This window comes from Coregonus clupeaformis, unplaced genomic scaffold, assembly GCF_020615455.1.
Source record: "Coregonus clupeaformis isolate EN_2021a unplaced genomic scaffold, ASM2061545v1 scaf0193, whole genome shotgun sequence".
Lineage (NCBI taxonomy): Eukaryota > Metazoa > Chordata > Actinopteri > Salmoniformes > Salmonidae > Coregonus > Coregonus clupeaformis.
In genome coordinates, this window is record NW_025533648.1 from 125,996 (window position 1) to 270,174 (window position 144,179).

The 144,179-nt window shown below is 40.8% G+C and overlaps 4 protein-coding genes and 3 pseudogenes across 5 annotated transcripts in view; 5 read left to right on the forward strand and 2 right to left on the reverse strand.

Moving 5' to 3' along the window:
• The first annotated feature begins 15,016 nt into the window (after window positions 1-15,016).
• Window positions 15,017-19,566, forward strand: LOC123484087 (annotated as a pseudogene).
• Window positions 19,567-33,706: 14,140 nt separating this feature from the next.
• On the forward strand, window positions 33,707-41,402 carry LOC121534974 (annotated as a pseudogene).
• A 23,861-nt stretch (window positions 41,403-65,263) lies between these two features.
• On the forward strand, window positions 65,264-75,564 carry LOC121534973 (E3 ubiquitin-protein ligase TRIM7-like). The gene is made up of 11 exons (XM_045214048.1): window positions 65,264-65,387; window positions 65,573-65,688; window positions 69,748-69,807; window positions 69,998-70,087; window positions 70,184-70,300; window positions 73,206-73,343; window positions 73,463-73,597; window positions 73,689-73,740; window positions 74,098-74,124; window positions 74,233-74,259; window positions 74,371-75,564. The coding sequence occupies exons 1-11, from the start codon at window positions 65,369-65,371 to the stop codon at window positions 74,901-74,903; spliced, it is 1,314 nt and encodes a 437-aa protein (XP_045069983.1). The 5' UTR covers window positions 65,264-65,368; the 3' UTR covers window positions 74,904-75,564.
• Window positions 75,565-77,116: 1,552 nt separating this feature from the next.
• LOC121534782 lies at window positions 77,117-77,764 on the reverse strand (annotated as a pseudogene).
• Window positions 77,765-82,834: 5,070 nt separating this feature from the next.
• Window positions 82,835-118,081, reverse strand: LOC121534972 (F-box-like/WD repeat-containing protein TBL1XR1). 2 transcript variants are annotated; one of them, XM_041841617.2, is made up of 16 exons: window positions 117,898-118,081; window positions 116,530-116,591; window positions 99,702-99,807; window positions 97,602-97,747; window positions 95,511-95,745; window positions 94,373-94,505; window positions 92,674-92,815; window positions 92,134-92,197; window positions 91,925-91,966; window positions 91,713-91,810; window positions 90,947-91,129; window positions 90,437-90,511; window positions 90,117-90,244; window positions 89,536-89,701; window positions 89,090-89,191; window positions 82,835-84,034 (listed from the first exon to the last, which is right to left on the reverse strand). In XM_041841617.2, exons 3-16 carry the CDS (start codon window positions 99,757-99,759, stop codon window positions 84,008-84,010), a joined length of 1,599 nt encoding a protein of 532 aa, XP_041697551.1. In that variant the 5' UTR covers window positions 99,760-99,807; window positions 116,530-116,591; window positions 117,898-118,081; the 3' UTR covers window positions 82,835-84,007. The 2 variants fall into 2 exon arrangements, with proteins under 2 accessions (XP_041697551.1, XP_041697552.1); XM_041841618.2 differs by lacking the exon at window positions 91,925-91,966.
• Window positions 118,082-138,087: 20,006 nt separating this feature from the next.
• On the forward strand, window positions 138,088-139,957 carry LOC121534576 (calcium-activated potassium channel subunit beta-2-like). Its single transcript, XM_041841153.1, has 4 exons — window positions 138,088-138,210; window positions 138,412-138,582; window positions 138,935-139,130; window positions 139,420-139,957. Exons 1-4 carry the CDS (start codon window positions 138,149-138,151, stop codon window positions 139,702-139,704), a joined length of 714 nt encoding a protein of 237 aa, XP_041697087.1. The 5' UTR covers window positions 138,088-138,148; the 3' UTR covers window positions 139,705-139,957.
• A 3,514-nt stretch (window positions 139,958-143,471) lies between these two features.
• Window positions 143,472-144,179, forward strand: part of LOC121534970 (phosphatidylinositol 4,5-bisphosphate 3-kinase catalytic subunit alpha isoform-like) — a 14,403-nt gene continuing 13,695 nt past the window's right edge. The window contains exon 1 of the mRNA XM_041841616.2: window positions 143,472-143,827. The gene's annotated coding sequence lies outside the window, so the exon portion shown is untranslated. The remainder of the gene's footprint in view (window positions 143,828-144,179) is intronic.

Below are 144,179 nucleotides of genomic sequence, written 5' to 3' on the forward strand. Positions count from 1 at the left end.
AACTGTTTGCACATTTTTTTCTCCATGTTGTTGTCTTTGCACCTCACCTTTGTTATGTTCTCTCTCTCATATGATTGCTGAGACTCTCTGCAACCTACGCATCTGACTGTTGTAAAAATCACTCAGATCTTTGAAACATCTAGAATAAAATCTATTTTGATAATAGCCAAGTGTGTTTTTTCTGTTGACTTGCTTTGTTCCTCATGACACCTAGAGGGCCTTCTGGTGTATTGCATTCTCCCTCAACGTACAGTTAAAGTGGCAATCGGCAGTAGAAACAATAACTAAATGGCCTCCCCACCCCTGGTTTGGTAAAAAGAGGGATGGGGCTGGAGAAATGTTCTCTCTCAAATTCATAGACTGAGCTATGGATACAAGGATTGACCCTCCATGGTATCAAAGTTTTAGTTGAAACCATGTTTTGAGGCTGTTTGTTTACATTTTCTTTATTTACAAACATTGAAGTAAAACAAGCTTATATTTTTGGTTCTGATGGGGTACGACAGTTGAACTAAGCTCATGAGTCGTAATTTATATTCTTCAAGAATTAATTGGTAAATGTATGTCAAAAATGCATGTCGCAACTGCTGATTGCCCCTTTAATGGTATACATATCCCCCTTTAGCCATAGGGGGCCAGTTGTGTATAGTACTCTATCCTTGGTCATGGTACATGCCACAATGTCTTGAGCACATTTGGGTCTTGTGATGTTTGCATGCTCTAAATTCAGGCTACAAGTTAAGGAAACAAAACAGTCCAGAATACAGCCTATCCTTTCTTTGTAAAAGGCCAGTGACTGCCATCTAGTGGTCAAAAGTATGTTGTGAAATTGGGAAGTTAAAGGTGCTACACAGAATTTCTCCCCTATGTGGAAGCTAGGTGAATTGCTACACAACAAGGCTACATGGAAAACTAATGCCACCCCTCCCGCATCCCATTTCCCGTAACATGGCAAGGACTTGCACTTGAGCCTTTTACTTTCTGTTTTGGTCCACCAGCTTCAGCTGTAAAAACGATCCTTTTTGTTATTGAAAAGATATTTCACTGATGGTAAAATGATTTCTTACACGTCAGTGCTTGTTTTCTCACATAAACAGAAATTGAGCGAACAGTGTAGAATTTTAGCAACCAGGAAATGACAGAGGTTTCTACATTGGCTGCTTGCCCACTAGATAACACAGGCACAAAGTCAAAACGGTATTTGTAGTTGTCCACATACTCTAGGTCAGACCCGTCGAGATTGGTGATTCTAGTCGGGTGGGCGGGTGCCAGCAGCGTTCGATTGAAAAGCATGCATTTAGTTTTACTAGTGTTTAAGAGCAGTTGGAGGCTACTGAAGGATTGTTGTATGGCATTGAAGCTCGTTTGGAGGTTTGTTAACACAGTGTCCAATGAAGGGCCAGATGTATACAAAATGGTGTCGTCATGCGTAGAGGTGGATCTGAGAGTCACCAGCAGCAAGAGCGACATCATTGATATACACGGAGAAAAGTGTCGGCCCAAGAATTGAACCCTGTGGCACCCCCCATAGAGACTGCCATAGGTCCAGACAACAGGCCCTCCGATTTGACACACTGAACTCTATCTGAGAAGTAGTTGGTGAACCAGGCGAGGCAGTCATTTGAGAAACCAAGGCTATTTAGTCTGCCAATAAGAATGAATGAAGACGGCTGCACAGTACTGTCTATTATCAATCGCGGTTATAATATCGTTTAGGACCTTGAGCGTGGCTGAAATGCACAATGGGTAAATGAAGGTTGGGTTTTTGATTTGACAATGTCCATTTGCCCACTAATATGGGGTGAACAGCTGCGGTGATTGCCCTCTATCCAATAGCATAGACAGTAAGACAGACCTGCCCAGCAGCTCCGACTTTGTTTACATAAGACAACACGTCGCGCATTTTTGAACTTGAGAAATACTGCACCAAACAGCTTAGTTAGATGTAAAATTGAGCAACTAAAACATAATCTGCAAAAATGTCAACATGAATTACAGATTTCTTCAGTTATCTTACATTCATTCTGGGGATTTTGAGGAAGTGAAATAGGCTTCTGCGTCTAGTGTCTCATGTGGGACAAATATCATTAACCAAACGCGGAATCGGTCAGGAAACACCTCCAAGACTGAAATCTCATGAGCAACAGAAAAAGACGTGCCAAACGGCGTGTTCAGTGGCTCTTTAAACTACTAACATGTATATAATTTACAGGCTAAATGCCTCATGAGCTTAGTTCTACTGTCTTACCCCATCAGAACCCCCAGAAGAAGCTTCCCACTGGGCACACACTGGTTGAATCAACATTGTTTCCATGCCATTTCAATAAAGTTATGTTGCAAATAAATTCATAACAAATCCTACAATGTGATTTTCTGGATTTCTTTTTCTCATTTTGTCTGTCATAGTTGACGTGTACCTATGATGAAAATTACAGGCCTCTCTCATCTTTTTAAGTGGGAGAACTTGCAAAATTGGTGGCTGACTAAATACTTTTTTCCCCCACTGTATATTCCACTCATTATCTGAATTTCATTGATACATTGTAAGCTGAGTGACTTTGTCAAGCAGAGACACAGGCGATACTGTATCAGTTGACAGGTCACGCAGAAATGGCGTACAACACCATGCTACACCAGTATACATTTTTACAGTTGCCAACTGCTTTACAATACCACCACAATACTGCTATTTCTGATGATTTGTCCTACGTACATGTACAGTGCCTTCAGAAAGTATTCATACCACTTTACTTACTCCACATTTTGTTGTGTTACAGCCTGAATTCCAAATGGATTAAATAAATAAAATCTCACACATCTACACACAATACCCCATAACGACAAAGTGAAAACATGTTTTTAGAAACGTTTGCACATTTATTGAAAATGAAATACAGAAATATCTCATTTACATACGTTTTCACACCCCTGAGTCAATACATGTTAGAATCACCTTTGGCAGTGATTACAGCTGTGAGTCTTTCTGGCTAAGTCTCTAAGAGCTTTTGCACACCTGGATTGTACAATATTTGTCCATTATTCTTTAAAAAATGCACCAAGCTCTGTCAAGTTGGTTGTTGATCATTGCCATTTTAAAGGCGTGCCATAGATTTTCAAGCCGATTTAAGTCAAAACTGTAACTAGGCCACTTAGGAACATTCAATGCCGTCTTGGTAAGCAACTCCAGTGTATTTTTGGCGTTGTGTTTTAGGTAATTGTCCTGCTGAAAGGTGAATTTGTCTCCAAGTGTCTGTTGGAAAGCAGACTGAACTAAGTTTTCCTCTAAGATTTTGCCTGTGCTTAGCTCTATTCCGTTTTGTTTTATGAAAGAAAAAACTCCCTAGTCCTTGACGATGACAAGCATACCCATGTTGGATTTGCCCCAAACATAAGACTTCGTATTAAGGACAAAAAGTTAATTTCTTTCCCACATTTTCTGCAGTATTACTTTAGTGCTTTATTGCAAACAGGAAGCATGTTTTGGAATATTTTTATTCTGTACAGCCTTCCTTCTTTTCACTCTTGTCATTTAGGTTAGTATTGTGGAGTAACTACAATGTTGTTGATCCATCCTCAGTTATCTCCTATCACAGCCATTAAACACTGTAACTATTTTAAAATCACCATTGGCCTCATGGTGAAATCCCTGAGCAGTTTCCCTTCCTCTCCGGCAGCTGAGTAAGGAAGGACGCCTGTATCTTTGTAGTGTCTGGCTGTATTGATACACCATCCAAAGTGTAATTAATAACTGCACCATGCTCAAAGGGATATTCAATGTCTGATTTATTTTAGGCCCATCCACCAATAGTTGTCCGATTGAGGGACTTACTTATAATTGTATGTGTGGTTTACAGAGATGGGGTAGTGATTTAAAAATCATGTTAAACACTATTATTGCACACAAAGTGAGTCCATGCAACTTATTATGTGACTTGTTAAACACATTTTTATTCCTGAACTTATTTAGGGTTGCCATAACAAAAGGGTTGAATACTTATTGACTCAAGACATTACCGCTTTTCATTTTTTATTAATTTGTAAACATTTCTAAAAACATAATTCAACTTTGACATGATGGGGTATTGTGTGTAGATCAGTGACACAAAATCTCAATTTAATCAATAAAAAATTCAGGCTATAACACAACATAATGTGGAAAAGTCATGGGGTGTGAACACTTTCTGAAGGCACTGTATATACTGTATAAGGATACTGAAACTGTACATTTGACATATTTGTCAACATGCTCACAACCTGCCATTGGATACATATTATACAAAATAATAAGTTGTGTAAGTCAAGTTATAGTCAAGTACTATTTGGAAAAGTATATTAATCACCTACTATTCTTTCTATTCAGCATTTCAAAATAATTTATTTCATATATTAAAATGTGTATCTTGTATTTCTTGCTATTGGATTAAATGTTAGTTAAAATGACTAAACGGTGAACCTATTATTATCTGATATATTGGTGACTAAATGTAATATTTTTATAGTATCTCACAGAAACATTTGGTTTAGCATTAATAATGGGGTGAAAGATCTGCTCCACTCCAATGAATGCACAAACAAAGTTTCTGAACATGAGATAGGGAGCATTTTCTAAATATACCACTTGTTCCAAAGTGATATAATTTTTTTGTAACTATCCACTTAAAGGTGATTCATTTTTGCATTGGAATTTCTGAAAATGTCAACACAATATCTAACTAATCGTGGAATGATTGTGTTTCACATTATTACTTGCCTGCCAGAGTTGTGATTGGCTGTGATATTCACCTATTGATTTCTCCCTTCGGGCCGGCAAAATGGGAAAGCTGTTTTTACTTTGTGGCTATGTTGTCTAGTGGAAACCGGTGCAAGCGGAAACTTGGAAACTCAGAACCTACAAGTTAAAATGTGCGTACGTTTTTGCGTCGAGCTTCCGATTGGTTGATTCTAATACTGGGGGAAACTCGGAACTCATCTTTTTACAACGAGTTTGCAAGTTGGATATTTCCGAATTGTCTTGAACGCGGCATTTGTTGCATACTGTTTCCCCCTTTTCACAATGACTGGGCTGCTCCCCTCAGGTCTACGTTATAAACTGTCTACTTTTTTATTCTTCACTGTGTATGAGTTCATTCTGACCTCTAGATGGCAGGATTTCTCATTTTATATTTGGGTTTTCATAGCAAACTAACTTTTTGAGACAAAACCATGTTTTAATTGTACAGTATTGTAATAGTTTTTAGGTTGTTTTATACTGTAGTGACAGTTAGTAATTGGAATAAAGCTGCATTACGGTGTACCATTTCACTTTCAGTTTATTCATTTTTTTTAAATAACATCGTGTGAAATGGACCAGTGGGTGCTAGTGGGTGGAGTTTCTGAGACTGTAAACAAACCATAATCAAAACAAGTTCTTCATTCTGTGGATGGTGAAGAACAACAGGACTCCTGGAAAGGATTCTGCCTTCTATACTCTCACTGGGTTTTAAGGCATCATTATAGGAAAAAGATGGCTTCACAGACAGTTGGTAAATTGACATTTCTGACATTTACAGCAACAATAACAGCTGTTATATCTGTTTTCTGAAGTGGTATTGCGTCATTAAATAGATACTAGAAGTAGACCAACAAAGAGTGAAAAGTGCATCTTTTGAAGATGTTATTTATCGCAATAAATAATTTTTCTACACCTGACTATCAGCTCTTTGTTATTCATTGTTGCAGAGATATTGAGAGTTGGTGGCAGTTATGGCGGCTTTGGAAGTACCTGCCAAAAAGAGAACAATTACAGAACCTCTTCTTCACAAACTTTCAACAAACCATTAATGAGCTTACACAAGGTAATATAGTCAAATGTTTAGAGAATATCATTATTTTGTCGAAATTCCCTTGAAGTCGGTTGTATTTTAGTTTTAACAGCCAATGCATGCACTGTGTGTCTCAGTGGAATGTGCGTTCCTTCTCAGCTCGGGGTGTAGTCAGCCAAGATTTGATATGCTTTAGCTGCTCAGACATGCCCTCCCCCTGTTATTATGTGCTGTGTAGTTTCTGGTTAACAACTCTTACCAGAAACAGGTATAGAGGTTTCAGTTTTGATCAAACAGACAGATATACAGTTGAAGTCGGAGGTTTACATACACCTTAGCCAAATAATTTAAACTCAGTTTTTCACAATTCCTGACATTTAATCCTAGTAAAAATGCCCTGCTTTAGGTCAGTTAGGATCACCACTTTATTTTAAGAATGTGAAATATCAGAATAATAGTAGAGAGAATGATTTATTTCAGCTTTTATTTATTTCATCACATTCCCAGTGGGTCAGAAGTTTACATACACTCAATTAGTATTTGGTAGCATTCCCTTTAAATTGTTTAACTTGGGCAAAACGTTTCGGGTAGCCTTCCACAAGCTTCCCACAATAAGTTGGATGAATTTTGGCCCATTCCTCCTGACAGAGCTGGTGTAACTGAGTTAGGTTTGTAGGCCTCCTTGCTCGCACACGCTTTTTCAGTTCTGCCCACAAATGTTCTATAGTATTGAGTTCAGGGCTTTGTGATGGCCACTCCAATACCTTGACTTTGTTGTCCTTAAGCCATTTTGCCACAACTTTGGAAGTATGCTTGAGGTCATTGTCCATTTGGAAGACCCATTTGGGACCAAGCTTTAACTTCCTGACTGATGTCTTGAGATGTTGCTTCAATATATCCACATATTTTTCCTTCAACATGATGCCATCTATTTTGTGAAGTGCACCAGTTCTTTCTATTCAGCATTTCAAAAATAATTTATTGCATATATTAAAATGTGTATCTTGTATTTCTTGCTATTGGATTAAATGTTAGTTAAAATGACTAAACGGTGAACCTATTATTATCTGATATATTGGTGACTAAATGTAATATTTTTATAGTATCTCACAGAAACAATTGGTTTAGCAATAATAATGGGGTGAAAGATCTGCTCCACTCCAATGAATGCACAAACAAAGTTTCTGAACATGAGATAGGGAGCATTTTCTAAATATACCACTTGTTCCAAAGTGATATAATTTTTTTGTAACTATCCACTTAAAGGTGATTCATTTTTGCATTGGAATTTCTGAAAATGTCAACACAATATCTAACTAATCGTGGAATGATTGTGTTTCACATTATTACTTGCCTGCCAGAGTTGTGATTGGCTGTGATATTCACCTATTGATTTCTCCCCTTCGGGCCGGCAAAATGGGAAAGCTATTTTTACTTTGTGGCTATGTTGTCTAGTGGAAACCGGTGCAAGCGGAAAGTTGGAAACTCAGAACCTACAAGTTAAAATTTGCGTACGTTTTTGCGTCGAGCTTCCGATTGGTTGATTCTAATACTTTCCAAGTGGGGAAACTCGGAACTCATCTTTTTACAACGAGTTTGCAAGTTGGATATTTCCGAGTTGTCTTGAACGCGGCATTTGTTGCATACTGTTTCCCCCTTTTCACAATGACTGGGCTGCTCCCCTCAGGTCTACGTTATAAACTGTCTACTTTTTATTCTTCACTGTGTATGAGTTCATTCTGACCTCTAGATGGCATGATTTCTCATTTTATATTTGGGTTTTCATAGCAAACTAACTTTTTGAGACAAAACCATGTTTTAATTGTACAGTATTGTAATAGTTTTTAGGTTGTTTTATACTGTAGTGACAGTTAGTAATTGGAATAAAGCTGCATTACGGTGTACCATTTCACTTTCAGTTTATTCATTTTTTTTTAAATAACATGGTGTGAAATGGACCAGTGGGTGCTAGTGGGTGGAGTTTCTGAGACTGTAAACAAACCATAATCAAAACAAGTTCTTCATTCTGTGGATGGTGAAGAACAACAGGACTCCTGGAAAGGATTCTGCCTTCTAAACTCTCACTGGGTTTTAAAGCATCATTATAGGAAAAGATGGCTTCACAGACAGTTGGTAAATTGACATTTCTGACATTTACAGCAACAATAACAGCTGTTATATCTGTTTTCTGAAGTGGTATTGCGTCATTAAATAGATACTAGAAGTAGACCAACAAAGAGTGAAAAGTGCATCTTTTGAAGATGTTATTTATCGCAATAAATAATTTTTCTACACCTGACTATCAGCTCTTTGTTATTCATTGTTGCAGAGATATTGAGAGTTGGTGGCAGTTATGGCGGCTTTGGAAGTACCTGCCCAAAAAGAGAACAATTACAGAACCTCTTCTTCACAAACTTTCAACAAACCATTAATGAGCTTACACAAGGTAATATAGTCAAATGTTTAGAGAATATCATTATTTTGTCGAAATTCCCTTGAAGTCGGTTGTATTTAGTTTTAACAGCCAATGCATGCACTGTGTGTCTCAGTGGAATGTGCGTTCCTTCTCAGCTCGGGGTGTAGTCAGCCAAGATTTGATATGCTTTAGCTGCTCAGACATGCCCTCCCCCTGTTATTATGTGCTGTGTAGTTTCTGGTTAACAACTCTTACCAGAAACAGGTATAGAGGTTTCAGTTTTGATCAAACAGACAGATATACAGTTGAAGTCGGAGGTTTACATACACCTTAGCCAAATAATTTAAACTCAGTTTTTCACAATTCCTGACATTTAATCCTAGTAAAAATGCCCTGCTTTAGGTCAGTTAGGATCACCACTTTATTTTAAGAATGTGAAATATCAGAATAATAGTAGAGAGAATGATTTATTTCAGCTTTTATTTATTTCATCACATTCCCAGTGGGTCAGAAGTTTACATACACTCAATTAGTATTTGGTAGCATTCCCTTTAAATTGTTTAACTTCGGTAAAACGTTTCGGGTAGCCTTCCACAAGCTTCCCCACAATAAGTTGGATGAATTTTGGCCCATTCCTCCTGACAGAGCTGGTGTAACTGAGTTAGGTTTGTAGGCCTCCTTGCTCGCACACGCTTTTTCAGTTATGCCCACAAATGTTCTATAGTATTGAGTTCAGGGCTTTGTGATGGCCACTCCAATACCTTGACTTTGTTGTCCTTAAGCCATTTTGCCACAACTTTGGAAGTATGCTTGAGGTCATTGTCCATTTGGAAGACCCATTTGGGACCAAGCTTTAACTTCCTGACTGATGTCTTGAGATGTTGCTTCAATATATCCACATATTTTTCCTTCAACATGATGCCATCTATTTTGTGAAGTGCACCAGTTCTTTCTATTCAGCATTTCAAAAATAATTTATTACATATATTAAAATGTGTATCTTGTATTTCTTGCTATTGGATTAAATGTTAGTTAAAATGACTAAACGGTGAACCTATTATTATCTGATATATTGGTGACTAAATGTAATATTTTTATAGTATCTCACAGAAACATTTGGTTTAGCATTAATAATGGGGTGAAAGATCTGCTCCACTCCAATGAATGCACAAACAAAGTTTCTGAACATGAGATAGGGAGCATTTTCTAAATATACCACTTGTTCCAAAGTGATATAATTTTTTTTGTAACTATCCACTTAAAGGTGATTCATTTTTGCATTGGAATTTCTGAAAATGTCAACACAATATCTAACTAATCGTGGAATGATTGTGTTTCACATTATTACTTGCCTGCCAGAGTTGTGATTGGCTGTGATATTCACCTATTGATTTCTCCCTTCGGGCCGGCAAAATGGGAAAGCTATTTTTACTTTGTGGCTATGTTGTCTAGTGGAAACCGGTGCAAGCGGAAAGTTGGAAACTCAGAACCTACAAGTTAAAATTTGCGTACGTTTTTGCGTCGAGCTTCCGATTGGTTGATTCTAATACTTTCCAAGTGGGGAAACTCGGAACTCATCTTTTACAACGAGTTTGCAAGTTGGATATTTCCGAGTTGTCTTGAACGCGGCATTTGTTGCATACTGTTTCCCCCTTTTCACAATGACTGGGCTGCTCCCCTCAGGTCTACGTTATAAACTGTCTACTTTTTTATTCTTCACTGTGTATGAGTTCATTCTGACCTCTAGATGGCATGATTTCTCATTTTATATTTGGGTTTTCATAGCAAACTAACTTTTTGAGACAAAACCATGTTTTAATTGTACAGTATTGTAATAGTTTTTAGGTTGTTTTATACTGTAGTGACAGTTAGTAATTGGAATAAAGCTGCATTACGGTGTACCATTTCACTTTCAGTTTATTCATTTTTTTAAATAACATCGTGTGAAATGGACCAGTGGGTGCTAGTGGGTGGAGTTTCTGAGACTGTAAACAAACCATAATCAAAACAAGTTCTTCATTCTGTGGATGGTGAAGAACAACAGGACTCCTGGAAAGGATTCTGCCTTCTAAACTCTCACTGGGTTTTAAGGCATCATTATAGGAAAAAGATGGCTTCACAGACAGTTGGTAAATTGACATTTCTGACATTTACAGCAACAATAACAGCTGTTATATCTGTTTTCTGAAGTGGTATTGCGTCATTAAATAGATACTAGAAGTAGACCAACAAAGAGTGAAAAGTGCATCTTTTGAAGATGTTATTTATCGCAATAAATAATTTTTCTACACCTGACTATCAGCTCTTTGTTATTCATTGTTGCAGAGATATTGAGAGTTGGTGGCAGTTATGGCGGCTTTGGAAGTACCTGCCAAAAAGAGAACAATTACAGAACCTCTTCTTCACAAACTTTCAACAAACCATTAATGAGCTTACACAAGGTAATATAGTCAAATGTTTAGAGAATATCATTATTTTGTCGAAATTCCCTTGAAGTCGGTTGTATTTTAGTTTTAACAGCCAATGCATGCACTGTGTGTCTCAGTAGAATGTGCGTTCCTTCTCAGCTCGGGGTGTAGTCAGCCAAGATTTGATATGCTTTAGCTGCTCAGACATGCCCTCCCCCTGTTATTATGTGCTGTGTAGTTTCTGGTTAACAACTCTTACCAGAAACAGGTATAGAGGTTTCAGTTTTGATCAAACAGACAGATATACAGTTGAAGTCGGAGGTTTACATACACCTTAGCCAAATAATTTAAACTCAGTTTTTCACAATTCCTGACATTTAATCCTAGTAAAAATGCCCTGCTTTAGGTCAGTTAGGATCACCACTTTATTTTAAGAATGTGAAATATCAGAATAATAGTAGAGAGAATGATTTATTTCAGCTTTTATTTATTTCATCACATTCCCAGTGGGTCAGAAGTTTACATACACTCAATTAGTATTTGGTAGCATTCCCTTTAAATTGTTTAACTTCGGTAAAACGTTTCGGGTAGCCTTCCACAAGCTTCCCACAATAAGTTGGATGAATTTTGGCCCATTCCTCCTGACAGAGCTGGTGTAACTGAGTTAGGTTTGTAGGCCTCCTTGCTCGCACACGCTTTTTCATTTCTGCCCACAAATGTTCTATAGTATTGAGTTCAGGGCTTTGTGATGGCCACTCCAATACCTTGACTTTGTTGTCCTTAAGCCATTTTGCCACAACTTTGGAAGTATGCTTGAGGTCATTGTCCATTTGGAAGACCCATTTGGAACCAAGCTTTAACTTCCTGACTGATGTCTTGAGATGTTTCTTCAATATATCCACATATTTTTCCTTCAACATGATGCCATCTATTTTGTGAAGTGCACCAGTTCTTTCTATTCAGCATTTCAAAAATAATTTATTACATATATTAAAATGTGTATCTTGTATTTCTTGCTATTGGATTAAATGTTAGTTAAAATGACTAAACGGTGAACCTATTATTATCTGATATATTGGTGACTAAATGTAATATTTTTATAGTATCTCACAGAAACATTTGGTTTAGCATTAATAATGGGGTGAAAGATCTGCTCCACTCCAATGAATGCACAAACAAAGTTTCTGAACATGAGATAGGGAGCATTTTCTAAATATACCACTTGTTCCAAAGTGATATAATTTTTTTGTAACTATCCACTTAAAGGTGATTCATTTTTGCATTGGAATTTCTGAAAATGTCAACACAATATCTAACTAATCGTGGAATGATTGTGTTTCACATTATTACTTGCCTGCCAGAGTTGTGATTGGCTGTGATATTCACCTATTGATTTCTCCTTCGGGCCGGCAAAATGGGAAAGCTATTTTTACTTTGTGGCTATGTTGTCTAGTGGAAACCGGTGCAAGCGGAAAGTTGGAAACTCAGAACCTACAAGTTAAAATTTGCGTACGTTTTTTGCGTCGAGCTTCCGATTGGTTGATTCTAATACTTTCCAAGTGGGGAAACTCGGAACTCATCTTTTTACAACGAGTTTGCAAGTTGGATATTTCCGAGTTGTCTTGAACGCGGCATTTGTTGCATACTGTTTCCCCCTTTTCACAATGACTGGGCTGCTCCCCTCAGGTCTACGTTATAAACTGTCTACTTTTTATTCTTCACTGTGTATGAGTTCATTCTGACCTCTAGATGGCATGATTTCTCATTTTATATTTGGGTTTTCATAGCAAACTAACTTTTTTGAGACAAAACCATGTTTTAATTGTACAGTATTGTAATAGTTTTTAGGTTGTTTTATACTGTAGTGACAGTTAGTAATTGGAATAAAGCTGCATTACGTGTGTACCATTTCACTTTCAGTTTATTCATTTTTTTTAAATAACATCGTGTGAAATGGACCAGTGGGTGCTAGTGGGTGGAGTTTCTGAGACTGTAAACAAACCATAATCAAAACAAGTTCTTCATTCTGTGGATGGTGAAGAACAACAGGACTCCTGGAAAGGATTCTGCCTTCTAAACTCTCACTGGGTTTTAAGGCATCATTATAGGAAAAAGATGGCTTCACAGACAGTTGGTAAATTGACATTTCTGACATTTACAGCAACAATAACAGCTGTTATATCTGTTTTCTGAAGTGGTATTGCGTCATTAAATAGATACTAGAAGTAGACCAACAAAGAGTGAAAAGTGCATCTTTTGAAGATGTTATTTATCGCAATAAATAATTTTTCTACACCTGACTATCAGCTCTTTGTTATTCATTGTTGCAGAGATATTGAGAGTTGGTGGCAGTTATGGCGGCTTTGGAAGTACCTGCCAAAAAGAGAACAATTACAGAACCTCTTCTTCACAAACTTTCAACAAACCATTAATGAGCTTACACAAGGTAATATAGTCAAATGTTTAGAGAATATCATTATTTTGTCGAAATTCCCTTGAAGTCGGTTGTATTTTAGTTTTAACAGCCAATGCATGCACTGTGTGTCTCAGTGGAATGTGCGTTCCTTCTCAGCTCGGGGTGTAGTCAGCCAAGATTTGATATGCTTTAGCTGCTCAGACATGCCCTCCCCCTGTTATTATGTGCTGTGTAGTTTCTGGTTAACAACTCTTACCAGAAACAGGTATAGAGGTTTCAGTTTTGATCAAACAGACAGATATACAGTTGAAGTCGGAGGTTTACATACACCTTAGCCAAATAATTTAAACTCAGTTTTTCACAATTCCAGGTCTACCATTTTTTTCTGAGGTCTTGGCTGATTTCTTTTGATTTTCCCATGATGTCAAGCAAAGAGGCACTGAGTTTGAAGGTAGGCCTTGAAATACATCCACAGGTACACCTCCAATTGACTCAAATTATGTCTATTAGCCTATCAGAAGCTTCTAAAGCCATGACATCCTTTTCTGGAATTTTCCAAGCTGTTAAAAGTCACAGTCAACTTAGTGTATGTAAACTTCTGACCCACTGGAATTGTGATACAGTGAATTATAAGTGAAATAATCTGTCTGTAAACAATTGTTGGAAAAATTACTTGCACAAAGTAGATGTCCTAACCGACTTGCCAAAATTTGTGGAGTGGTTGAAAAACGAGTTTTAATGACTCCAACCTAAGTGTATGTATGTGGTCCTCTGTAGCTCAGCTGGTAGAGCACGGCGCTTGTAACGCCAGCGTAGTGGGTTCAATCCCCGGGACCACCCATGCACAAAAATGTATGCACGCATGACTGTAAGTCGCTTTGGATAAAAGCGTCTGCTAAATGGCATATTATTATTATAAACTTCCGACTTCAACTGTGCGCTGCACCTTTCTTGACACGGTCGACTTAAACCAATGTTTCGGTCATGAATGTCTCATCTGACGAAACAGGAACTCCAACTGGTTTAAATTAACCTTAATATATTGTGAAGGAGCTCCACTATGCAGAATGTTATTTTTTTAATTAGTTTTTTTATCAGATTATTCTGGACAGCATTCCAAAGTCCAACCAATATTTTCTGAAGCAATCTAAGTAGTAAAACAGGTTATGTGCAAGGCAAGATACAGATAAGCAACTATGACATCTGTTCTTGACAAGAATGGATTGCGATCAAATCAGTCTTTTCAATGCCAGTAATCTATAGTATGAAACATTCTTTGAAATTATTTTGACTTCATTTTCACTCTCAAACCAGCAACGCTCATGTCCATACTTTGTTCTATTCAACAGCTTGCAAAGGGGAAGAAACGCCTCAAGCGTAAAGTGCTTGAGTTGTTGCCACAAATAAAGGGAAGGTGAATTAAATACATAGTAGGTCTACTGCTTAGACAAAGTAGACCACAGCAGTATCACAATGATGTGGAGTAGACCACAGCAGTATCACAATGATGTGAAGTAGACAGCAGCAGTATCACAATCATGTGGAGTAGACAGCAGCAGTATCACAATCATGTGGAGTAGACAGCAGCAGTATCACAATGATGTGGAGTAGACAGCAGCAGTATCGCAATGATGTGGAGGAGACAGCAGCAGTATCACAATCATGTGGAGTAGACAGCAGCAGTATCACAATCATGTGGAGTAGACAGCAGCAGTATCACAATCATGTGGAGTAGACAGCAGCAGTATCACAATCATGTGGAGTAGACAGCAGCAGTATCACAATGATGTGGAGTAGACAGCAGCAGTATCACAATCATGTGGAGTAGACAGCAGCAGTATCATAATCATGTGGAGTAGACAGCAGCAGTATCACAATCATGTGGAGTAGACAGCAGCAGTATCGCAATGATGTGGAGGAGACAGCAGCAGAATCCTTTCACCAGACAATTCGTTGTCCCTCTTTCCTTAGGGAACTGTCAAAGAGAAAGAAGATTTCACCTTGGATGAGTCTAAATTAATCATGAGAGAACTTGCTGCTGAACTAAGCAAAGTAGTTCAGGTAAGTCAATCTGTATAGTGACAATAAAGTATGTGATCATATCTTATCTTACATCTTCATGAGTCATAATAAGTTGTCCCGTACCATTCCTCACAGATCAGCAACACCTCCTTTCTAACCAGAGTGAGTGAGGATGGATCTTGTCAAGAGGAGCGTCAAGACTTTATACTGCAGTGGGCTGAGGAACTGGAACACTCATCACAGACACGACAGGTAAATAATACATACACCATGGGACAGTTACCACAGACACATATTAAGCTTAGTCCTAGACTAAGAATAATTTGGGATGGAGATCCAGGACTAAGCTCATTCTGTGTCCAGGAAACCGCCCTCATATTTTAGAGGTTCACTTGGCGCTAGTCAAACACTACAAGCAGTATAAATACATGTCATATGCACTTAGTGTTAATAGCCAGTTGCTGTGGATGAAGTAACATACAGTGTTGACAGCCAGTTGTTGTGGATGAAGTAACATACAGTGTTGACAGCCAGTTGCTGTGGATGAAGTAACATACAGTGTTGACAGCCAGTTGTTGTGGATGAAGTAACATACAGTGTTGACAGCCAGTTGCTGTGGATGAAGTAACATACCGTGTTGACAGCCAGTTGCTGTGGATGAAGTAACATACAGTGTTGACAGCCAGTTGCTGTGGATGAAGTAACATACAGTGTCGACAACCAGTTGCTGTGGATAAAGTAACATACAGTGTTGACAACCAATTGCTGTGGATGAAGTAACATACAGTGTTGACAGCCAGTTGCTGTGGATGAAGTAACATACAGTGTTGACAGCCAGATGCTGTGGATGAAGTAACATACCGTGTTGACAGCCAGTTGCTGTGGAAGAAGTAACATACAGTGTTGACAGTCAGTTGGTCTGGATGAAGTAACATACAGTGTTGACAGTCAGTTGCTCTGGATGAAGTAACACACAGTGTTGACAGCCAGCTGCTCTGGGTGAAGTAACATGCAGTGAGCTCCAAAAGTTTTGGGACAGTGACACATTTGTTGTTGTTTTGGCTCTGTACTCCAGCACTTTAGATTTGAAATGATACAATGACTACCATGATTACATATAGTCCTGAATGAATAGTGAATAGTGATAAGTGAGAAAGTTACAGATCCACAAATTGTCACGATCGGCCGTAATAAGTGGACCAAGGCGCAGCGTGATATGCGTACATCTTTTAATGCGTACTTTGCACACTACAACAAAACAACAAAAACGAAACGTGAAGTCCTCGGTCATACAACACAAACCTAAACGGAACAAGATCCCACAAATGACAAGTGCACAACAGGCTGCCTAAGTATGGTTCCCAATCAGAGACAACAAGACACAGCTGCCTCCGATTGGGAACCACCCCCGCCAACACAGAAATACACGATCTAGAAAAGAACACATAGAAAACAAAACATAGACACTACACATAGAAACTAACACCCTGGCTCAACATATAAGAGTCCCCAGAGCCAGGGCGTGACACAAATATCATACCCCAAGACATGCTAACCTCTCACCATTACAATAACATTGTTAATAAGGTTAGCATTTTGGGGGGATATATGATATTTGTGCGTCTGTAACTTTCTCACTCATCATTATTCACGATTCATTCAGGACTATCCGTAATCATGGTAGCATCCACATTAATGTAGAAGTGTTTAGAAACATATTATATTCTTCTTTACAATAAAAGTGACTCCAAAATGAAACAATACATTATTTACCATTCATTTCTATTGGGACAAAATAATCTGAAACACAACCAAAACAGCAAATGCATCCAACAAGTTTGTAGAGTCACAAGCTTGATGTTATCATTGAGTGCTAGGAATATGGGACTTTTGACTACATTAATAGACGTAAGTGAATTTGTCCATATACTTTTGATCCCCCTAAAATGGGGGGACTATGTACAAAAATATCTAAACGGTTCACCCGTTATGGATGAAAAAATACCCTAAAATTAAAGCTGACAGTCTGCACTTTAACCTCAAAGTGCTGGAGTACAGAGCCAAAACAACAACACAATTGTGACTGTCCCAATACTTTTGGAGCTCACTGTATGATTTACTGTTGAGAAATGCAAACAGAGATGATTGTAATAAACCACCTGTCTTGCTGTTTACTAGACACCAGCAGGGGAAATCACAAGAGACAGGAGGAGTGACGACCCTCTGGATCAACAGAAACCAGACAAGGAACAGAAACTGAGGGAAGCCAGGAAAGCCCTGTCTGAGTGGGCCTGGACACTCAAGGATATGGAACAGGTGAGAGGAAGACCATAAAACTAAAAGAGAACCCCAAAAAGTAATCTGTAACATTACAATGATACATAATACAAGGAGACCATCCTACAATATCATCATATGTCTCTGCATCTCCGCAGGACTCAGTGTGTCCGGATGAGGATGTGTGTTCAGTACTGCAGGATCTGGAGAGACAGTGGAAGAGGGGGAAGCTTCCCAACATGCTCCCTGTCATGGACTTCCTCATCTGGAGCATGCTACAGGAACAGCCGGAGGTCAGCCATAAACAAAGACCTATTGAATGTCTCTTTAAGTGACATTTAAATAAGGCTGAACTGTAATATAACATAGCTGTTGTTTTCACAGGGTTCCATTGTAAAGCAGTGGCTCAGAAATAGACAAAGGTTCAGAAGCAGAGGTGAGTGTCTGCTTCCACTGGGTGTGGTTATTAAAGAAGTCAAACAAATAAATAAAGAGAGTCGCACACTCTATATATATTGGGTAAAACACCAACGTTTCGGCATCACTGTACCTTCTTCAGGGTGTTCAACCCAATAAATTACTGGGAGTTTATATATAGAGTGTACGACTCTCTTTATTTTGTTTTTATAGCTTACAGTTTATTCTCCGTTAGTCAGCACCTCCACACAAAATAATGTTCTCTGGGTGTGCTCCAGCTCCAGCTTTTTATTAGGTTATTAAAGAAGTCAACACAGATTGTATTAATCAGTTCATTTATCTAATATGTTTTGGTTTTCTTCATATTTTTCCCTTAGTGACTCTGAATCGCATTCCTGACTTAAGTACGTCAAATCCCACAGTTCACGTCTGCTTCAAAATAATGTTTTACGTATGTTTTGTAGCTCTTCATTGCTAACGTGATCCTAAATGTTGTGTCTGTTTCATTACAGTTTGGAAATGGATTTCTAAAGCATCAGGTTGGTATGGTTCATTGCCAATGCAAATATTATTCAAATGAGATAACACAGAGAGACTAGTTTCAGTGTTCTGGTATTAATAACAACTTCATTACTTCAATCTCTTTGCAGCTCAGATCACTCTGGATGAACAAACAGCCAACCCAAGTCTCCTACTGTCCCCTGACAGGAAAAGAGTGAAAATGGCCACCATCATTGAGAGTGTCTTCGATCCCTGGTGTGGATACAGCCCTAGTTCCCACAAGTATGATGGCTGGTGGTGTGTGCAGGCAAAAGAGGGCTTTACATCTGGGAGACATTACTGGCAGGTGGGAGTCAGGGGCAAGACAGAGTGGAGGATAGGGGTGGTTAGAGAGTCAGCACCAAGGAATGGCTTTGCAACTCTGAACACAAAAGCCGGTTACTGGACCTTGCGTCTGCAGCTTGGGGAGCTCATGGCTGTAACTGCACCAGTCATTAAACTGAACCAGTCTCCACCCTCTAGGTTAGGGGTGTTGCTAGACATAGAGGGGGGCAGATATCCTTCTATGATGCAGAGGAAAGACGCCACATTTACACTTTTAATACCAATTTTGATAACTCTGGAAAGATTTACCCTGTGTTTGGAACCATTGAGACAGACAGAGAGCTGGTTATTCTGTAGGCAAAATAACTTGATGCATGCTGTCGGGCTTGATTGCAGTGCATGTGATTAGTTTAGTAACTACCTTATGGACATCTCAATGTATAGTTGCTGACTGTCTCAACTCACAATTCCTTGAGATCACAAAAGGTGTCCCTCAAGAGTCCATTTTAGGGCCTGTATTATTCACACGGTATATAAACAATATTGGTTCCTTAGTAAAAAACTAAGGGACACCTTTATGCTGATTATACTGTGCTGTATATCTGATCTGCAGATGGCTTTTAATGTCATTTAAAAAAGCACTTGTTGACCTAAAATTGCTACTGAATGCAGATAAAACAAAGTCATGCTATTTTCTAGAGCCCACAACATTGACTCCACAGACTTAAAGAGCGGCACGTTGAATGGAGCGACATTGAGCGAGCCCACTCATTTAAATACCTTGGATCATTTAAAACAATCGTTCAGTCAAGGAATCGTACAGACAACTTTCCTGTCAGTCCTTGACTATGGCGACATTATCTATATGAATGTTGCTGCCACATCTTTAAAACTTTGATGCTTCTACAAGTAATGTGCTTTATTTTAACGGTTTTATTTTATGATATGTACACAGATTAATGAAGTATGGAATCAATGTATATAAACAACCTTCTTTCTTGAAACATTGAATTTGTTTGCTGATTTCCTCATACAGAATAAAGAGGGCAATGAGCTTAATGGTTATACTTATTGACAAAAACTTTTTTTAAACCTTTTAATTTGTAACTACAATGTTAAATATGTAACTACTCTTTACCTAGAGAGAGCGTGAACATAAGTGCAGACATCTCCAGGTAGAGTAAGGCCCTTTGTACACTATCGGAGAGTAACAGCTTGTTGACTATTTTCTCACAGTTGACGGAAAACCATTTACTGCTGCTTTCACATCAAGGAGAGGAACTATGCTATTGCTTGAGTCCACATGACACCTCAAAGAGCTGTTATTACGCAATATCTAGAAATCTATTTAAAACATTAGTAGCTGTTAATGCAGCATAAAACCAACAGTGTATAGCCTACACTCTAGAAAACCACATAGCATTTCCAGTTTTTGCATGCAACAGTGTTTTACATTTTAGTTACACTGGGGTTTCTACATGGAACTGCATATCTACATTGAACTGGGTCCCAAGATTTTCCTGGTCACGGCACGTGGGGGGTCAATGCAAATAGTCCGGGTAGCCATTTGATTAGCTGTTCAGGAGTCTTATGGCTTGGGGGTAGAAGCTGTTAAGAAGCCTTTTGGACCTTAGTCTATTAGTGACACTTTATATGGATAGTGGAACTGTGCTAATTGCAACTCGCATGCCCCGCCCGCCTGAGGATCTGTATTTTTCAGCTATATATTTCCTGTGTTTTTGAGGGGTGCCAAATCCACTTGTCATTTAAATTTCGCTGGATTGATTGCTTTCATTTTACTCCTGCGACTCTTTCATACTCTTACTTGTGCCTGTAATTTTTTCCCGTTTAAGTTACAACTTTGGAAATGTTTGGAATGACCTGTCAAGCACACCCCGGTAATGGCTGAAATGGGCTCAATGGAATACATAATCTTTCCGTTGCATCTATAAGAACGCTAAAGCTTCGTCTGGGATTTAACACATCTCGACACTTGCATCACAAGAAACATAACTTTTTTGTGGAATTGAAAAAAGTAATCAGTTGATACAGTTGAAATGTTTACAAATTAGATGAGCAGAAATAAAAGCAACTTCCGAAAATGGACACTCGGATTATAGTGATATTATGTCTGATCTCGCAAACAATGTAAATTGTGTATACTATAGATAGGTGTAATCTAGAGCCAAGCGGGTTGATTTTTTAATCAGAGCGTATCCTGCTATTGACACACTTGTTGAATTATGCAACACAATGTGACAACAGTAATTAATGAGGCAGTAGGCTATAGCGCGAATGTTCCAAAATGCAAGCAATTACCGGGAAAACGCTGTTCTCGAAAGTGACTGCAAATGCGATTCTGCATGTAATGCTTTTATTACATAGATGCATTTTTATGGTGAAAATTATCTTCCTCAATCTTGAAACTCAGGCACAGCCTATGTATGCTAGTTAGGTTCTACACCGGTTATAAACGGATTAATGTGCTTAATTTTAAGAAGTTATTTGGCCACTTTAGTTGTGATAAAAAACCTTATCAAAACATATAGGCCTATGGGCTAGGATACATGAGGTGTGCGACTATGATTTGAAAAAGTCGCAAAAAAAAAGGTATGCGCTGTTTCTTGCCTTAATGCATAAACTGGGCATAATTCACAAGCGATAATACATCATTCACAAGTGATAGGCTAATATTGTCACCCATCAGACTTGTTAATTTAATGTTGCCTTTACATATACTAAATATATGTGTGAATATCAGTTTTGATTTAGAATGGACCATTATCATGCACCTGTCTCAGAACAGGGGCATTTGAAAAAAAATACATGTCATCTATGCACTTAAATAGCGAATGGAGGACTATGCAATTAAATAGCGAATGGAGGACGCTTTTCCCGTGGTTCATTTTCATGCCAGCCAGGTAGGCTATACTCCTGTTGTAAAGAGAAGCAATGTGCTTAATATTAGGAAAGTTGAGAAATAAATATAGTAGGCCTAGCCTATAGAAAGCTGATGGGATCCTCCTCTTTTTAATGGAGGCCATCAAAACTCTGCCTAAAGAAATGTTGTGCAACATGAGCTCATGGGCTCTCATGAAGTGTTTGATTAGATGTTCTATTACATTTGCATTGATGTCCGAGTGATTAGAGGGACAATAGAGTGCAGTTAGCAAGTTTGCTAGTCTACTAATGTCCATCAGCAGCATCAGAGAATGGAGAAGCCTAGTTACCGTGACTAAACGGAGCATTGCGTTTGCAACGCCAGGGTTGTGGGTTCGATTCCCACGGGGGGCCAGTACTGGGAAAATGTATGCACTCACTACCGGTGTGGCGGTAATACAGTCACCGTAACAGCCCTAATTCCACCCCTTTATGTACTCATATATGCAAATACACCCAGTGTATTTATGCAAATAAGGCACATATATTTTATTTTAACACAAAATATAAAATAAATACCTGTTAAATCCACTTTAATCAGTGTAGATGAAGGGGAGGAGACAGGTTAAATAATGATTTTTAAGCCTTTTGAGACATGGATTGTGTATGTTTGCCATTCAGAGGGTGAATGGGCAAGAAAAAATATTTAAGTGCCTTTAAATAGGGTTTGATAGTAGGTGCCAGGCGCACCGGTTTGTGTGAAGAACTGCAATGCTGCTGGATTTTTTACTCTCAACAGTTTTCCGTGTGTATCAAGAATGGTCCACCATCCAAAGGACATCCAGTCAATTTGACAAAACTGTGGGAAGCATTGGCATCAACATGGGCCAGCATCCGTGTGGAATGCTTTCGACACCTTGTAGAATCAACGTCCCGACAAATTAAGGCTGTTCTGAGGACAAACGGGGAGGGGTGCAACTCAATATTAGGAAGGTGTTCCTAATGTTTGGTATATTCAGTGTATATGTGCAGTCTAAGAAAAAAGGAGAATGACTAATTAAATACCTGAATTCCATACCAAAATCCCTGAACTTCATTCATTGTTTGTCCGTTCGGTAAAATGTTTTATGCGCTATAATTCATTCAATACCTGATGGATTTAAAACATTCAAAACATTTGGAGTGTCTTCATCCATTGTCCAACTGTTGCATTTATTCATTTATGTATTTAAATCATTGTTGCTAGTGCTAATGATCTGTAGATGTACAGTGGGGAGAACAAGTATTTGATACACTGCCGATTTTGCAGGTTTTCCTACTTACAAAGCATGTAGAGGTCTGTAATTTTTATCATAGGTACACTTCAACTGTGAGAGACGGAATCTAAAACAAAAATCCAGAAAATCACATTGTATGATTTTTAAGTAATTAATTTGCATTTTATTGCATGACATAAGTATTTGATACATCAGAAAAGCAGAACTTAATATTTGGTACAGAAACCTTTGTTTGCAATTACAGAGATCAGAAGTTTCCTGTAGGTCTTGACCAGGTTTGCACACACTGCAACAGGGATTTTGGCCCACTGCTCCATACAGACCTTCTCCAGATCCTTCAGGTTTCGGGGCTGTTGCTGGGCAATACGGACTTTCAGCTCCCTCCAAAGATTTTCTATTGGGTTCAGGTCTGGAGACTGGCTAGGCCACTCCAGGACCTTGAGATGCTTCTTACGGAGCCACTCCTTAGTTGCCCTGGCTGTGTGTTTCGGGGACGTTGTCATGCTGGAAGACCCAGCCACGACCCATCTTCAATGCTCTTACTGAGGGAAGGAGGTTGTTGGCCAAGATCTCGCGATACATGGCCCCATCCATCCTCCCCCTCAATATGGTGCAGTCGTCCTGTCCCCTTTGCAGAAAAGCATCCCCAAAGAATGATGTTTCCACCTCCATGCTTCACGGTTGGGATGGTGTTCTTGGGGTTGTACTCATCCTTCTTCTTTCTCCAAACACGGCGAGTGCGGTTTAGACCAAAAAGCTCTATTTTTGTCTCATCAGACCACATGACCTTCTCCCATTCCTCCTCTGGATCATCCAGATGGTCATTGGCAAACTTCAGAAGGGCCTGGACATGCGCTGGCTTGAGCAGGGGGGACCTCGCGTGTGCTGCAGGATTTTAATCCATGACAGCGTAGTGTGTTACTAATGGTTTTCTTTGAGACTGTGGTCCCAGCTCTCTTCAGGTCATTGACCAGGTCCTGCCGTGTAGTTCTGGGCTGATCCCTTACCTTCCTCATGATCATTGATGCCCCACGAGGTGAGATCTTGCATGGAGCCCCAGACCGAGGGTGATTGACCGTCATCTTGAACTTCTTCCATTTTCTAATAATTGCGCCAACAGTTGTTGCCTTCTCACCAAGCTGCTTGCCTATTGTCCTGTAGCCCATCCCAGCCTTGTGCAGGTCTACAATTTAATCCCTGATGTCCTTACACAGCTCTCTGGTCTTGGCCATTGTGGAGAGGTTGGAGTCTGTTTGATTGAGTGTGTGGACAGGTGTCTTTTATACAGGTAACGAGTTCAAACAGGTGCAGTTAATACAGGTAATGAGTGGAGAACAGGAGGGCTTCTTAAAGAAAAACTAACAGGTCTGTGAGAGCCGGAATTCTTACTGGTTGGTAGGTGATCAAATACTTATGTCATGCAATAAAATGCAAATTAATTACTTAAAAATCATACAATGTGATTTTCTGGATTTTTGTTTTAGATTCCGTCTCTCACAGTTGAAGTGTACCTATGATAAAAATGACAGACCTCTACATGCTTTGTAAGTAGGAAAACCTGCGAAAATCGGCAGTGTATCAAATACTTGTTCTCCCCACTGTAGGTCCTCTGTATCTTTAAGTTGGTAGAGCATGGCGCTTGCAATGCCAGGATAGTGGGTTAGATTCCCGGGACCACCCATACGTAAAACATTTACGCGACATGACTAAGTCGCTTTGGATAAAAGCATCTGCTAAATATTAAATGGCAAATGGTATAAATGGATGTTCAGCTAACTACCTTTCCAGTATCTGTTTTATTCATCAAGTGTTACAGCTAGAGCAGTAAACATAATGGTTTTTATGTCAATAGTTGCAGCTGTGGAGTAGTTAATCAAACAGATAGTTTGTCAATCGGCTTGAGCATCTACGGATAATCGTTAAGGGATTGTCCTAGTAAAGTGAGGCCCACCACCAATGATCTCCTTGCATAATGCAGTGTCTATTGACAGGGGACGGTTAGGAAGTCAATAGCTATCATTCTGACTGGACTTAAGAGGTTTTACACGTGGAGCAGCTGAGAGTTCTAAGATTGAATAATGCATGAAAGGAAGTGTTTTTCAGCACTGGAAACAGCACTACTTAGACTAATAATGGATGTGTGTTTGTTTCATTGTTAAGGCCAGGGGTTTCCCTGGTCTGGTCACATGGTCAGGAAAAAAGCTCCTGGCCCTGCTCATTACATATGACCTTTAACCTCTCTCTCTCCGTTCCAGGTTTGTGTATTAGACCTGAGGAAATGACGCTCGTTTGGGGAGCCATGGACCGACTACGAATGTGTACATAGCCAAAATGACTGTCCCGGTCTGTCGTCTACACTGCTGTAGTCCCATCAGAAGCCATGGCCCGCCATCACAACCACCACCACCATTACCATCACAGCCAAACAGAGCGCCCCAACACCCCCATAAACACACAGACTACCCCTCCAGAAAAGAGGTCAAACTAACCCCCAGCAAAGGGGATCTGGACTTCCCTCAAGTCAGACTCAGACCCACAGGAGAGAAAAATGACTATTACGGTCACCGAGACAAAAATCACCTGAAGAGAAGGGGACCCATTGCATACATACCAAAATATCTGAAATGTTTTGTTTTCTTTATTTCTTTTTATCCTTTACACCAGAAATGAGAAATGTAAAGCTTTTTTTCCCATGTCGTTGGTGTGTGCATATTGTACATGTCCACATTTTTTGTCGTCCTGTAGCCACTTTGTTTTGCTTTTGGGGTTTACTTATTTTGCCGTAGGTTTGTGTTACATGTTGAGAGAGGTAAGGTCAGTAGGATTTTTGTTTTCTTTTATAATTTGGATTTCAAACTGTTATTGGGAGAAATCCATTCATTTTGGCACTGTACATACATGTTTTTGTGGTTCAAGAATACATTGAACAACAAAAAATATATATTTCTATAGTTGAAATGGGTTAATTTGTTTTCAATTCTGTTGGTCGTTCTGCTTTTTTTCAGTTTACCTAAATCCTTTTATTGACATTTTTTGGGGGAGAGCAGTTAGTGGGGAGGAAAGGTGCCATACGCATACTTGTTCTTCTTATTACCTTTAGAAATGGTTTCAGATGTGCAAAACTGTTAGCTTAATAGATCTCTGAGAATTCGAATAACCTCTTGGACTTAAGATCATCACTGCAGCTATTAGAAAGCCCCGTCCTCTTACATTCTAACTACATGTGATGTTAGATTTTGAGTGCTATTCACAATATGTTGTTCCTCCACAGTCCATCGCGTGCTAAGCTAACCAATGCTAAATGATAATCAGACTAAGCCATCACTAAGTTCTTGCTTTGTTTTGTTGCCCGGTCTTGCTTGGTAATTAATCTGGACATACTGTATCTGTCTTGATTTCAGCAGTAACACTTGCGTAGAGAGTTGTGTACTGTACATAGGACCTTCGTAGCACCTACATAAGTATTACACCCGCAGTCAGTTTCAACCATGCTTCCTTCAATCCACATCCAACTCTATCACATTTGTATTGGTAATGCTGGGCAATCTTATTGCAGTTTGTCATGTTGAACAAAATGTTTATGATTGTCGTTGAATGTTGATGTCTGGGATCTAGTGATGTCGATGTCTTCAGGTCTCTCATGTTTAGGTGGTCGACTCCGACGTCAAAGTTCTTAAAAATTTTTTAAAAAGCGGCAATAGTACTGTTTGTCCATTTTGAGACGCCGTGAGCCAGTATACACTTCCTCAAAATAGTCAGAATTCATCTAAGATAACTCAAGAAATCGGTCATTAATTGAAGCTTTTGCCGAGGAGATCTTAGTCGCACAACTTTACATCTAACTAAGATGTTTGGTGCAGTATTTCTCAATGAAAAAATGTGCATGAAAACTAGTTGTCTCTCGTTGAATGTCAACACAGACTTCAATGAAGAATCCTAATTGTTGACCAATCACCGACGAAGGGGTGTAGACTTCAGCTACCAACCCGGCTTGCCTCAAGAAAAAATGGTGTGCCCGAACAACCGAAAAAACCCTTACCGAAGTCCAAAACGAACAAAAACATCACAAAATGTCGTCATAATATATGCACAAACTCTTCCAACTGTTTCGTCTGGGAAGCATGCAGACGCCTTTACACGAGATTAGTCCACGTTCCAAGACTACTTTTGAGTCCTATAAACACCTGACAAAGTTTGATTTTGAAGTGAACCATTGCTTTAAGTGTTCTGTTTTAGGACACAATGCGGTGTCTGCTCTTTGGTCGGGATTTTAAAAGTGTGGGTGATTGTTTTTCTGCCCAGCACCAACACTTTGAGACAGGCTGTGTTGAGGCCTATGCATGGATTGATGGCGCTTTTTTGTAGTGTTCAGAAGGTGCCGTTTTTTAAGCACTTTTTCATCTTTTTTTTAATGCAGGGAGATGAGTTGAGATGAGAAGCAGACTTTGGAACATATGACTTCATGTAACATTTTAACTACATATAATATATATCTGTGACATCACAGGGAATTATTTTATATGCCACTCGAATGCAAGGGTGGTTTAAAAAAATCTGTAACTCTCGAAGACACGCTTGGAAAATGTGGTGGTATTATACATCATGTGGGTCTTTTACCATGAGAAATGGTTCTTTATAAAATACCATTGAACGGTCATAGCTATAAAAGAGAAGAGCAGCCCTTCGACTGGGTTTGTATAAGTTCTGTATAAGCTAAACAGGGAGACGTGTTTAAGCCAGGGTTAAGGTCAATTCTATTTTGATTCATTACAAAAGAAGAAAAAAAATGTGGGATTCATTACAAAAAAATCCTTATTAAAAATGAATGGCACTTTTTCCCATTCTTGAATTAGAATTTCATTTCATTTCGTGAATTTAAATTAGAGTAGACTTCCAACCCTGGTTGGCACATCCAGACAGGGATTAATGCTCATAGTTTTATTTCACTCCCAGCTGAACGTGTGTAGTCGTTCTGTAAAAAGGAAGGGGGAATAGTAGTGTCTATACTGTTGACTTGTTGGTTACACATTGGATCCAGGCCAACTTCATGGCATTCCAAAATCCCACATCTTAGCCCTAGCTAACATCCTGAGGCTTTAAAACACCTATGTTTTTTTGTTTTTTTCCAAAAGCCTCCATTGTGATTTTTTGTTCAGAATGTCACTTGTTTTACAAACACATTTTGTACAGAAGCTAAGAGTATTTTGAAGTTTCTTTAATATAATCAACAGTGAGTGGATTGTACCATAATGACACTATTTATTATGAAGTCTATGACAGTGGAATGGTATTTTATAACCTTTTGTTTTTAAAAAGATATGCTTTTTACACTGCATTCAAGTGTTTGCTATTTTTGTTCCTACCTAAAGTACTAATTCTATCTTTGCTATGTCTAAAAAGCCCTTGAAGGTTTTGTACTCTTTGAAAACGTTTATAATTCTGATTTATTTGTAGCTATGTACGCATAAAAATGAACAAAAACAATCTCAACTTTAACAACGTATCATAACACCCTGGACCATGTAAATAACTGTTTGCACATTTTTTTTCTCCATGTTGTTGTCTTTGCACCTCACCTTTGTTATGTTCTCTCTCTCATATGATTGCTGAGACTCTCTGCAACCTACGCATCTGACTGTTGTAAAATCACTCAGATCTTTGAAACATCTAGAATAAAATCTATTTTGATAATAGCCAAGTGTGTTTTTTCTGTTGACTTGCTTTGTTCCTCATGACACCTAGAGGGCCTTCTGGTGTATTGCATTCTCCCTCAACGTACAGTTAAAGTGGCAATCGGCAGTAGAAACAATAACTAAATGGCCTCCCCACCCCTGGTTTGGTAAAAGAGGGATGGGGCTGGAGAAATGTTCTCTCTCAAATTCATAGACTGAGCTATGGATACAAGGATTGACCCTCCATGGTATCAAAGTTTTAGTTGAAACCATGTTTTGAGGCTGTTTGTTTACATTTTCTTTATTTACAAACATTGAAGTAAAACAAGCTTATATTTTTGGTTCTGATGGGGTACGACAGTTGAACTAAGCTCATGAGTCGTAATTTATATTCTTCAAGAATTAATTGGTAAATGTATGTCAAAAATTGCATGTCGCAACTGCTGATTGCCCCTTTAATGGTATACATATCCCCTTTAGCCATAGGGGCCAGTTGTGTATAGTACTCTATCCTTGGTCATGGTACATGCCACAATGTCTTGAGCACATTTGGGTCTTGTGATGTTTGCATGCTCTAAATTCAGGCTACAAGTTAAGGAAACAAAACAGTCCAGAATACAGCCTATCCTTTCTTTGTAAAAGGCCAGTGACTGCCATCTAGTGGTCAAAAGTATGTTGTGAAATTGGGAAGTTAAAGGTGCTACACAGAATTTCTCCCCTATGTGGAAGCTAGGTGAATTGCAACACAACAAGGCTACATGGAAAACTAATGCCACCCCTCCCCGCATCCCATTTCCCCGTAACATGGCAAGGACTTACACTTGAGCCTTTTACTTTCTGTTTTGGTCCACCAGCTTCAGCTGTAAAAACGATCCTTTTTGTTATTGAAAATATATTTCACTGATGGTAAAATGATTTCTTACACGTCAGTGCTTGTTTTCTCACATAAACAGAAATTGAGCGAACAGTGTAGAATTTTAGCAACCAGGAAATGACAGAGGTTTCTACATTGGCTGCTTGCCCACTAGATAACACAGGCACAAAGTCAAAACGGTATTTGTAGTTGTCCACATACTCTAGGTCAGACCCGTCGAGATTGGGGATTCTAGTCGGGTGGGCGGGTGCCAGCAGCGTTCGATTGAAAAGCATGCATTTAGTTTTACTAGTGTTTAAGAGCAGTTGGAGGCTACTGAAGGATTGTTGTATGGCATTGAAGCTCGTTTGGAGGTTTGTTAACACAGTGTCCAATGAAGGGCCAGATGTATACAAAATGGTGTCGTCTGCGTAGAGGTGGATCTGAGAGTCACCAGCAGCAAGAGCGACATCATTGATATACACGGAGAAAAGTGTCGGCCCAAGAATTGAACCCTGTGGCACCCCCATAGAGACTGCCATAGGTCCAGACAACAGGCCCTCCGATTTGACACACTGAACTCTATCTGAGAAGTAGTTGGTGAACCAGGCGAGGCAGTCATTTGAGAAACCAAGGCTATTTAGTCTGCCAATAAGAATGAATGAAGACGGCTGCACAGTACTGTCTATTATCAATCGCGGTTATAATATCGTTTAGGACCTTGAGCGTGGCTGAAATGCACAATGGGTAAATGAAGGTTGGGTTTTTGATTTGACAATGTCCATTTGCCCACTAATATGGGGTGAACAGCTGCGGTGATTGCCCTCTATCCAATAGCATAGACAGTAAGACAGACCTGCCCAGCAGCTCCGACTTTGTTTACATAAGACAACACGTCGCGCATTTTTGAACTTGAGAAATACTGCACCAAACAGCTTAATTAGATGTAAAATTGAGCAACTAAAACATAATCTGCAAAAATGTCAACATGAATTACAGATTTCTTCAGTTATCTTACATTCATTCTGGGGATTTTGAGGAAGTGAAATAGGCTTCTGCGTCTAGTGTCTCATGTGGGACAAATATCATTAACCAAACGCGGAATCGGTCAGGAAACACCTCCAAGACTGAAATCTCATGAGCAACAGAAAAAGACGTGCCAAACGGCGTGTTCAGTGGCTCTTTAAACTACTAACATGCATATAATTTACAGGCTAAATGCCTCATGAGCTTAGTTCTACTGTCTTACCCCATCAGAACCCCCAGAAGAAGCTTCCCACTGGGCACACACTGGTTGAATCAACATTGTTTCCATGCCATTTCAATAAAGTTATGTTGCAAATAAATTCATAACAAATCCTACAATGTGATTTTCTGGATTTCTTTTTCTCATTTTGTCTGTCATAGTTGACGTGTACCTATGATGAAAATTACAGGCCTCTCTCATCTTTTTTAAGTGGAAGAACTTGCAAAATTGGTGGCTGACTAAATACTTTTTTTCCCCACTGTATATTCCACTCATTATCTGAATTTCATTGATACATTGTAAGCTGATGACTTTGTCAAGCAGAGACACAGGCGATACTGTATCAGTTGACAGGTCACGCAGAAATGGCGTACAACACCATGCTACACCAGTATACATTTTTACAGTTGCCAACTGCTTTACAATACCACCACAATACTGCTATTTCTGATGATTTGTCCTACGTACATGTACAGTGCCTTCAGAAAGTATTCATACCACTTTACTTACTCCACATTTTGTTGTGTTACAGCCTGAATTCCAAATGGATTAAATAAATAAAAATCTCACACATCTACACACAATACCCCATAACGACAAAGTGAAAACATGTTTTTAGAAACGTTTGCACATTTATTGAAAATGAAATACAGAAATATCTCATTTACATACGTTTTCACACCCCTGAGTCAATACATGTTAGAATCACCTTTGGCAGTGATTACAGCTGTGAGTCTTTCTGGCTAAGTCTCTAAGAGCTTTTGCACACCTGGATTGTACAATATTTGTCCATTATTCTTTAAAAAATGCACCAAGCTCTGTCAAGTTGGTTGTTGATCATTGCCATTTTAAAGGCGTGCCATAGATTTTCAAGCCGATTTAAGTCAAAACTGTAACTAGGCCACTTAGGAACATTCAATGCCGTCTTGGTAAGCAACTCCAGTGTATTTTTGGCGTTGTGTTTTAGGTAATTGTCCTGCTGAAAGGTGAATTTGTCTCCAAGTGTCTGTTGGAAAGCAGACTGAACTAAGTTTTCCTCTAAGATTTTGCCTGTGCTTAGCTCTATTCCGTTTTGTTTTATGAAAGAAAAAACTCCCTAGTCCTTGACGATGACAAGCATACCCATGTTGGATTTGCCCCAAACATAAGACTTCGTATTAAGGACAAAAAAGTTAATTTCTTTCCCACATTTTCTGCAATATTACTTTAGTGCTTTATTGCAAACAGGAAGCATGTTTTGGAATATTTTTATTCTGTACAAGCTTCCTTATTTTCACTCTGTGATTTATGTTAGTATTGTGGAGTAACTACAATGTTGTTGATCCATCCTCAGTTATCTCCTATCACAGCCATTAAACTCTGTAACTATTTTAAAATCACCATTGGCCTCATGGTGAAATCCCTGAGCAGTTTCCTTCCTCTCCGGCAGCTGAGTAAGGAAGGACGCCTGTATCTTTGTAGTGTCTGGCTGTATTGATACACCATCCAAAGTGTAATTAATAACTGCACCATGCTCAAAGGGATATTCAATGTCTGATTTATTTTAGGCCCATCCACCAATAGTTGTCCGATTGAGGGACCTTACTTATAATTGTATGTGTGGTTTACAGAGATGGGGTAGTGATTTAAAAATCATGTTAAACACTATTATTGCACACAAAGTGAGTCCATGCAACTTATTATGTGACTTGTTAAACACATTTTTATTCCTGAACTTATTTAGGGTTGCCATAACAAAAGGGTTGAATACTTATTGACTCAAGACATTACCGCTTTTCATTTTTTATTAATTTGTAAACATTTCTAAAAACATAATTCAACTTTGACATGATGGGGTATTGTGTGTAGATCAGTGACACAAAATCTCAATTTAATCAATAAAAAATTCAGGCTATAACACAACATAATGTGGAAAAAGTCATGGGGTGTGAACACTTTCTGAAGGCACTGTATATACTGTATAAGGATACTGAAACTGTACATTTGACATATTTGTCAACATGCTCACAACCTGCCATTGGATACATATTATACAAAATAATAAGTTGTGTAAGTCAAGTTATAGTCAAGTACTATTTGGAAAAGTATATTAATCACCTACTATTCTTTCTATTCAGCATTTCAAAAATAATTTATTTCATATATTAAAATGTGTATCTTGTATTTCTTGCTATTGGATTAAATGTTAGTTAAAATGACTAAACGGTGAACCTATTATTATCTGATATATTGGTGACTAAATGTAATATTTTTATAGTATCTCACAGAAACATTTGGTTTAGCATTAATAATGGGGTGAAAGATCTGCTCCACTCCAATGAATGCACAAACAAAGTTTCTGAACATGAGATAGGGAGCATTTTCTAAATATACCACTTGTTCCAAAGTGATATAAATTTTTTTGTAACTATCCACTTAAAGGTGATTCATTTTTGCATTGGAATTTCTGAAAATGTCAACACAATATCTAACTAATCGTGGAATGATTGTGTTTCACATTATTACTTGCCTGCCAGAGTTGTGATTGGCTGTGATATTCACCTATTGATTCCTCCCCTTCGGGCCGGCAAAATGGGAAAGCTGTTTTTACTTTGTGGCTATGTTGTCTAGTGGAAACCGGTGCAAGCGGAAACTTGGAAACTCAGAACCTACAAGTTAAAATTTGCGTACGTTTTTTGCGTCGAGCTTCCGATTGGTTGATTCTAATACTTTCCAAGTGGGGAAACTCGGAACTCATCTTTTTACAACGAGTTTGCAAGTTGGATATTTCCGAGTTGTCTTGAACGCGGCATTTGTTGCATACTGTTTCCCCCTTTTCACAATTACTGGGCTGCTCCCCTCAGGTCTACGTTATAAACTGTCTACTTTTTATTCTTCACTGTGTATGAGTTCATTCTGACCTCTAGATGGCATGATTTCTCATTTTATATTTGGGTTTTCATAGCAAACTAACTTTTTGAGACAAAACCATGTTTTAATTGTACAGTATTGTAATAGTTTTTAGGTTGTTTTATACTGTAGTGACAGTTAGTAATTGGAATAAAGCTGCATTACGGTGTACCATTTCACTTTCAGTTTATTCATTTTTTTTAAATAACATCGTGTGAAATGGACCAGTGGGTGCTAGTGGGTGGAGTTTCTGAGACTGTAAACAAACCATAATCAAAGCAAATTCTTCATTCTGTGGATGGTGAAGAACAACAGGACTCCTGGAAAGGATTCTGCCTTCTATACTCTCACTGGGTTTTAAGGCATCATTATAGGAAAAAGATGGCTTCACAGACAGTTGGTAAATTGACATTTCTGACATTTACAGCAACAATAACAGCTGTTATATCTGTTTTCTGAAGTGGTATTGCGTCATTAAATAGATACTAGAAGTAGACCAACAAAGAGTGAAAAGTGCATCTTTTGAAGATGTTATTTATCGCAATAAATAATTTTTCTACACCTGACTATCAGCTCTTTGTTATTCATTGTTGCAGAGATATTGAGAGTTGGTGGCAGTTATGGCGGCTTTGGAAGTACCTGCCAAAAAGAGAACAATTACAGAACCTCTTCTTCACAAACTTTCAACAAACCATTAATGAGCTAACACAAGGTAATATAGTCAAATGTTTAGAGAATATCATTATTTTGTCGAAATTCCCTTGAAGTCGGTTGTATTTTAGTTTTAACAGCCAATGCATGCACTGTGTGTCTCAGTGGAATGTGCGTTCCTTCTCAGCTTGGGGTGTAGTCAGCCAAGATTTGATATGCTTTAGCTGCTCAGACATGCCCTCCCCCTGTTATTATGTGCTGTGTAGTTTCTGGTTAACAACTCTTACCAGAAACAGGTATAGAGGTTTCAGTTTTGATCAAACAGACAGATATACAGTTGAAGTCGGAGGTTTACATACACCTTAGCCAAATAATTTAAACTCAGTTTTTCACAATTCCTGACATTTAATCCTAGTAAAAATGCCCTGCTTTAGGTCAGTTAGGATCACCACTTTATTTTAAGAATGTGAAATATCAGAATAATAGTAGAGAGAATGATTTATTTCAGCTTTTATTTATTTCATCACATTCCCAGTGGGTCAGAAGTTTACATACACTCAATTAGTATTTGGTAGCATTCCCTTTAAATTGTTTAACTTCGGTAAAACGTTTCGGGTAGCCTTCCACAAGCTTCCCACAATAAGTTGGATGAATTTTGGCCCATTCCTCCTGACAGAGCTGGTGTAACTGAGTTAGGTTTGTAGGCCTCCTTGCTCGCACACGCTTTTTCAGTTCTGCCCACAAATGTTCTATAGTATTGAGTTCAGGGCTTTGTGATGGCCACTCCAATACCTTGACTTTGTTGTCCTTAAGCCATTTTGCCACAACTTTGGAAGTATGCTTGAGGTCATTGTCCATTTGGAAGACCCATTTGGGACCAAGCTTTAACTTCCTGACTGATGTCTTGAGATGTTGCTTCAATATATCCACATATTTTTCCTTCAACATGATGCCATCTATTTTGTGAAGTGCACCAGTCCCTCCTGCAGCAAAGCAACCCCACAGCATGATGCTGCCACCCCCGTGCGTCAATAGTTGGGATGGTGTTCTTCGGCTTGCAAGCTCCCCCTTTTTCCTCCAAACATAATGATGGTCATTATGGCCAAACAGTTCTATTTTTGTTTCATCAGACCAGAGGACATTTCTCCAAAAAGTATGATCTTTGTCCCCATGTGCAGTTGCAAACTGTAGTCTGGCTTTTTTATGGCGGTTTTGGAGCAGTGGCTTCTTCCTTGCTGAGCAGCCTTTCAGGTTATGTCGATATTGGACTCGTTTTACTGTGGATATAGATACTTTTGTGCCTGTTTCCTCCAGCATCTTCACAAGGTCCTTTGCTGTTGTTCTGGGAATGATTTGCACTTTTTGCACCAAAGTACATTCATCTCTAGGAGACAGAACGCGTCTCCTTCCTGAGTGGTATGACGGCTGCGTGGTCCCATCGTGTTTATACTTGCCTACTATTGTTTGTACAGATGAACATGGTACCTTCAGGCGTTTGGAAATTGCTCCCAAGGATGAACCAGACTTGTGGAGGTCTACCATTTTTTTTCTGAGGTCTTGGCTGATTTCTTTTGATTTTCCCATGATGTCAAGCAAAGAGGCACTGAGTTTGAAGGTAGGCCTTGAAATACATCCACAGGTACACCTCCAATTGACTCAAATTATGTCTATTAGCCTATCAGAAGCTTCTAAAGCCATGACATCATTTTCTGGAATTTTCCAAGCTGTTAAAAGTCACAGTCAACTTAGTGTATGTAAACTTCTGACCCACTGGAATTGTGATACAGTGAATTATAAGTGAAATAATCTGTCTGTAAACAATTGTTGGAAAAATTACTTGCACAAAGTAGATGTCCTAACCGACTTGCCAAAATTTGTGGAGTGGTTGAAAAACGAGTTTTAATGACTCCAACCTAAGTGTATGTATGTGGTCCTCTGTAGCTCAGCTGGTAGAGCACGGCGCTTGTAACGCCAGCGTAGTGGGTTCGATCCCCGGGACCACCCATGCACAAAAAATGTATGCACGCATGACTGTAAGTCGCTTTGGATAAAAGCGTCTGCTAAATGGCATATTATTATTATAAACTTCCGACTTCAACTGTGCGCTGCACATTTCTTGACACGGTCGACTTAAACCAATGTTTCGGTCATGAATGTCTCATCTGACGAAACAGGAACTCCAACTGGTTTAAATTAACCTTAATATATTGTGAAGGAGCTCCACTATGCAGAATGTTATTTTTTTAATTAGTTTTTTTATCAGATTATTCTGGACAGCATTCCAAAGTCCAACCAATATTTTCTGAAGCAATCTAAGTAGTAAAACAGGTTATGTGCAAGGCAAGATACAGATAAGCAACTATGACATCTGTTCTTGACAAGAATGGATTTCGATCAAATCAGTATTTTCAATGCCAGTAATCTATAGTATGAAACATTCTTTGAAATTATTTTGACTTCATTTTCACTCTCAAACCAGCAACGCTCATGTCCATACTTTGTTCTATTCAACAGCTTGCAAAGGGGAAGAAACGCCTCAAGCGTAAAGTGCTTGAGTTGTTGCCACAAATAAAGGGAAGGTGAATTAAATACATAGTAGGTCTACTGCTTAGACAAAGTAGACCACAGCAGTATCACAATGATGTGGAGTAGACAGCAGCAGTATCACAATCATGTGGAGTAGACAGCAGCAGTATCACAATCATGTGGAGTAGACAGCAGCAGTATCACAATCATGTGGAGTAGACAGCAGCAGTATCACAATCATGTGGAGTAGACAGCAGCAGTATCATAATCATGTGGAGTAGACAGCAGCAGTATCACAATCATGTGGAGTAGACAGCAGCAGTATCGCAATGATGTGGAGGAGACAGCAGCAGAATCCTTTCACCAGACAATTCGTTGTCCCTCTTTCCTTAGGGAACTGTCAAAGAGAAAGAAGATTTCACCTTGGATGAGTCTAAATTAATCATGAGAGAACTTGCTGCTGAACTAAGCAAAGTAGTTCAGGTAAGTCAATCTGTATAGTGAAAATAAAGTATGTGATCATATCTTATCTTACATCTTCATGAGTCATAATAAGTTGTCCCTTGCCATTCCTCACAGATCAGCAACACCTCCTTTCTAACCAGAGTGAGTGAGGATGGATCTTGTCAAGAGGAGCGTCAAGACTTTATACTGCAGTGGGCTGAGGAACTGGAACACTCATCACAGACACGACAGGTAAATAATACATACACCATGGGACAGTTACCACAGACACATATTAAGCTTAGTCCTAGACTAAGAATAATTTGGGATGGAGATCCAGGACTAAGCTCATTCTGTGTCCAGGAAACCGCCCTCATATTTTAGAGGTTCACTTGGCGCTAGTCAAACACTACAAGCAGTATAAATACATGTCATATGCACTTAGTGTTAATAGCCAGTTGCTGTGGATGAAGTAACATACAGTGTTGACAGCCAGTTGTTGTGGATGAAGTAACATACAGTGTTGACAGCCAGTTGCTGTGGATGAAGTAACATACAGTGTTGACAGCCAGTTGTTGTGGATGAAGTAACATACAGTGTTGACAGCCAGTTGCTGTGGATGAAGTAACATACAGTTTTGACAGCCAGTTGTTGTGGATGAAGTAACATACAGTGTTGACAGCCAGTTGCTGTGGAAGAAGTAACATACAGTGTTGACAGTCAGTTGGTCTGGATGAAGTAACATACAGTGTTGACAGTCAGTTGCTCTGGATGAAGTAACACACAGTGTTGACAGCCAGCTGCTCTGGGTGAAGTAACATGCAGTGAGCTCCAAAAGTTTTGGGACAGTGACACATTTGTTGTTGTTTTGGCTCTGTACTCCAGCACTTTAGATTTGAAATGATACAATGACTACCATGATTACATATAGTCCTGAATGAATAGTGAATAGTGATAAGTGAGAAAGTTACAGATCCACAAATTGTCACGATCGTCGTAATAAGTGGACCAAGGCGCAGCGTGATATGCGTACATCTTTTAATGCGTACTTTGCACACTACAACAAAACAACAAAACGAAACGTGAAGTCCTCGGTCATACAACACAAACCTAAACGGAACAAGATCAAATGACAAGTGCACAACAGCCTGCCTAAGTATGGTTCCCAATCAGAGACAACAAGACACAGCTGCCTCCGATTGGGAACCACCCCGGCCAACACAGAAATACACGATCTAGAAAAGAACACATAGAAAACAAAACATAGACACTACACATAGAAACTAACACCCTGGCTCAACATATAAGAGTCCCCAGAGCCAGGGCGTGACACAAATATCATACCCCCAAGACATGCTAACCTCTCACCATTACAATAACATTGTTAATAAGGTTAGCATTTTGGGGGGGGATATATGATATTTGTGCGTCTGTAACTTTCTCACTCATCATTATTCACGATTCATTCAGGACTATCCGTAATCATGGTAGCATCCACATTAATGTAGAAGTGTTTAGAAACATATTATATTCTTCTTTACAATAAAAGTGACTCCAAAATGAAACAATACATTATTTACCATTCATTTCTATTGGGACAAAATAATCTGAAACACAACCAAAACAGCAAATGCATCCAACAAGTTTGTAGAGTCACAAGCTTGATGTTATCATTGAGTGCTAGGAATATGGGACTTTTGACTACATTAATAGACGTAAGTGAATTTGTCCATATACTTTTGATCCCCTAAAATGGGGGGACTATGTACAAAAATATCTAAACGGTTCACCCGTTATGGATGAAAAAATACCCTAAAATTAAAGCTGACAGTCTGCACTTTAACCTCAAAGTGCTGGAGTACAGAGCCAAAACAACAACAAAATTGTGACTGTCCCAATACTTTTGGAGCTCACTGTATGATTTACTGTTGAGAAATGCAAACAGAGATGATTGTAATAAACCACCTGTCTTGCTGTTTACTAGACACCAGCAGGGGAAATCACAAGAGACAGGAGGAGTGACGACCCTCTGGATCAACAGAAACCAGACAAGGAACAGAAACTGAGGGAAGCCAGCAAAGCCCTGTCTGAGTGGGCCTGGACACTCAAGGATATGGAACAGGTGAGAGGAAGACCATAAAACTAAAAGAGAACCCCAAAAAGTAATCTGTAACATTACAATGATACATAATACAAGGAGACCATCCTACAATATCATCATATGTCTCTGCATCTCCGCAGGACTCAGTGTGTCCGGATGAGGATGTGTGTTCAGTACTGCAGGATCTGGAGAGACAGTGGAAGAGGGGGATGCTTCCCAACATGCTCCCTGTCATGGACTTCCTCATCTGGAGCATGCTACAGGAACAGCCGGAGGTCAGCCATAAACAAAGACCTATTGAATGTCTCTTTAAGTGACATTTAAATAAGGCTGAACTGTAATATAACATAGCTGTTGTTTTCACAGGGTTCCATTGTAAAGCAGTGGCTCAGAAATAGACAAAGGTTCAGAAGCAGAGGTGAGTGTCTGCTTCCACTGGGTGTGGTTATTAAAGAAGTCAAACAAATAAATAAAGAGAGTCGCACACTCTATATATATTGGGTAAAACACCAACGTTTCGGCATCACTGTACCTTCTTCAGGGTGTTCAACCCAATAAATTACTGGGAGTTTATATATAGAGTGTACGACTCTCTTTATTTGTTTTTATAGCTTACAGTTTATTCTCCGTTAGTCAGCACCTCCACACAAAATAATGTTCTCTGGGTGTGGTCCAGCTCCAGCTTTTTATTAGGTTATTAAAGAAGTCAACACAGATTGTATTAATCAGTTCATTTATCTAATATGTTTTGGTTTTCTTCATATTTTTCCCTTAGTGACTCTGAATCGCATTCCTGACTTAAGTACGTCAAATCCCACAGTTCACGTCTGCTACAAAATAATGTTTTACGTATGTTTTGTAGCTCTTCATTGCTAACGTGATCCTAAATGTTGTGTCTGTTTCATTACAGTTTGGAAATGGATTTCGAAAGCATCAGGTTGGTATGGTTCATTGCCAATGCAAATATTATTCAAATGAGATAACACAGAGAGACTAGTTTCAGTGTTCTGGTATTAATAACAACTTCATTACTTCAATCTCTTTGCAGCTCAGATCACTCTGGATGAACAAACAGCCAACCCAAGTCTCCTACTGTCCCCTGACAGGAAAAGAGTGAAAATGGCCACCATCATTGAGAGTGTCTTCGATCCCTGGTGTGGATACAGCCCTAGTTCCCACAAGTATGATGGCTGGTGGTGTGTGCAGGCAAAAGAGGGCTTTACATCTGGGAGACATTACTGGCAGGTGGGAGTCAGGGGCAAGACAGAGTGGAGGATAGGGGTGGTTAGAGAGTCAGCACCAAGGAATGGCTTTGCAACTCTGAACACAAAAGCCGGTTACTGGACCTTGCGTCTGCAGCTTGGGGAGCTCATGGCTGTAACTGCACCAGTCATTAAACTGAACCAGTCTCCACCCTCTAGGTTAGGGGTGTTGCTAGACATAGAGGGGGGCAGATATCCTTCTATGATGCAGAGGAAAGACGCCACATTTACACTTTTAATACCAATTTTGATAACTCTGGAAAGATTTACCCTGTGTTTGGAACCATTGAGACAGACAGAGAGCTGGTTATTCTGTAGGCAAAATAACTTGATGCATGCTGTCGGGCTTGATTGCAGTGCATGTGATTAGTTTAGTAACTACCTTATGGACATCTCAATGTATAGTTGCTGACTGTCTCAACTCACAATTCCTTGAGATCACAAAAGGTGTCCCTCAAGAGTCCATTTTAGGGCCTGTATTATTCACACGGTATATAAACAATATTGGTTCCTTAGTAAAAAACTAAGGGACACCTTTATGCTGATTATACTGTGCTGTATATCTGATCTGCAGATGGCTTTTAATGTCATTTAAAAAAGCACTTGTTGACCTAAAATTGCTACTGAATGCAGATAAAACAAAGTCATGCTATTTTCTAGAGCCCACAACATTGACTCCACAGACTTAAAGAGCGGCACGTTGAATGGAGCGACATTGAGCGAGCCCACTCATTTAAATACCTTGGATCATTTAAAACAATCGTTCAGTCAAGGAATCGTACAGACAACTTTCCTGTCAGTCCTTGACTATGGCGACATTATCTATATGAATGTTGCTGCCACATCTTTAAAACTTTGATGCTTCTACAAGTAATGTGCTTTATTTTAACGGTTTTATTTTATGATATGTACACAGATTAATGAAGTATGGAATCAATGTATATAAACAACCTTCTTTCTTGAAACATGAATTTGTTTGCTGATTTCCTCATACAGAATAAAGAGGGCAATGAGCTTAATGGTTATACTTATTGACAAAAACTTTTTTTAAACCTTTTAATTTGTAACTACAATGTTAAATATGTAACTACTCTTTACCTAGAGAGAGCGTGAACATAAGTGCAGACATCTCCAGGTAGAGTAAGGCCCTTTGTACACTATCGGAGAGTAACAGCTTGTTGACTATTTTCTCACAGTTGACGGAAAACCATTTACTGCTGCTTTCACATCAAGGAGAGGAACTATGCTATTGCTTGAGTCCACATGACACCTCAAAGAGCTGTTATTACGCAATATCTAGAAATCTATTTGAAACATTAGTAGCTGTTAATGCAGCATAAAACCAACAGTGTATAGCCTACACTCTAGAAAACCACATAGCATTTCCAGTTTTTGCATGCAACAGTGTTTTACATTTTAGTTACACTGGGGTTTCTACATGGAACTGCATATCTACATTGAACTGGGTCCCAAGATTTTCCTGGTCACGGCACGTGGGGGTCAATTTGATTAGCTGTTCAGGAGTCTTATGGCTTGGGGGTAGAAGCTGTTAAGAAGCCTTTTGGACCTTAGTCTATTAGTGACACTTTATATGGATAGTGGAACTGTGCTAATTGCAACTCGCATGCCCCGCCCACCTGAGGATCTGTCTTTTTCAGCTATATATTTCCTGTGTTTTTGAGGGGTGCCAAATCCACTTGTCACTTAAATTTCGCTGGATTGATTGCTTTCATTTTACTCCTGCGACTCTTTCATACTCTTACTTGTGCCTGTCATTTTTTCCCGTTTAAGTTACAACTGTGGAAATGTTTGGAATTACCTGTCAAGCACACCCCGGTAATGGCTGAAATGGGCTCAATGGAATACATAATCTTTCCGTTGCATCTATAAGAACGCTAAAGCTTCGTCTGGGATTTAACACATCTCGACACTTGCATCACAAGAAACATAACTTTTTTGTGGAATTGAAAAAAGTAATCAGTTGATACAGTTGAAATGTTTACAAATTAGATGAGCAGAAATAAAAGTAACTTCCGAAAATGGACACTCGGATTATAGTGATATTATGTCTGATCTCGCAAACAATGTAAATTGTGTATACTATAGAGAGGTGTTATCTAGAGCCAAGCGTGTTGATTTTTAATCAGAGCGTATCCTGCTATTGACATACTTATTGAATTATGCAACACAATGTGACAACAGTAATTAATGAGGCAGTAGGCTATAGCGCGAATGTTCCAAAATGCAAGCAATTACCGGGAAAACGCTGTTCTCGAAAGTGACTGCAAATGCGATTCTGCAAGTAATGCTTTTATTACATAGATGCATTTTTATGGTGAAAATTATCTTCCTCAATCTTGAAACTCAGGCACAGCCTATGTATGCCAGTTAGGTTCTACACCGGTTATAAACTGATTAATATGCTTAATTTTAAGAAGTTATTTGGCCACTTTAGTTGTGATAAAAACCTTATCAAAACATATAGGCCTATGGGCTAGGATACATGAGGTGTGCGACTATGATTTGAAAAAGTCGCAAAAAAAAGGTATGCGCTGTTTCTTGCCTTAATGCATAAGCTGGGCATCATTCACAAGCGATAATACATCATTCACAAGTGATAGGCTAATATTGTCACCCATCAGACTTGTTAATTTAATGTTGCCTTTTATTGGGGATTTATTATTCTCCTAAATTGATGGGATGACTAACTTAGAAAGAATGCAGTCTTGACTGGGCTTATGTAGGCTGTGACACCTGGCAAGGCTGTGATTGATGTGAAGAGCTGTATTAGGGAGTAAAAGAAGATAAGGATTGTGTCTTCAAATGCTAGACTATAATAGTTCTTTGTGATCTGTGAGTCTTCCTTTGACTAGGAATGATGTCTAAGGGAGCTGGCTCTTCTCACTATGATAGATTGTTATGATAATCTTGTGCCTGGCTGAAGTGTGTAACAAATGGCGCCGAGGAGATGAGAGCAACCCCTGAATCAACGGATTGGCTGAGATAGTTTAAACCACGCTCAAGTCTTTACTCTAATTGGCCAGCAGAGAAGTGGGAAACTTCCTCTGTCAGAGTATTTGAGTATTGAATCTAAAACAATGTGTTAGTTGTCTGGAATGTCCTGTGAGACATCTCAGAGAGCCCGTATATACGAAACATCATATTTACCATTGAAGGTTTTTGCATTAATTAAAATAACTAGTATACCTTAGAAGTCGTGTTGACCTCTTTTGTTCCTGATACCAGATTTGAATTGACGCAATTTCTAACAATTGGTGATACCCGTCGTGATCTGGTAGAAGGGACTTTGCTGGGTAATGTCCGGCACATTTGGTCAACTCTTTCATCGAACCGTATGTTTCACAAACTGCCCGGGCTTCTAAAAAGGTAAGCAGATACCTGTTGTTAAATAACTGAAGATCTGCACATTGGCTTTATCCAAATTAATTTTGTGAAACAACTGTCTGATGTAAGTGAACTAAATTATGAAACTAATATGAGTAGATAAGCACAATATTGTGACATGCAAACCTTTGGTAAATGTGATGGTTAAAACCCATGGGAGGTGCGGGTTAGACAACCATAGGAGCAGTGGCGGCTCCTGAAAAAATTCTCAGGGGGGGCAATTTTTCTGATGATTTAGGTGACCTACACACATTTTAAAAAAGATATGTCCAGCAACAACATGAAGACAGGGGCAGCATATAAGTCAATACCAGAAGCATTTATTGACTGATCTGGGGAGATGGATTCCAGTTTCTGTGACAGATTATAAATAATCTCTGATGCCTTTGTTATATTAGCTTTTGGTTGAATGTACTGTCGTAGTAAATATATAATGTTATAGCTTGGTCTGACTAAAATCTTGTGCATGACCCATTTTGTGTTGGGCGTTTGTTTTCAATCAATGCTGTTCCTATCCTATAACAATGGACAAAAGAGTCCTATCTTGTCAGCCTTGTCAGCAGGTGGCCAAGGACAACACCCACGCCATAGGTCTCTCAGTTCTTCCAACTCACGAGTTCTTGCTCTGAGGACACACACACACACACACACACACACACACACACACACACATCATCACTGATAACACACACACACACACACATCATCACTGTTAAACACACACACACACACACACAAAAATCCCCTCTCTTTAGGCTGAACATTTGAAGACAGAGAACCCGACTCAGAGCCAATGCAACAGTGGAGGGGACCTCGCCCAACTCATCAGGACCAATCAGAAGATCAGAACTACTAGATTCAACCTACATCATTTATTGTATAAAATGTCTGCACACAATGTTTTCGGGGCTCTCTTCAGATAGCTCCCTAAGAGTTTGACGAACGAGTCCGTGCACGCGATTCCAGATATTTTTACCTCTGAATAAACTGCCTTTATTATACCATATCCACCCTGTCCAAAGTCTCTACTTGGTCTCAGTTCTCCAGTAAACTTGTGATTATCAACAGTACACAACGGTAACAAACAATTGGGGGAACTCACGGGGCAGATAGTAAGGTCGCAGTGACACAGAAAGCAGTTCAATGTCGGGGGTACAGAGTCGCTCTCTTACCAGGATCGATTTTCCCTGTGACTGTCAGATCGCGGTCCGCTCTGACCAGGGTGAAGCCGGCCGGCTCCACTTCTCTGTCCGGGACTCTGTCATCCAGCCAAGTCTCAGTAAATGCCAGCAAACAGGCCTCCCGATATTCGTGTTGGAAGCGCAGATTCGCTGACAACTCATCCGCTTTCCCCCTCTGTGACTGGGCATTAATCAGCAAGGTGGGTAAGGGAAGTTTGTTCTTAATTTTTTTAAAGTCGTTGTCTGATTCCCCCGCGTTTTCCACGTTTGCATTTGGGTTTGTAATCCACTCGCAGACAATCAGGTATTAGATGGGCCATTGGGATATCCATCGTGTTCGTATTTGAGTTGCATTGTAGTAAAAAACTCCCTGCTGTATTGGATTCCGCTGCCAGCAGCGTTTTCATTATTTAGTCCGTTCGTAGCGGGTATGTACACGATCAACAAGATCAGTCCAAAACCCACCACTGGAAATCCATGGTTGGCAGAATGTTTGTAAACTAAGTGTACAAATTAAAAACATAAAATAACGCCACTAAGTGTACAAATTAAAAACATAAGATAACGCCACACTGCAGGTCTGCTACCCGCTATTTTCTTAGTTACGTTCATGGTTACGTCACGTATGACGAAAGCGCGTAAGTGCAAGCCCTCAGACACCCATAGAGATTGTATTGAAAGCTCGGATATTTGAAAAAAATAGATTTTACATGGGAGTCTATGACAGACTTCTGGGCGATTTTCAACCTGACTGAAATCGCCCCAAAAGGGGGGAGGGCCATTTGAAGCACGACTTTACCCTGTCCCTGATTGGACATTTAGTGGCACTGTGGCAGATCAGGCGTCTAGATTACAACACTGATAACTACTGTTGCCGTGATATAATTGATTAGAAAAAAAATCCCTTCCTTTTCCCGTTTGGCAGTGCGTCGCCCATATCGCCCTATTGAACACACCGTCCCTGCATAGGAGGTACCTTTAAAAAACGGTGCGAGCTAGGGTTAGAGATCCATAGGAGGTACTTTAAAGCTAGAGTGTTAAAGACGGTGCGGGCTATGGATAGAAAATCCATAGGAGGTACCTTTAAAAAACGGTGCGAGCTATGGTTAGAGATCCATAGGAGGTACTTTAAAGCTAGACTGTTACTGTATGCATGAGGGTGTGAATGATAATGTACCTTGATGAAAAACCAATTAGGAAAAAAAAAAAAACGTATGTGAACTGTCCAAACTGTATAATTTGGGAATAACTGTTGGATTTATGGTTGCTTAAACCATATAACCCGTTAAAAACAATTGGGAACATAAAGCTAAAGTGATGAATTGTGTGACTGAACTAAGACGTTTGAACTGATATATTTGAAATATAACGTTTGGTGTTTGAAATAGCATAATACTGCTTTTGAATAGTTGTGTCGAAACAATTCGGTTTAGTATTTGATTTGAGGTTTGATGTTTGGCATAGAATAATACTGGTTTTAGGTGCTTGGTTTGGGCTATTTGGTTTATTATTTGATTTAACGTTTGATGTTTGACCGTGCAAAATACTGGTTAAACAATTAGACCGAAATAATTCGGTTTATAAACGTGCACCAACTTTAACTAATTAGGTGGGAATTATTTGATTTAAATAAATGGACTGGAGTACTTTGAGTAACGGCGGAATATCGGAGGCGCGCTGGGACGAGAAGCAGCTCCTCACAGCTCCTCAAAAAGGTAGAGTTGCGAGGGGAGGGGCTGGAGAGAGCGAAAGTGTGGCTTTTGGCTGGAAACGCATGTGGGTATCTGACGAGAGAATGTTCTAAACTTGCTCACCGAGCGTAACGTGCGTTGGGTGAGAAAGTAGAGAATATTTACATTTGCGTTTTTGGTAATTTGGCAGACGCTCTTGTCCAGAGCGATTTATGGGAGCAATTGGGGTTGAGTGCCTTGCTCGAGGGCACATCGGCAGATTTTTCGCCTGGTCGGCTCGGGGATTGTAACCGGTGACCTCTCGGATGTTGGCGCGGCGCTATTGGTCACTAAACTGTCGGCCGCCCCATATGAGTTTAAGATTGTGGCGTTGTTGGATAATATGATGGCGGAATAAACTGACCATAAGTAATGTTGTTTTAGACGTAATGTATAATATAGTACAAAACAAATAGAGGGTTAAATTGAACTAATTATCATGGTAGAGCTAACGTAGTACAGTGCGGGAACTTCATTTTGTGTCAGAGGGTAAGATGAGATCATTAATGGTACTATTAGTGGAAATCTATTTATCATTTCAAGGCATGGAGTAACAATCTGCATTTATGAGTGTAAATTCCACGGCTGATGTGTTGATTGAATGGGTACGATGGAGTATTTGGTTTGGTAATGTTGAATGGACTATTTGTAGCGTGTTTATGGGTTAAATAGAAAAACTAACTTAGTAGGGAATCAAAAGGAGAGAGAGTTTTTTGCTGAGGTGAAAGCTACTGCGATTTTCATTTGGTGACGTCACTTGCTCTATGAGCTGGGAGTAGTTACTTTGAGAGCATCGCAGATGGTGTGAAGTGACTGGCGATGTCCCTGGTTCGAACACAGGTAGGGACAGTAGACAAAGCTTTTCGCTGTGGGGCTATATACCTAGATTATTATGTGGATTGAGAAATATGAAAGGTTGAGTTAGATAGCTTAAATAGAAGTATTCTAGAAAAGTCTATGAAAATATGTTACCAACGACAGCAAGTATTTGTTTTATTAATTAGGGCCTAATCAGAGAGAACAGTTAAATAAATTGAATAGCGAACTGAAATGGGTTAGCGGGAAAATACAGAATAATTGGACGATTTTAAAACGATAATTTATTTTGGTTAGGATGAAAGTATGCATTGGCTGTTGTGCTGGGGAATGGCGCCAGCCTGTGGTGGGTTATGGATTTGTTACATAAACTTATATTTTGGACTGGGGTGATAGAATAGGCTACAATTGTAGCATAATCAGAAAAAATACACAATTTAATGTGAAAAAGTTATTACAAGTATTATTGATAGTTATTACAGTTATTATCATTGATCCAGTAATGATATAAGGATAGTAGAGGAAGGCAGGGGATTTAATCTCATTTAGGGAAGTTATATTAGGAAGAAAATACCATTAAATGAGGGAACATTTGATGTAACCGTGATTGTATTGGCTAAAAACTCAAATATGACATTTACAGGGAGGACAGGAATAATAGAAGGGGAGACAGATTTTCCTAGGGCGTTGAACAAATAATTGATAAATGGATCATTTGAGATGAGATCACATGTAGCAGAGTTAGGGTAATCAATTAAATAATCATAGTATACTCGAGGAATTTTGAGTGGTTTAATGGATTAGATATGAGGAATTAGAATGATACAAACAATTATTGATGGGTTAAGACTGGGAATATCTATCATGTTTTGTGTGTACTACCATCATTAGATTATAACTAGGAGAAAGAGATTAGCTCATCTCAGTTAGGCAGTATTTAGGTCATAAAGTGAGCTATCAAATTGAGTGAGGCCTGGCTATTTGTGATTGTTGTTTTTTCAAATTAGGTTAAAATGGGTTCACAGAGCCAGAGGCTGTACAGAGAAAGGTGGAGCCCCCATGTTGCCCTAGTGAATGAACATTCAGAGGAATGGTTATCACTAGGTAAATGGATAAAACAGGGGGAAAACATTACTGACTGGCAGAATACACCAAATGGGGATCAGTATGACCACTCCACTGGGAGATATAGAATAAAGTTGAATTGGAAAGCAAAAACCCAGCCCAGAGTCCATCTGGAGATACATTTTAACGGATGACAGGAAGAGATTTTCTTAACTCAGGAACAGGAGGCTGAGTTAGAAGCAATTCCGTTCAAATTATGGTCACAAGGACAACAGATGTAGGACTAATTAAGGGGGTAGCTCCAGTACAAGTGATTCCTCAATTCGATAATAGACCATACCAAAAGCAATATACTATGAAACCAGAAGCAATAAAAGGGATAACACCTACATTTGAGCATTTACTTAAGGGAGGGGTGATAATTCCTGGAGATGTGGTACAATGCAACTCTCCAATATTTCCTGTTAAAGGAGGATGGTCATGGACTTGCAGGGGGTTAATAGAAATATCATTGCTGAAATACATTGCTGAACCAATTGAAACCAGAGAACTCCTATTTTACAGTGATAGATTTAGCTAATCCTTTCTTTAATATCCAAGTTCGTCCGGATAGTCAGGGGTGGTTTGGCTTTACATTTCAGGAAAGGAAATGGACTTAGGCTAGGATGCCTCAAGGCTACTCGGAAAGTCTTACAATCTTAGCCCAGGCTATAACAAAAAATTTGGGAAAGTTTGAACCTAGGGAAGGAAGCAAATGTTAGTTTATGTAGATGATATTCTATTGGCTAATCCCACTCAGGAGGGATGTAAGAGGGATAACATCCAATTGTTAACCTTCCTGGCAGAACAGGGACACAAAGTGAGCAAAAAGAAACTTCAACTTTGGTAGAGCGAGGTCATTTACCTAGGACACACTATAACACAGGAGGGGCGAATGTTAAACTCATACAGGAAAACTGCTATATTTGAAGCGCCAAAACCGTTAAAACAAAAAACAAAAATTGGTAATGATAAAGTGCTGTAAAGTTTGCGTACTCCATTATGTACTACATACGGGTAAATTAAGTGATCTTATCTATGGGAAGACAATGGTAGCCCATGGTAAAATCATTTGGAACTCTAGGGAGGCATACATACATCAGGGATGTTATCCAAATGGTAGAGAGTAACGAGGGATATGACATTGGTAGTGATTTAAAGATGATGAAGTTTTTTGGTGGGCTATTAGATATAACTGGGTTAATCATGAACATAAAGATTTTTATTCTTTGTTGCTAGACAGAAGACTTAGGTGACTTAAAAAATAGACTTGTCATGTCCAACAATTAGTCTTCAGGTCAGGCCCGGGAGAGCCTGGGTAGAACAGAGTTTGAACAAAACATAAGTGTTTTTACAAGATAAGAGATTGATTGATTGGATTACTAATTGATTCTGAACTGGATGAAAGTTGAATTTAGCTGCCATAAAAGACAAAGGAAGTGGAAGGAGTAATAAAGAAGCAAAAGATAATCTAAAAAATGAAAGGCATGGCAATTGGATGATAAATTGCATAAGGAAGGGTTTAGAAAGGTGGTAATATTGACACATGGGCAAATCATGTGTCAAAAAAGGGGGAGTGATAGGATTAAATAATAGTGATAGGATTAAATAATAATGATAGGATTAAATAAAATAAAAAAAACAACAATAGAAATTGAGAGCTCAACATGTATGTGTGAAGATAGTTTATTAACCACACCCGTATGTCAGAGGTTTTGTGCCCCACAGGTGAACTAAAGGAGAAGGTGACCCACTCTATCACACCAGGAGACTGGGTGTGGATCCAGTCCCTAAAAGAAGAAAAACTGGAAGCAGGCCTGTTGGGAAGGGCCCTATCAAGTCCTATTAGATCCATCTGGGTGCATGTCACACACTGCAAAAAGGTAAACCCAGTTACACCTGATGAACAAACACAGAGTTAGGAGAAAGATCCGATCACCATTAGGGCTCGGGGGTTGGCTCCTTAACGAAGATTCCCTTACCCTGTCTGATCATCCCTGTGTGAGTTTGGTAGAAGGTGAAGTAATGGGTTGGCGTCTGACGTGTTCTCAGGGCAAGGGTGGGGATTCACAGGTCTCCTGACGGTAGGTAGCTGTCTGATTGTGGGGGCCATATTCCTAACACACTCAAACCCTTCTGATCAGCCAAAAGTAGTAGTTAACCTAAAACAAGTTGATAAAATGATACCTGAGCACAGTCTATGAAGGCATAGGAGACAGCTAGACGTAGGGAAAGGGGAAGATTAGGGACTTTAGGGGAGGACATCACTGTATGTGTGTCGCCGTGTACATCCTGGGACTATGTAATTGCTCATATCGAGAGCGTGGGGGATATGTAAATCTCCATACACAGTTTGGGGACAGGTGTAGTGTTGTGAGGGTAGGGAAGTACCAGAAATGGCAGTGCGACCTATAGAAGGGTAGGTACTGTCTGAGGGTCTGAAGTGCACAAAAACAGGTTTATCCTCCATACAAGCCACCTGGGAATGTGGTGAAAGAGTCTTGTAGTAACTTGAACTATCAGTATCCCCCGATAACAAAGTCATTCCGACCTAGGTTGCCTACGTTTGAAGTCTCAGGGGATTCTAATTGTTTTTCTAGGACTAGTAAGATAGGATACAGAGTAGGGCATCTTAGCTCTGCTCCTACACAGAGAATATCACAACTGAAAGAGATCATGACTAATCTCTCCTCTTTGTTGCAGCCAGAGGATTGTAGGAACTAAAACCAGACCCGTGCTGAAATCTGATGGTTGTGTGGTGATAACTGATTGTGAACTCACCTACATACGCAAACAATCAAACGTGTCAGAGACTGGTGAGTTGTCACGTAGAAAGTAGGACCTCCTCCCGGGATCCTTTGATGAAAGGATCCTTTGATGGGGTAGGAGTACCTCGAGAGGTTCCAGAACAATTCAAAGCTAGGAATCAGATCGCAGTTGAGTTTGAATCAAGTATTTTTTGGTGGTCAACAATTAATAAAAACGTAGATTGGATAAATTATATTTACTATAACCAGCAAAGATTTATAAACCACACTTGTGATGCAATAAAGGGATTAGATGAGCAGACAGCGGCAACTATCTTAATGACAAGGCAGAATAGAATAGCGTTAGATATGCTTTTGGCTGAGAGGGGCGGAGTTTGTGTTCTGTTTGGATCTATGTGCTGTATTTTCATCCTTAAACAATATAGCACCGGACGGGTCAGTGACAAAAGAGCTTCATGGGAGTAACTACACTGACAAACAAACTGGCTGAGAGATCTGATATTGATAGCTCCATAAACGGTTGGTTTGATAACATATTTGATAAATGGAAAACTATTGTTGTAACTATTCTGGGTGAAGTTATAGCCTCTATGGGTATACTTGTTCTTTGTGGATGTTGTCTTATTTCCTGTGTCTGAGGTTTGGTGAGAAAGGAGATGGAGAAGGTGATTTCCCACAGATGGTGAGATAAGGCCCAATCCTGGACTCCAACCTAGGAATGGAGGATATGACCTACCAGGCTTGGTGGAGTGACACTAGAGGGTGTCTAAAGGGGGCCAAAATATACTTCTCTGTTTGTGTTTTATGTTTTAATAGTCTTATGATTTGTGTTCTATTAATCCTGTGTTTTATGTTTTATTAATCAAGTTAACCATGTGAATGTTTGTCTTTCCTTATGTGATGGTTTGAAATTCCTTGGTGACTGGTAACAATTTGCAAGTGGGGTGTAGATGGACTGAGGGTTTGAATTTTTTAGTATCATTATGGCCTATTAATAAAAGTGTGATTTTTTGTTTGTATTGTATTATAATGAATGACAATCTGTGTTTTCTTATTTTTTGAATCACACCTTATGAGGTGTGAAAAGGGGGACTATTGGGGATTTATTATTCTCCTAAATTGATGGGATGACTAACTTAGAAAGAATGCAGTCTTGACTGGGCTAATGTAGGCTGTGACACCTGGCAAGGCTGTGATTGATGTGAAGAGCTGTATTAGGGAGTAAAAGAAGATAAGGATTGTGTCTTCAAATGCTAGACTATAATAGTTCTTTGTGATTTGTGAGTCTTCCTTTGACTAGGAATGATGTCTAAGGGAGCTGGCTCTTCTCACTATGATAGATTGTTATGATAATCTTGTGCCTGGCTGAAGTGTGTAACAAATGGCGCCGAGGAGATGAGAGCAACCCCTGAATCAACGGATTGGCTGAGATAGTTTAAACCACGCTCAAGTCTTTACTCTAATTGGCCAGCAGAGAAGTGGGAAACTTCCTCTGTCAGAGTATTTGAGTATTGAATCTAAAACAATGTGTTAGTTGTCTGGAATGTCCTGTGAGACATCTCAGAGAGCCCGTATATACGAAACATCATATTTACCATTGAAGGTTTTTGCATTAATTAAAATAACTAGTATACCTTAGAAGTCGTGTTGACCTCTTTTGTTCCTGATACCAGATTTGAATTGACGCAATTTCTAACACTTTACATATACTAAATATATGTGTGAATATTAGTTTTGATTTAGAATGGACCATTATCATGCACCTGTCTCAGAACAGGGGCATTTGAAAAAAATACATGTCATCTATGCACTTAAATAGCGAATGGAGGACTATGCACTTAAATAGCGAATGGAGGACGCTTTTCCCGTGGTTCATTTTCATGCCAGCCAGGTAGGCTATACTCCTGTTGTAAAGAGAAGCAATGTGCTTAATATTAGGAAAGTTGAGAAATAAATATAGTAGGCCTAGCCTATAGAAAGCTGATGGGATCCTCCTCTTTTTAATGGAGGCCATCAAAACTCTGCCTAAAGAAATGTTGTGCAACATGAGCTCATGGGCACTCATGAAGTGTTTGATTAGATGTTCTATTACATTTGCATTGATGTCAGTTTGCTAGACTACTAATGTCCATCAGCAGCATCAGAGAATGGAGAAGCCTAGTTACCGTGACTAAACGGTCACATGGAATTTGACTGCCGTCATGACTCGTGGTCCAGTGTGGCTCAGTTGGTAGAGCATTGCGTTTGCAACGCCAGGGTTGTGGGTTCGATTCCCACGGGGGGCCAGTACTGGGAAAATGTATGCACTCACTACCGGTGTGGCGGTAATACAGTCACCGTAACAGCCCTAATTCCACCCCTTTATGTACTCATATATGCAAATACACCCAGTGTATTTATGCAAATAAGGCACATTTATTTTATTTTAACACAAAATATAAAAGAAATACCTGTTAAATCCACTTTAATCAGTGTAGATGAAGGGGAGGAGACAGGTTAAATAATGATTTTTAAGCCTTTTGAGACATGGATTGTGTATGTGTGCCATTCAGAGGGTGAATGGGCAAGAAAAAATATTTAAGTGCCTTTAAATAGGGTTTGATAGTAGGTGCCAGGCGCACCGGTTTGTGTGAAGAACTGCAATGCTGCTGGATTTTTTACTCTCAACAGTTTTCCGTGTGTATCAAGAATGGTCCACCATCCAAAGGACATCCAGTCAACTTGACAAAACTGTGGGAAGCATTGGCATCAACATGGGCCAGCATCCGTGTGGAATGCTTTCGACACCTTGTAGAATCCACGTCCCGACAAATTAAGGCTGTTCTGAGGACAAACGGGGAGGGGTGCAACTCAATATTAGGAAGGTGTTCCTAATGTTTGGTATATTCAGTGTATATGTGCAGTCTAAGAAAAAAGGAGAATGACTAATTAAATACCTGAATTCCATACCAAAATCCCTGAACTTCATTCATTATTTGTCCGTTCCGGTAAAATGTTTTATGCGCTATAATTCATTCAATACCTGATGGATTTAAAACATTCAAAACATTTGGAGTGTCTTCATCCATTGTCCAACTGTTGCATTTATTCATTTATGTATTTAAATCATTGTTGCTAGTGCTAATGATCTGTAGATGTACAGTGGGGAGAACAAGTATTTGATACACTGCCGATTTTGCAGGTTTTCCTACTTACAAAGCATGTAGAGGTCTGTAATTTTTATCATAGGTACACTTCAACTGTGAGAGATGGAATCTAAAACAAAAATCCAGAAAATCACATTGTATGATTTTTAAGTAATTAATTTGCATTTTATTGCATGACATAAGTATTTGATACATCAGAAAAGCAGAACTTAATATTTGGTACAGAAACCTTTGTTTGCAATTACAGAGATCATACGTTTCCTGTAGGTCTTGACCAGGTTTGCACACACTGCAACAGGGATTTTGGCCCACTCCTCCATACAGACCTTCTCCAGATCCTTCAGGTTTCGGGGCTGTTGCTGGGCAATATGGACTTTCAGCTCCCTCCAAAGATTTTCTATTGGGTTCAGGTCTGGAGACTGGCTAGGCCACTCCAGGACCTTGAGATGCTTCTTACGGAGCCACTCCTTAGTTGCCCTGGCTGTGTGTTTCGGGACGTTGTCATGCTGGAAGACCCAGCCATGACCCATCTTCAATGCTCTTACTGAGGGAAGGAGGTTGTTGGCCAAGATCTCGCGATACATGGCCCCATCCATCCTCCCCTCAATACGGTGCAGTCGTCCTGTCCCCTTTGCAGAAAAGCATCCCCAAAGAATGATGTTTCCACCTCCATGCTTCACGGTTGGGATGGTGTTCTTGGGGTTGTACTCATCCTTCTTCTTTCTCCAAACACGGCGAGTGCAGTTTAGACCAAAAAGCTCTATTTTTGTCTCATCAGACCACATGACCTTCTCCCATTCTTCCTCTGGATCATCCAGATGGTCATTGGCAAACTTCAGACGGGCCTGGACATGCGCTGGCTTGAGCAGGGGGACCTCGCGTGTGCTGCAGGATTTTAATCCATGACAGTGTAGTGTGTTACTAATGGTTTTCTTTGAGACTGTGGTCCCAGCTCTCTTCAGGTCATTGACCAGGTCCTGCCGTGTAGTTCTGGGCTGATCCCTTACCTTCCTCATGATCATTGATGCCCCACGAGGTGAGATCTTGCATGGAGCCCCAGACCAAGGGTGATTGACCGTCATCTTGAACTTCTTCCATTTTCTAATAATTGCGCCAACAGTTGTTGCCTTCTCACCAAGCTGCTTGCCTATTGTCCTGTAGCCCATCCCAGCCTTGTGCAGGTCTACAATTTTATCCCTGATGTCCTTACACAGCTCTCTGGTCTTGGCCATTGTGGAGAGGTTGGAGTCTGTTTGATTGAGTGTGTGGACAGGTGTCTTTTATACAGGTAACGAGTTCAAACAGGTGCAGTTAATACAGGTAATGAGTGGAGAACAGGAGAGCTTCTTAAAGAAAAACTAACAGGTCTGTGAGAGCCGGAATTCTTACTGGTTGGTAGGTGATCAAATACTTATGTCATGCAATAAAATGCAAATTAATTACTTAAAAATCATACAATGTGATTTTCTGGATTTTTGTTTTAGATTCCGTCTCTCACAGTTGAAGTGTACCTATGATAAAAATGACAGACCTCTACATGCTTTGTAAGTAGGAAAACCTGCGAAATCGGCAGTGTATCAAATACTTGTTCTCCCCACTGTAGGTCCTCTGTATCTTTAAGTTGGTAGAGCATGGCGCTTGCAATGCCAGGATAGTGGGTTAGATTCCCGGGACCACCCATACGTAAAACATTTACGCGCGCATGACTAAGTCACTTTGGATAAAAGCATCTGCTAAATATTAAATGGCAAATGGTATAAATGGATGTTCAGCTAACTACCTTTCCAGTATCTGTTTTATTCATCAAGTGTTACAGCTAGAGCAGTAAACATAATGGTTTTTATGTCAATAGTTGCAGCTGTGAAGTAGTTAATCAAACAGATAGTTTGTCAATCGGCTTGAGCATCTACGGATAATCGTTAAGGGATTGTCCTAGTAAAGTGAGGCCCACCACCAATGATCTCCTTGCATAATGCAGTGTCTATTGACAGGGACGGTTAGGAAGTCAATAGCTATCATTCTGACTGGACTTAAGAGGTTTTACACGTGGAGCAGCTGAGAGTTCTAAGATTGAATAATGCATGAAAGGAAGTGTTTTTCAGCACTGGAAACAGCACTACTTAGACTAATAATGGATGTGTGTTTGTTTCATTGTTAAGGCCAGGGGTTTCCCTGGTCTGGTCACATGGTCAGGAAAAAAGCTCCTGGCCCTGCTCATTACATATGACCTTTAACCTCTCTCTCTCCGTTCCAGGTTTGTGTATTAGACCTGAGGAAATGACGCTCGTTTGGGGAGCCATGGACCGACTACGAATGTGTACATAGCCAAAATGACTGTCCCGGTCTGTCGTCTACACTGCTGTAGTCCCATCAGAAGCCATGGCCCGCCATCACAACCACCACCACCATTACCATCACAGCCAAACAGAGCGCCCCAACACCCCCATAAACACACAGACTACCCCTCCAGAAAAGAGGTCAAACTAACCCCCAGCAAAGGGGATCTGGACTTCCCTCAAGTCAGACTCAGACCCACAGGAGAGAAAAATGACTATTACGGTCACCGAGACAAAAATCACCTGAAGAGAAGAGGACCCATTGCATACATACCAAAATATCTGAAATGTTTTGTTTTCTTTATTTCTTTTTATCCTTTATACCAGAAATGAGAAATGTAAAGCTTTTTTTCCCATGTCGTTGGTGTGTGCATATTGTACATGTCCACATTTTTTGTCGTCCTGTAGCCACTTTGTTTTGCTTTTGGGGTTTACTTATTTTGCCGTAGGTTTGTGTTACATGTTGAGAGAGGTAAGGTCAGTAGGATTTTTGTTTTCTTTTATAATTTGGATTTCAAACTGTTATTGGGAGAAATCCATTCATTTTGGCACTGTACATACATGTTTTTGTGGTTCAAGAATACATTGAACAACAAAAAATATATATTTCTAAAGTTGAAATGGGTTAATTTGTTTTCAATTCTGTTGTTCGTTCTGCTTTTTTTCAGTTTACCTAAATCCTTTTATTGACATTTTTTGGGGGAGAGCAGTTAGTGGGGAGGAAAGGTGCCATACGCATACTTGTTCTTCTTATTACCTTTAGAAATGGTTTCAGATGTGCAAAACTGTTAGCTTAATAGATCTCTGAGAATTCGAATAACCTCTTTGACTTAAGATCATCACTGCAGCTATTAGAAAGCCCCGTCCTCATACATTCTAACTACATGTGATGTTAGATTTTGAGTGCTATTCACAATATGTTGTTCCTCCACAGTCCATCGCGTGCTAAGCTAACCAATGCTAAATGATAATCAGACTAAGCCATCACTAAGTTCTTGCTTTGTTTTGTTGTCCGGTCTTGCTTGGTAATTAATCTGGACATACTGTATCTGTCTTGATTTCAGCAGTAACACTTGCGTAAAGAGTTGTGTACTGTACATAGGACCTTCGTAGCACCTACATAAGTATTACACCCGCAGTCAGTTTCAACCATGCTTCCTTCAATCCACATCCAACTCTATCACATTTGTATTGGTAATGCTGGGCAATCTTATTGCAGTTTGTCATGTTGAACAAAATGTTTATGATTGTCGTTGAATGTTGATGTCTGGGATCTAGTGATGTCGATGTCTTCAGGTCTCTCATGTTTAGGTGGTCGACTCCGACGTCAAAGTTTTTACACATTTTTTAAAAAGCGGCAATAGTACTGTTTGTCCATTTTGAGACGCCGTAGCCAGTATACACTTCCTCAAAATAGTCAGAATTCATCTAAGATAACTCAAGAAATCGGTCATTAATTGAAGCTTTTGCCGAGGAGATCTTAGTCGCACAATTTTACATCTAACTAAGATGTTTGGTGCAGTATTTCTCAATGAAAAAATGTGCATGAAAACTAGTTGTCTCTCGTTGAATGTCAACACAGACTTCAATGAAGAATCCTAATTGTTGACCAATCACCGACGAAGGGGTGTAAACTTCAGCTACCAACTTCGGCTTGCCTCAAGAAAAAATGGTGTGCCCGAACAACCGAAAAAACCCTTACCGAAGTCCAAAACGAACAAAAACATCACAAAATGTCGTCATAATATATGCACAAACTCTTCCGAACTGTTTCGGCTGGGAAGCATGCAGACGCCTTTACACGAGATTAGTCCACGTTCCAAGACTACTTTTGAGTCCTATAAACACCTGACAAAGTTTGATTTTGGAGTGAACCATTGCTTTAAGTGTTCTGTTTTAGGACACAATGCGGTGTCTGCTCTTTGGTCGGGGTTTTAAAAGTGTGGGTGATTGTTTTTCTGCCCAGCACCAACACTTTCAGACAGGCTGTGTTGAGGCCTATGCATGGATTGATGGCGCTTTTTTGTAGTGTTCAGAAGGTGCCGTTTTTTTAAGCACTTTTTCATCTTTTTTTTTATGCAGGGAGATGAGTTGAGATGAGAAGCAGACTTTGGAACATATGACTTTATGTAACATTTTAACTACATATAATATATATCTGTGACATCACAGGGAATTATTTTATATGCCACTCGAATGCAAGGGTGGTTTAAAAAAATCTGTAACTCTCGAAGACACGCTTGGAAAATGTGGTGGTATTATACATCATGTGGGTCTTTTACCATGAGAAATGGTTCTTTATAAAATACCATTGAACGGTCATAGCTATAAAAGAGAAGAGCAGCCCTTCGACTGGGTTTGTATAAGTTCTGTATAAGCTAAACAGGGAGACATGTTTAAGCCAGGGTTAAGGTCAATTCTATTTTGATTCATTACAAAAGAAAAAAAAAATGTGGGATTCATTACAAAAAAATCCTTATTAAAAATGAATGGCACTTTTTCCCATTCTTGAATTAGAATTTCAGTTCATTTCATGAATTTAAATTAGAGTAGACTTCCAACCCTGGTTGGCACATCCAGACAGGGATTAATGCTCATAGTTTTATTTCACTCCCAGCTGAACGTGTGCAGTCGTTCTGTAAAAAGGAAGGGGGAATAGTAGTGTCTATACTGTTGACTTGTTGGTTACACATTGGATCCAGGCCAACTTCATGGCATTCCAAAATCCCATATCTTAGCCTTAGCTAACATCCTGAGGCTTTAAAACACCTATGTTTTTTTGTTTTTTTCCAAAAGCCTCCATTGTGATTTTTTGTTCAGAATGTCACTTGTTTTACAAACACATTTTGTACAGAAGCTAAGAGTATTTTGAAGTTTCTTTAATATAATCAACAGTGAGTGGATTGTACCATAATGACACTATTTATTATGAAGTCTATGACAGTGGAATGGTATTTTATAACCTTTTGTTTTTAAAAAGATATGCTTTTTACACTGCATTCAAGTGTTTGCTATTTTTTGTTCCTACCTAAAGTACTAATTCTATCTTTGCTATGTCTAAAAAGCCCTTGAAGGTTTTGTACTCTTTGAAAACTTTTATAATTCTGATTTATTTGTAGCTATGTACGCAAAAATGAACAAAAACAATCTCAACTTTAACAACGTATCATAACACCCTGGACCATGTAAATAACTGTTTGCAAAATTTTTTTTCTCCATGTTGTTGTCTTTGCACCTCACCTTTGTTATGTTCTCTCTCTCATATGATTGCTGAGACTCTCTGCAACCTACGCATCTGACTGTTGTAAAATCACTCAGATCTTTGAAACATCTAGAATAAAATCTATTTTGATAATAGCCAAGTGTGTTTTTTCTGTTGACTTGCTTTGTTCCTTATGACACCTAGAGGGCCTTCTGGTGTATTGCATTCTCCCTCAATGTACAGTTAAAGTGGCAATCGGAAGTAGAAACAATAACTAAATGGCCTCCCCACCCCTGGTTTGGTAAAAAGAGGGATGGGGCTGGAGAAATGTTCTCTCTCAAATTCATAGACTGAGCTATGGATACAAGGATTGACCCTCCATGGTATCAAAGTTTTAGTTGAAACCATGTTTTGAGGCTGTTTGTTTACATTTTCTTTATTTACAAACATTTAAGTAAAACAAGCTTATATTTTGGGTTCTGATGGGGTACGACAGTTGAACTAAGCTCATGAGTCGTAATTTATATTCTTCAAGAATTAATTGGTAAATGTATGTCAAAAAATGCATGTCGCAACTGCTGATTGCCCCTTTAATGGTATACATATCCCCTTTAGCCATAGGGGCCAGTTGTGTATAGTACTATATCCTTGGTCATGGTACATGCCACAATGTCTTGAGCACATTTGGGTCTTGTGATGTTTGCATGCTCTAAATCCAGGCTACAAGTTAAGGAAACAAAACAGTCCAGAATACAGCCTATCCTTTCTTTGTAAAAGGCCAGTGACTGCCATCTAGTGGTCAAAAGTATGTTGTGAAATTGGGAAGTTAAAGGTGCTACACAGAATTTCTCCCCTATGTGGAAGCTAGGTGAATTGCAACACAACAAGGCTACATGGAAAACTAATGCCACCCCTCCCCGCATCCCATTTCCCCGTAACATGGCAAGGACTTGCACTTGAGCCTTTTACTTTCTGTTTTGGTCCACCAGCTTCAGCTGTAAAAACTATCCTTTTTGTTATAGAAAATATATTTCACTGATGGTAAAATGATGTCTTACACGTCAGTGCTTGTTTTCTCACATAAACAGAAATTGAGCGAACAGTGTAGAATTTTAGCAACCAGGAAATGACAGAGGTTTCTACATTGGCTGCTTGTCCACTAGATAACACAAGCACAAAGTCAAAACAGTTTTCCAATTTTGCTGGCCCAGTGGGAGAAATCAATAAGTGAATATCACAGCCAATCACAACACTGGCGGGTATTCTTTAAAGGGGCACCTTTTAAAAGGCAATCTGCGATTGCTACATCCATTTTTGGACATTTAAAGAGCGACTGCCTTTAAAAAGCAACACATCCGTTTGAAAATGGACTATGTGGCATCGATTCGAGTCAGAAACAGTTATTCTAGTGTCAAAATTGACTACAAACTGTAAATATGATAATTTTGGTCATAAAGTCAGTCTTGTCTAAAACAGAGTTTGGAACATCAGTGCATCACAATGGGTAAATGAAGGTTGGGTTTTTGATTTGACAATGTCCATTTGCCCAGTAATATGGGGTGAACAGCTGCGGTGATTGCCCTCTATCCAATAGCATAGACAGTAAGACAGACCTGCCCAGCAGCTCCGACTTTGTTTACATAAGACAACACGTCGCGTATTTTTGAATTTGAGAAATACTGCACCAAACAGCTTAGTTAGATGTAAAATTGAGCAACTAAAACATAATCTGCAAAAATGTCAACATGAATTACAGATTTCTTCAGTTATCTTACATTCATTCTGGGAATTTTGAGGAAGTGAAATAGGCTTCTGCGTCTAGTGTCTCATGTGGGACAAATATCATTAACCAAACGCGGAATCGGTCAGGAAACACCTCCAAGACTGAAATCTCATGAGCAACAGAAAAAGACGTGCCAAACGGCGTGTTCAGTGGCTCTTTAAACTACTAACATGTATATAATTTACAGGCTAAATGCCTCATGAGCTTAGTTCTACTGTCTTACCCCATCAGAACCCCAAGAAGAAGCTTCCCACTGGGCACACACTGGTTGAATCAACATTGTTTCCATGCCATTTCAATAAAGTTACGTTGCAAATAAATTCATAACAAATCCTACAATGTGATTTTCAGGATTTTTTTTCTTCTCATTCTGTCTGTCATAGTTGACGTGTACCTATGATGAAATTACAGGCCTCTCTCATCTTTTTAAGTGGGAGAACTTGCAAAATTGGTGGCTGACTAAATCCTTTTTTCCCCACTGTATATTCCACTCATTATCTGAATTTCATTGATACATTGTAAGCTGATGACTTTGTCAAGCAGAGACACAGGCAATACTGTATCAGTTGACAGGTCACGCAGAAATGGCGTACAACACCATGCTACACCAGTATACATTTTTACAGTTGCCAACTGCTTTACAATACCACCACAATACTGCTATTTCTGATGATTTGTCCTACGTACATGTACAGTGCCTTCAGAAAGTATTCATACCACTTGACTTACTCCACATTTTGTTGTGTTACAGCCTGAATTCCAAATGGATTAAATAAATAAAAATCTCACACATCTACACACAATACCCCATAACGACAAAGTGAAAACATGTTTTTAGAAATGTTTGCACATTTATTGAAAATGAAATACAGAAATATCTCATTTACATACGTTTTCACACCCCTGAGTCAATACATGATAGAATCACCTTTGGCAGTGATTACAGCTGTGAGTCTTTCTGGCTAAGTCTCTAAGAGCTTGTGCACACCTGGATTGTACAATATTTGTCCATTATTCTTTAAAAAATGCTCCAAGCTCTGTCAAGTTGGTTGTTGATCATTGCCATTTTAAAGGCGTGCCATAGATTTTCAAGCCGATTTAAGTCAAAACTGTAACTAGGCCACTTAGGAACATTCAATGTCGTCTTGGTAAGCAACTCCAGTGTATTTTTGGCCTTGTGTTTTAGGTAATTGTCCTGCTGAAAGGTGATTTTGTCTCCAAGTGTCTGTTGGAAAGCAGACTGAACTAAGTTTTCCTCTAAGATTTTGCCTCTGCTTAGCTCTATTCCGTTTTGTTTTATGAAGAAAAAAAACTCCCTAGTCCTTGACGATGACAAGCATACCCATGTTGGATTTGCCCCAAACATAAGACTTCGTATTAAGGACAAAAAGTTAATTTCTTTCCCACATTCTTTGCAGTATTACTTTAGTGCTTTATTGCAAACAGGAAGCATGTTTTGGAATATTTTTATTCTGTACAGCCTTCCTTCTTTTCACTCTTGTCATTTAGGTTAGTATTGTGGAGTAACTACAATGTTGTTGATCCATCCTCAGTTATCTCCTATCACAGCCATTCAACTCTGTTACTATTTTAAAATCACCATTGGCCTCATGGTGAAATCCCTGAGCAGTTTCCTTCCTCTCCGGCAGCTGAGTAAGGAAGGACGCCTGTATCTTTGTAGTGTCTGGCTGTATTGATACACCATCCAAAGTGTAATTAATAACTGCACCATGCTCAAAGGGATATTCAATGTCTGATTTATTTTAGTCCCATCCACCAATAGGTGTCCGATTGAGGGACCTTACTTATAATTGTATGTGTGGTTTACAGAGATGGGGTAGTGATTTAAAAATCATGTTAAACACTATTATTGCACACAAAGTGAGTCCATGCAACTTATTATGTGACTTGTTAAGCACATTTTTATTCCTGAAGTTATTTAGGGTTGCCATAACAAAAGGGTTGAATACTTATTGACTCAAGACATTACCGCTTTTCATTTTTTATTAATTTGTAAACATTTCTAAAAACATAATTCAACTTTGACATGATGGGGTATTGTGTGTAGATCAGTGACACAAAATCTCAATTTAATCAATAAAAATGTCAGGCTATAACACAACATAATGTGGAAAAAGTCATGGGGTGTGAACACTTTCTGAAGGCACTGTATATACTGTATAAGCATACTGAAACTGTAAATTTGACATATTTGTCAACATGCTCACAACCTGCCATTGGATACAAATTTACAAAATAATAAGTTGTGTAAGTCAAGTTACAGTCAAGTACTATTTGGAAAAGTATATTAATCACCTACTATACTTTCTATTCAGCATTTCAAAAATAATTTATTGTATATATAAAAATGTATATCTTGTATTTCTTGCTATTGGATTAAATGTTAGTTAAAATGACTAAATGGTGAACCTATTATTATCTGATATATTGGTGACTAAATGTAATATTTTTATAGTATCTCACAGAAAAATTTGGTTTAGCATGAATAATGGGGTGAAAGATCTGCTCCACTCCAATGAATGCACAAACAAAGTTTCTGAACATGAGATAGGGAGCATTACAAGTGTTAGCAGTTTAGAGTTTTGTACTTACAGTTTTCTAAATATACCACTTACATGTTCCAAAGTGATATAATTTTTTTTTAAACTATCCACTTAAAGGTGATTCATTTTTGCATTGGAATTTCAGAAAATGTCAACACAATATCTAACTAATCGTGGAATGACTGTGTTTCACATTATTACTTGCCTGCCAGAGTTGTGATTGGCTGTGATATTCCCCTATTGATTTCTCCCTTCGGGCCGGCAAAATGGGAAAGATGTTTTTACTTTGTGGCTATGTTGTCTAGTGGAAACCGGGGCAAGCGGAAACTTGGAAACTCAGAACCTCCAAGTTAAAATTTGCGTACGTTTTTTTGCGTAGAGCTTCCGATTGGTTGATTCTAATACTTTCCAAGTGGAGAAACTCAGAGCTCATCTTTTTGTTTAATATTTCAGAGTTGTCTTGAACGCGGCATTTGTTGCATACTGTTTCCCCCTTTTCACAATGACTGGGCTGCTCCCCTCAGGTCCACATTATAAACTGTTTACTTTCAATTCTTCACTGTGTATGAGTTCATTCTGACCTCTAGATAGCATGATTTTTCATTTTATATTTGGGTTTTCATAGCAACCTAACCTTTTGAGACAAAACCATGTTTTAATTGTACAGTATTGTAATAGTTTTTAGGTTGTTTTATACTGTAGTGACAGTTAGTAATTGGAATAAAGCTGCATTACTGTGTTCCATTTCACTTTCTGTTTATTCATGTAAAAAAATAACCTTGTGTGAAATGGACCAATGGGTGCTAGTGGGTGGAGTTTCTGAGACTGTAAACAAGCCATAATCAAAACAAGTTCTTCATTCTGTGGATGGTGAAGAACAACAGGACTCCTGAAAAAGATTCTGCTGTCTATACTCTCACTGGGTTTTAAGGCATCGTGATAGGAAAAAGATGGCTTCACAGACAGTTGGTAAATTGACATTTCTGACATTTACAGCAACATTAACAGCTGTTATATCTGTTTTCTGAAGTGTTATTGCGTCATTAAATAGATACTAGAAGTAGACCAACAAAGAGTGAAAAGTGCATCTTTTGAAGATGTTATTTATCGCAATAAATTATTTTTCTTCACCTGACTGTTATTCATTGTTGCAGAGATACTGAGAGTTGGTGGCAGTTATGGCAGCTTTGGAAGTACCTGCCAAAAAGAGAAAAATCACAGAACCTGTTCTTCACAACCTTTCAACAAACCATTAATGAGCTTACACAAGGTAATATAGTCAAATGTTTAGAGAATATCATTATTTTGTCGAAATTCCCTTGAAGTCGGTTGTATTTTAGTTTTAACAGCCAATGCATGCACTGTGTGTCTCAGTGGAATGTGCGTTCCTTCTCAGCTCGGGGTGTAGTCAGCCAAGATTTGATATGCTTTAGCTGCTCAGACATGCCCTCCCCCTGTTATTATGTGCTGTGTAGTTTCTGGTAAACAACTCTTACCAGAAACAGGTATAGAGGTTTCAGTTTCACTTTTGATCAAACAGACAGATATACAGTTGAAGTCGGAGGTTTACATACACCTTAGCCAAATACATTTAAACTCCGTTTTTCACAATTCCTGACATTTAATCCTAGTAAAAATGCCCTGCTTTAGGTCAGTTAGGATCGCCACTTTATTTTAAGAATGTGAAATATCAGAATAATAGTAGAGAGAATGATTTATTTCAGCTTTTATTTATTTCATCACATTCCCAGTGGGTCAGAAGTTTACATACACTCAATTAGTATTTGGTAGCATTCCCTTTAAATTGTTTAACTTCGGTAAAACGTTTCGGGTAGCCTTCCACAAGCTTCCCACAATAAGTTGGGTGAATTTTGGCCCATTCCTCCTGACTGAGCTGGTGTAACTGAGTCAGGTTTGTAGGCCTCCTTGCTCGCACACGCTTTTTCAGTTCTGCCCACAAATGTTCTATAGTATTGAGTTCAGGGCTTTGTGATGGCCACTCCAATACCTTGACTTTGTTGTCCTTAAGCCATTTTGCCACAACTTTGGAAGTATGCTTGAGGTCATTGTCCATTTGGAAGACCCATTTGGGACCAAGCTTTAACTTCCTGACTGATGTCTTGAGATGTTGCTTCAATATATCCACATATTTTTCCTTCAACATGATGCCATCTATTTTGTGAAGTGCACCAGTCCCTCCTGCAGCAAAGCAACCCCACAGCATGATGCTGCCACCCCCGTGCGTCACGGTTGGGATGGTGTTCTTCGGCTTGCAAGCTCCCCCTTTTTCCTCCAAACATAATGATGGTCATTATGGCCAAACAGTTCTATTTTTGTTTCATCAGACCAGAGGACATTTCTCCAAAAAGTATGATCTTTGTCCCCATGTGCAGTTGCAAACTGTAGTCTGGCTTTTTTATGGCGGTTTTGGAGCAGTGGCTTCTTGCTTGCTGAGCAGCCTTTCAGGTTATGCCGATATAGGACTCGTTTTACTGTGGATATAGATACTTTTGTGCCTGTTTCCTCCAGCATCTTCACAAGGTCCTTTGCTGTTGTTCTGGGAATGATTTGCACTTTTTGCACCAAAGTACATTCATCCCTAGGAGACAGAACGCGTCTCCTTCCTGAGTGGTATGACGGCTGCGTGGTCCCATCGCGTTTATACTTGCGTACTATTGTTTGTACAGATGAACATGGTACCTTCAGGCGTTTGGAAATTGCTCCCAAGGATGAACCAGACTTGTGGAGGTCTACCATTTTTTTTCTGAGGTCTTGGCTGATTTCTTTTGATTTTCCCATGATGTCAAGCAAAGAGGCACTGAGTTTGAAGGTAGGCCTTGAAATACATCCACAGGTACACCTCCAATTGACTCAAATTATGTCTATTAGCCTATCAGAAGCTTCTAAAGCCATGACATCATTTTATGGAATTTTCCAAGCTGTTTAAAGTCACAGTCAACTTAGTGTATGTAAACTTCTGACCCACTGGAATTGTGATACAGTGAATTATAAGTGAAATAATCTGTCTGTAAACAATTGTTGGAAAAATTACTTGTGTCATGCACAAAGTAGATGTCCTAACCGACTTGCCAAAATTTGTGGAGTGGTTGAAAAACTAGTTTCAATGACTCCAACCTAAGTGGGGGAAAAAAGTATTTAGTCAGCCACCAATTGTGCAAGTTCTCCCACTTAAAAAGATGAGAGAGGCCTGTAATTTTCATCATATGTACACGTCAACTATGACAGACAAAATGAGAGAAAAAAATCCGGAATATCACATTGTAGGATTTTTAATGAATTTATTTGCAAATTATGGTGGAAAATAAGTATTTGGTCAATAACAAAAGTTTCTCAATACTTTGTTATATACCCTTTGTTGGCAATGACACAGGTCAAACGTTTTCTGTAAGTCTTCACAAGGTTTTCACACACTGTTGCTGGTATTTTGGCCCATTCCTCCATGCAGATCTCCTCTAGAGCAGTGATGTTTTGGGGCTGTCGCTGGGAAACACGGACTTTCAACTCCCTCCAAAGATTTTCTATGGGGTTGAGATCTGGAGACTGGCTAGGCCACTCCAGGACCTTGAAATGCTTCTTACGAAGCCACTCCTTCGTTGCCCGGGCGGTGTGTTTGGGATCATTGTCATGCTGAAAGACCCAGCCACGTTTCATCTTCAATGCCCTTGCTGATGGAAGGAGGTTTTCACTCAAAATCTCACGATACATGGCCCCATTCATTCTTTCCTTTACACGGATCAGTCGTCCTGGTCCCTTTGCAGAAAAACAGCCCCAAAGCATGATGTTTCCACTCCCATGCTTCACAGTAGGTATGGTGTTCTTTGGTTGCAACTCAGCATTGTTTGTCCTCCAAACACGACGAGTTGAGTTTTTACCAAAAAGTTCTATTTTGGTTTCATCTGACCATATGACATTCTCCCAATCCTCTTCTGGATCATCCAAATGCACTCTAGCAAACTTCAGACGGGCCTGGACATGTACTGGCTTAAGCAGGGGGACACGTCTGGCACTGCAGGATTTGAGTCCCTGGCGGCGTAGTGTGTTACTGATGGTAGGCTTTGTTACTTTGGTCCCAGCTCTCTGCAGGTCATTCACTAGGTCCCCCCGTGTGGTTCTGGGATTTTTGCTCATCGTTCTTGTGATCATTTTGACCCCACGGGGTGAGATCTTGCGTGGAGCCCCAGATCGAGGGAGATTATCAGTGGTCTTATATGTCTTCCATTTCCTAATAATTGCTCCCACAGTTGATTTCTTCAAACCAAGCTGCTTACCTATTGCAGATTCAGTCTTCCCTGCCTGGTGCAGGTCTACAATTTTGTTTCTGGTGTCCTTTGACAGCTCTTTGGTCTTGGCCATAATGGAGTTTGGAGTGTGACTGTTTGAGGTTGTGGACAGGTGTCTTTTATACTGATAACAAGTTCAAACAGGTGCCATTAATACAGGTAACGAGTGGAGGACAGAGGAGCCTCTTAAAGAAGACGTTACAGGTCTGTGAGAGCCAGAAATCTTGCTTGTTTGTAGGTGACCAAATACTTATTTTCCACCATAATTTGCAAATAAATTCATTAAAAATCCTACAATATGATTTCCTGGATTTTTTTTCTCAATTTGTCTGTCATAGTTGACGTGTACCTATGATGAAAATTACAGACCTCTCTCATCTTTTTAAGTGGGAGAACTTGCACAATTGGTGGCTGACTAAATACTTTTTTCCCCCACTGTATGTGGTCCTCTGTAGCTCAGCTGGTAGAGCACGGCGCTTGTAACGCCAGGGTAGTGGGTTCGATCCCCGGGACCACCCATGCACAAAAATGTATGCACGCATGACTGTAAGTCGCTTTGGATAAAAGTGTCTGCTAAATGGCATATTATTATTATAAACTTCCGACTTCAACTGTATGCTGCACCTTTCTTGACACGGTCGACTTAAACCAATGTTTCGGTCATGAATGTCTCATCTGACGAAACAGGAACTCCAACATTGGTTTAAATTAACCTTAATATATTGTGAAGGAGCTCCACTATGCAGAATGTTATTTTTTCTATTAGTCAGGACTCAGATTATTCTGGACAGCATTCCAAAATCCAACCAATATTTTCTGAAGCAATCTAAGAAGTAAAACAGGTTATGTGCAAGGCAAGATACAGATAAGCAACTATGACATCTGTTCTTGACAAGAATGCATTGCGATCAAATCAGTCTTTTCAATGCCAGTAATCTATAGTATGAAATGTTATTTGAAATTATTTTCACTTCATTTTCACTCTCAAACCAGCAACGCTCATGTCCATACTTTGTTCTATTCAACAGCTTGCAAAGGGGAAGAAACGCCTCAAGCGTAAAATGCTTGAATTGTTGGCACAAATAAAGGTAAGGTGAATTAAAAACATAGTAGGTCTACTGCTTAGACAAAGTAGACCACATCAGTATAACAATGATGTGGAGTAGACAGCAGCAGTATCACAATGATGTGGAGTAGACAGCAGCAGTATCACAATGATGTGGAGTAGACAGCAGCAGAATCCTTTCACCAGACAGTTCGTTGTTCCTCTTTCCTTAGGGAACTGTCAAAGAGAAAGAAGATTTCACCTTGGATGAGTCTAAATTAATCATGAGAGAACTTGCTGCTGAACTAAGCAAGGTAGTTCAGGTAAGTCAATCTGTATAGTGAAAATAAAGTATGTGATCATATCTTATCTTACATCTTCATGAGTCATAATAAGTTGTCCTGTACCATTCCTCACAGATCAGCAACACCTCCTTTCTAACCAGAGTGAGTGAGGATGGATCTTGTCAAGAGGAGCGTCAAGACTTTATACTGCAGTGGGCTGAGGAACTGAAACACTCATCACAGACACGACAGGTAAATAATACATACACCATGGGACAGTTACCACAGACACATATTAAGCTTAGTCCTAGACTAAAAATAATTTGGGATGGAGATCCAGGACTAAGCTTATTCTGTGTCCAGGAAACCGCCCTCATATTTTAGAGGTTCACTTGGCGCTAGTCAAACACTACAAGCAGTATAAATACATGTCATATGCACTTAGTGTTAACAGCCAGTTGCTGTGGATGAAGTAACATACAGTGTTGACAGCCAGTTGCTGTAGATGAAGTAACATACAGTGTTGACAGCCAGTTGTTGTGGATGAAGTAACATACAGTGTTGACAGGCAGTTGCTGTGGATGAAGTAACATACCGTGTTGACAGCCAGTTGCTGTGGATGAAGTAACATACAGTGTTGACAGCCAGTTGCTGTGGATGAAGTAACATACAGTGTCGATAACCAGTTGCTGTAGATGAAGTAATATACAGTGTTGACAACCAGTTGCTGTAGATGAAGTAATATACAGTGTTGACAACCAGTTGCTGTGGATGAAGTAACATACAGTGTTGACAACCAGTTGCTGTGGATGAAGTAACATACAGTGTTGACAGCCAGTTGCTGTGGATGAAGTAACATACAGTGTTGACAGCCAGTTGCTGTGGATGAAGTAACATACAGTGTCGACAACCAGTTGGTCTGGATGAAGTAACATACAGTGTTGACAGCCAGTTGCTCTGGATGAAGTAACATACAGTGTTGACAACCAGTTGCTGTGGATGAAGTAACATACAGTGTTGACAACCAGTTGCTGTGGATGAAGTAACATACAGTGTTGACAACCAGTTGCTCTGGATGAAGTAACACACAGTTTTGACAGCCAGTTGCTCTGGATGAAGTAACATACAGTGTTGACAACCAGTTGCTGTGGATGAAGTAACATACAGTGTTGACAACCAGTTGGTCTGGATGAAGTAACATACAGTGTTGACAGTCAGTTGCTCTGGATGAAGTAACATACAGTGTTGACAACCAGTTGCTGTGGATGAAGTAACATACAGTGTTGACAACCAGTTGCTGTGGATGAAGTAACATACAGTGTTGACAACCAGTTGCTCTGGATGAAGTAACACACAGTGTTGACAGCCAGTTGCTCTGGATGAAGTAACATACAGTGTTGACAACCAGTTGCTGTGGATGAAGTAACATACAGTGTTGACAACCAGTTGGTCTGGATGAAGTAACATACAGTGTTGACAGTCAGTTGCTCTGGATGAAGTAACATACAGTGTTGACAGTCAGTTGCTCTGGATGAAGTAACATACAGTGTTGACAGCCAGTTGCTGTAGATGAAGTAATATACAGTGTTGACAACCAGTTGCTGTAGATGAAGTAATATACAGTGTTGACAACCAGTTGCTGTGGATGAAGTAACATACAGTGTTGACAACCAGTTGCTGTGGATGAAGTAACATACAGTGTTGACAGCCAGTTGCTGTGGATGAAGTAACATACAGTGTTGACAGCCAGTTGCTGTGGATGAAGTAACATACAGTGTCGACAACCAGTTGGTCTGGATGAAGTAACATACAGTGTTGACAACCAGTTGCTGTGGATGAAGTAACATACAGTGTTGACAACCAGTTGCTGTGGATGAAGTAACATACAGTGTTGACAACCAGTTGCTCTGGATGAAGTAACACACAGTGTTGACAGCCAGTTGCTCTGGATGAAGTAACATACAGTGTTGACAACCAGTTGCTGTGGATGAAGTAACATACAGTGTTGACAGCCAGTTGCTGTGGATGAAGTAACATACAGTGTTGACAGCCAGTTGCTCTGGATGAAGTAACATACAGTGTTGACAACCAGTTGCTGTGGATGAAGTAACATACAGTGTTGACAACCAGTTGCTCTGGATGAAGTAACACACAGTGTTGACAGCCAGTTGCTCTGGATGAAGTAACATACAGTGTTGACAACCAGTTGCTGTGGATGAAGTAACATACAGTGTTGACAACCAGTTGCTCTGGATGAAGTAACACACAGTGTTGACAGCCAGTTGCTCTGGATGAAGTAACATACAGTGTTGACAACCAGTTGCTCTGGATGAAGTAACACACAGTGTTGACAGCCAGTTGCTCTGGATGAAGTAACATGCAGTGAGCTCCAAAAGTTTTGGGACAGTGACACATTTGTTGTTGTTTTGGCTCTGTACTCCAGCACTTTGGATTTGAAATGATACAATGACTACCATGATTACATATAGTCCTGAATGAATAGTGAATAGTGATAAGTGAGAAAGTTACAGATCCACAAATATCATACTCCCAAGACATGCTAACCTCTCACCATTACAATAACATTGTTAATAAGGTTAGCATTTTTGGGGGGGTATATGATATTTGTGCGTCTGTAACTTTCTCACTCATCATTATTCACGATTCATTCAGGACTATCCGTAATCATGGTAGCATCCACATTAATGTAGAAGTGTTTAGAAACATATTATAGTCTTATTTACAATAAAAGTGACTCCAAAATGAAACAATACATTATTTACCATTCATTTCTATTGGGACAAAATAATCTGAAACACAACCAAAACAGCAAATGCATCCAACAAGTTTGTAGAGTCACAAGCTTGATGTAATCATTGAGTGCTAGGAATATGGGACTTTTGACTACATTAATACACGTAAGTGAATTTGTCCATATACTTTTGATCCCCTAAAATGGGGGGACTATGTACAAAAATATCTAAACGGTTCACCCGTTATGGATGAAAAATACCCTCAAATTAAAGCTGACAGTCTGCACTTTAACCTCAAAGTGCTGGAGTACAGAGCCAAAACAACAACAAAATTGTGACTGTCCCAATACTTTTGGAGCTCACGGAGAGGATTGTAATAAACCACCTGTCTTGCTGTTTACTAGACACCAGCAGGGGAAACCACAAGAGACAGGAGGAGTGACGACCCTCTGGATAAACAGAAACCAGACAAGGAACAGAAACTGAGGGAAGCCAGGAAAGCCCTGTCTGAGTGGGCCTGGACACTCAAGGATATGGAACAGGTGAGAGGAAGACCATAAAACTAAAAGAGAACCCCAAAAAGTAATCTGTAACATTACAATGATACATAATACAAGGAGACCATCCTACAATATCATCATATGCCTCTGTGTCTCCGCAGGACTCAGTGTGTCCGGATGAGGATGTGTGTTCAGTACTGCAGGATCTGGAGAGACAGTGGAAGAGGGGGAAGCTTCCCAACATGCTCCCTGTCATGGACTTCCTCATCTGGAGCATGCTACAGGAACAGCAGGAGGTCAGCCATAAACAAAGACCTATTGAATGTCTCTTTAAGTGACATTTAAATAAGGCTGAACTGTAACATAACATAGCTGTTGTTTTCACAGGGTTCCATTGTAAAGCAGTGGCTCAGAAATAGACAAAGGTTCAGAAGCAGAGGTGAGTGTCTGCTTCCACTGGGTGTGGTTATTAAAGAAGTCAAACAAATAAATAAAGAGAGTCGCACACTCTATATATATTGGGTAAAACACCAACGTTTCGGCATCACTGTACCTTCTTCAGGGTGTTCAACCCAATAAATTACTGGGAGTTTATATATAGAGTGTACGACTCTCTTTATTTGTTTTTATAGCTTACAGTTTATTCGCCGTTAGTCAGCACCTCCACACAAAATAATGTTCTCTGGGTGTGCTCCAGCTCATGCTTTTTATTAGGTTATTAAAGAAGTCAACACAGATTGTATTAATCAGTTTATTTATCTAATATGTTTTGGTTTTCTTCATATTTTTCCCTTAGTGACTCTGAATCGCATTCCTGACTTAAGTACGTCAAATCCCACAGTTCACGTCTGCTTCAAAATAATGTTTTACGTATGTTTTGTAGCTCTTCATTGCTAACGTGATCCTAAATGTTGTGTCTATTTCATTACAGTTTGGAAATGGATTTCGAATGCATCAGGTTGGTATGGTTCATTGCCAATGCAAATATTATTCAAATGAGATAACACAGAGAGACTAGTTTCAGTGTTCTGGTATTAATAACAACTTCATTACTTCAATCTCTTTGCAGCTCAGATCACTCTGGATGAACAAACAGCCAACCCAAGTCTCGTACTGTCCCCTGACAGGAAAAGAGTGAAAATGGCCACCATCATTGAGAGTGTCTTCGATCCCTGGTGTGGATACAGCCCTAGTTCCCACAAGTATGATGGCTGGTGGTGTGTGCAGGCAAAAGAGGGCTTTACATCTGGGAGACATTACTGGCAGGTGGGAGTCAGGGGCAAGGCAGAGTGGAGGATAGGGGTGGTTAGAGAGTCAGCACCAAGGAATGGCTTTGCAACTCTGAACACAAAAGCCGGTTACTGGACCTTGCGTCTGCAGCTTGGGGAGCTCATGGCTGTAACTGCACCAGTCATTAAACTGAACCAGTCTCCACCCTCTAGGTTAGGGGTGTTCCTAGACATAGAGGGGGGGCAGATATCCTTCTATGATGCAGAGGAAAGACGCCACATTTACACTTTTAATAGCAATTTTGATAACTCTGGAAAGATTTACCCTGTGTTTGGAACCATTGAGACAGACAGAGAGCTGGTTATTCTGTAGGCAAAATAACTTGATGCATGCTGTCGGGCTTGATTGCAGTGCATGTAATTAGCTTAGTAACTACCTTATGGACATCTCAATGTATAGTTGCTGACTGTCTCAACTCACAATTCCTTGAGATCACAAAAGGTGTCCCTCAAGAGTCCATTTTAGGGCCTGTATTATTCACACGGTATATAAACAATATTGGTTCCTTAGTAAAAAACTAAGGTACACCTTTATGCTGATTATACTGTGCTGTATGTCTGATCTGCAGATGGCTTTTAATGTCATTTAAAAAAGCACTTGTTGACCTTAAATTGCCACTGAATGCAGATAAAACAAAGTCATGCTATTTTCTAGAGCCCATAACATTGACTCAACAGACTTAAAGAGTGGCACGTTGAATGGAGCGACATTGAGCGAGCCCACTCATTTCAATACCTTGGATCATTTAAAACAATCGTTCAGTCAAGGAATCGTACAGACAACTTTCCTGTCAGTCCTTGACTATGGCAACATTATCTATATGAATGTTGCTGCCACTTCTTTAAAACTTTGATGCTTCTACAAGTAATGTGCTTTATTTTAACGGTTTTATTTTATGATATGTAATAATAATAATAATATGCCACTTAGCAGACGCTTTTATCCAAAGCGACTTACAGTCATGCGTGCATACATTTTTGTGTATGGGTGGTCCCGGGGATCGAACCCACTACCTTGGTGTTACAAGCGCCGTGCTCTACCAGCTGAGCTACATGTACACAGATTAATGAAGTATGGAATCATTGTATATAAACAACCTTCTTTCTTGAAACATGAATTTGTTTGCTGATTTCCTCATACAGAATAAAGAGGACAATGAGCTTAATGGTTATACTTATTGACAAAAACTTGTTTTAAACGTTTTAATTTGTAACTACAATGTTAAATATGTAACTACTCTTTACCTAGAGAGAGCGTGAACATACGTGCAGACATCTCCAGGTAGAGTAAGGCCCTTTGTACACTATCGGAGAGTAACAGCTTGTTGACTATTTTCTCACAGTTGACGGAAAACCATTTACTGCTGATTTCACATCAAGGAGAGGAACTATGCTATTGCTTGAGTCCACATGACACCGCAAAGAGCTGTTATCACGCAATATCTAGAAATCTATTTGAAACATTAGTAGCTGTTAATGCAGCATAAAACCAACAGTGTATAGCCTACACTCTAGACAACCACATAGCATTTCCGGTTTTTGCATGCAACAGTGTTTTACATTTTAGGATACTGTGGTTTCTACATGGAACTGCATATCTACATTGAACTGCTTGCAGAGCTAAACTTGTGAAACCTCCAACACCATTGTTCTAAATAGGAATTTTGTTAGTGCATGTAACTCACTACAGTGTACATTTTGACAGCACCCAATTCAGTATTTACAGTTCAGGGCTGACTCAAAGACACTGCCTTTTGACAACATTGGAAAGAAGCCAAACAGGATGAATGCTGCTTATAGCACGGGCGGCAGGTAGCCTAGCAGTTAAGAACATTGGACGCTGGTTTGAATCCCAGAGCTGGCAAGGTGGAAAAATCTGCCTTTCTATCGTTGAGCAAGGCAGTTAACCCCCAACAACAACTGGTCCCTGGGCGCCGATGACATGGACGTCGATTAAGGCAGACCCCGCACCTCTCGAATTCAGGGTTAAATGCGGAAGACACATTTTGGTTAAATGCATTCAGTTGTGCAACTGACTAGGTTTCCCCTTCCCCTTTCTCCATAAAACAATAACTGAAAGCCAGGAAATCAGTTATGCTTCTTTCCTGTAAACCAAGGCAACTTCAGAGAACTATATAATTCCTAATGATGAGACCAGCAAACAGCCCGGGTCTGGTTTGAAAGCTTCCCCTACCTAGACATTCTTTGAATGGTATAGAACAGGTCTGGGGTTGTGTGATAACAATGGCAGTAATGCGGATAGCCTCATTGTTGAGATTTTCTCCGATCATGACAGCTGAGCAGACACATCTTACAAGTTCCCTGGAGCAATATATGACGCAAATATGTTACCAGAGAAGCTGTTTCGAAACATCTTTGACACTCACTCCCGTTCTCTAGAATTGTTTTTACTGCAGAGTGAAAAATAGGTCAGGGATTGCTTTCGGTATGTGAAGTGGCCAGAGGATGGCCCTATAAATCCCAGTCTGTGAGAGCTATAACAATTTCTATCGGAAATGTCTGTGTTAGGTGAAATGTGTGCATGTGCCAAACTGTGGAGAGAGACCATCTATCTGTATGATAATGCCATTTCACCACAGGAGACTCACTGAATATTTGGGTTGTATGAGTGATGGGTAAACAAACAAAAAAACAATGCACAAAATATGACAAATCTTTCCTAAAATCCACTCCACTAACCAACAAGGCATTTTCTTTCTTTTCACACCTCCTAATGTATTTCATCTACAGTCACACTCATCCACCACCATGTCCTGGTAGTGGCGTAGGACTACATTGTTGTTGTTGTCGTAGTAGAGCATGGAGACAGGTGATAGGCGGATGGCTACTCAGCAGGGCTGGGGCGTGCCGCAGGGGTCCAGGGAGTGTACCAGCGTCTGCAGGATGGCACGGTTGGTGCCATTCAGGCTCTCGCTCAACGGGAATGGGCACTCTCCGTGGCAGTAGTCCTGCCAGCCCACGTCCTTGAAGTCGATGTAGAGGCGGCGCGGCTTGCACACTTTGATGGGCGTCACCGGGAGGTAGACGACGCTCCTCTTCCGCCGAGAGTGGCACTGGAGCGGGTTCAGGGATATGGGCCACCAGTGAGTCCTGGAACTCTGGGAAGGTTACTGTTGGCCCGAACAGGAGAGTGTTTCCCGTGTGGTGGGCCATGATGGTGTCCCTAGCCAGGGTGTGGGCGGGTTGAGGCTACAGCTCCAGCACCAGGCTGTAGTTCCTCCCTGGTTTAATTAACCCATTGAATGACAGATTCACTACATGGAAAAACAATTTAGTCATTTAGCAGACACTCTTATCCAGAGCGACTTACAGTTAGTGAATACATATATATATTTTTTTTATACTTGCCCCCCGTGGGAATCGAACCCACAACCCTGGCGTTGCAAACACTATCTATCAACTGAGCTACATCCCCCGGCCATTCCCTCCCCCATACCCTGGACGACGCCGGGCCAATTGTGCGCCGCCCCAATGGGTCTCCCGGTCGCGGCCGGCTGCGACAGAGCCTGGATTTGAACCAGGATCTCTAGTGGAACAGTTTGCACTGCGATGCGGCGCCTTAGACCACTGCGCCACAGTCAACATAGGATTTTATCTGTAATAAACAAATCCAACGCTTTGTCCCCTCGTTTCTTTTTCATTGGTATATTTTGCACCAAAAACAATAGGAGTGAACTAACTCAGAGGCAATTGTTTAAAAAAAAATTAATGGTATATCTTGAATATCAAACTTGTTTAAAATGGATTGTGTATGTATGCCTATGTGGCTCAATAATGACTTGACCTCAAATTGTTATTCTGAGAATATTTTAAACCAGACATTCCTCTTTCATCTTAAATGGGAATGAGCACTTCAAACAACAACAAAGCAGTTAGGTAAACAGCTGAGGGATGGGGCTGGAGAAATGTAACCACTCAAATTCATAGACAGACCTATGGATGCAATGACTGACCATCCATAAAATATTGTTTTAACCATGTTTTAAGCGTTACAATGTTCGTTTACAATGGAGTAGGCTACAACAACACACTGGGCACAGATGTCAATTCAATGTATATTCCACTTTGGTTCAACATAACTTTATTGAAATGGCTTGGAAACAATGTTGATTCAACCAGTGTGTGCCCAGTGGGAAGCTTCTTCTGGGGGTTCTGATGGGGTAAGACAGTAGAACTAAGCTCATGAGGCATTTAGCCTGTAAATTATATACATGTTAGTACTTTAAAGAGCCACTGAACACGCCGTTTGGCACGTCTTTTTCTGTTGCTCATGAGATTTCAGTCTTGGAGGTGTTTCCTGACCGATTCCGCGTTTGGTTAATGATATTTGTCCCACATGAGACACTAGACGCAGAAGCCTATTTCACTTCCTCAAAATCCCCAGAATGAATGTAAGATAATTGAAGAAATCTGTAATTCATGTTGACATTTTTGTAGATAATGTTTTAGTTGCTCAGTTTGGTGCAGTATTTCTCAAGTTCAAAAATGCGCGACGTGTTGTCTTATGTAAACAAAGTCGGAGCTGCTGGGCAGGTCTGTCTTACTGTCTATGCTATTGGATAGAGGGCAATCAACGCAGCTGTTCACCCCATATTACTGGGCAAATGGACATTGTCAAATCAAAAACCCAACCTTCATTTACCCATTGTGATGCACTGATGTTCCAAACTCTGTTTTAGACAAGACTGACTTTATGACCAAAATTATCATATTTACAGTTTGTAGTCAATTTTGACACTAGAATAACTGTTTCTGACTCGAATCGATGCCACATAGTCCATTTTCAAACGGATGTGTTGCTTTTTAAAGGCAGTCGCTCTTTAAATGTCCAAAAATGGATGTAGCAATCGCAGATTGCCTTTTTAAAGGTGCCCCTTTAAAGAATACCCGCCAGTGTTGTGATTGGCTGTGATATTCACTTATTGATTTCTCCCACTGGGCCAAAATTGGAAAACTGTTTTGACTTTGTGCCTGTGTTATCTAGTGGGCAAGCAGCCAATGTAGAAACCTCTGTCATTTCCTGGTTGCTAAAATTCTACACTGTTCGCTCAATTTCTGTTTATGTGAGAAAACAAGCACTGACGTGTAAGAAATCATTTTACCATCAGTGAAATATATTTTCAATAACAAAAAGGATCGTTTTTACAGCTGAAGCTGGTGGACCAAAACAGAAAGTAAAAGGCTCACGTGCAAGTCCTTGCCATGTTACGGGGAAATGGGATGCGGGGAGGGGTGGCATTAGTTTTCCATGTAGCCTTGTTGTGTTGCAATTCACCTAGCTTCCACATAGGGGAGAAATTCTGTGTAGCACCTTTAACTTCCCAATTTCACAACATACTTTTGACCACTAGATGGCAGTCACTGGCCTTTTACAAAGAAAGGATAGGCTCTATTCTGGACTGTTTTGTTTCCTTAATTTGTAGCCTGGATTTAGAGCATGCAAACATCACAAGACCCAAATGTGCTCAAGACATTGTGGCATGTACCATGACCAAGGATAGAGTACTATACACAACTGGCCCCTATGGCTAAAGGGGATATGTATACCATTAAAGGGGCAATCAGCAGTTGCGACATGCATTTTTTGACATACATTTACCAATTAATTATTGAAGAATATAAATTACGACTCATGAGCTTAGTTCAACTGTCGTACCCCATCAGAACCCAAAATATAAGCTTGTTTTACTTCAATGTTTGTAAATAAAGAATGTAAACAAACAGCCTCAAAACATGGTTTCAACTAAAACTTTGATACCATGGAGGGTCAATCCTTGTATCCATAGCTCAGTCTATGAATTTGAGAGATAACATTTCTCCAGCCCCATCCCTCTTTTTACCAAACCAGGGGTGGGGAGGCCATTTAGTTATTGTTTCTACTGCCGATTGCCACTTTAACTGTACATTGAGGGAGAATGCAATACACCAGAAGGCCCTCTAGGTGTCATGAGGAACAAAGCAAGTCAACAGAAAAAACACACTTGGCTATTATCAAAATAGATTTTATTCTAGATGTTTCAAAGATCTGAGTGATTTTACAACAGTCAGATGCGTAGGTTGCAGAGAGTCTCAGCAATCATATGAGAGAGAGAACATAACAAAGGTGAGGTGCAAAGACAACAACATGGAGAAAAAAAAATCTGCAAACAGTTATTTACATGGTCCAGGGTGTTATGATACGTTGTTAAAGTTGAGATTGTTTTTGTTCATTTTTGCGTACATAGCTACAAATAAATCAGAATTATAAAAGTTTTCAAAGAGTACAAAACCTTCAAGGGCTTTTTAGACATAGCAAAGATAGAATTAGTACTTTAGGTAGGAACAAAAAATAGCAAACACTTGAATGCAGTGTAAAAAGCATATCTTTTTAAAAACAAAAGGTTATAAAATACCATTCCACTGTCATAGACTTCATAATAAATAGTGTCATTATGGTACAATCCACTCACTGTTGATTATATTAAAGAAACTTCAAAATACTCTTAGCTTCTGTACAAAATGTGTTTGTAAAACAAGTGACATTCTGAACAAAAAATCACAATGGAGGCTTTTGGAAAAAAACTAAAAAACATAGGTGTTTTAAAGCCTCAGGGTGTTAGCTAGGGCTAAGATATGGGATTTTGGAATGCCATGAAGTTGGCCTGGATCCAATGTGTAACCAACAAGTCAACAGTATAGACACTACTATTCCCCCTTCCTTTTTACAGAACGACTGCACACGTTCAGCTGGGAGTGAAATAAAACTATGAGCATTAATCCCTGTCTGGATGTGCCAACCAGGGTTGGAAGTCTACTCTAATTTAAATTCATGAAATGAACTGAAATTCAAATTCAAGAATGGGAAAAAGTGCCATTCATTTTTAATAAGGATTTTTTTTTAAATCTGGAATTGAAAATTCACTTTTGTAATGAATCAAAATAGAATTGACCCTAACCCTGGCTTAAACACGTCTCCCTGTTTCGCTTATACAGAACTTATACAAACCCAGTCGAAGGGCTGCTCTTCTCTTTTATAGCTATGACCGTTCAATGGTATTTTATAAAGAACCATTTCTCATGGTAAAAGACTCACATGATGTATAATACCACCACATTTGCCAAGCGTGTCTTCGAGAGTTACGGATTTTTTTAAACCACCCTTGCATTCGAGTGGCATATAAAATAATTCCCTGTGATGTCACAGATATATATTATATGTAGTTAAAATGTTACATGAAGTCATATGTTCCAAAGTCTGCTTCTCATCTCAACTCATCTCCCTGCATAAAAAAAAAATGAAAAAGTGCTTAAAAAAACGGCACCTTCTGAACACTACAAAAAAGCGCCATCAATCCATGCATAGGCCTCAACACAGCCTGTCTGAAAGTGTTGGTGCTGGGCAGAAAAACAATCACCCACACTTTTAAAACCCCGACCAAAGAGCAGACACCGCATTGTGTCCTAAAACAGAACACTTAAAGCAATGGTTCACTCCAAAATCAAACTTTGTCAGGTGTTTATAGGACTCAAAAGTAGTCTTGGAACGTGGACTAATCTCGTGTAAAGGCGTCTGCATGCTTCCCAGCCGAAACAGTTCGGAAGAGTTTGTGCATATATTATGACGACATTTTGTGATGTTTTTGTTCGTTTTGGACTTCGGTAAGGGTTTTTTCGGTTGTTCGGGCACACCATTTTTTCTTGAGGCAAGCCGAAGTTGGTAGCTGAAGTCTACACCCCTTCGTCGGTGATTGGTCAACAGTTAGGATTCTTCATTGAAGTCTGTGTTGACATTCAACGAGAGACAACTAGTTTTCATGCACATTTTTTCATTGAGAAATACTGCACCAAACATCTTAGTTAGATGTAAAATTGTGCGACTAAGATCTCCTCGGCAAAAGCTTCAATTAATGACCGATTTCTTGAGTTATCTTAGATGAATTCTGACTATTTTGAGGAAGTGTATACTGGCTACGGCGTCTCAAAATGGACAAACAGTACTATTGCCGCTTTTTAAAAAATGTGTAAAAACTTTGACGTCGGAGTCGACCACCTAAACATGAGAGACCTGAAGACATCGACATCACTAGATCCCAGTCATCAACATTCAACGACAATCATAAACATTTTGTTCAACATGACAAACTGCAATAAGATTGCCCAGCATTACCAATACAAATGTGATAGAGTTGGATGTGGATTGAAGGAAGCATGGTTGAAACTGACTGCGGGTGTAATACTTATGTAGGTGCTACGAAGGTCCTATGTACAGTACACAACTCTCTACGCAAGTGTTACTGCTGAAATCAAGACAGATACAGTATGTCCAGATTAATTACCAAGCAAGACCGGGCAACAAAACAAAGCAAGAACTTAGTGATGGCTTAGTCTGATTATCATTTAGCATTGGTTAGCTTAGCACGCGATGGACTGAGGAGGAACAACATATTGTGAATAGCACTCAAAATCTAACATCACATGTAGTTAGAATGTAAGAGGACAGGGCTTTCTAGTAGCTGCAGTGATGATCTTTAAGTCCAAGAGGTTATTCGAATTCTCAGAGATCTATTAAGCTAACAGTTTTGCACATCTGAAACCATTTCTAAAGGTAATAAGAAGAACAAGTATGCGTATGGCACCTTTCCTCCCCACTAACTGCTCTCCCCCAAAAAATGTAAATAAAAGGATTTAGGTCAACTGAAAAAAAGCAGAACGACCAACAGAATTGAAAACAAATTAACCCATTTCAACTTTAGAAATATATATTTTTTGTTGTTCAATGTATTCTTGAACCACAAAAACATGTATGTACAGTGCCAAAATGAATGGAGTTCTCCCAATAACAGTTTGAAATCCAAATTATAAAAGAAAACAAAAATCCTACTGACCTTACCTCTCTCAACATGTAACACAAACCTACGGCAAAATAAGTAAACCCCAAAAGCAAAACAAAGTGGATACAGGACGACAAAAAATGTGGACATGTACAATATGCACACACCAACGACATGGGAAAAAAAGCTTTACATTTCTCATTTCTGGTATAAAGGATAAAAAGAAATAAAGAAAACAAAACATTTCAGATATTTTGGTATGTATGCAATGGGTCCTCTTCTCTTCAGGTGATTTTTGTCTCGGTGACCGTAATAGTCATTTTTCTCTCCTGTGGGTCTGAGTCTGACTTGAGGGAAGTCCAGATCCCCTTTGCTGGGGGTTAGTTTGACCTCTTTTCTGGAGGGGTAGTCTGTGTGTTTATGGGGGTGTTGGGGCGCTCTGTTTGGCTGTGATGGTAATGGTGGTGGTGGTTGTGATGGCGGGCCATGGCTTCTGATGGGACTACAGCAGTGTAGACGACAGACCGGGACAGTCATTTTGGCTATGTACACATTCGTAGTCGGTCCATGGCTCCCCAAACGAGCGTCATTTCCTCAGGTCTAATACACAAACCTGGAACGGAGAGAGAGAGGGAGGGAGAGAGAGAGGTTAAAGGTCATATGTAATGAGCAGGGCCAGGAGCTTTTTTCCTGACCATGTGACCAGACCAGGGAAACCCCTGGCCTTAACAATGAAACAAACACACATCCATTATTAGTCTAAGTAGTGCTGTTTCCAGTGCTGAAAAACACTTCCTTTCATGCATTATTCAATCTTAGAACTCTCAGCTGCTCCACGTGTAAAACCTCTTAAGTCCAGTCAGAATGATAGCTATTGACTTCCTAACCGTCCCTGTCAATAGACACTGCATTATGCAAGGAGATCATTGGTGGTGGGCCTCACTTTACTAGGACAATCCCTTAACGATTATCCGTAGATGCTCAAGCCGATTGACAAACTATCTGTTTGATTAACTACTCCACAGCTGCAACTATTGACATAAAAACCATTATGTTTACTGCTCTAGCTGTAACACTTGATGAATAAAACAGATACTGGAAAGGTAGTTAGCTGAACATCCATTTATACCATTTGCCATTTAATATTTAGCTGATGCTTTTATCCAAAGCGACTTAGTCATGCGCGCGTAAATGTTTCACGTATGGGTGGTCCCAGGAATCTAACCCACTATCCTGGCATTGCAAGCGCCATGCTCTACCAACTTAAAGATACAGAGGACCTACAGTGGGGAGAACAAGTATTTGATACACTGCCGATTTCGCAGGTTTTCCTACTTACAAAGCATGTAGAGGTCTGTCATTTTTATCATAGGTACACTTCAACTGTGAGAGACGGAATCTAAAACAAAAATCCAGAAAATCACATTGTATGATTTTTAAGTAATTAATTTGCATTTTATTGCATGACATAAGTATTTGATCACCTACCAACCAGTAAGAATTCCGGCTCTCACAGACCTGTTAGTTTTTCTTTAAGAAGCCCTCCTGTTCTCCACTCATTACCTGTATTAACTGCACCTGTTTGAACTCGTTACCTGTATAAAAGACACCTGTCCACACACTCAATCAAACAGACTCCAACCTCTCCACAATGGCCAAGACCAGAGAGCTGTGTAAGGACATCAGGGATTAAATTGTAGACCTGCACAAGGCTGGGATGGGCTACAGGACAATAGGCAAGCAGCTTGGTGAGAAGGCAACAACTGTTGCCGCAATTATTAGAAAATGGAAGAAGTTCAAGATGACGGTCAATCACCCTCGGTCTGGGGCTCCATGCAAGATCTCACCTCGTGGGGCATCAATGATCATGAGGAAGGTAAGGGATCAGCCCAGAACTACACGGCAGGACCAGGTCAATGACCTGAAGAGAGCTGGGACCACAGTCTCAAAGAAAACCATTAGTAACACACTACGCTGTCATGGATTAAAATCCTGCAGCACACGCGAGGTCCCCCTGCTCAAGCCAGCGCATGTCCAGGCCCGTCTGAAGTTTGCCAATGACCATCTGGATGATCCAGAGGAGGAATGGGAGAAGGTCATGTGGTCTGATGAGACAAAAATAGAGCTTTTTGGTCTAAACTGCACTCGCCGTGTTTGGAGAAAGAAGAAGGATGAGTACAACCCCAAGAACACCATCCCAACCGTGAAGCATGGAGGTGGAAACATCATTCTTTGGGGATGCTTTTCTGCAAAGGGGACAGGACGACTGCACCGTATTGAGGGGAGGATGGATGGGGCCATGTATCGCGAGATCTTGGCCAACAACCTCCTTCCCTCAGTAAGAGCATTGAAGATGGGTCGTGGCTGGGTCTTCCAGCATGACAACGTCCCGAAACACACAGCCAGGGCAACTAAGGAGTGGCTCCGTAAGAAGCATCTCAAGGTCCTGGAGTGGCCTAGCCAGTCTCCAGACCTGAACCTAATAGAAAATCTTTGGAGGGAGCTGAAAGTCCGTATTGCCCAGCAACAGCCCCGAAACCTGAAGGATCTGGAGAAGGTCTGTATGGAGGAGTGGGCCAAAATCCCAGTTGCAGTGTGTGCAAACCTGCTCAAGACCTACAGGAAACGTATGATCTCTGTAATTGCAAACAAAGGTTTCTGTACCAAATATTAAGTTCTGCTTTTCTGATGTATCAAATACTTATGTCATGCAATAAAATGCAAATTAATTACTTAAAAATCATACAATGTGATTTTCTGGATTTTTGTTTTAGATTCCGTCTCTCACAGTTGAAGTGTACCTATGATAAAAATGACAGACCTCTACATGCTTTGTAAGTAGGAAAACCTGCAAAATCGGCAGTGTATCAAATACCTGTTCTCCCCACTGTACATCTACAGATCATTAGCACTAGCAACAATGATTTAAATACATAAATGAATAAATGCAACAGTTGGACAATGGATGAAGACACTCCAAATGTTTTGAATGTTTTAAATCCATCAGGTATTGAATGAATTATAGCGCATAAAACATTTTACCGGAACGGACAAATAATGAATGAAGTTCAGGGATTTTGGTATGGAATTCAGGTATTTAATTAGTCATTCTCCTTTTTTCTTAGACTGCACATATACACTGAATATACCAAACATTAGGAACACCTTCCTAATATTGAGTTGCACCCCTCCCCGTTTGTCCTCAGAACAGCCTTAATTTGTCGGGACGTGGATTCTACAAGGTGTCGAAAGCATTCCACACGGATGCTGGCCCATGTTGATGCCAATGCTTCCCACAGTTTTGTCAAGATGACTGGATGTCCTTTGGATGGTGGACCATTTTTGATACACACGGAAAACTGTTGAGAGTAAAAAATCCAGCAGCATTGCAGTTCTTCACACAAACCGGTGCGCCTGGCACCTACTACCAAACCCTATTTAAAGGCACTTAAATATTTTTTCTTGCCCATTCACCCTCTGAATGGCACACATACACAATCCATGTCTCAAAAGGCTTAAAAATCATTATTTAACCTGTCTCCTCCCCTTCATCTACACTGATTAAAGTGGATTTAACAGGTATTTCTTTTATATTTTGTGTAAAATAAAATATATGTGCCTTATTTGCATAAATACACTGGGTGTATTTGCATATATGAGTACATAAAGGGGTGGAATTAGGGCTGTTACGGTGACTGTATTACAGCCACACCGGTAGTGAGTGCATACATTTTCCCAGTACTGGCCCCCCGTGGGAATCGAACCCACAACCCTGGCGTTGCAAACGCAATGCTCTACCAACTGAGCCACACTGGACCACGAGTCATGACGGCAGTCAAATTCCATGTGACCGTTTAGTCACGGTAACTAGGCTTCTCCATTCTCTGATGCTGCTGATGGACATTAGTAGTCTAGCAAACTGACATCAATGCAAATGTAATAGAACATCTAATCAAACACTTCATGAGTGCTCATGAGCTAATGTTGCACAACATTTCTTTAGGCAGAGTTTTGATGGCCTCCATTAAAAAGAGCAGGATCCATCAGCTTTCTATAGGCTAGGCCTACTATATTTATTTCTCAACTTTCCTAATATTTAGCACATTGCTTCTCTTTACAACAGGAGTATAGCCTACCTGGCTGGCATGAAAATGAACCACGGGAAAAGCGTCCTCCATTCGCTATTTAATTGCATAGTCCTCCATTCGCTATTTAAGTGCATAGATGACATGTATTTTTTTTCAAATGCCCCTGTTCTGAGACAGGTGCATGATAATGGTCCATTCTAAATCAAAACTAATATTCACACATATATTTAGTATATGTAAAGGCAACATTAAATTAACAAGTCTGATGGGTGACAATATTAGCCTATCACTTGTGAATGATGTATTATCGCTTGTGAATGATGCCCAGCTTATGTATTAAGGCAAGAAACAGCGCATACCTTTTTTTTGCGACTTTTTCAAATCATAGTCACACCCTCATGTATCCTAGCCCATAGGCCTATATGTTTTGATAAGGTTTTTATCACAACTAAAGTGGCCAAATAACTTCTTAAAATTAAGCATATTAATCCGTTTATAACCGGTGTAGAACCTAACTGGCATACATAGGCTGTGCCTGAGTTTCAAGATTGAGGAAGATAATTTTCAGCATAAAAATGCATCTATGTAATAAAAGCATTACATGCAGAATCGCATTTGCAGTCACTTTCGAGAACAGCGTTTTCCCGGTAATTGCTTGCATTTTGGAACATTCGTGCTATAGCCTACTGCCTCATTAATCACTGTTGTCACATTGTGTTGCATAATTCAACAAGTGTGTCAATAGCAGGATACGCTCTGATTAAAAATCAACACGCTTGGCTCTAGATAACACCTCTCTATAGTATACACAATTTACATTGTTTGCGAGATCAGACATAATATCACTATAATCCGAGTGTCCATTTTCGGAAGTTACTTTTATTTCTGCTCATCTAATTTGTAAACATTTCAACTGTATCAACTGATTACTTTTTTCAATTCCACAAAAAAGTTATGTTTCTTGTGATGCAAGTGTCGAGATGTGTTAAATCCCAGACGAAGCTTTAGCGTTCTTATAGATGCAACGGAAAGATTATGTATTCCATTGAGCCCATTTCAGCCATTACCGGGGTGTGCTTGACAGGTAATTCCAAACATTTCCACAGTTGTAACTTAAACGGGAAAAAATGACAGGCACAAGTAAGAGTATGAAAGAGTCGCAGGAGTAAAATGAAAGCAATCAATCCAGCGAAATTTAAGTGACAAGTGGATTTGGCACCCCTCAAAAACACAGGAAATATATAGCTGAAAAAGACAGATCCTCAGGCGGGCGGGGCATGCGAGTTGCAATTAGCACAGTTCCACTATCCATATAAAGTGTCACTAATAGACTAAGGTCCAAAAGGCTTCTTAACAGCTTCTACCCCCAAGCCATAAGACTCCTGAACAGCTAATCAAATGGCTACCCGGACTATTTGCATTGACCCCAAACGTGCCGTGACCAGGAAAATCTTGGGACCAGGAAAATCTTGGGACCCTAGATATAGCTTTTAACTGTGGTCTAATATTTTTCCTTCTCAGTTCCTTCTGAAATCAGGAAAATAACTCCTGGCCATGAAGAGGCGGCTGGTGAGACTTACCGATCCGTCCGACGCGCTGGCTCCAACTTTGTCTCCCGTGGCGTTCCAGCACACCTCGAAGATGCCCCCCGTTCCCCTGTAGCTGTGAACTAAAGCACCCGTCTGGACAGACAGAGGGACAGACAGGGATGTGATCAGCAAAACAATGATAATCAAGAGAAATGGGGACAGGTCAATTTCAATCATGTTTACTTCCTTACACGTATCTCACTTAGGGCTGAATCCTTACTTGAGAATAGTTAGGACAAGTCACCCGTTAAAATCAACGCATGATTTATGTGAAAGTCAGAGTTATGCGCTCAGATCTCAAGTTAGGATTTGGACCTAAATATTCAAACCCATGCATCGACCATCAGACTAGCCCTGCAATAAACAGTTGGGCTTGAGATGTGAATGACGTATGAGTGAGATGAGCGAGTGTGTGTGTGTGTTATTCCGTCCTGTACCTGTGTGTTCCAGATGTGGACACACTTGTCGAAGGAGCCGCTGGCCAGGTGGCGCCCGTCGGGGCTGAAGGCCACACTGTAGACGGGCTCCTGGTGGCGGGTGAGCGTGTGGATGCACACGCCGCGCTCCACGTCCCACAGGCGCACAGTCGAGTCAAACGACGCACTGGGGGGAGATAGAATAGTACTTTAGTGTCCATCTTGGAAAGGAAATTCATATTTTGCTCTGCTCCTAACCTCCAAGACACAACAAATTTGGGAGGGAGTACAGGGTCAGCCCCAGCGCAGCGCCCCGAAGCAATTTAGGAGAGTAAAAGGAGAGGAGGAGAGGAAAGAGAAATATACTTTAATTTGATTACAGTGACTATCCTGGGATCTATTCCGTTGGGGCAAACAGAATGCAGCAGATCGAGATGCATAGAATGAACATACATGACTCCATACTATGTCACTTACAGATCCTAAATGCATTTGTTTGACACAAAACCTCTTATTAGCACAAACCCCCAGAGGCATGCTGGGAGTTGGAGTGTTTCCCAGAGGAATGCTGGGAGTTGGAGTGGTTCCTAGCCTTATTTTACCTGGCCAGCATCAGATTGGCATTGGGGTTGTTGGTCCCAGGCCCCGTGGGGCTCCACTTGATGGTGTAGATCTCCTTACTGTGAGCCTGCAGGTCATGGACACACAAGTCCTGCTTCATACTCCAGATCTGGTAGAGACACAGAGGGGAGAGGGGAGAGACAGAGATGTGAGGACTCCAATCAAAGAGATTATAAACTGCAGCCAAAAGTAGACCCCGGTAAAACTTATTTTGTACTATTATTTCCTACTCCATGAAATACATATTTGGCAGTAGTTAGGAGGCTTTTTGTGAGCTGTGTGTGTGTCTGTGTGTACTGACCTTGAGTGTCATGTCGTCGGAGCAGGAGGCCAGCAGACTCCCCGTAGGATCCCACTTGATAGCGTTCACCTCATTCTAGAGGGAAAAGAGAAAGGGATGATGAGGAGGGATACAAGGAAACATTTAGTGAACTTTATAATATAGCAGTGCACAAAAAGGGAGCATCAACTGTACAAAGGCACTTCCTGCAGTGATGTGATTGAACAGGATGGGCAAAAGCTTTCACCTATCCTCTATATTCAGATCAGTGCGTTTGAACTCGAGGATGCCACTTTAGACTATTGAGATTAATCAATGTCGGTCACAATGGCTGCATTTACACAGGCAGTCTAATTCTGATCTTTGCCAATAGTTGGTCTTTTGTCCAATCAGATTAGATATTTTGCCAATAATTGAGCAAAAGATCAGAATTGGTCTGCCTGTGTTAACGCAGCCATTGTTAATGTGACAGGGAGAAGAGACAATTGAGATGCACCCAGGCCAGAGAGCCAGTCCAGTCTCCGGTCTTACCGTGTGTCCCTGGAAGGTCTTGACAGGCCGGTCCTGGCCCAGCTTACACACATGGATGCACATGTCCGTGCTGCAGGAGGCAAACGTGTTGTTGTTCTGCCAGTCAACGTCCAGGGCCGGCGCTGAGTGAAAGGGAAATTGCTGCTTGGCCTCCCCTGTGTGAGCGTCCCAAATGATGGTGGTCTAAACGAGAGACAGATATATTGTCAGAGTCGTTTCATCATGAGTGACAAATGACACAATGACACCACACCATGACAAATCAATTACATTTAAAGGGATGTTAAACATCTGGTCTCTTTTATTCTTAAATGGCTTTCTCCACGTTTTCTTCTCTTTAAAGGCCCAGTGAGGTCAAAAAAGTTTCTTTATTTTAAGAAAACCCTTGTGACAAATATGATAAAGCCCTTTTAATGTAAGAGTTGTTTGAAACGACCGCCTGAAATTTCAGCCTGTTTTGGTGGGATGGAGTTTTGGCCTGCCGGTAAATGTAGTTAATAGACCAATAAGAAAGAGCGTTCTAAACCTCTCTGCCAATAACAGCTAGTTTTCAGTTTTCACCTCCCCACTCTGACAACAACCAGACAGTCCTAGCAAAAATCTTAATTGAGAAATTGCTCTTTGCTAAGAAGCTATTTTTGTTTCTTTTTGGCCATTTTCATTGAAAACAATTCACAGTAAGGCACTTCATTGTTACCCAGAAATGATTTGATATTGAGATAAAGGTCCAATGCAGACATTTTTAACACACAAACCATTATCTTACCTTATCTACTCCTGCACTGAGGATAAAGTTGCCTTTCTTATTCCATTTGAGGGCAAATATAGGACCCTTGTGCTGGCCTAAGGTACTGGCGAGGTTACCTGCAAAAAACATGTCATGGTGCTTGTTTAGCAAGAGAACTTCAGACCATCTGTGATTCTGTTTAGAAATGTTGAGATGTGAAAGTTCTGACATTAAAAGAGGCAATACGGAACTTTTGCCTTCGAGGTTGCTCTTGAGCCACACAAAGGGGTCCCCTAAATAGACAGAAATATTGTCCAGAAATGACCTCATTGGACAGAAAGCGGCACTCCTCCCCTCGCCCGTGAGCAAAAGCTTATATTGTTTGCCTAAAACTAAGGATTCAAGACAAAATTTTACATAAACAATTAGCATGCCCATAGTGTATCTTTAAATTGCTTACCGTCTTTAGTCCATATTCTGGCAAAGCCATCGTACGAGCCTGTGGCTAACAGCGTACCCTCACTCTGAAAGACAGAAATTCATCAGTTAGTCATTTTTGGGACCAATAACCTGTAGTTCTGGGTTTCTGTTGCACCCCAAATTGGGACAAAACAAGGCCCTGATCCTAATTAGAGATTTATGTGAATTACTCAAATGTTGGCTTAAATCTCCTGATGACATCAAACAACAGTCAGTTTTTTCTGCTTATCGAGTTGTGATTTGGCCAAAAGTACTTAAATGCTGGTTCAGTATCCTCCAGCAACTTGTAGAGCAGGGGAAAATGACAGCCTGCTCTACTGTAAGTCTAAATTCTGAGTAGCAGCAGTGAAAGCCCTGCATTTTCCATGGGAGGGAACGAAGCCATCCCATATTTCCGGTTGGGAAGCGCTGCCAGAGAATGCCTTTGGCAGCTGAGACACACACGCACACCAGAATGTGTACACACACACAGTCTGTCTGCCCACCCCCACCTCAAACACACACTCTCTCTATCGCTCACATTCCAGTCCAGTGAGGTGACGTCTTTGTTGCTGGGTACGTCCTGGCCCCCCTCCCGTATGCAGTGTCTCAGCACCAGCTGGGTGGAGCTGCCTGTGCTGTTCTCACTCAGGTTCCAGATCCGCGCCGTTGAATCCCCAGACCTGCACACACACACACACACACAAGTTACACACTGTCGTCTAACGTGCAACTTCTTTGGCTGCTTGTCAGCCTAAAACATAGCAACATTAACCCTTTACCCTCGTGGGAATTGACCTATATGGATAGGGCTAAATTGAAATGTTTCTTACAGAAGAAATATGAAAATGCATAAAATCTGGAGATAATGGGAAAATTATTAGACCAAAGGTGAGTACACAACAGTTCACCTGATACAGTTGACTACACAACTGTTCAAGACTGAATCCAAACATTACACTGTTGATTTTTATGTGCATTTTACATTTATTGTACTTTTCGCCGCATTTGTTGATAAAATAACAACATAATAAAAAATAACAAGGGTTTGAGTGAGAGGACTAACTGGTGTCTCCAAGTGGCCACACATCTCCAAAGTGTGCACAGTTCCTAAGCAATTTCAATACACTTTTATGACTCAAAGAATACATTTTTTTTGCTCTCCTAGCTGTGCCGTTGAGGAACTAGAGCAAGCTCACTTGTAGTTGTTTCGTTTGGAACACAACCCTGCATCCCCACCATCACACAATTACTGTTGTTGTTTACGCAATCCAAAAGCGGTCCATTATAAATAGCAATCTGGGTCAGGTGGGCATGATTTGAAAGCTTGTTCTATTGCCAACATGACTAGCTAAGTTATAAAATACGATCTTACAGTGTTGGGCTTTCACAAGGCAATTCAGAGAAACAGCTCATAATTCTGGTGCACATAGAAAGAGTGCATTCAGGTGCGTTTGCTGCCGCAAATTGTCTTCACAATAAACAAACATAGGCTCATTCTGTTCAGAACAGAATCATTAAGCCTAGGCCTACTCACCAAAAAGATGTCATGGCCGTAATTTATCACCATGCGGTGTTCAATGTGGAACTGTTAATCCATTTAGAAAATTCCAAGGAACAGGCAGAATAAACTAAATCGAACGTCTGTCTGTATATCTTGTAACCCTGAAAACATCGTCTTTCAACTCACCAAATTGAGCCCTGCTTTAAATGATCACTCTTTGAGGAGAGAGCGCTGACGTCATGTATAGCATGTTACTGTACAGCCACTACGTTCCAATTGAGGCGCTTATTAGTGCCCAAATCTTCCATTTTCAACCTGTATACAGGTACGTGTGTAAAGGGCTAATAAAACACACTTCTCAGGATTAAATTAGATATGAGAGTACATAAACCTGCCAAATATACACATTATTTATCTTAAGTGTAAACTTCCTTGATTAAGTTCTGCTCATCAAAATGTAGGTCAACGCATACTTCTCATCATGAAAACGGCCAATGCTATATGAAGGGGGATTTTACTTCATGAACAGAAATCATTTATCTTTAGGCTGTCTTTCTCTATAAAGAGAAACAGGGATAGAGAAGTAGCAGGAAAGGGAGACAGTGAGTGATAGGAGGGTGAGAGAAAAAGGAGAGAGGAGTAGGAGAGAAAAAGAGACAGTGAAACAGAAGCAGAGAGAAATAGAAGTCAGAAAGAGAAAAGAAACAGAAGAAGGATATAGGAGTCGGTTCTGTACCCGGAGGCGAGCAGGTCATTGACGGGGTTCCAGGCACAGATGAACACCTCGGACTCGTGGCCTCGCAGCACCATGGCCTTGTTCTGGGGGATCTCCACGTCCCCGTCCACATCCATCATGTCTGCATGGTGGTCTGGAGGGGGAGGGGATGGAACACACCTTAGAGTTAGATAGAGGACTCATCTTTGTATCAAACGGATTATATCCATCTTGTCCGCTATCCATCTCTATGGAAGACACACTCACAGGTCACATACAGAGGTCTTGGGCTGCGCCCTGAATCTCCTAACTGTGCACTTGAACATGCCCCGATCATCATTTAAAAGTGTAGGATTGATGTAAGCATTGGCTGAAGGGAGTTTCGACCACTGTTAAATCCATGACGGGAGAAAGGTAGAGATTTTCATTGGTCCGGCTTGTCGAGTAGCAGCTAAACCTACGCTAGAGTTAGTAGAATTGATTGAGAGGAAAAGGTAAAACCATCTCCGCCGTCGGTTGTGCTTTAAACTCAAGAGGTGTGATTATGTAGGTCTATGTATTGTAAATCATTTTTAATGTTATGACCAGGGGTTAATTCCACAAATACAATCTTAATTCAATTCCCTCTACTTGTAAATTCCATTTAATTCAATTCAAATTTCAGGTCAGTTTTTGAATTCAGACAATTCAATTCCTCTCAATTCCAGTGTTAGGTAAATTCCAAGAATTCAATTCCTAGTTCAATATTATCCCCAAGAATTCCCAAAATTCCAATTTGAATTCAATTCCCTCAGGCTTTCAGGACGATCATGTCAATATTCAGCGTGCTTCGCTATACTCTAAATATACAAATCAGTTGAAATCATTTCAAACAAATCCTGCAATCCATTTTGTATACTAAGTGCATTCATTCCATTAACTGATTAATTGTTTTTACAATTCCAATTCAAACAGTCTAATTCCAACACAATTCCAATCCCATAACTTGAATTCAATAGAATTCACTTCATAAATTAATTCAAGAATGGAATTGGAATTTCCAATAAAATTGGAATTGACCGCAACCCTGGTTATGATATCATGTTAACTATTACGAAATATATATATTTTTAAATTCAACTAAAATAAAAGAGGTGTCATAATGAAAGGTTCTGCTCACTGGCTAAGGCGTGGGCGCCATTCTCCTCGCCGTTGGCAGCGGTTCCCCCCTCTCCGTTCTTAGCGCCGCCAGGCTGGGGGCCCTGGGTGCCACTGGCGCTGCCAGCCCCGGCTGCCTGCTGCTGATGGGCCAGCTTTTCCCGGTAGGCCTGCTGCCGTGTCTGCACCACATCAGGCATCACAGCGTCGATCAGAGACAGCGACTCAATGGGCCGCCCGTCAAACAGAGTGCCATCCTGGGTGACAAGATACAGGGGTCGCAGCTTTAGCTTTCAGAAATCTGCATTTTCAAAATGCAGACCATCAAAAAATCTGCGTTTTAATCGATTTCACCTGCGTTTCATACAGGGATGGGCATTTGACCTTTGACTGTTAAAGTACTCGCATGATTTTCTATCAAGTACTCAAAAAAAAGAGCTATTTGTAGAACAAGGGAAAAAATGTGTGCATTGATTTATATGCCAACAGTGTGCAACAATGCCTAATTTATCATAACCATTACAGATAACGAATCCTAATTGCTAAATTGCCTCATTATATATCCAGTCAATAAAAAACAAGTGCCATTTAAGATAAATTTATTGAACCTGTAATATCAACTGGTTATATCGTGGAATACAATCTTCAAAATGTTAGTAACCTCAGCAGTGTGGCACTTTCTTGTAGAAGCCGATGTCTGTGTAATGACATAGCCTTGTTTTGTTAATTTAGCAGACAAGACACTACTTCCCGAGCCCTTATCACAGTCAAGACACACCTATTTTATAATAAAAAAAATATGTAATATAACAGAATAAAATAGAACAGAATAGTGCGAAGTAATTCGCATCTCGCGACTGGAACAGTTATTTTCAAAGAGTGATCATTTGAAACAGGACTTAATTGGCAAGTTGAAAGACACATTTTTCAGGGTTACAAACTAAAACCTGTCTTCTTTTCAATATACAGACATTCGCTTTACTTTATTCTGCCTGTTCCTTGGAATGTTCTAAATGGATTAACACTTCTACATTGAACACTGCATGGGGATGAATTAAGGCCAAGATATCTGTTTGGTGAGTATATTTTAGTCATTTAGCACTCTTATCCAGAGCGACTTACAGTTAGTGAGTGCATACATTTTTCATACTGGCCCCCCGTGGGAGTAGGCTTAATGATTCTGATAAAAATATTTTTACTTTGTGGATGTGGTAAATAATGACAACCGCAAAGTAGCCTAAGCAGAAAATTACCCAGTTATTCCAAAATTGCAGCTCATTGTTGGAACACATATTTCCCTACTTCAGTCAACCAGTCCATTTTGAATTTGTGCAAGGAATGTAGCTTGTGTATCCCATCAGTTAGAACGCAATTGAGTGAGTGAGACACAGAGGGGAAAGGGACTGTGTGATGCATGGCTTGGTTAATTTTTAGATCTCCGTTTACAAAATGCAGCAAGTATTTTTTCTGTATTTTTTTCTTTGCTTTTCTGTGTGAAAAAAGCTGAATCCTGCATTATCGCGACCCCTGAGACATATGTTTGGGGTTTCAACACAGTTGCCATTGACCAGTGATACAGGGTCAGATATTTTTTCATTAAAAAGGGGAATTTTACTCAAAAGTTAAAATGTTATGTTCCATTCTTTACATTTTAATATTTCAGCGGATGTCTAACATAGGGCTGGCGATATAGCCAAAATATCATATCACAGTGTGCAGAGTGTGCAAAGCTGTCATCAAGGCAAAGGAGGGCTATTTGAAGAATCTCAAATATAAAATATATATTGATTTGTTTTTTAAAATGTGGGTTAATACATGATTCCATATGTGTTATTTCATAGTTTTGATGTCTTCACTATTATTCTACAATGTATGTCCAAACTTTTGACCAGTAGTGTATATCAGGGCAATAGTCCTGATGATGTCATAGGATTGTGCTTCCTAGGATTGGGGGGTAATGTGATCCTAAATCTGTGGTAAGGGGTAACTTCTACTGTCTTACATTTAGGTATTGAGTTCAAAGGTTAGCACGGCAGCTACACAGTCAATGTAAGTTAGCGGTTAGCGTGGGGTACAGTCAGTAAATAGGAAAGTTAGCATTGTGGGTACTGACCTCATTGATGCTGACCTCTGCCTCCACGTACTGCAGGCCCTTCTGGATGATGGAGATCAGGGCAGCAGGGGGAACCAGGGCTCCGTTGATGTTGGACTGGCTGATGTGGCTTTCTATGCCAAAGGTGAACGCCGAGTGGGAGAAGCCTGGCAGAGGGATGTAGAGAGACGGAGGGGAAAATGAGTGTTGTACACCGCTGTCCTTTAATCACCACACCACTGCGTCATTATGTTTACATTCACCTTGCAGAGTTTTTACCCAGCAGGCAAACCTGGTTGTGTCTGGGTAGCAGTCAGTTAAGATTCATTTTGGGGATTATGGTAGCAGAAATGTTTGAGATATTAAGCATTTTTCCTAAATTTTAGCTAGATAAATTGCAGATCTGATAATGGAAAACGTGTTGCTTTCCCAAATAGTTCAAATAACAATTTTCAAAAGGGTGAGACACTTATTTCTGGAACTAACTACAGCACAACGTTTATGAGAAGATATACAGTGCATTCGGAAAGTATTCAGATCCCTTCCATTTTTCCACATATTGTTAAGTTACAGCCTTACTCTAAAATTGATTGAATAAAAACATTTCCTCATCAATCTACACCTAATACCCCATAATGACTAAGCGAAAACAGTTTTTTTTTTTTAGAAATGTTGGCAAATGTATATATATATTTAAAAAAAAAACTGAAATACCTTATTTACATAAGTATTCAGAACCTTTGCTATGAGACTCGAAATTGAGATCAGGTGCATCCTGTTCCCACTGATCCTACTTGAGATGTTTCTACAACGTGATTGGAGTCCACCTGTGGTAAATTCAATTGATTGGACATGATTTGGAAAGGCACACACACCTGTCAGAGCAAAAACCAAGCCATGAGGTCGAAGGAATTGTCCGTAGAGCTCCGAGCCAGGATTGTGTCCAGGCACATATCTGGGAAAGAGTACCAAAACATTTCTGCAGTATTGAAGGTCCCCAAGAACACAGTGGCCTCCATCATTTTTAAATGGAAGAAGTTTGGAACCGCCAAGACTCTTCCTAGAGCTGGCCGCCCGGCCAAACTTAGCAATCGGGGGAGAAGGGCCTTGGTTAGGGAGGTTTGGTCAGGGAGGTGACCAAGAACCCAATGGTCACCCTGACAGAGCTCCAGAGTTCCTCTGTGGAGATGAGAGAACCTTCCAGAAGGACAACAATCTCTGCAGCACTCCACCAATCAGGCCTTTATGGTAGAGTGGCCAGACGGAAGCCACTCCTCAGTAAAAGCCACATGACAGCCCGCTTGGAGTTTGCCAAAAGGCACCTAAAGACTCTCAGACAATGAAAAACAAGATTATCTGGTCTGATGAAACCAAGATTGAACTCTTTGGCCTGAATGCCAAGTGTCACGTCTGGAGGAAACCTGGCACCATCCCTACGGTGAAGCATGGTGGTGGCAGCATCACGCCGTGGGGATGTTTTTCAGTGGCAGGGACTGGGAGACTAGTCAGGATCGAGAGAAAGATGAACGGAACAAAGTACAGAGAGATCCTTGATGAAAGCCTGCTCAAGACCACTCAGGACCTCAGACTGGGGCGAAGGTTCACCTTCCAACAGGACAACGACCCTAAGCACACAGCCAAGACAACGCAGGAGTGGCTTTGGGACAAGTCTCTGAATGTCCTTGAGTGGACCAGCCAGAGCCCGGACTTGAACCCGATCTAACATCTCTGGAGAGACCTGAAAATAGCTGTGCAGCGATGCTCCTCATCCAACCTGACAGAGCTTGAGAGGATCTGCAGAGAAGAATGGGTGTAACTCTCCAAATACAGGTGTGCCAAGCTTGCAGTGTCATACCCAAGAAGACTCTAAGCTGTAATCGCTGCCAAAGGTGCTTCAACAAAGTAATAAGTAAAGGGTCTGAATGCTTTATACTATAAATTTGCTAAAATGTCTAAAAACCAGTTTTTGCTTTGTCATTATGGGGTATTGTACGTAGATTGATGAGGGGAAAAAAACATTTTAATCAATTTTAGAATAAGGCTGTAAAGTAACAAAATGTGGAAAAAGTCAAGGGGTCTGAATACTTTCCGAATGCACAGTAGATCAGATGTGGGTCTTACCTGACTCTTGCAGGTATCTGTACACCAGGAAGTTGACCTCATCACTGCTAATGCTCATTTTTAATCCTGGTGGTCAAACCATGGGGTCAGCGAAGGGAATGGGAGCCTAGGACGAGAGAGACACACACACACATAGTTACAACACATAGCCTGAAAAAAATATCAATACTGTACAACTTGTGTTATACTCAGATACTTATTAACAGATTAAACAGACACTTCAATGAACCCAGTGCCTTCGTCATGGTTGAACATTTGAACGCTTGCCGATGGACTTCAGCTTACTACTACACTGATTAGTGACTATGTATATAGTTGGAACTGAGCTTTCTTTTGAACTTGGGAGTCTTGGCAAGTGGCAACATTGACTTTCAACATGTAGTCTAGATTGTACAGTGGCTTGCGAAAGTATTCACCCCCCTTGGTATTTTTCCTATTTTGTTGCCTTACAACCTGGAATTAAAATTGATTTTGGGGGGGGTTTGTATCATTTGATTTACACAACATGCCTACCACTTTGAAGATGCAAAATAAAAATGAAAAGTGAAACAAACAAGAAATAAGACAAGAAAACAGAAAACCTGAGCGTGCATAACTTTTCTGGCCACTCTTCCGTAAAGCCCAGCTCTGTGGAGTGTACGGCTTAAAGTGGTCCTATGGACAGATACTCCAATCTCCGCTGTGGAGCTTTGCAGCTCCTTCAGGGTTATCTTTGGTCTCTTTTTTGCCTCTCTGATTCATGCCCTCCTTGCCTGGTTCGTGAGTTTTGGTGGGCGGCCCTCTCTTGGCAGGTTTGTTGTGGTGCCATTTTCTTTCCATATTTTTTATAATGGATTTAAATGGTGCTCCGTGGGATGTTCAAAGTTTCGGATATTGTTTTATAACCCAAACCTGATCTGTACTTCTCCACAACTTTGTCCCTGACCTGTTTGGAGAGCTCCTTGGTCTTCATGGTGCCGCTTGCTTGGTGGTGCCCCTTGCTTAGTGGTGTTGCAGACTCTGGGGCCTTTCAGAACAGGTGTATATATACTGTGACGTCACGAGAGGCTACACAGCTTTCAGCGGGATTGCTCAAGTAGTGCAAGGAGACAAGGTTCAAACAAAACAAGGATTTTATTATAGGTCTTGGGAAATTAACGAAAATATAACAAAATTATGTTCTCTTGTGGCTCTTTAAGGGTTAACAGTTCAGGGATGTCTCTTCCACATCCAAAATCATAATTCTCACTCACTCAGATAACTTTTCCCCAGCCTTACTGTAGTCCACGTTGCAGCTAGTGGCCAACCCAGCAAAAAGTCCTTCCAAATGTCTCTCACGTATTTCCACAGGTGCATATATCCAAAGGTGAGTATTTCCCAAAGGTAAGTATCTCCAAATCCTTATATTCCTCATGGAAGTGGACGTGCAGCACTCTTGTCCTCCAGAGAGCCCAGGTTGGAGACTGTGTCTCTTCACCCCCCACACACCCTCTCAGTGTGTCTCTTCCCTTCCCAAACCTTCAGCTCATCAGCTCCTGATTTGTTTCAGCTGCGTGGGAAGATTGGCCATAGAGGGGTGGCGTTCCCGACCATACCAGCAGATGGAGCCATAGCTGTCTGGGTTTGCAGCCACCTCAGGGGATGTAACGTCCCTCCAGGACACAGCCTCTCGTGACATCACACATCCCCCTCCTCGGGACCGACGCCTCGCGGGGTAAAGGCAGCGAAGAAGGCATCACGCCGGGAGAGGGCGTCCGCATTGCCGTGGTGCTTGCCAGCCTGCTCTCTCTTCAACTCCTCCACCTCTAGGACCAGGGACTCAGCCTCCTGTTGTCTCTCCTTGAGTTTCTTACTGAACGCATCAGCCTTGGTTTTAGCAGAGTTTAGCTTCTGTTGAGCAGCTTTCAGTTCCTTCTCTCTCTGCCTCCGCATTCTTCATCTTGTTCTCCAACACCTTGTACTTCTCCTCTGCCTTCTTCTGGACCTCCTTACTACTGCGCAGGGTCTCCTCACACTCCTCGATGGTCCTGCGCAGCCTCTCCAGCTCCTCCTGTTGCTTATGGAAGGAGCTCTGTTGGAGTTTAGCCTGGAGGATATCTAACTCTTCTGTCTTCATGTCTAACTGTTGCTTTAACAAACGATACCTCTCAGCGGTCCCCTTCAGACCAGACAGTTCTTTGTCCAGATTCTGTAGCTCCGTCTCTGTGTCGGTCTGGGCACCTGCCATCCCTATCAGAGCCCGGGCGGGAGTGAGTAATTCGGAGGATTGCACCGGAGCCTTCCCAGGATGAGTCTTGCCTCTCCGTTTCCGAGGTACTCGGGTTATCCTCTCCTGAGACTCTCTCCAGAGTGGGTAAAAGGCTGGGCAGTCTCGTCCAATTAGGACAGGGACGGGGAGGGAATCAACCACCCCCGCCGTCGTGTGTATGGTTCCCCGTGTGCTGGTCATTGTAAGTTCAGTAATGGGGTATTCTCTGGGGTCCCCATGGACACAGGAAACTGGGAGGACTTTCCCCGGGGTCAGACACGTTGGGCCCACCAAATCCTTACGCACCAGGGTGGCCCGGCTACCAGAATCCAGTAAGGCCTCCACATCATGGTGATTCACAGTTACCGGGCAGGTGGGGGGTCGATCTGGGCCGCCATCTACGACTCCCAAGAGCGAGGCAAAAACGGTGTGTGGGTGCTGAGCTGGAGGACTCCGCAGTGGGCATAGGTTCATCGGCTGGTTTCCCACACTGCCAGGAGATATGTCCCATCTCCCCACACCGGTAACACTGTCGAAGTTTCCCCCTCCTGGTGTACTCTTCTTGGACCCGCCTGGTTTCTGGCTCCCCCTGGAGCCGGGATAAGTCCTGACGTGGCTGGGTTCGAGACCTTGGGGTCCTTTGGACGGGTTCTTCCCATTTGTGGTGGGGCCGCACTCCTGGGGTCTTTTCGGGAAGCATTCAGCATCTCCGCTGTGGCCTGGTACTTTTCCACAGCTTCCACGGTCAGATCAGCCGTGGTCAAGGCCTGTTGACTGATGCACCGTTTTGCCTCATAAGGCAGGGGCGCGTAGGTAACGATCCACCACAACGGCCTCCACCACCGCCGCTGCTGTATTCCTCTGCGGATCCAGCCATTTCCTTGCGATTCGGACAAGTTCATGCATCTGCGCCCGAGGAGGTTGGTCTGGTTGGAAGGTCCAGCTGTGAAAGCGCTGGGCCATACCAAACTTTGTGAGTCCATATCTGCTGAGGATCTCAGACTTCAGGGCATCATAGTCAGTAACCTGGTCAGGGCCCAGGTCCCGGACAGCATTCAGCGATTCCCCGGTTAGAAAGGGGGGCTAACAGACCAACCCACTGTTGCTTGGGCCAGGCTTCCCTAGTGGCCGTGGCCTCAAATGCATGCAGGTATGCCTCAATGTCATCGTAGCTCCCATCTTAGATATAAAGTCACTTGCCTTTATTGGGCGGGTATTTTGGACAACCCTCTGTCTCTGCAACTGCAATTCCTCTGCCTTCAGAAGGTTGGCTTTCTTTTGCTCCTCCAAGAGAGCCACGCGTTTGCTTGCATCTGGGCGTGCTGGCCAGCAACAAGGGCTTTCAATATGTCCTCCATTTCAGTCGGGGCGGGGAGCCTACGGCCAACTTGGAAAACTGGGTGATCAAACCTTCGGTATCCTCCTCTGACATGCACTATTAACGCTTGAGCGTGCCTGTATTCTCCACCATCTGTGACGTCACGAGAGGCTACACAGCTTTCAGCGGGATTGCTCAAGTAGTGCAAGGAGACAAGGTTCAAACAAAACAAGGATTTTATTATAGGTCTTGGGAAATTAACGAAAATATAACAAAATTCTGTTCTCTTGTGGCTCTTTAAGGGTTAACAGTTCAGGGATGTCTCTTCCACATCCAAAATCATAATTCTCACTCACTCAGATAACTTTTCCCCAGCCTTACTGTAGTCCACGTTGCAGCTAGTGGCCAACCCAGCAAAAGTCCTTCCAAATGTCTCTCCCGTATTTCCACAGGTGCATATATCCAAAGGTGAGTATTTCCCAAAGGTAAGTATCTCCAAATCCTTATATTCCTCATGGAAGTGGACGTGCAGCACTCTTGTCCTCCAGAGAGCCCAGGTTGGAGACTGTGTCTCTTCACCCCCCACACACCCTCTCAGTGTGTCTCTTCCCTTCCCAAACCTTCAGCTCATCAGCTCCTGATTTGTTTCAGCTGCGTGGGAAGATTGGCCATAGAGGGGTGGCGTTCCCGACCATACCAGCAGATGGAGCCATAGCTGTCTGGGTTTGCAGCCACCTCAGGGGGATGTAACGTCCCTCCAGGACACAGCCTCTCGTGACATCACAATACACTGACATCATGTGACACTTAGATTGCACACAGCTAATTATGTGACTTCTGAAGGTAATTGGTTGCACCAGATCTTATTAGGGGCTTCATAGTAAAGGGGGTGAATACATATGCACACACCACTTTTCCGTTATTTATTTTTTAGAATTTCTTGAAACAAGTTATTGTTTTCATTTCACTTCACCAATTTGGACTATTTTGTGTATGTCCATTTAAATTACAGGTTGTAATGCAACAAAATAGGAAAAACGCCAAGGGGGATGAATAATTTTGCAAGGCACTGTAAATGCATAATAGATCCATGCAAATGCAGTGCAAATACCCTGAGTCAATATAACAAGGCGTAAAAAGCCACGATGAACTCACAACGCAGAGTTCCACACTAACATTTTCCCCTGGTAGCACTGGTGCCACTAACTTTTTCAGTTGGTGGAACCAGCCCATGATTTGGTGGCACCCCCCAAAAAATATTCACAGTGTCACGCGCCTGCTTGTCGAATATCTCATTCCAAAACCATGGGCATTAATATGGAGTTGGTCTCCCCTTTGCTGCTATAACAGCCTCCACTCTTCTGGGAAGGCTTTCCACTAGAAGTTGGACCATTGCTGCAGGAAATTTGCTTCCATTCAGCCACAAGTGCATTAGTGAGGCACTGATGTTGGGCGATTAGGCCTGGCTCGCAGTCGGCGTTCCAACTCATCCCAAAGGTGTTCGATGGGGTTGAGGTCAGGGCTCTGTGCAGGCCAGTCAAGTTCTTCCACACCATTTCTGTATGTTACACGCTTTGTGCAGGGGGGCATTGTCATGCTGAAACAGGAAAGGGCCTTCCCCAAACTGTCGCCACAAAGTTGGTAGCACAGAATCGTCTAGAATGTCATTGTATGCTGTAGCGTTAAGATTTCCCTTTACCGAACCTTGAAAAACAGCCCCAGACCATTATTCCTCTTCCACCACACTTTACAGTTGGCACTATGCATTGGGGCAGGTAGCATTCTCCTGCAACCGCCACATCCTGATTGGTCCGTTGGACTGCCAGATGGTGAAGTGTGATTCATCACTCCAGAGAACGCATTTCCACTGCTCCAGGGTCCAATGGCGGCGAGCTTTAAACCACTCCAGCCGACGGTTGACATTGCGCATTATGATCTTAGGCTTGTGTGGCTGCTCCGCAATGGAAACCCATTTCATGAAGCTCCCGACGAATAGTTATTGTGCTGACGTTGCTTCCAAAGGCAGTTTGGAACTTGGTAGTGAGTGTTGCAACCGAGGACAATGATTTTTACGTGCTACGCGCTTCAGCGGTCTTGTTCTGAGCTTGCGGCTGAGCCATTGTTGGTCCTAGACATTTCCACTTCACAATAACAGCACTTACAGTTGACAGGAGTAGCTCTTGCAGGGCAGAAATTTGACGAACTGACTTGTTGGAAAGGTGGCATCCTATGACGGTGCCACATTGAAAGTCACTGAGCTCTTCACTAAGGAAATTCTACTGCCAATGTTTGTCTATGAGATTGCATGTCTGTGTGCTCGATTTTATACACCTGTCAGCAATGGGTGTGGCTGAAATAACCTAATTCACTAATTGAAGGGGTGTCCACATATTTTTGTATATATAGTGTCACTTGAAACAGTCTAACCAGGTCTTGTGTCGAAGTCGCCTAGGCTAGCTAGTTCTAGCCATCTTCTTTCGCCAATTAGCTTCAGCCGGCTGGTGTGCGACCGTGGCAAGGTTGGGTTGACATTGGATAGCCTATCTCTGGTGCTAGTTAGGGATCATCAATAAATTACACAATGTAAAATGGGACAATAATTTCATTTTGCTCTTTTCATTAAATTAAATGCTTTCAATATTTGTATATGAACTTCTACAATTTATAGTTGGTTTGTAGTTAAGTCATTGAAATTTGGAGCTATTACATTATGTAATTTACTGATGGTCCCTAACTATCGCCATAGCGATATCGAATGTCAAACCAAATTGACCATTGGCATTATGATCGGATTGGGTGCTGCCAGCTGTGGGCAGGATTTAAATAAACCCAACCCAAGGAAAACTTTTACGGTATCCTTCATTCCGTGGCATACCATTTTTTCCCTATCATCTCGCAAATCTCCGTTTTGGACGAGACTGAATTTATGACCAAAATCATCCTATTTACACTTTGTAGTACATTTTGACACTAGAATGTTTCTGACTCATATCGATGACACACAGGCCATTTTCAAAACGAAAAGTTGCTTTTTAGGGGGAGTCTCTCTTTAATATGGACAACTAGTTGCTTCCAAAGTTGTGTTGACCAAGTAGAATGTGCAGCTCGCACCAGTGCGACCAATTTAAACCTGTGCGACAAATTATTTTTTTTTTTTACTTGCACAGCTAAGTGAAAGAGTCTCAAAATGTGACTAAATAGTCTCAGTCTGGAGCCCTGCCAACAGATGATGACATAACTCCACTACGTAACACCATATCAAATGGGCACGCCTTTTGATCCCTCACCTTGCCCGACCTACTTTGGGGCAATTTCATAACACTCTGTGGTTACAGCCAAAGTGATCCTCATTTGGCAGTAAAATCTATCATGGAGTTGAATTTCACTTTGGTGGGTTGTGGAGTGATCCATCCTGGCCCTTAGGCAAAGCACCAGTTTCCATTCATTACCCCCACAACTGGAAATAATTACAGAGCCCTTCTTAAGAGGGCAGGCTGATTCATGTGGACAAAACCACTGGGGGAAAGGAAATTGGGGGGGGGGGTTCAGGAATAACATCCCGCATAGTTTGTATCCCTGAGACGCGTATTTATTCAAGCGAAGCCACACACTGTTTAACCTCTTAAGGATCGGACCCTTTTTCCCCCTAATTTTTCGCCTAAAATTACATACCCAAATCTAACTGCCTGTAGCTCAGGACCTGAAGCAAGGATATCTATATTCTTGATACCATTTGAAAGAAAACACTTTGAAGTTTGTGGAAATGTGAAATTAATGTAGGAGAATACAACACAGTAGATCTGGTAAAAGATAATACAAACAAAAAACATCAGTTTTCTATTTTGTAATTTTTTTCCCATCATCTTTGAAATGCAAGAGAAAGGCCACAATATAATATTGCAGTTTAGGCGCAATTTAGATTTTTGACAGTAGATGGCAGCAGTGTGTGTGCAAAGCTTCAGATTGATCCAATGAAGCGTTGCAATATTGGACTATTTTGTATCAAGCCTGCCCAAATGTGCCAAATTGGTCAATTGATACATTTTCTAGTACATAACTATAGAGAACATACAAAAATGATATGGTAATACAAAATGTAAGTTTACACACTCCCAGGAATCTCATACATGATGGATCATTAGCTTATACACTAACTTTCACCCATCTAGATGGCCGGGCGGGGTGGGTGCGGAGCCAGAGACAGCAGGGGTTCAAACTGTAGAACCCAGGTCCTACATTTGAATGTAAAAATGGATTTTATCAAACAAACCTATGCTACATTTTATCTCTGGGACCCTTAAGATGACAAATCAGAGCAAGATTACTGAATGTAAGTACATTATTTACCTTCAGAGGTGAATGTATCAAACCAGTTGCAGTGATACGTTTTTTGTTGTTGTGCACTCTCCTCAAACAATAGTAAATTGTACTGTAAATTGGACAGTGCAGTTAGATTAACAAGACTTTAAGCTTTCTGCCCATATAAGACATGTCTATATCCTGGAAAGTTTGCTGTTACTTACAACAGTCATGCTAATCACATTAGCGCACATTAGCTCAACCGTCCCGTATAAGAGACACCGATCCCGTATAGGTTAAACAGGACCGTGGAAATAAACAGGGACGTGGATCCCACTTGGCCTTAAACCTCTGATATGAAGAGAAGGCCCCTGGAACCATCGATCCTCAGCTCGACTTTAGATCGGAGATGCTAATTATAGCCATCTTGTTCAATACGTCAACAAAATAACAACAAAAGGAATGCCAGCCATTCTATTGGTGGTCCTCTGTAGCTCAATTGGTAGAGCATGACGCTTGTAGTAGGGTAGTGGGTTCGATCCCCGGGACCACCCATACATAAAAATGTATGCACACATGACTAAGTCGCTTTGGATAAAAGCGTCTGCTAAATGGCATATTATTATTATTATTGGACCATTTATTTTGCTCTACACATTTCAGTGGAAAGGAATGTGGTCTATTTGTATACAACCCTCTCTGTGGGCTATACTGTCTCTCACCTTTTGCACTTTGCCCAAGGACAGCTCTCTCTCTCTCTGAACACGAGGCCCAAGGCTGAAGTGTGAATGCGTTAAAACAGCACAGCACTGTTTGTACGGCACATTCCAACCATAAGTCACAGCCGGGGGCCTTGAGAGTTAAATGTGCAGGAAATCATGTCAGCTACAGCTCGAGAAGCCAAACTAAAATGGGTTGAAGCGTTTATTAATTGCCATGGCTGTGTATTCCTATTACCCCACGCAAATATTTACAGCGTTCGGACGATGGTGAGTATTTCTTGTCATTTTTCCTATGGCTGGGCGATATGGCCTTTTCAAACTTATCGGCGATTCACAACATATATCTAAAAATGTTTACCGTTTTCATTAAATAAGATTTGTTGTACAATTAAGGGTTAAAACAGTCAGTAATAACCTAAAGAATTCAGGGCTTGTAAAATTATACCTAGGCTAAATATAAGCCTTCAACCATAAAATCCACAAAAAAAATGTACAGTACCAGTCAAAAGTTTGGACAAACCAACTCATTCATGGGTGTTTCTTTCTTTTTACTATTCTCTACATTGTAGAATAATAGTGAAGACATCAAAACTATGAAATAACACATATGGAATCATGTAGTAACCAAAAAAAGTGTTAAAACAAATCTAAATCTATTTTACATTTGAAATTCTTCAAATAGCCACCCTTTGCCTTGATGACTGCTTTGCACACTCTTGGCATTCTCTCAACCAGCTTCATGAGGTAGTCACCTGGAATGCATTTCAATTAACAGGTGTGCCTTCTTAAACGTTAATTTGTGGAATTTCTTTCCTTCTTAATGCGTTTAGTGCCAATCAGTTGTGTTGTGACTAGGTAGGGGTGATATACAGAAGATAGCCCAATTTGGAAAAAGACCAAGTCCATATTATGGGCCAGAAGGATTACCAGGACGTGTACTCTGAGCATGCGCTGACCAACTGGCAAGTGTCTTCACTGACATTTTCTATCTCTCCCTGTCTGAGTCTGTAATACCAACATGTTTAAAGCAGACAACAATAGTCCCTGTGCCCAAGAACACTAAGGCAACCTGTCTAAATGACTACAGTGAGGGAAAAAAGTATTTGATCCCCTCTCAATCAGAAAGATTTGTGGCTCCCAGGTATCTTTTATACAGGTAACGAGCTGAGATTAGGAGCACACTCTTAAAGGGAGTGCTCCTAATTTCAGCTTGTTACCTGTATAAAATACACCTGTCCACAGAAGCAATCAATCAGATTCCAAACTCTCCACCATGGCCAAGACCAAAGAGCTCTCCAAGGATGTCAGGGACACGATTGTAGACCTACAAAAGGCTGGAATGGGCTACAAGACCATCGCCAAGCAGCTTGATGAGGTGGTGACAACAGTTGGTGCAATTATTCGCAAATGGAAGAAACACAAAAGAACTGTCGATCTCCCTCTGCCTGTGACTCAATGCAAGATCTCACCTCGTGGAGTTGCAATGATCATGAGAACGGTGAGAAATCAGCCCAGAACTACACGGGAGGATCTTGTCAATGATCTCAAGGCAGCTGGGACCATAGTCACCAAGAAAACAATTGGTAACACACTACGCCGTGAAGGACTGAAATCCTGCAGCGCCCGCAAGGTCCCCCCTGCTCAAGAAAGCACATATACAGGGCCGACTGAAATCTGAAATAAACGGAAAGTGAAAGTGTTGTGGTCAGATGAGACCAAAATGGAGCTCTTTGGCATCAACTCAACTCGACGTGTTTGGAGGAGGAGGAATGCTGCCTATGACCCCAAGAACACCATCCCCACCGTCAAACATGGAGGTGGAAACATTATGCTTTGGGGTTGTTTTTCTGTTAAGGGGACAGGACAACTTCACCGCATCAAAGGGACGATGGACGGGGCCATGTACCGTCAAATCTTGGGTGAGAACCTCTTCTCAGCCAGGGCATTGAAAATGGGTTGTGGATGGGTATTCCAGCATGACAATGACCCAAAACACATGGCCAAGGCAACAAAGGAGTGGCTCAAGAAGAAGCACATTAAGGTCCTGGAGTGGCCTAGCCAGTCTCCAGACCTTTAATCCCATAGAAAATCTGTGGAGGGAGCTGAAGGTTTGAGTTGCCAAACATCAGCCTCGAAACCTTAATGGCTTGGAGAAGATCTGCAAAGAGGAGTGGGACAAAATCCCTCCTGAGATGTGTGCAAACCTGGTGGCCAACTACAAGAAACGCCTGACCTCTGTGATTGCCAACAAGGGTTTTGCCACCAAGTACTAAGTCATGTTTAGCAGAGGGGTCAAATACTTATTTCCCTCATTAAAATGCAAATCAATTTATAACATTTTTGACATGCGTTTCTCTGGATTTTGTTGTTGTTATTCTGTCTCTCACTGTTCAAATAAACCTATCATTAAAATTATAGACTGATCATGTCTTTGTCAGAGGGCAAACGTACAAAATCAGCAGGGGATCAAATACTTTTTTTCCTTCACTGTATGTCTATAGCCATGAAGTGCTTTGAAAGGCTGGTTATGGCTCAAATCACCACCATTATCCCAGAAACCCTAGACCCACTCCAATTTGCATACCGCCCCAACAGATCTACAGATGATGCAATCTCTATTACATTTGAGTCATTTAGCAGACGCTCTTATCCAGAGCGACTTACAGTTAGTGAGGGCATACATTTTATTTTCTATTTTTCATATTTTGCGCTCCACATTGCCCTTTCACACCTGAACAAAAGGAACACCTACAGTTGAAGTCGGAAGTTTACATACACCTTAGACAAATACATTTAAACTCAGTTTTTCACAATTGCTGACATTTAATCCAAGTAAAAGTTCCCTGTCTTAGGTCAGTTAGGATCACCACTTTATTTTAAGAATGTGAAATGTCAGAATAATAGTAGAGAGAATTATTTATTTCAGCTTTTATTTATTTCATCACATTCCCAGTGGGTCAGAAGCTTACATACACTCAATTAGTATTTGGTAGCATTGCCTTTAAATTGTTTAACTTTGGTCAAACGTTTCGGGTAGCCTTCCACAAGCTTCCCACAATAAGCTGGGTGAATCTTGGCCCATTCCTCCTGACAGAGCTCGTGTAACTGAGTCAGGTTTGTAGGCCTCCTTGCTCGCACATGCTTTTTCAGTTCTGCCCACAAATGTTCTATAGGATTGAGGTCAGGGCTTTGTTATGGCCACTCCAATACCTTGACTTTGTTGTCCTTAAGTCATTTTGCCACAACTTTGGAAGTATGCTTGGGGTCATTGTCCGTTTGGAGGACCCATTTGCAACCAAGCTTTAACTTCCTGACTGATGTCTTGAGATGTTTCTTCGATATATCCACATTATTTTCCTTCAACATGATGCCATCTATTTTGTGAAGTGCACCAGTCCCTCCTGCAGCAAAGCACCCTCACAGCATGATGCTGCCACCCCCGTGCTTCACGTTGAGATGGTGTTCTTCGGCTTGCAAGCTACCCCCTTTTTCCTCCAAACATAACGATGGTCATTATGGCCAAACAGTTCTATTTTTTATTCATCAGACCAGAGGACATTTCTCCAAAAACTACGATCTTTGTCCCCATCTGCAGTTGCAAACCGTAGTCTGGCTTTTTTATGGCGGTTTTTGAGCAGTGGCTTCTTCCTTGCTGAGTGGCCTTTCAGGTTATGTCGATATAGGACTCGTTTTTACTGTGGATATCCTCCAGCATCTTCACAAGGTCCTTTGCTGTTGTTCTGGGATTGATTTGCACTTTTCGCACCAAGGTACGTTCATCTCTAGGAGACAGAACGTGTCTCCTTCATGAGCGATATGACGGCTGCGTGGTCCCATGGTGTTTATACTTGCATACTATTGTTTGTACAGATGAACGTGGTACCTTCAGGCGTTTGGAAATTGCTCCCAAGGATGAACCAGACTTGTGGAGGTCTACAATTCTTTTTCAGAGGTCTTGGCTGATTTATTCTCATTTCCCCATGATGTCAAGCAAAGAGGCACTGAGTTTGAAGGTAGGCCTTGAAATACATCCACAGGTACACCTCCAATTGACTCAAATTATATCAATTAGCCTATCAGAAGCTTCTAAAGCCATGACATCATTTTCTGTAATTTTCCAAGCTGTTTAAAGGCACAGTCAACTTAGTGTATGTAAACTTCTGACTCACTGTGATACAGTGAATTATAAGTGAAATAATCTGTCTGTAAACAATTGTTGGAAAAATGACTTGTGTCATGCACAAAGTAGATGTCTTAACCGACTTTCCAAAACTATAGTTTGTCAACAAGAAATTTGTGGAGTGGTTGAAAAACTAGTTTTAATGACTCCAACCTAAGTGTATGTAAACTTCTGACTCCAACTGTATGTGAGAATGCTATTCATTGACTACAGCTCATCGTTCAACACCATAGTGCCATCAAAGCTCATCACCAAGCTAAGGACCCTGGGACTAAACACCTCCCTCTGCAACTGGATCCTGGACTTCCTGACGGGCCGCCCCCAGGTGGTAAGTGTAGGTAACAACACATCCGCCACGCTGATCCTCAACACAGGGGCCCCTCAGGGGTGCATGCTCAGTCCCCTCCTGTACTCCCTGTTCACCCATGACTGCATGACCAGGCACGACTCCAACACCATCATTAAGTTTGCCGACGACAACAGTGGTAGGCCTGATCACCGACAACATCGAGACAGCCTATAGGGAGTTGGTCAGAGACCTGGCTGTGTGGTGCCAGGACAACAACCTCTCCCTCAACGTGACCAAGACAAAGGAGATGATTGTGGACTACATGAAAAAGAAGAGGACCGAGCATGCCCCCATTCTCATCGACGGGGCTGTAGTGGAGCAGGTTGAGAGCTTCAAGTTCCTTGGTGTCCACATCACCAACAAACTAACATGGTCCAAGCACACCAAGACAGTCGTGAAGAGGGCATGACAAAACCTATTCCCTCTAAAGGAGCCTGAAAAGATTTGGCATGGGTCCTCAGATCCTCAAAAGGTTCTACAGCTGCACCATCGAGAGCATCCTGACTGGTTGCATCACTGGCCTAAAAATTGTCAAAGACTCCAGCCACCCTAGTAATAGACTGTTCTCTCTGCTACAGCACGGCAAGCGGTACCGGAGCGCCAAGTATAGGTCCAAGAGGCTTCTAAACAGCTTCTACCCCCAAGCCATAAGTCCTGAACATCTAATCAAAGGGCTACCAGACCATTTGCATTGCTGCCCCCCCTCCCCCTCCCCTATTTAACACTGCTGCTACTCTCTGTTTATTATCTATGCATAGTCACTTTAATAACTCTAACTAAATGTACATATTACCACAATTATCTCGACTAACCGGTGCCCCCGCACATTGACCCGGTACCCCCTGTATATAGCCTCGCTATTGTTATTTTACTGCTGCTCTTTAATTATTTGTTACTTTATTTTATTTTTATTTTTTGGTATTCTTTCTTAAAACTGCATGGGTTGGTTAAGGGCTTGTAAGTAAGCATTTCACTGTAAATTTGATTTCACTTGATTTTAAGACATGAAGGTCAGTCAATACAGAACATTTCAAGAACTTTGAAAGTTTCTTCAAGTGCAGTCGCAAAAACCATCAAGCGCTATGATGAAACTGGCTCTCATGAGGACCGCCACAGGAAAGGAAGACCCAGAGCTACCTCTGTTGCAGAGGATAAGTTCATTAGAGTTAACTGCACCTCAGATTGCAGCCCAAATAAATGCTTCACAGACTTCAAGTAACAGACGCATCTCAACATCAACTGTTCAGAGACTGTGTGAAACAGGCATTCATGGTCGAATTGCTGCAAAGAAACCACTACTAAAAGGACACCAATAATAAGAAGAGACTATCTTGGGCCAAGAAACACGAGCAATGGACGTTAGACCGGTGGAAATATGTCCTTTGTTCTGTGAGTCCAAATTTGGGATTTTTAGTTCCAACTGCTGTGTCTTTGTGAGACATGGAGGAGGTGTGAAGGTGCTTTTCTGGTGACACTGTCAGTGATTTATTTAGAATTCAAGGCACACTTAACCAGCATGGCTACCACAGCATTCTGCAGCGATACGCCTTCCCATCTGGTTTGCGCTTAGTGGGACTATCATTTGTTTTTCAACAGGACAATGAATCAACACACCTCCAGGCTGTGTAAGGGCTATTTGACCAAGAAGGAGAGTGATTTGAGTGCTGCATCAGATGACCTGGCCTCCAAAATCACCCGACCTCAACTCCATTGAGATGGTTTGGGATGAGCTGGACCGCAGAGTGAAGGAAAAGCAGCCAACAAGTGCTCAGCATATGTGGGAGCTCCTTTAAGACTTTTGGAAAAGTATTTCAGGTGAAGCTGGTTGAGAGAATGCAAAGTGTGCAATACTGTCATCAAGGCAAAGGGTGGCTACTTCGAATAATCTAAAATAAAATATATTTATATTTGTTTAACACTTTTTGGTTACTACATGATTCCATATGTGTTATTTCATAGTTTTGATGTCTTCACTGTTATTCTACAATTTAGAAAATAGTTTTAAAAAATAAAGAAAAACCCTTGAATGAGTAGGTGTGTCCAAACTTTTGACTGGTACTGTAATTATTTTATCAAAATAGTTTTACCTGCTTTGTTGCAATAATCACTGATCTGACTTTCAAGTCTATGAAAATGCCATTTTTGTTACAAGTTTAACCAGAACCATGCACATTGCACATCCACTAATAATGACTAACTAACCAGGCATTATAGAAAATTAACTCAGTTCTCAAGCACAAGCCCACCTGCTAGTGAGTAACCAGCTAATCTTTATATTTAAAGTCTAGCCAACTTGGATCTATTTGCTCGCTAACAAGGTTGAACAGTTGAACTGTTATGAACACACCCTCCTGTCTGTCTCCAACTGCTTGAACAACATAGCCTGTTCACTTTGTTTAGATGTAGACATAAAGTGGCCTACCTGGACAAGAAGATGCTTATTTCTCAGAATGAGAATGAGTTGCCAATTACTTAACTATAATAACAATAACAATAATAATAATAATAATAATAATAATAATAATAAATGACATTTAGCAGACGCTTTTATCCAAAGCGACTTACAGTCATGCGTGCATAAATTTTTTTGTGTATGGGTGGTCCTGGGGATCGAACCCACTACCCTGGCGTTACAAGCGCCGTGCTCTACCAGCTGAGCTACTAAATGAGTATTTTTATGTTCATTGCACATTTATAAAACACAGACTAGACAGCTAGCGCATAACAGTCTGGCTAAAATGCTGCTAACAGTACATGGTACCGCAATGCCGCATGCGACAAACTGAGCTGCCATTGATACTGCCTTAGTTCTACATTTTGAGTTGAGACATAAAAAGAGTATCGTTAAAAGGTTAAATTCTTCTCCATTACAGTAAAATAATGTCTCAATATGTTTCGGTGTCCATATGACCAATTATGTTGGACCAAACCTCAAATGCAAATAGTAAGTTGAAACTGCTTGTTATCAGAGAGGAAGTGGCAGGGGGAGGGGCTTGGTGAGTGGCAGGGGAGGGGCTTGGTGTCTGTGTGCGAGTGGGAAGGTGCACACAGCACAGAAGGAGCGAAGGAGAGGAGACCAAAAAGACAAAAACTCATAAAAACAATTAAATAATACTTGACTTTTGCAATACAGGCATATGGAACATCGCGCTAAAACATTAATTCAAATTAATTCACTATATCGCCCAGTCCTAGTTTCCCTTGTGCCTCTTCGGGGTGATGACAAGTCAGTTGGGTCAGGGAGGGAGAAAATGGCTCACTGGTGTGAGTTCGTTGTCTCCCTGTTTGACATGTACTGAAGTACAGGCCTCAACCCCAGAGTCCTGACACATTGCTGAGGGTGTGACTGCGGCTGCAGACTCCTCTCCTGCTCCTTCACAAGATTTGACGGTCTGTTTGGGGATTTGAAAACCCAAAGTGCACAGAGCGGATGAGAAAGGACTATGTTGATGGAAAGTGACACACATAATGGGAGATGTGCTCCTGTGGGATATCCAAAACAACTCTGCATTCTGGTAGTCCAGGTTTGAGCCAAAGTATGGAGAAAGTCATCCTTACAATGCACTCTTTGGGCATGTCAGCGTGATTCTGTGATAACCACTGTGCTTTCTAATATACTATATTCAACAAAAGTACAACTTGTGTGTTGCTTCTGAAACTCTCTTTAAAACACTTCTCAGCTATCAAATATGTATGCTATTACATGCGATGATGTCAGCCCCAGACTACTCACCATGTGATCAAGTGTCTTTCAGAAGCTCATTGCTCCACCGTCCAGAGGAGGAACTCAGCAATCTAGGAACAAAGACAGTGAACAGAATAATTACATGATGACTTACAGTTAGTGCATTCATCTTAAGATAGCTAGGTGGGACAACCACAGCTCAGTCATAGTAAGTACTTTCCTCAATAACGTCAGTGGTAGAAAATAGTCAAGCATGAGTGTTAGTTCACGAAAGGCATTTATTTTTAATTCCAGTTTATACACTGTTCATGTTGACCCTCTCTGAGGAAAAGTACATAAGAGTGAAACCTTGAGTGTACTGTTTAAAAGTATATATTTTTACATTTTTAGTCATTTAGCAGACGCTCTTATCCAGAGCAACTTAGTTAGTTATATAGCCAGCATGGCAAGAGGATGATGCTTTCATAGCAACGTCAGAGCTCACAATTATGCACGACAACTGGGACTTAACAATCCCAGTGCATTGATATTACCTGCCAATATTGTATGGAAATTGTAAGATAAAATGTTGCAGTGCCTACGCAGGCAGATTGAGGAAAGAGTTAAGAGCTGACTGGCCAAGAGGGGTGTGTCATTATACTATAAGACTGGGTCAGTGTTGAATCCAAACAGCCAATGGACCTTCGTGCTACAAGTGCCCTGGTAGGAGTACGCAAGAAGCAGACTGGGAAGAATAATTACCTAGCTACTACAGTAACGTTACATGTACAGTACCTTCGTGTACAGCTGTGACAGAAGATGCTAACATCGCTACAACATTAGCACACTAAATTACACTAGTTGGCACAATTTACTATTGGTAACTTAACGTTAACTACGCAATTGAGATTTGATCTAATTTATAACGTTAGCTAGCGCCAGTAATATTAACAAAAACGAGTTCGTCTAAAATTAGCAGCCTGTCACCTAACGTAAGCGAGACACAGTAGCTAACGTTAGTTATCGTTATGTCACCGGTTAGCCTAAGCTAACCTAGCTTACATTGCTAACTAGCTAGCGCGAAGAGCACAAAGCCCATCCCCCACACGGTTGTACGCAAGAGGCTAAGCTAACTTTAGTGATTAGCTAGCTTGAGCACCGCGACGTGGTTTTTCGCTCGCCACACTCTCCCGTGCCCATGAGGCATTGCTAAACAAGGACTTAGCGCTAACTAGTTAGTCACAAAAACATATTACAGGGCATACCTATAGAAAGGGGTAGCAATATTTTGCATTTATTCCTATGTTCCAACAACCAATAAAAAAACAAGATTCGTTCTTATATGAACGTAGCTGGCTAACATTGGCTGGCTAGCTAGCTAGCTAGCTAGCTGCTCTTTCAAAATGTGTCCCCATAATCCAGTAGCTAGCTACCTACTTTGTCTGAAATGTTTTGATAGATGGTTTCCGCTGTAATCCACGTGTTAAAGCTAAACTATGGTATCTCTTTCCAAAGATTGCTAAATTGATATATCAAGGAAATTAATTAACATGTTAACGCTAATAGATAAGATACAGAGCCAGGCGGTTCGAAGCCAACGGCTTCAGACGCTCAACACAGTGACGCGACTTTCCCTACAAAAATGGGCAGTCCAGGCAGCTTGCTACAGTATTTCCAAGCATCACTCATTGAAGCAGAGCACAGAAAGCATGGTCACATATTGAGGAAGGAGCAATCACGACAGTGTACAGGAAATGTGTTTCCAACCCTCAAAAAACCCAAAAAGATTCAAACGTAATACTTTAGATAATTAGATGCTATACAGTTCTGTGAATGTATATTGTATACAAACACAGTCTCTTTGAATGTATTAATATATCCATAAAGAAATGGGGGAGTTCAACTACACAAAATAGAATTATGACGAAATAGGCAACTCACTTTCACAATCATATACAGTACTTAGAGTCAGCACACAATGGCTCCATCACAGCATAACCACCCCTCTCCCTCTCCCCAAATTGGGTTTAAGAACCTTCACTTGGTTCCACCAATCAGATGAGAAGGAAAAATTATAGAGGCCTCAAGCTTGCAGCCAGCCACCAGTCACAACAGTGTTTCACCCATCCCCCACTACTGCTAATTTTTGCCTGGCTGGGCACCACTAGCCATAGATTAATTACTCCCCACCCCCTATCCTTTGCTGGTCATTCATATTGGGAAAGTCAATAACAAACTGACGTTATTGATGTGTACATATATAACTGTTTTCTATTTACATCCATGTTCCTAAGTGCATTGCACTGTTTTAGCTGGAGATGCTGATCAAAAGATACACTGGAGTACGATCTTCTGAGAGGCACTGACAAGGCTGTGAAAGTGGCATGGAAGTTGGATATCACCCTGGGCTGAGACCTTGAGATGGGATCATTCCATGATTCCTCAGTACATTTTAGATCTACTATAGCTGTATCAAAGATAGGGTGACGATAGCACAAGCTTTTCTTGCCTTCATTGAAAAACTAGGCTGAATAGTACTGATTCAGTTTCATTCTGCTAACATACGACTGTTTTCCTCAAGCTGCCCCTAGTGAAGATTCTGCTTCATCGCTCCAGACTTCCCAGTGCGAGATGATGACACATCATGAAATGGTGAATGTGGCCAGCAGAAGCACACAATAAGCACAGCAAGAGGAATAAGTAGTGACTAGACTATTTACAGCACATCCTTCATTCCATGTTTTTCTTCCTTTTCCCGCCACTATGGAGTGTGTGTGTGGGGGTTCTAGTATGATTTCTAGATTAATGTGCCTGATTGGACCAAAACAATTTGTTTCTGTGTAGAAAATATATTGAACATGCAATCGCTAACTGAGCAGCAGCAACCCAGAAAAACGTATGCATTTAAGTTCCTTGGTGAAAAACAGTGGTAGGCCTGATCACCGACAACGACGAGACAGCCTATAGGGAGTTGGTCAGAGACCTGGCCGTGTGGTGCCAGGACAACAACCTCTCCCTCAACGTGATCAAGACAAAGGAGATGATTGTGGACTACAGGAAAAAGAAGAGGACCGAGCATGCCCTCATTCTCATCGACTGGGCTGTAGTGGAGCAGGTTGAGAGCTTCAAGTTCCTTGGTGTCCACATCACCAACAAACTAACATGGTCCAAGCACACCAAGACAGTCGCGAAGAGGGCACAACTAAATCTATTCCCCCTAAGGAGACTGAAAAGATTTGGCATGGGTCCTCAGATCCTCAAAAGGTTCTACAGCTATACCATCGAGAGCATACTGACTGGTTGCATCACTGCCTGGTATGGCAACTGCTCGGCCTCCCACCGCAAGGCACTACAGATGGTAGTGCGTACGGCCCAGTACATCACTGGGGCCAAGCTTCCTGCCATCCAGGACCGCTGTACCAGACGGTGTCAGAGGAAGGCCCTAAAAATTGTCAAAGACTCCAGCCACCCTAGTCATAGACTGTTCTCATAGACTGTTCTATGCATAGTCACTTTAATAACTCTGTACATATTACCACAATTATCTCGACTAACCGGTGCCCCCGCACATTGACTCGGTACCGGTACCCCCTGTATATAGCCTCGCTATTGTTATTTTTACTGCTGCTCTTTAATTATTTGTTACTTTTATTTTGTATTATTTTATATAGTATTTTTTTTGGTATTCTTTCTTAAAACTGCATTGTTGGTTAAGGGCTTGTAAGTAAGCATTTCACTGTAAGGTCTACACCTGTTGTATTCGGCGCATGTTACAAATACAATTTGATTTGATTTGTGTTGACAGAGAAAGTGTACTGTATTGTACTATTGTCAAATCAAATGTACATTGTTCACTACTATGTAGCTCAAGGTCAACGATCCAACAGAGGGCTTAGTACAAAACTGTACATCTCTACATAATTGGTATTTTCTCACATGCTCTCTCCCACTCTCCCTCCTCCCCTTTGTGGAAAACAGAAATATGTGCTTCATCACTCCCACTGTGTGTGGGCGCATTGACAGCCTAATCAAATGCAGAGTGCATTCCCCTTTCCCAATGCCAGGGTTTACGCAATGCATTATTCAGCACAGCCTAACTGTACATGGCTTCAAAACCAATTCCCTCCCCCGCTAATATAAATCCACTGATCCATGTACAGGACGTGCATACACAAGTGCTAAAACCACAGATGTTGAAACCGTAAAGCATTATTTGGGTTAGCAAAGTAGCTCCCTCTGTTATGGTCATGTCTACTAGCTATATACCTACGGTGCTGTACTATCATCTGAGAGTACAATATGTTATGTATTAGAAAGATATTGTCTACATTTTACACAAAGGTACTGGTTGTGTGGGAGGAATCGGAGCATGTGTGTGGGATATGAAATTATGTATGTTAGGGATTTAAATAGGAATCAAAACACTGCCTGATTATCTGTTGTGTGTACCTGCGTGGGTGTGTGGATGTACCTGCGTGGGTGTGTGGATGTACCTGCGTGGGTGTGTGGTGGTTGCTATAGCAGGACTATTAGGTGAGGGGGTTGCAACGGATATGAGCACAGCAGTAACTTGGTTAAATATGCGGAGGACCTGTTGCCATTGTGTAATTGCTTGGATACAGCCACTCCAATGAAAGCTTTCGCTGGCTCCCTTGGCGACAATAGTATTGCGTACATTCTCTTTTTTTCTCTTTGAGTGTGTGTATGGGTTGGGCGGGGGCTGGAGGGGGGGCCTAATGAGGGAAAACAGGACAAATCCTTCAAGGTAGAATAGCTCCAACACTGCTATAGGCTACTGTGATTGGTCTGTTCCAGATACAGAAGAGTCAATTAGCCGTCGTCGCCCACTATTATAACATCGACACCATGACCAGAGTGAGTGATGCACTTTGGCAATTCATCATTAATCAATGTCAGTGATGTAGGCCTACTGACAATATGGTATCTAAAATGAAGGGTTCATTCAAAACCAAAGTATACAGATAAAAGAACATCATCATCTCAGTAATACGTCACTTTCTTTGTGTACATTCAGAACACAGCACTTCCTCATGCACAACATCAACATGGTGCAATCAATGCATGCTGATTTATCCCTATGAATGAAAGCCTGTGTGGCATCATCATGCTCATCCTGTCCCCAGCAGCCAGCTAGAGACAGACTACTGCATGGGCTCCAGTGCCTGCTCAGCACTAGTTATTTTTACCCCAACCAGGGTAAACAAAGGGGAAGAATCGGCTTTCATTTCCCATTCCTCTTGTTGTTTCACCTCCAAATCTGTCCCACACAGAAAGTCTCAGATTCTCCTGCGTATCTTCCTCCACCGCAGCTATGTTTAGGCTTAGCCACATATATACAACAAATGCCATTCCTTTTGTCATGTCATTCCTCCTCTTCGGCTATATTGAGCACGAGTTCGCCCGGTTTCCTCACTATGTGGTGGGGATGGGGATGGTTATTTTTGGGGCCTAAGAGCGGAGGTCAGGGTAAAAAAACACATTGTTTTCCAATGGGGAAGCATAACAAGGCAGCTTCATGCTGCTTTTTAATGCTCCTGAGGGAGGTTGTAAGCTCCTAACACAGAGTAGACGTTACACTGCTGACAGAGGTAGCTAAGTAGCTCATTAGGCAGGGGCTGAACGTCCCTTGGGAGGAGAAGATAGAAATACCAGCAGAGGCTTGTAGTGAATCATAGTTATGGATGGAAGACCAGTAATGAGCCAATTAGGATCCAATATAGCTGCCTGGCTACAAGGGGTTTCCAGGGGAATCCCCTGAGCAGATCTATAGTATGGAGAACCAAGGAGAAGCCACTGAGGATATCTTAGAATGTCTTACTCTAATGTAGCTCTGGATAAGTAGAAAATGGATGAACCATTGCTCTGAGTCAATAATAATTTTAAAAAACAGTATGATAACCCAAATATACAATATAGAATACACTAAGTGTACAAAACATTACGAACACCTTCCTTATATTGAGTTGCACCCCCTTCTGCCCTCAGAACAGCCTCAATTCGTCGGGGCATGGACTCTACAAGCTGTCAAAAGCGTTCCACAGGGATGCTGGCACATGTTGACTCCAATGCTTCTCACAGTTGTGTCAAGTTGGCTGGATGTCCTTTGTTTGTGGACCATTTTTGATAAAGACGGGAAACTGTTCAGCGTGAAAAACTCAGCAGCGTTGCAGTTCTCGACACACTCAAACCGGTGCGCCTGGCACCTACTACCATACCCCATTCAAAGGCACTTAAATCTTTTGTCATCAGGTGACATCAATAAGGGATCATAGCTTTCATCTGGTCAGTCTATGTCATGGAAAGAGCAGGTGTTCCTAATGTTTTGTACACAATATACTGAATTTTATATTCCAAAATTCACATAAATGAATGAAACAATAAATTAGCATATTACATTTATTTCATTTGAAATGTTATCTCAAAGTTGTACAGTAAATATATTTTAGTTGATAATCAAAGGATAATAACAGGAAATCCCCTGAGTCTGAGAAGGTGCTTTGCATTTTTCTGTTTCTATGGCAGCAGAGACACCTTGTGGCAAAACAGGATTTTTTCCCCTGTTCGATAGCTGCAGTGTATACCCTACTAATGAATTGTACTCCAGCACAACAGAGTACTGTACATCAAACTGTCTTTCTTCACACACACACACTGTCACACCTGAGCAAATGCTATAACTCTGTCCGACAGCCATTGGGCCAGAAAAAAATTGCTATACATTGAGGCACTCAAATTCAATGTGCCTTGACTCATTTTAAGCATGGGGTATTGTACTTGTCACTCAAGTTACCCACACAGGTATGACAAGCATGCGGTTGACTGGGGTTGGAGTTTAAATAAGAGGTAGCAGGCTTGTCACTGAGAGTCCACGCCGAGTTGGAGAGTGCCACCACTGACAGTTGAATCCCTTCCCCTGGTCCTGGATGATCATAACAGTGTTCTAGCAAGAGGTAAGACCTACTGGATTTCACACATATACAGTGGCTTGTGAAAGTATTCACCCCCCTTGGCATTTTTCCTATTTTGTTGCCTTACAACCTGGAATTAAAATGGATTTTTGGGGGATTTGTATCATTTGATTTACACAACATGCCTACCACTTTGAAGATGCAAAATTTTGGGGGGGTGAAACAAACAAGAAATAAGACAAAAAAACAGAAAACTTCAGCATGCATAACTATTCATTCACCCCCCCAAAGTCAATACTTTGTAGCGCCACCTTTTGCAGTAATTAGAACTGCAAGTCTCTTGGGGTATGTCTCTATAAGCTTGGCACATCTAGCCACTGGGATTTTTGCCCATTCTTCAAGGCAAAACTGCTCCAGCTCTTTCAAGTTGGATGGGTTCCGCTAGTGTACAGCAATCTTTAAGTCATACCACAGATTCTCAATTGGATTGAGGTCTGGGCTTTGACTAGGCCATTCCAAGACATTTAAATGTTTCCCCTTAAACCACTTGAGTGTTGTTTTAGCAGTATGCTTAGGGTCATTGTGCTGCTGGAAGGTGAACTTACGTCCTAGTCTCAAATCTCTGGAAGACTGAAAGGTTTCCCTCAAGAATTTCCCTGTATTTAGTGCCATCCATCATTCCTTCAATTCTGACCAGTTTCCCAGTCCCTGCTGATGAAAAACATCCCCACAGCATGATGCTGCCACCACCATGCTTCACTGTGGGGATGGTGTTCTCGGGGTGATGAGAGGTGTTGGGTTTGCGCCAGACATAGCGTTTTCCTTGATGGCCAAAAAGCTCAATTTTTGTCTCATCTGACCAGAGTACCTTCTTCCATATGTTTGGGGAGTCTCCCACATGCCTTTTGGCGAACACCAAACGTGTTTGCTTATTTTTTTCTTTAAGCAATGGCTTTTTTTCTGGCCACTCTTCCGTAAAGCCCAGCTCTGTGGAGTGTACGGCTTAAAGTGGTCCTATGGACAGATACTCCAATCTCTGCTGTGGAGTTTTGCAGCTCCTTCAGGGTTATCTTTGGTCTCTTTGTTGCCTCTCTGATTAATGCCCTCCTTGCCTGGTCCGTGAGTTTTGGTGGGCGGCCCTCTCTTGGCAGGTTTGTTGTGATGCTATTTTCTTTCCATTTTATTAATAATGGAGTTAATGGTGCTCTGTGGGATGTTCAAAGTTATAACCCAACCCTCATCTGTACATCTCCACAACTTTGTCCCTGACCTGTTTGGAGAGCTCCTTGGTCTTCATGGTGCCGCTTGCTTGGTGGTGCCCCTTGCTTAGTGGTGTTGCAGACTCTGGGGCCTTTCAGAACATGTGTATATATATATACTGAGATCATGTGACACTTAGATTGCACACAGGTGGACTTTATTTAACTAATTATGTGACTTCTGAAGGTAATTGGTTGCACCAGATCTTATTTAGGGGCTTCATAGCAAAGGGGTTGAATACATACGCACACACCACTTTTCCGTTATTTATTTTTTAGAATTCTTTGAAACAAGTTATTTTTTTCATTTCACTTCACCAATTTGGACTATTTTGTGTATGTCCATTACATGAAATCCAAATAAAAATCCATTTAAATTACAGGTTGTAATGCAACAAAATAGGAAAAACGCCAAGGGGGATGAATACTTTTGCAAGGCACTGTATATTGTTAGCTGACATGCAAATGCACAAGGTACCAAGACATACACCAATAGGTGTTGTAACTTGTGGGATGTGTTCCAATTAATGAAGTAAATAAGATCATGTATTGTCAGAGGTGCCAATGTTACACTAGATTACATGTTTTATGACACTGATTGATTCAGACACAATAAATGATAACTGTGAGAACATTCAGATAATTACATGTTTTTGTCACCCTTTAAATGTTTTATATCTCATTTGACACTACATAAAGACTAACCAGTTTTGAGTGGGGAGAATACAGAGTGAGGGGCATAGTGAGTCTATTTATAGTGAGTCTATCCATAGTGAGTCTATTTACGCTTAGGGTGAGGGCAAAACAACACCAACATATGTAGTTTGTATGGTTATATATACACTGTGACTGATTGTATGACATTTTACAGATGACACTTTTCGATTCCCACTCTTCACTCTGTACACCTTTGGTTGTGAAATGCTGCTTGTTTCATCTGCTTCATGCTGAGAGCATTGCAAAGGAACGTGTCTTTTTAAAGACTAAACACTGGGACACCTGGCCACAGAACAATAACCACTCAAAGGACAAGGCAGAAAATACATCCTGAGACATTCTCTAGATGCAAATGTTAGAGGAAGATTATTAGCATGGGCCAACTTTGAAATGCATTGTGGCTGTGGTGAGTGTAAAAATGTCATGCCTTATGGTGAGACTTAGCACCCACTAAACTGTGGAAGATCAAAGCAGAGTCGTCTGAGGGATTGTAACTAAAGAAATAAACCACTCACTTTTATTGATCTTGTTTTATTGGTCTCATGGTCCTCTGTAGCTCAGTTGGTAGAGCATGGAGCTTTGGCGCTTGTAACGGCTGGATAATGAGTTCGATTCCCGGGATCACCCGTAAGTTAAATGTATGCATGCATGACTAAGTCGCTTTAGATAAAAGTGTCTGCTAAATGGTATGTTAATATGTCATCTCAGACTAATTTAGTCTGATCAAAGAGAAACACGCACACATACAAGAGTCCTACAGATGCCTTAGGTTGCTATGCCCAAGATTGCCAGTGTATTTTGAACATCACGTTTAACAAGAGAAAAGTATATGTTGGAAAGCCAACATTTCCAACACTTTCTATTGATTTGACCTGAACAAAAACATCAATACATCAACAAAGAATGACACTGACACATCCAACAAATTCAGAGGTGGTGTAATTCTACTGTAATTCAAAAACTCAAAGTTGGGAGAGAATTTGAGAGTAGTAAGGTGTCTCGCAGGGTCCACAACAGTAGGAGGACATACTTCATTAGAGAGATAATGGGAATATAGAGAGGTACAGTACGTTCTTGCTGTAGCCAGCATTTTCACAAACCATGGGCATTGAAGCATCATCGCCATCCTTCAGCCACGGACAGAGACAATTTTCTCTCCTGTTACTTCATGTGATGAGTGATAGCGCACACTCAGCAACCGTTACATAATTAGATAACATGGAGGGCATATGGGTTATCCTTAACTATTCTCTCAAAATGGTGGTTACTGTGAAACGTATGCAACCATCTATAATCAATATGTTCTGATCCATGTTCATGTGTAGGGGGGCTCTATCATGCTTAGCTGAGTACTGTCTCCAATTTCCTCCAGTAAGTACTGAAATTAAATATTTACATTATTCAATTTTTTTGTGAAATAGGAAAATGCATTTTCACTCTAAACATATATGAACTGGCCCATTTCCATTATATAATATTTAGAGTAAATGTGGATAATATATTGTAAGATACATATATTTCACACTGTAGTTTCATATACCGTGTGTAAATTATAAGAAAGTATTATTGTCAGGAACCTATATGTGGATACTATAGTTCTTATCAGATCACTAACATTATTATCTGAGAAGTGAAACATTTGGAATCCATTTTCACCAATTGTTTTGTGCTTTTGTACATACAGCTTCGGAAAAAATTAAGAGACCACTGCAAAATTATCAGTTTCTCTGATTTTACTATTTATAGGTATGTGTTTGGGTAAAAATAACATTTTTGTTTTATTCTATAAACTACTGACAACATTTCTCCCAAATTCCAAATAAAAATATTGTCATTTAGAGCATTTATTTGCAGAAAATGACAACTGGTCAAAATAACTGTTGTCAGACCTCAAATAATGCAAAGAAAATAAGTTCATGTTAATTTTTAAACAACACAATAGTAATGTTTTAACTTAGGATGAGTTCAGAAATCAATATTTGGTGGAATAACCATGATTTTCAATCACAGCTTTCATGCGTCTTGGCATGCTCTCTACCAGTCTTTCACATTGATGTTGGGTGACTTTATGCTACTCCTGGCGCAAAAACTCAAGCAGCTCAGCTTTGTTTGATGGCTTGTGATCATCCATCTTCCTCTTGATCACATTCCAGAAGTTTTCAATGGGGTTCAGGTCTGGAGATTGGGCTGGCCATGACAGGGTCTTGAGCTGGTGGTCCTCCATCCACGCCTTGATTGACCTGGCTGTGTGGCATGGCACATTGTCCTGCTGGAAAAACCAATCCTCAGAGTTGGGGAACAATGTCAGAGCAAAAGGAAGCAAGTTTTCTTCCAGGACAACCTTGTACGTGGCTTGATTCATGCATCCTCCACAAAGACAAATCTGCCCGAATCCAGCCTTGCTGAAGCACCCCCAGATCTTCACCGATCCTCCACCAAATTTCACAGTGGGTGCGAGACACTGTGGCTTGTAGGCCTCTCCAGGTCTCCGTCTAACCATTAGACGACCAGGTGTTGGGCAAAGCTGAAAATTGGACTCATCAGAGAAGATGACCTTACTCCAGTCCTCTACGGTCCAATCCTTATGGTCTTTTGCAAACCTCAGCCTGGCTCTTCTTTGCTTCTCATTGATGAAGGGCTTTTTTCTAGCTTTGCACGACTTCAGCCCTGCCCCTAGGAGCCTGTTTCGAACTCGCCGTGCACTTCACCCCAGCTGCCGTTTGCCATTCTTTTTGTAGGTCACTTGATGTCTTCCTACGGTTGTTGAGTGACATTCGAATGAGTTGGCAGTCATCCCAGTCAGTAGAGAGTCGTTTTCGCCCTCTGCCGGTCTGTAGCTTTGTTGTCCCCAATGTCTGCTGCTTGACCTTTTCTTATGAACCGCCGTCTTTGAAATTTTAAGGATGGAAGCAACCTGACGCTCACTGTATCCCTCTGCCAGTAAAGCCAGAATTGAACCCTTCTTTTCCTCACTCAACTTTCCTTTTCAACTCTTTTGGTATGGTCAATAGTTATTTTTTGATTAATATTACTTTTGAGGTACTATTAGCACTGTTTTTTCCATCCAGCTGGTCCTATTGCAAGAGGATAGTGATGACCACAGCAGTGGTTTTTATAATTTTCCTCGTTAAATAAGATTTGGTTCATGTGATCACCTAATCAGTACCTAATTCAGTAGAATGAGGTGTGCCTGTGTTGGAATTCAACAGACACTGGAATGGAATGGCTGCCATACATGTAGAGATGCTGATTTAAGAAAAATATGCAGTGGTCTCTTAATTTTTCCCAGAGCTGTATGTTTAAATATATCTAATGGTATATTTGACTTAGATTTCATTTATGGGCCAGCTGTTGGGAAGCCCTGCAAGGTCAGGCATTGAATTGGACTGAAACACAGGGCTCTCTTCCATACTTCACTGGCCATTCCTTCTATCATTAGCGACAAAGTCACTTGCCAGTGCAATTTTAACTTCCATGGTGCATGAAGCACAGCTACAAATCTGCTGGACCAGAAGCTTTTAAAAAGCACTTCCAGCGTTCATACCCAGGAGCAAGAGCAAAGGGGACAGTCTTTGTAAGTATTTCCCTGGCTGAATTCAATATAGGTAGGCTATGCATGCAACTTCAGGCACTCAAGAGGTAATGATTACAGCTATTGATCAAAATGTAGTTTAAAATAAATGATGCCGTTACAACGTGGCACTTGCAATCATTTAACTTTATTTGACTTCATTTAACTTTAAACCGTCAATCATTTCAATTTAACTATGTTGATATCCATGCCATTGTCTGATTAATAGGTTGTGCTGTCCAGCAGTGTTTATGGAAGTCTTTGCATTACAAAGTTGTCAGTCAGTGACTCATAGACCCATAACTTTTCTCATTTGGGCTGTTTTTCTGGCTATTTTACTGTTGGCATGGAGACAAGAATATCACACGTTATGTTATGGGAACTTACTTGTTCTGCTAACTATTACAGAAATTGTTGAAAAATGTAATTTCTCAATTTGTAAATATTAAAAAGATCAAATCAAACTTTATTTAATGTGCATGTAAAATCGCACCACAGTCGAACAGTACAAGGAAGGAGATTTAAAAAAAAACACAAGGCAAGAAAAAAACATCAACTTTGTGTCTTATTACCAATTAGCATCATCTTTGTTTAGTCTGAAATTTGTTGTCATCCAGTGTTCAACCTCCTTGATGCATGCCTCAAGGCAAGCTGCCTGCAAGGTATTGTGGGATTTAAAAGATAAGTACATTTTGAGTGTCATCTGCATAGCTGTGAAAGTGCATGGCATGTCTGCAGATTACATTTCCAAGTGGTAACAATAAATAAACTAATAAGGGTCCAAGCACAGAGCCATGTGGAACACCCAAATAAAATGTGGAACGTTTAGATAAGCAACAGTCTTCTGTAGAATTTTTGAAAGGAAAGGGAGTTTTGAGATGGGCCCATAATTTTTCTAAACACTTTGCTGTTTAGAGATAATGTAATAATGTTCAACATTGGTAGGCATGCTACAGTGAGAATTCCTTTGACCAGCTTGTTAGGAATAAGGTCTAGTTGGCAAGTGGAAGACTTCAAGCACATGACAACCATGTCGTCATATGCCAACCCACTGGGCACAGATGTCAGTTCAATGTCTAATTTTGATTTACATTTGTTTGAGTTGTCAACTGATGTGAATTAAATGCGAAATCAACAAAATCTTTCATCACATCATTGGATTTAGTTTAAAAGTTGGGTGAAAAAAATACGAAATTCTCTTACATTGATGACTTTTTGCAAATCCAATGAGTTTTCCACGTTGATTCAACGTCATCATATATATACAGTACCAGTCAAAAGTTTGGACGCACCTACTCATTCCAGGGTTTTTCTGTATTTTTACTATGTTCTACATCAGGGGTATTCAACAAAATTTAAAAAAGGTCCAGTTAGAGAAAATGTTTTGAAGCAAAGGTCCAGAAGATCATAATGTCTAACAATTTAGTGGTATACAGTGGGGGAAAAAAGTATTTAGTCAGCCACCAATTGTGCAAGTTCTCCCACTTAAAAAGATGAGAGAGGCCTGTAATTTTCATCATAGGTACACGTCAACTATGACAGACAAATTGAGAAAAAAAAATCCAGAAAATCACATTGTAGGATTTTTAATGAATTTATTTGCAAATTATGGTGGAAAATAAGTATTTGGTCACCTACAAACAAGCAAGATTTCTGGCTCTCACAGACCTGTAACTTCTTCTTTAAGAGGCTCCTCTGTCCTCCACTCGTTACCTGTATTAATGGCACCTGTTTGAACTTGTTATCAGTATAAAATACACCTGTCCACAACTTCAAACAGTCACACTCCAAACTCCACTATGGCCAAGACCAAAGAGCTGTCAAAAGACACCAGAAACAAAATTGTAGACCTGCACCAGGCTGGGAAGACTGAATATGCAATAGGTAAGCAGCTTGGTTTGAAGAAATCAACTGTGGGAGCAATTATTAGGAAATGGAAGACATACAAGACAACTGATAATCTCCCTCGATCTGGGGCTCCACGCAAGATCTCACCCTGTGGGGTCAAAATGATCACAAGAACAGTGAGCAAAAATCCCAGAACCACACGGGGGGACCTAGTAAATGACCTGCAGAGAGCTGGGACCAAAGTAACAAAGCCTACCATCAGTAACACACTACGCCGCCAGGGACTCAAATCCTGCAGTGACAGACGTGTCCCCCTGCTTAAGCCAGTACATGTCCAGGCCCGTTTGAAGTTTGCGAGAGTGCATTTGGATGATCCAGAAGAGGATTGGGAGAATGTCATATGGTCAGATGAAACCAAAATATAACTTTTTGGTAAAAACTCAACTCGTCGTGTTTGGAGGACAAAGAATGCTGAGTTGCATCCAATGAACACCATACCTACTGTGAAGCATGGGGGTGGAAACATCATGCTTTGGGGCTGTTTTTCTGCAAAGGGACCAGGACGACTGATCCGTGTAAAGGAAAGAATGAATGGGGCCATGTATCGTGAGATTTTGAGTGAAAACCTCCATCCATCAGCAAGGGCATTGAAGATGAAACGTGGCTGGGTCTTTCAGCATGACAATGATCCCAAACACACCGCCGGGCAACGAAGGAGTGGCTTCGTAAGAAGCATTTCAAGGTCCTGGAGTGGCCTAGCCAGTCTCCAGATCTCAACCCCATAGAAAATCTTTGGAGGGAGTTGAAAATCCGTGTTGCCCAGCGACAGCCCCAATACATCACTGCTCTAGTGGAGATCTGCATGGAGGAATGGGCCAAAATACCAGCAACAGTGTGTGAAAACCTTGTGAAGACTTACAGAAAATGTTTGACCTGTGTCATTGCCAACAAAGGGTATATAACAAAGTATTGAGAAACTTTTGTTATTGAACAAATACTTATTTTCCACCATAATTTGCAAATAAATTCATTAAAAATCCTACAATGTGATTTTCTGGATTGTTTTTTCTCATTTTGTCTGTCATAGTTGACGTGTACCTATGGTGAAAATTACAGGCCTCTCTCATCTTTTTAAGTGGGAGAACTTGCACAATTGGTGGCTGACTAAATACATTTTTTCCCCACTGTATATATTTAAGTAGCCTAGTAGTTCTGAATGTAATCAATAACTGACCGTCTAATCAAATTAATTCAGTACAATTCAAAAACTTGTTGACAATATTTATTATCACGAAACATAGAACTGAACATTAGGGTTGTCCTCGACTAAAGAAATTCTTAGTCGACTAACACTTATATGAGTTTGTCGACTAATCGATTAGTTGATTTAATCGACAGAGCTGTGCAAGACTAGAAAAGCGCAATATAAATGTAGTTAATTAACCATCTGTAAAACTGAGTTTCTCCTAAATTAATCCTGCAAAAGCACCACTTTAAATCTCGTGTTCACCAGAAATGTTCTCATAAGTTACTTGGAAATGAGTAATTAAGCATGAATAAGCATAAAAAATGACTTATCGACTAAAGAAATCTTAGTCGACTAAGACCAAAACGACCGATTAGTCGACTAATCGACTAAGAGGGGCAGCCCTACTGAACATATATGTATGACTGTAGATATGTACAATGTGCTCTCATTAATTAACTAAATAAAACTAGGGCTGCATGTCAAAATAAGAGAAAATAAATAAAATGTGAAAATTGTGCATTTTCAAAAAAAGTGCTTAACTTCAGAAAAATAATATAAAGGGAGGAAAAGTTTGAATTTCCCCTTTTCTGTTTCACATCTTGACTCAACAGTCTCAACCAATTTTACAAATAATAAATCTCAACAGATCTTAACAATTGAACAGTTTTAGAGTATCACTTTCTTCCCCTCATATCCCACTCCACCATGTTTTTGCTCAGTGAGAGAATTGAGCTTTAGCCTGTCTTGCCAGAATTTTAAACCTGGGCTTGAATGGAGTCAGGGCCATTCTCATACACATGTGAAGGTGCTCATTGGTGAGCCTGGAACGATATTTAGTTTTAATTATGTTCATTGTGGAGAAAGCTGCCTCGCAGTTGTATGTGGAGCCAAACATGGTCAAGATGTATAGGGCTACTTTCCTCAGACCCGGGAAAGCAGTCTCAGGGACCATTTGGAACCAGAAAGTGGAAGGGTCAGTTCTTACAAACTGCTCTTTCAGGGCCACATCTGCTTGGAGATCAACCAATTGCATCTGGAGAGACCCAGCATTTACCCATTTAAAGTGCTGTGTGACTTCCTTTGAGAACCCCCTGACATCTGTGATCAGAAATGGGTTCTGAATGAACATGGTGAGCTGCTCTCCAAAGCTGAAGCTGTCAAAACGGTTGCTGAAGTTTACAATCAGCTTATCAATAAAATCAACAAAAGAAGACAAATCTCTCTGTCCCTGAACCTGTTCCTGCACTGCTGGGAAGTGTACACAGTCTCCCTGCAGGTCTTCCTTGAACACTTCAAGTTTCCTCTGAAAGGAGCGAACAGCTGTCATCAGTTCACAAATTGAATTGTCCTTGCCCTGTAGCCTCAAATTCAGTTCATTCAGATGTGACGTGATGTCAACCAAAAGTCCACATTATCCATCCATTTCTCATTTTCTAAAAAGAGAGAAAACTGTGTTGCCTTCTGACTGCTTAGCTCTGCCAAAAAAGATGCTAATTCCCTCCTGATGGACCAAAAGCGCTCTAGCACCCTGCCTTTGCTGAGCCATCTCACATTGTTGTGCAGCAAAAGATCATCAGCATTGGCATCAACTTCTCTGAGGAATTCCCTAAGCATGCGATGCTGGTAGGAAGAGGATGCCCTGAGAAAATTTATCATTTTCATCATTGTATTCATCACCTCAGCATGCTCATCTGACAGGGAGGCACAGAGGACAGATTGATGAATGATGCAATGGTAAGATAAAAGCTCAGGATTGTCCCCTTTCAGTCTTGCTACAGCTCCTTTTTCTTTCCCTATCATAGAAGGGGCTCCATCTGTGGTTATTGAAACCACTTGTTTTGGCTCTATTCCTCTTTTTGTTAACATCTCCTTAATGGCCAGGTAGATATCCTCTCCTCTTGTACTGGTCTGAAGGGGAGTGACACCTAACATGTCTTCACAGAATGTTTTCTGGGCTGTGTTGAAAAACCTGGCAAACACTAACAGCTGAGCATTGTCACATATGTCAGTGGACTCATCCACAGCTAAGCCTACACATGGTGCCTTATGCATGGCTTCATCTAGCTGGGTTAGCACATCCTGAGTTAATATTTCACTTTTCTTTGTGGCAGATGATGCTGACATGGGAATTTGCTTTATTTTATCACAAAGCTCATTTTTTTGTTTTCCCTCAAGTAGTGTTTCAGCTACTGCACTCATGCATTCTTTGACAACCCCTCCATCTGTAAATGGCTTTTTGTGTTTACCCAAAATCCAAGAAACTCTGAGGGAACACTCAAGAGCACGTTGTTGGGCAGTGAATGTGTTGCTCAGGATCCTGGTGGAGTCTGTCCATTCTGGATTAAATGCTCTGTTTTCATTGTCCACTTTTCTTTTTTTGGAGAGTGCCATTTGTTCCTTATTTTCTCTAACTGTTACCCTTTTTCTGCCTCACTCGTCTGTTTCGCTCCCTTTCTCCGTCTCACTCATATTTTCGTCAACTTTCTCCGTCTCACTCGTATTTTCCTCAGCTTTCTCCGGCACACTCGTCTGTATCTCTCCCTTTCTCCGTCTCATTCGTCTGTTTCTCACTCGTCTGTTTCGTTCCCTTTCTCCGTCTCATTCGTCTGTTTTCGCTCCCTTTGTTTTCTACATATATCGCTATCTTTTTAATCCTACTTTCTTTTCCTTGGTAATTTGCCTCTAAAACTCTCATCTGTCTGCACTGTAGAGTCCCAATGTTTACCGCCAGGAATGCAAAGACTTCATTGGCTGAGTGGTATCACGTGGGATCGCTTAACTCACATGCAATTGGTCGGTGAGTTTCCTCATTCACAAAACGAGTACCGTAAAGACTACAAAAGCTGTGCATATTAAAATAGAAGCGCCCCGTCAGGTTTTAATTCATAATCTTTTGTTTTGGTCCGGGTCCGTATGGGACGGCTTCTGGGTCCGGATCCGGACCTCGGTCCGCCTGTTAGTGACCTATGTTCTACATTGTAGAATAATAGTGAAGACATCAAAACTATGAAATAACACATTTGGAATCATGTAGTAACCAAAAAATCTATTTTATATTTGAGATTCTTCAAATAGCCACCCTTTGCCTTGATGACAGCTTTGCACACTCTTGGCATTCTCTCAACCAGCTTCACCTGGAATGCTTTTCCAACAGTCTTGAAGGAGTTCCCACATATGCTGAGCACTTGTTGGCTTCTTTTTCTTCACTCTACGGTCCAACTCATCCCAAACCATCTCAATTGGGTTGAGGTCGGGGGATTGTGGAGGCCAGGTCATCTGATGCAGCACTCCATCACTCTCCTTCTTGGTAAAATAGCCCTTACACAGCCTGGAGCTGTGTTGGGTCATTGTCCTGTTGAAAAACAAATGATAGTCCCACTAAGCCCAAACCAGATGGGATGGCGTATCGCTGCAGAATGCTGTGGTAGCCATGCTGGTTAAGTGTGCCTTGAATTCTAAATAAATCACAGACAGTGTCACCACCAAAGGACCCCCACACCATAACACCTCCTCCTCCATGCGTTACGGTGGGAAATACACATGTGGAGATCATCCGTTCACCCACATCGCGTCTCACAAAGACACGGCGGTGGGAACCAAAAATCTCCAATTTAGACTCCAAACCAAAGGACAGATGTCCACTGGTCTAATGTCTATTGCTCGTGTTTCTTGGCCCAAGCAAGTCTCTTCTTCTTATTGGTGTTCATTAGTAGTGGTTTCTTTGCAGCAATTCGACCATGGAGGCCTGATTCACACAGTCTCCTCTGAACAGTTGATGTTGAGATGTGTCTGTTACTTGAACTCTGTGAATCATTTATTTGGGCTGCAATTTCTGAGGCTGGTAACTTAAATGAACTTATCCTCTGCAGCAGAGGTAACTCTGGGTCTTCCTTTCCTGTGGTGGTCCTCATGAGAGCCAGTTTCATCATAGCGCTTGATGGTTTTTGGGACTGCACTTGAAGAAACTTTCAAAGTTCATGAAATGTTCCGTATTGACTGACCTTCATGTCTTAAAGTAATGATGGACTGTTGTTTCTCTTTGCTTATTTCAGCTGGGATTGTTTTTTTTACCACAACACAACTGATTGGCTCAAACACATTAAGAAGGAAAGAAATTCCACAAATTAACTTTTAAGAAGGAACACCTGTTAATTGAAATGCATTCCAGGTGACTACCTCATGACGCTGGTTGAGAGAATGCCAATAGTGTGCAAAGCAGTCATCAAGGCAAAGGGTGGCTATTTGAAGAATCTCAAATATAAATATATTTTGATTTGTTTAACACTTTTTTGGTTACTACATGATTCCATATGTGTTATTTCATAGTTTTGATGTCTTCACTATTACTCTACAATGTAAAACATTGTAAAAGTAAAGAAAAACCCTTGAATGAGTAGGTGTGTCCAAACTTTTGACTGGTAGTGTGTGTGTGTGTGTATTATATATATATATATATATATATATATATATATATATATATATATTTGTGTTTTCTTTAATGACGTGGAAACCCTGTTGATTCAACCAGTTTTTGACCAGTGGGATGGGAGTAAAACAGTAACAAATGTACATTTCCTGGCTGTTTTTATTTTCATCTATGACTTAAGATGAGAGAAATAAGATGCATGTGCAGAGGAAAGGACTTGCTTATTCTGAAATGCTATCCACCATGCTAGACGCCAAACTTCAAGGTTGGAGGAGCGCGATTTACACTCATATTTTTGTGTGGCATGTTTCAGGGCTCAAGTATTGGTATACCAGGGGCATGAGCTTTGCCCAATTGATTTTGACAAATGCACATGCTGGTATTGCACCACTGCAATCAGGTCATGTAAATGTCTTTGTTCCAAATCATACTTTCAATAAGGGCAATCTCCAAAGTGGGACTGCATCGACCCTCACCTTACACACTGACCCCTGGACGACCTGAAACGTATAAGTCATAACGTCTGGGTCGTATTCATTAGTGCACACCGTAGAAAAACAAAGCAAAATGCTTTTCAACAGACAACGAAAATGAGGGCTTCTTATTGAACAACTTCAGGTAGTCCCTCCCTGTTTCAGTCTGTTTTCTTCCGTTTGGTGCCTAATGAACATGGCCCTAGCTGCTGCTCGTTCGAATATGCATGGGGCTAAAATATTTCAATAACAGAAAGCTGTGTGTTATTAGGTAGAATGTTCGGTGACGATGCCTGTACTGGACTCGGTGTGCCAGCCATGGCTTGTTGTTGTTAAATGAGAGGAAACAATGAGTTTATGTTGACAGGGGTTACATTCATATGGTTCATGCTCCAGCAGGTAAGTCTTTCATGACAACTTCATCGACATTCAAATCAAATCAAATCAAATTTTATTGGTCACATGCGCCGAATACAACAAGTGCAGACATTACAGTGAAATGCTTACTTACAGCCCTTAACCAACAGTGCGTTTATTTTAAACAAAAAAAGTAAGAATAAAACAACAACAAAAAAAAAAAAAAAAAAAAAAAAACACCTTTCATCCGTAATAGGCCTACTTTGTCATTCCTTTTGAATTGTATCAACCTGTTAATATTTAGTCAACAACTTAGAATTGGCTTTCACACAAGGGTAGTGAATTTGACTGCAAAATCATGCAACACAGGTAGGCTTTCTTTTGCGCCATCTCTGTATTTGAGTTGCAAAACTGTCTTGAAACAACAGAAGAGCGTCTGTTGCCTTGTGTCTGTGATGGTACATATAAATGCTATGTTTCAAACAACAGTGTTCTATTTCAGTGTTGTTTCCATGACACAAAAGTTGGCAAAAGTGGTCATAAGCGGGCTGACTGAAGAGTTCCGGTGACGAAATACTAGGAATTACTATCATTAATCTAATTTGATGTTAGAATCGATAATCTGTCATTATGAGTATGATTCATGCCATTTCATTCCTCGATATCTAACAAGTCAATATTGAGCAAAATGTCTAATCTACTGTTGATCTCTCTATCTATACTATCTTTACTATCGATCTGTCTGTCTATACTATCTAGTTCAGAGTGAAAACAGACTGTTATTTTGTGCAGGTCGTTCCAGCAGTCTGTCCGCACCGCTTCTTCTGTGAGCAGAGGAGGTCGTGGGGCATCTGGGAAGATGTTCTTTGTGACAGGGGCCAAAAGTGCAAGAGGGGCATCATCAGGAGGAGGAGCGAAGAGGTACACTGTCACTCTGAAAATCACTCCAATGTAATAATTAATTGTAATATATTTTATGCTGACATGCAGTGGAGGTTCCTCCAAGTAGGAAACAGACGATGGTTCTCCTCATAATTAAATTGAGGAACATTTCAAACAATTTAAAGAAAAAAATAAGTATTCTTGTAAAATGAATTGAAATGGACTTGACCCCAACCTCAGGTCCATCTACCAGAAGTTCCGGAATGTTGACCTGATGGACAAGAAGAAGACGGTGACGGCTCTGAAAGCTGGGGAGGACCGGGCTATTCTCCTGGGCCTGGCCATGGTCATTGCGTCGGTCATGATGTACTTTGTCCTGGGCATCACCATACTGCGCTCTCACGCAGACAGGTACTGCACTATCAATCTGACAGTGGATACTTGTTTGTATATTTTGTAATTTTGGTGGACTCTGCCGTTGCTAATTCTCAAAGACTGCAATTCAATCAACCTGCCTTTGTAGTGTTTATGCAGTATGTTTGTTTGTCAGTCTTTTTTGTGTGAACGATATGGCACAGCATGCTTCAATGCTAAATTGGAATGTGAATAGTACGCATCCACCTCCGAGGGGTGTCTAACCGGTATTTTTACACCACAGAATCATTCTGCAATATTATTTGACCACAGAGATAAATATATGTTTACATGCCACTTTGTAAATCCTACAATACCTTTGAATTCTTCCCCTCATCTCTCCATATAGTGTGTGGACAGAGGAGAGTGTCTGTATTGTGCTCAACTCCACCATCACGGCAGACGTGAACTGTTCCTACAGCTGTGGCTCGGACTGCTGGAGAGGCTCCAAGTACCCCTGTCTGCAGGTCTACGTCAGTGTCAACACCACGGGCAGGCTCAGCCGCTTATCTCACAACGAGGAGAGCTGGGACTCCAACTTTGAGGTGAACGGAGGGTCAGAATGGAGGCTGTGAATGACTGAATGGTTTGAAAGCTATTGTTTCATGATGACACAAGCCAGGAGCATGTGGGCCTGCTTCTTCCTGGTCACGTGGTCAGGAAAACTCCTAGCGCTTTGCATGACTCATTGTGCTCTATTTGCACGTTTAAGTCAACAGGAACACAAGTTTATTTGTACGAATAAATATTAACGTTGGGTATCTGGGGATGCTTGCTAAGGCACGCTGAAGGCTCCTGAACTAACATCATTGCCACCCACTTTTCTCTTTCCAGTGTTTCTACGTACCAAAGTGCCAGAAGGACACCGCGGCCATGCACCACATGATTGTGAACATCTCAGAACGCCTGAAGCCGCACCAGCAGGTCCCCTGCTATTACGACCCCAGCGGCCAGCAGGAGAGCTCCCTCCTGACCCGACTGTACGGCCACAGCGCCGTCTTTCACTCGCTCTTCTGGCCCTCCTGCATGCTCATGGGGGGCACCGCCATCATCTTCATGGTCAAACTCACCCAGTACCTCTCCATTATGTGTGAGCAGGTAGTCAAGATCGAGATGTGAAGCTTGCTGGTGCAGCAACTGAGAGCAACAAGCATGGTCTCCAGTCCAGACAGATAATGACATGAAAGGGATTGTTTTAACTTAATGACCTCTTGTAATGTCGTTCTCTCAGCGCTGAGACATTTGGAACAAGTGGCTTGACTTGCTTCTGTTCTACTCAGGGACTGTTGCAAACGGAATGTTCTGAAACTGACATCTGAGCAGCTAAATTAATGTATGACCTCTGTTGCCTTTTTTTGGGGGGTTTGTATCATTTGATTTACACAACACACCTACCACTTTGAAGATGCAAAATATTTTTTCTTGTGAAACAAACAAGAAATAAGACAAAAAAACTGAACTTGAGCGTGCATAACTGTTCACCTCCCCAAAGTCAACACTTTGTAGAGCCACCTTTTGCAGCAACTACAGCTGCAAGTTTCTTGGGGTATGTCTCTATACGCTTGGCACATCTAGCCACTGGGATTTTTGCCCATTCTTCAAGGCAAAACTGCTCCAGCTCCTTCAAGTTGGATGAGTTCCGCTGGTGTACAGCAATCTTTAAGTCATAGCACATATTCTCAATTGGATTGAGGTCTGGGCTTTGACTAGGCCATTCCAAGACATTTAAATGTTTCCCCTTAAACCACTCGAGTGTTGCTTTAGCAGTATGCTTAGGGTCATTGTCCTGCTGGAAGGTGAACCTCCATCCCAGTCTCAAATCTCTGGAAGACTGAAACAGGTTTCCCTCAAGAATTTCCCTGTATTTAGCGCCATCCACCATTCCTTCAATTCTGACCAGTTTCCCAGTCCCTGCCGATGAAAAATATCCCCACAGCATGATGCTGCCACCACCATGCTTCACTGTGGGGATGGTGTTCTCTGGGTGATGAGAGGTGTTGGGTTTGCGCCAGACATAGCGTTTTCCTTGATGGCCAAAAAGCTCAATTTTAGTCTCATCTGACCAGAGTACCTTCTTTCATATGTTTGGGGAGTCTCCCACATGCCTTGTGGCGAACACCAAACGTGTTTGCTTATTTTTTTCTTTAAGCAATGGCTTTTTTCTGGCCACTCTTCCATAAAGCCCAGCTCTGTGGAGTGTACGGCTTGAAGTGGTCCTATTGACAGATACTCCAATCTCTGCTGTGGAGCTTTGCAGCTCCTTCAGGGTTATCTTTGGTCTCTTTGTTGCCTCTCTGATTAATACCCTCCTTGCCTGGTCCGTGAGTTTTGGTGGGCGGCCCTCTCTTGGCAGGTTTGTTGTGGTGCCATATTCTTTCCATTTTTAATAATGGATATAATGGTGTTCCGTGGGATGTTCAAAGTTTCTGATATTTTTTTATAACCCAACTCTGATCTGTACTTCTCCACAACTTTGCCCCTGACCTGTTTGGAGAGCTCCTTGGTCTTCATGGTGCCGCTTGCTTGGTGGTGCCCCTTGCTTCGTGTGCTTCATGGTGTTGCAGACTCTGGGGCCTTTCAGAACAGGTGTATATATACTGAGATCGTTTGACAGATCATGTAACACTTAGATTGCACACAGGTGGAGTTTTTTAAAACTAATTATGTGACTTCTGAAGGTAATTGGTTGCACCAGATCTTATTTAGGGGCTTCATAGCAAAGGAGGTGAATACATGTGCACGCACCACTTTTCCATTATTTATTTTCTAGAATTGTTTTAAACAAGTTATTTTTTTCACTTCACCAATTTGGACTATTTTGTGTATGTCCATTACATGAAATCCATTTAAATTACAGGTTGTAATGCAACAAAATAGGAAAAACGCCAAGGGGGATGAATACTTTTGCAAGGCACTGTAGTTTGGGGGTGGGAACAAACCTTTTTGCCCGAGCTGGCACTGCAGATGGCTATATCGGTCTACTAATACAGGACTATTAAAGGCCCAGTGCACTACTTTTGTGAAGATTAAAAAAACAACAAAAATGAACGTTCTTTTTAATTCTGATTTTTCAGGGGGTGCTGCAGCACCTTCAGCACCCCTACTTCCCACAGCTATGCATGCATGTTTTCTTACTCTACATCATAATATGCAACCTTTTCACAGAAATGAACAGGCTATTTGAACATTTTTTTATCTACCTTTTTATTTTATTTGTCATATGTACAGGATACACATGGTGTACACAGTACAATGAAATGCTTACTTGCAGGTTCCCGCTCGACAATGTGACCACAATAAGAAATACTTAGTAAATGATTTACAGACTTTGAACAAGGGCCCTTACAGAAAGTTGAGTACCCTCGCTTACAATCCTAAATTTGGAGTAATGTTGAGCACGTGTCCTATATCTCACAGACGACAATGTTGAGCAAAATTTGTGCTGACGGAATGAGACAGAGTTCATTCTCCCAAATTGTCCACTGTGTTTCCTGAAGATAATTGTTCATGACCTACTGTGTTGAGCAAAGTTAGAAGCTTGTGCAGTTCCTGTATGTGATTTTTTGCAGAAGAGGGTTAAAGACCATTGTCGAAATACCAGAACTAGCTAGAATATGCAGAATCTAATGGGGAAATTGCTGAATGACAGCATCAACATATTTTAGGGGTCAGCCATAGCTTATATTATGTACACTAATTACCATTTTATTGTTCAGTCTGTCATACAGAAATTGTGTGCTATGCAAAAATGTTTTTCATTGTCTTGTGTCTCTCTGATGACAACCGAGGAAAGTGGCTAACTTTTCATGTTTATTTTTCATACATTTTGCTCTGTATGCAATAAATTACCTCATAAAATAACATATTGATGCACTTATGACTTCCCATGGTGAGGCATATCAAAATGAAATAAATAATTTGATGGTGAATTTAATGCATTTATGCAATCAAGCAATTGTTTACAAATGATGCAACTGTAATAAACCCTATATTTTTGTTCAGAATTTCTTAGAAATTATGCAGATGGAAACTTTTCTGCTCTTTTTTTCTCTCACTGTCACCGGGCAGATTTCCTTTGAGGGCATTTGGCATGACAGCGCCTTTCTCTGCCTTTCCTTGCTTGGGACAAATTTTGCCCCTGGCTTTGCATATGACTGGCTTTGGATGGAAATAGACCTTGTATGGATTCATCACATCTTTGACATTGTCAGTTTCACTAGTTCCCCCTTGTTATCATACATGTGTTTGCTTGTCATCTCTTGAGGTGTGCCACTTGCTCACTTCCAGCTCCCTCTGACAGCAATGGAAAGCAGTCAATATTTTACAAGCAAGAAAGGTGGTTTCCTTGAATTTGACCCCCTCTGCTGTCCCCTTCAGAACAATGTTACCCTGTTGACCAGAAGCGTAGTTTTGGATAGATAGCCATAAGGAGTGACCAGTAGGCCTAATGGTTCTGGTGGGCTGTACGTGCAGGGTTTTGTTCACGTCCAGCATTAAAACATCAGATGCATCCCTCCTGTTAGCCATCGCTGGCTACCAACTACTGTTGGCTACCCCTTTCTGACATCGCCATCGTTACTGTAGTCATGCATTTTTGCTTGAATTTTGTTGCAATGCTGTCAGAATATAACACTTTTATTTCAGGACTGTGTTTTCTTACAAACAGTTTTGAGAGTTAACGCTTTTAAATATTATGTCAAATGTTTCAAATGCTGTTGGTGAGATGGCATAAATTGTTTGAATAGAATACAGAGAACATTCTATGCATCACGTCTTCGAGGTCAAAAGCCCGATGCCATGGTCGTCACTAGTTTCTATAGCCACAAAGTCATAAACCCCGCCCATTTCTAAAATGTATATTCCTAAAATTTTATTTTAAACCTAACCTAAACCACACTGCCAACCTTATGCCCGAACCTAACCTTACATTAAGACAAAACATCTATATATTTTTTTAGTTAATTTGGACTTTGTGGCTATGGAAGCTAGTGGAAACCGCCAGGCAGGCAGCTAGCTTTGCCAAACGAACACTAAGCTGTCTGACAGGCGGCTTGCAAGCAATCAAAATGCAGTATTTTTCGCTATTGAGCTGGGCATCACACCATGGAATGTAATGGCCTTATTACTTGGGAAACCATTAATATGATAGCGAAAGGCGTCTTTGTTGAGAAACCGGACTGTCCCGACAATTGGATGGAGTAGCAAGCCAGCGCTACGACTGAGGGCGCGAGGTCTAGGACGGGTACGAATGGGGTTTGTTTAGCTAGCTAGCTCATAGTTGCCTCAAATTTGCTAGCTATTATCCGTAGAAAGTTGCATGTTATGACTGAAAACAGTGCGTTGCGCGAGACGATAACCAAACTAGTGTTTGCCTGCAAATGCCAGGTATTTTGTCATAAAATAAAAAATTGTGTCAAAAGACAATCATAACTAATAAATACATAATTTAACGAGACGACAGCACGGCTAGTTGCAAATATGATGAGGCATTGCCATTGGACAATTAGTTAGGCTAGCTGGCACAAGCTAAGTCTTCACAAAAACAACTAGCTAGCTAATGGCTAGCGGTTTGTCAGCTAATATTAGCTAGCTAG

What these genes read in the sequence shown, in the direction of transcription:
- LOC121534972 (XM_041841617.2), bottom strand. Translation starts at nt 99,759, where the DNA reads ATGAGCATTAGCAGTGATGAGGTCAACTTCCTGGTGTACAGATACCTG. An exon ending in TCAGTGCAGGAGTAGATAAG is followed by an intron (nt 91,130 to 91,712) that starts GTAAGATAATGG and finishes TCTCTCGTTTAG; the next exon opens with ACCACCATCATTTGGGACGC. An exon ending in GCCAATCTGATGCTGGCCAG is followed by an intron (nt 89,702 to 90,116) that starts GTAAAATAAGGC and finishes ATCTCCCCCCAG; the next exon opens with TGCGTCGTTTGACTCGACTG.
- LOC121534576 (XM_041841153.1), top strand. Translation starts at nt 138,149, where the DNA reads ATGTTCTTTGTGACAGGGGCCAAAAGTGCAAGAGGGGCATCATCAGGA. An exon ending in TCAGGAGGAGGAGCGAAGAG is followed by an intron (nt 138,211 to 138,411) that starts GTACACTGTCAC and finishes CCCCAACCTCAG; the next exon opens with GTCCATCTACCAGAAGTTCC. An exon ending in CTGCGCTCTCACGCAGACAG is followed by an intron (nt 138,583 to 138,934) that starts GTACTGCACTAT and finishes CTCTCCATATAG; the next exon opens with TGTGTGGACAGAGGAGAGTG.
- LOC121534973 (XM_045214048.1), top strand. An exon ending in AATTGTTGGCACAAATAAAG is followed by an intron (nt 69,808 to 69,997) that starts GTAAGGTGAATT and finishes CTCTTTCCTTAG; the next exon opens with GGAACTGTCAAAGAGAAAGA. An exon ending in TGCTACAGGAACAGCAGGAG is followed by an intron (nt 73,598 to 73,688) that starts GTCAGCCATAAA and finishes TTGTTTTCACAG; the next exon opens with GGTTCCATTGTAAAGCAGTG.